The 144,179-nt window shown below is 38.5% G+C and overlaps 2 protein-coding genes across 2 annotated transcripts; one reads left to right on the top strand and one right to left on the bottom strand.

Annotated features, from left to right (window-relative positions):
• The first annotated feature begins 48,061 nt into the window (after positions 1-48,061).
• On the top strand, positions 48,062-105,706 carry LOC136835539 (mitogen-activated protein kinase 14-like). The gene is given in 12 exon segments (XM_067099183.1): positions 48,062-48,307; positions 53,080-53,209; positions 53,540-53,598; positions 55,398-55,420; positions 55,423-55,520; positions 55,522-55,539; positions 57,993-58,155; positions 60,390-60,461; positions 88,434-88,513; positions 94,265-94,343; positions 95,091-95,264; positions 99,394-105,706. Coding segments are annotated over 12 exon segments (1,095 nt in total). The 5' UTR covers positions 48,062-48,197; the 3' UTR covers positions 99,483-105,706.
• An 11,815-nt stretch (positions 105,707-117,521) lies between these two features.
• Positions 117,522-134,735, bottom strand: su(r) (dihydropyrimidine dehydrogenase su(r)). The gene is made up of 19 exons (XM_067099182.1): positions 134,518-134,735; positions 133,390-133,577; positions 131,028-131,105; positions 130,157-130,383; positions 129,553-129,703; positions 128,886-129,055; positions 127,282-127,492; positions 126,541-126,725; positions 125,921-126,018; positions 124,877-124,994; positions 124,614-124,778; positions 123,131-123,283; positions 122,794-122,914; positions 122,453-122,572; positions 120,916-121,058; positions 119,455-119,634; positions 119,111-119,332; positions 118,639-118,796; positions 117,522-118,444 (listed from the first exon to the last, which is right to left on the bottom strand). Exons 2-19 carry the CDS (start codon positions 133,394-133,396, stop codon positions 118,336-118,338), a joined length of 2,616 nt encoding a protein of 871 aa, XP_066955283.1. The 5' UTR covers positions 133,397-133,577; positions 134,518-134,735; the 3' UTR covers positions 117,522-118,335.
• Positions 134,736-144,179: the final 9,444 nt, after the last annotated feature.

Below are 144,179 nucleotides of genomic sequence, written 5' to 3'. Positions count from 1 at the left end.
ATTGACCGTGAATGGCTACCAGTCAGTTGTTATCAGTGTGAACCGCATGGCCAGAGGTGAGGGAATGCTGGTGAGATTTGGAGGAGGTTTGGCAGTTAAGATGCCGGAAGATAGAGAATTTTAATGAATTTTTTCAGTTATACAAAGAATAGCCATGCCTTTGGCAAATTAAGTCAAACATTATCTGAATAAATATAAAAAACGAAGGTATGGAAAATTAGCAGAAAACTTAAAGAAAAGTGCATCCCTGATGCAACCACAGACTTATGAAGAAAAAATCAAATATCTACAGGAGTAATATTAGTATCCTGCTTTTTAATATAAGGAGTAACACAGAAAGCAACTGATCATAGGTTTCTGTCCATTCTTAAATAATTAAGCCAGTCTTGTGGTTCAAATCTCAGTTCTTCCATCAAAAAATATGTGTGATTTTAAATCCCTTCCTGTAGCCAACTTCACACCCATTTTGATTTAGTCTTTTCGTTTCTTTAAAGAGATGCGCCGCAACAAGCCCTAATCCCATCAACACAACTCATTATCAAAAATAGAGGAAGCTATTTGATTGTCTAATCACCACGGCAGTCTATCCTTAACAATACGGTAAACGCACTGACCGTTAGTGGACGTCCTAGTTTGACACTGGAAGGAATTTTCAGTAATTACTGATCGTACGGGTTGCTTTAGATCTGCAGACTGACAACGACTGCCATCGGTGCTGGGAATGCATTACTTAGTATGAATAATTCATCTTCACTGAAAAAAAAGTTTTTGATAAATGTTTCCTCCATGGAATTAATGATACAGACTGTTTGAATGTTTGCATTTGAAAAATCTGCATCTTTTGCACAAAACCAGATTCATCGGAAATCTTAAACTAAGACAAAGTTTGTCTTAAAAGCAAGAATAGTATAACCATATAAGGCGAGAAATTTGACTCCCCTAAGTATCTCAACGCACAGAAGCAAAATATTAAGAATTACTGAACAAGAAGTCTTGCTTGCTAATGTTAAATTAAACACGTAAAAAATGCTCCGAAGTTTCTTCGGTGCAATCGAGTTTTCTGTACAGCCGCTACAGCGTATAATCAAGGCCACCGAAAATAGATCTATCTTTCGGTGGTCTCGGTATAATACTGTATGAGCCGCGGCCCATGAAACTTTAACCACAGCCCGGTGGGGGCCTATCCTATATCGTTACCAGACGCACAATTATGGCTAAATTTAACCTTAAATTAAATAAAAACTACTGAGACTAGAGGCCTGCAATTTGGTATGTTTGATGACTGGAGGGTGGATAATCAACATGCTAATTTGCATCCCTCTAGCCTCAGTAGTTTTTAAGATCCGAGGGAGGACAGAAAAAGCCGGCACAACAGTTTTATTTTACAGAAAACTAAAAGACGAATCGGAAGTGAAATTTGTAACTGAAAATTTCTGATCCCTTGCAAAGTTATGGCTTTGTAATTATCACTCATATTAATACCCATACTGTTCCCTCCCGGCTTTCTCACTCCGTATGTGTGTATCTATCTGTAAAAAATAATATGTACACGGCTGAAGCTTTCATTGCATAATTTATGAGAGCAGTGACGAATATATATATATATATATAGATAGGTAGAGTATATATATATATATATATATATATATATATATATATATATATAGCAGAGAGAGAACACGGATTTGTGTCATGTAAGTCACAATGTAAATTTTTTCACGTCTCTTAAATAACTCGGTTATTAATCTTATAAACTGTTTAAACTAACACTTAATTTTAGTCGTCTCTTTATCTGTTCTGATTCATTCTTTTTCACAATGGAATTTTACTTTCATAATAATAATAATTATAATGGTAACCTTCATACTTTATGAACATCGCTTGATAAATATAGCACCTCTTTTGTATTTATTGCCTCAATCTCTCAGTCTCATTATGTTGTGAGGTGAGGTCGTCCTGAATGCTATTTCAGATTTGTAGAATTACTTCAGTCTGTTTCATAGTGACAACATTCGTTCCACCTTCAGCATCATATTTCTGAAGAATATTATTTAGTTGTTTCAGAGAACTGCATACAGTAACACCAGCTGGTTCTGATGTACAGTATATACTGTCACAAGCAAACATACATATTTGTATATATATGCATATATATATATAGATAGATAGACAGATATATTCATACATAGACAGATAAATAGATATAATATACACATATGTGTGCTTTATATATGTGTATGTGTGTTCTTTGTAAAAACTTGTCAAAATCATCATTCACTTTGTTTTTCAATTAGCAAGCAACCACAGGATGACCTGTTTTCACGGATCTTTGACATATAAAGAATGCACGATAAATGACAGTTTCAGAATTTATTTCTGTTAAATGTTTATCGCCATGTACAATTACAATATAAAAATAAAAATCCCTCACTTTGTGGACGTCTCGCTTGACTATTGAGAGTGTGCATATTGTCATGGTAATTAAAGATTCCAAAGTCCATTTTTTGGTTTATTAACCTAATTTTACTGGAAGTTTGTGGTATACGTAAGTCATTCTTCTTACAAAAGTGGTTGAGAAAATTTCCTTAAATAATCCCAATATTATCTTGTGTACCTATCCCAATTACTGTTTTTTTTTTTTTTTTAAATTCTGAAAGGAATAATATTCAAGTCCCTTCTTAACGACATGAAAAGTAATGACAAAAAAGCTACAGTAACCATAACTACCTAAGGTACCTTGGTTTGGCTGTTTTCCTCTATGCAACCACATCCTATTTATCGTTTTTTTTTTTTTGCCCTCGCTGGGGTGAGCGGGTCCGCCTCAGTTACCATTCTGTTAGTCGCGAGTTCGAATTCCACCGGCCAGTGAAGAACAAGAGGAATTTGTTTCTGGATAGAAATTCAGTTCTCGCTATAATGTGGTTCGGATTCCACAATAAGCTGTAGGTCCCGTTGCTAGTAACCACTGGTTCTAGCCACGTAAAAGTACCCAATCCTTCGGGCCAGCCCTAGGAGAGCTGTTAATCAGCTCAGTGGTCTGGTTAAACTGAGACATACTTAACTTTTTATATTTTCGGTGCCCCAGCCACTGCCCTAAATGATCTCACAAGCTTTCCTGTTAAACTTTGGCTTCATGGGAAAATCTTCTTAAACACCAGTGGTTCGCAGCTGTTCATTCTTCTTGTGCACGAGCTGCTAAATGCTTTGCGCCACACTCCTTTGACGTTCACGTAATTTTCTTCTGTCACCTCCTACGACCGGGACAAATTCAATTTACCAAGAAACAATAACCACTTTTTATAGGAAAATGTCTCTAGCGTGATACCTGTTCAGACATTGTCATGCCCTACAGGAATGAAATTGGGCTTGTGTTTCTTTTCCACTTTTGATTGAAATGAGAAATTGCCTCTGGAGCGGAATTAACTCACAAATGCGTTCGGGTTTTGTTGTCCAACTTAGATTGGATAGTACTCCCAATTAGTTTCCAAAATTACGTTCAATGGAACTGAGTGCAAAAGCCAAAAAGGAAGTTATTGTGTTTAAAAACAATATCTGACATTTACACCGAGACACCCGTTTTCCTTAACTTAAATTATATTTTCCTTTTAAAGAATAACTTACCCGAATGATGATTTTGTGTCTCTCTGATCAATGAAGAAAACTTGTTAGCTGCTGTACGAAACCATATAATATTTTCACAAATAATTATGATATTAATTTCTCAAATTTAATATAGTAATTAATCTCAAACCGTACACCCTGAAGTGATATGATATTAATACGTTTGTTAATTGAACTGAATATAGAATTTAGGCCAAAGGCCAAGCACTGGGACCTGTGAGGTCATTCAGAGCTGAAATGGAAATTGACAGTGAAAGGTGTAAAAGGAGGAAAACATACCATATTGCACCCCTGTAGCCTCACAGTTTTCATTTTATTTAAGGTTAAAGTTAGCCATAATCGCGCTTCTGGCAACGCAACAACAAAGGCCACCACGGCTGGCTGAGAGTTTCATGGGTCATGGCTATACAGCATTATACTGAGACCCCTAAAGATAATCTATTTTCAGTGGCCTTGATTATACTTTTGTAGCGGCTGTAAAGAAATCTGACTGCACCGGGAAGAAACTTCTGGCGTATCTTTTACTTGTTTGGTTTAAACAAAGATTTGAAAGGCTTTCACCCTTAAAAGAAGTTTACCAGTTTCCATCCCCGATTGGTGAGTGATTCGAGGAACGTGAGTTCAGTACTGTTGACGGATTCTTCCCTGACAAAGATGGACGCCACCTGCTGATATATACTAAGGGAACAAGTTGCACTTTGTGAACCCCTTGCAGACAACACGCCTCGTATATATTCTGTTGCAAGGTTCCATAATACCTCATTTCCACGATTTTCTTAAGTTGTTTAAAAGTTTATAATGACAAATGTACAATTTTGACAACCTCGGTTACTACTCTATTTAGTTGTAGAAAGCCATAGAAAATATATTTACTAACGACTACGATGAAGTTCATTTTTAATTATAAAATAATAACTGATATAAAATATTTCAAATCTGAATAATAAGAATGACGACCAGAATAGATTTCCAAGTCTAACGGCCCAAATCGTGATCAACTATTGCCTTTAGCATCTAAAAACTCTTGCTCACATTCGTGTCAGGTCACGCGAGGGCGTCCAGTTCACTAAATAACTTCTAAGATTGAACTTATATTTACGAAGCAGGTATGCAACTCCGCGATTTTCATGTTCGAGTACCAGTGAATTCTCAGTATTTTAGAAACTACTATTTGGCAATTGTTTTTGTAGGTGTGTCGTTCTTTCTTCATTCGGATTCTAAGATTGCTGCAATTTCATTTTTTTTTTTTTTTTTTTTTTTGAGCACCTAACGGTCACTTTACACATTAATACTTTCCTTAACTTCCGTCAGTGAAGTTAAGGAAGTTGTTTAGTGACAACTGGTCATTTAATGTTACGATAACTGTTATATTTTAGTTCTCACGATAATGTTTTTCTTCTTCGGCTTTGACCGTTTCCATTATAATTCTGGTAGAGGGTAAGAAGCTGTCCTTGAGAGAGCGTAGTACACCTTGTCAAAGATTTTTGGGCCTTTTTATGCGTATTTTTTATGCGCAAGAAACTTTCGATTATTTTTTCTCTCCTCAGAGCTTCAGTAATCTTTTTGATATCTTCTGCGTACGGGATTTGACTTGGATTATAATGTGTTTCGATCCCACAATAAGTTGTAGGTCTCGTTGCTAGGGGTAAACTACTGCTTCACTACGTAAAGTAAGTTCATCCTTCAACAGCTCCTAGGAGAGTTGTTAATCAGCTCAGTGGTCTGGTTAAATTCATATACTTAACTACATTGTAAGTTGATTTGGCCTCTAATTTAAGGCCATGAGAATTTCCCCACATTCCAGTGTCTCTGGTTTACTGGACGACCATTGCTCATTAATTGTGCCAAATTCCATAATCTAATATTCAAGGGATCAAAGTCTAGGCATGTGACAGAAGGCAGGTTGCCAACCAAACCCTTACTGGAATGATATGGAAAATAAAACTTAGGCTAAAGGCCTAGCGCTGGGACCTCTGAAGTCATTCAGCACTGAAAAGGAAATTGAGAGTTGAAAGTTTCGAAAAAGTTTAACGGCAGAGCAACCTCGCAGCAGCTGCACTATGAAACAACTGTTAGGAGAGAGTGGAAGGTAAGATGGAAGAAAGAGGATATAAATAGAGGTAAAGTAAAAGGAATGAAAGGGGGTTGCAGCCTGGGGTCGAAGGGACGCAGCAAAGAACCTACGGGGCAAACCCTTATGAAATATCATAGTACTAAAGAATGAATATAGGACATACCAAGGATGGGTTTCTTTAAAGCCTACTGCGAGCTCGAATTTCGTGATGTCCCTAATTTTACTCTCGCGTTTAGTAATAGGTTAACCAATTTGGTAAAGAATGCACTGTAGGCATTACTTTAATGTTCTTTGCAGCGTCTATTCGGACACCCAGCTGCAACCCCAATCATTCCTTTTACTGTACCTCCATTCCTATTCTCTTTCTTCCGTCTTACTTTCCACCCTCTCCTAACAATTGCTTCATAGTGCAGCTGCGAGATTTTTCTCCTGTTTCATCTTTAAATCCTTTTTTATTCTCAATTTCCCTTTCAGCTCTAAATTGACCACACAGGTCCCAGCGCTTGGCTTAAATTTTACATTCCATACCATTCCAAAAAGCCAATGTCTGCCACACACCTCATCCAGAACTTTTGTTTAGGCTCAATAGGAGTTATTACGGCACCTAGTAGAGTCGACGGGGAATGCGAAACCCAATTTTCTATGTAAAGCTTCATTATAGAATCAGACATGGTAAAATCTTACTCTAAACCATTATTGTGTTTTGGACTTGAAAATACCATTTTACTGTGTTTTAATGAGTGTTTTTAACGTTTTTGACGTTCGTTTCTCTAGCAAATGCCCTTACTTAACCTAGGGTACGAAACCCTTACCTACTGCATCATATCAGTTTGAAAGCACTGCATTAACTTACTAAATGAGAGTATTGATAGGATTAAAACATAGGACAGTTATATTTTCAAGTCCTACGTGCAATAATGGTTTAAATTAAATAATACCCAAGACATTATTGGAAACGCATAGCCTAGTTATAGTAGTTTAAAGGTCACTGCAAATGGAGAGAGAGAGAGAGCTTTTGCGTCTTCGCGTAATATACATACATAAGCATATGAAATGCATTATACATACATATGTATATATATGTATATATACAGTATATATTTATATATATATACATACATACATACATACATACATACATACATACATACATACATAATGCATTGTTGAGGAGAGAGAGTGAGTCACCCCTTCAATATCAGTTTTCTATAATCAGAGACATTCAAGTTTTCTGTGTATATCATTTCTTTTTAAACTTTTAGAAAATATCACATTGTACTTCTCTCCTCTAATGGCTTTTTTATATATATCGTCCAATTTTCAAATCCATGCTCATTATTTCTCCTCGTTTTGAAATTCAAAAATATAATTCTTGAAAAATTGATAAAAATAAAATAAAAACTGAAATTATTCTAGCCTTTTACTGTCGCACAAGCTCAGCTAAGCAGTCACTGATGAATTGAATTCAGTATAAAATTTAGGCAAAAGGCCAACCGTTGGGACTTATGAGGCCATTCAAAGCTGAAAATATGAACGGAGGTACAGCAAAATTAATGAAAGGGGTTGCAGTTAGGGGGCCGAAAGGACGCTCGAAAAACCTCAAGTCTAACAGGGCATGGATTGAAAGTTTTAGAGAGGATACTGGATGAGAGATGAAGAGAAATTGTAAAGTCGGGAAACAGCAGTATGGATTCGTGAGAGGAAGAGGGACGGTGGAGGGCATCTTCATAGTAAGAAAGCTACAGGAAAAGAGGCTGGAGGTGAAGCCAGGAGATTTATGGTGCATTTATAGGCCTGGAGAAAGAGGAAGAGTAAAGGCCCAGAAAAGGGAACGAGCGCAAAAGTAATATGATCAATTGGGGAAACGAAAAACTTTGAAGTTAGTGTTGGATTACACCATTTTTGTTTGTGCTGGTCATGGATGTGTTAAGATCAGGAATGAAGTGCTGTGGGAATTGTTCTACGCTGTTGATCTGGTCATTATTGCTGAGGATGAGGAGGACCTACAGAGAAGGGCTGGAGAGTGGCAGGAGTCTTTAGAGAACCTGTTAGAGGAAGAAGATCGAGAGGAAGACGGAGAATTAGGTGGCGAGATAAAGTGAAGGAAGATAGGGAGAGAAGAGGTTTGGTGGAGGATGATGCCTTGATAGAAGACAGTGGAGAAGACGCATCAGGCCACCTGACTCCCTCTCTCTCTCTCAGCCAGAATCCTTCACGTCTTCAGTTTATTACTATACTAACGCGAGGTCTTCTGAAGCCCCCATGAAGCTGGATTCGGGGCCAAGATCCTTCACATATAACACTAACAAGAGGTCCTGTGAAGCTCCTCGAAGCTGGACTTGAAGCCTGAATCTTTTTCCTCCTCCTACCCGTCTTCAGAAATCACCAGAGGGCATATTCGAAAACTAAGGTATACATCAACCACCAAGAGTTGTTAAGCACAGGGTCGACGCACTTGAAAGTTGCAGTCCAGGAAACAAGGTTGGGGTTTGCCAGTGCCAAAATGCCAGAGATCCCGTGGATAAGAGAAGCAGAAAGAAGGGAACACGATCCTCAGGAATCAAGCAGCACTAACTTTGCTCCTGCTCATTATTTTGCCCCTCTTAAAGTGGTGACCAGGAGTGGTTCCCGGAGCCATTAGCGCACTCAGACGGCGACTTAGTCTTGGCTCCATGAACTACTCCACGCCCCTAACGGACTAAATACGGCGCTGTAACAAGCGTTCGGGCGTGCTGACTCTCGTCGGCTAATCACCAGCGTCATTAGCGGACCCACACGGCGCACTCCCAAGTGTGTATTGACGCGAGTATCCCACTCCAATTAAGAGGGCAATAGTGAGCATGGACGTAGAGTTTCCTGTGCAAGTATGTGTAAATGTGTATGTGAGTGAGTGGTATGTGAGCGCGCTCAATTGTTTGTGTGTATGCAAGGGGGTGTATGTGAGGGGGTGGATAGGTAGGTAGGAAGGAGGGAGAGGGTAGGGATAGGTAGGTAGGAGGGAGGGAGGGTGGGTGTAAGAGTATGCAAGATTTTGTGAGTACTTGAAGTGTTCCTATTCATTTCTGAATTTTTTTTCCTCACCCTTGTTTCAAACCCATATTTTTCTATTTGTCTGAGCCGAGATGAGCCGCCGACGACACCCTGAGACACGCAACGGGCGGGAAGGGCGAGCGACCAGCAGTTGGGGGGCTGCTGGCCGCTCCACCCAACCCGCCACACCACCGATACGACCGAGCCAAGAGGAGCCGCCGCCGACAACTGGAAACGGCAACGGCGGAAGGGCGGCGACCAGCAGTTGGGGGCTGCTGGCCACTCCACCCAACCCGCCACACCACCGATACGGCCGAGCCAAGAGGAGCCGCCGCCGACATTTGCAGATGCGCAACGGGCGGGAAGGGCGAGCGACCAGCAGTTGGGGGCTGCTGGCGCTCCACCCGACCCGCCACACCACCGATAATGACCGAGCCAAGAGGAGCCGCCGCCGACATCTGGAGACGCTCAACGGCGGGAAGGGCGAGCGACCAGCAGTTGGGGGCTGCTGGGCGCTCCACCCACCCGCCACACCCACGACCAAGCCAAGAGGAGCCGCCGCCGACATCTGGAGACGCCGCAGCGGCGGAAGGGCGAGCGACCAGCAGTTGGGGCTGCTGGCCGCTCCACCCGACCGCCACACCACCGATACGACCTGCCAAGAGGAGCCGCCGCCCGACATCTGGAGGCGCGCAGTGGCGGGAAGGGCGAGCGACCAGCAGTTGGGGGCTGCTGGCGCTCCACCCGACCCGCCACACCACCGATACGACCGAGCCAAGAGGAGCCGCCGACATCTGGAGACGCGCAACGGGAAAGAAGGGCGACCAGCATCAGCAGGGGGCTGCTGGCCGCTCCACCCGACCGCCACACCACCGATACGCATCGAGCCAAGAGGAGCTGCCGCCCGACATCTGGAGACGCGCAACGGCGGGAAGGGCGAGCGACCAGCAGTTGGGGGCTGCTGGCGCTCCACCCGACCCGCCACACCACCGATACGACCAAGCCAAGAGGAGCCGCCGACATCTGAGACGCGCAACGGCGGGAAGGGCGAGCGACCAGCAGTTGGGGGCTGCTGGCCGCCCACCCAACCCGCCACACCACCGATACGACGAGCCAAGAGGAGCGCCGACGACATCTGGAGACGCGCAACGGGCAGGGAAGGGCGAGCGACCAGCAGTTGGGGCTGCTGGCCGCTCCACCCAACCCGCCACACCACCGATACGACCAAGCCAAAGAGGAGCCGCCGCCGACATCTGGAGACGCGCAACAGGTGGGAAGGGCGGCGACCAGCAGTTGGGGCTGCTGGCCGCTCCACCCGACCCGCCACACCACCGATACGACCGAGCCAAGAGGAGCCGCCGCCGGGAGACATCTGGACGGCGCAAGGGTGGGGGCGGCGACCAGCAGTTGGGGGCTGCTGGCCGCCCACCCGACCGCCACACCACCGATATGCGACCCGAGCCAAGAGGAGCTGCTGCCAACATCTGGAGACGCGCAACGGGCGGGAAGGGCGGCGACCAGCAGTTGGGGGCTGCTGGCCGCTCCACCCGACCCGCCACACCACCGATACGCATCCGAGCTAAGAGGAGCCGCCCGACATCTGGAGACGCGCAACGGGGGGAAGGGCGAAGCGGCGACCAGCAGTTGGGGGCTGCTGGCCGCTCCACCCAACCCGCCACACCACCGATACGACCGAGCTAAGAGGAGCCGCTGCCGACATCTGGAGACGCGCAACGGGCGGGAAGGGCTTGAGCGACCAGCAGTTGGGGGCTGCTGGCCGCTCCACCCGACCCGCCACCACCGATACGACCGAGCCAAGAGGAGCCGCCGCCGACATCTGGAGGCGCAACGGGCGGGAAGGGCGGCGACCAGCAGTTGGGGGCTGCTGGCTTCCACCCGACCCGCCACACCACCGGATACGACCGAGCCAAGAGGAGCCGCCGCCGACAACTGGAGACGCCGCAACGGGCGGGAAGGGCGGCGACCAGCAGTTGGGGCTGCTGGCCGCTCCACCCAACCCGCCACACCACCGAACGACCGAGCCAAGAGGAGCCGCCGCCGACATCTGGAGACACGCAACGGCGGGAAGGGCGAGCGACCAGCAGTTGGGGGCTGCTGGCCGCTCCACCCGACCGCCACACCACCGATCACGACCGAGCCAAGAGGAGCCGCCGACATCTGGAGACGCGCAACTGGGCGGGAAGGGCGAAGCGACCAGCAGTTGGGGGCTGCTGGCCGCTCCACCCGACCCGCCACACCACCCGAGCACGACCGAAAGCCAAGAGGAGCCGCCGCCGACATCTGGAGACGCCGCAACGGGCGGGAAGGGCGAGCGACCAGCAGTTGGGGCTGCTGGCCGCTCCACCCGACCTGCCACACCACCGATACGATCGAGCCAAGAGGAGCCGCCGCCGACACCTGGAGACGCGCAACGGGCGGGAAGGGCGAGCGACCAGCAGTTGGGGGGCTGCTGGCCGCTCCACCCAAACCGCCACACAACCGATACGACCGAGCCGAGAGGAGCTGCCGCCGACATCTAGAGACGCGCAACGGGCGGGAAGGGCGAGCGACCAGCAGTTGGGGGGCTGCTGGCCGCTCCACCCGACCCGCCACACCACCGATCACGACCGAGCCAAGAGGAGCCGCCGACATCTGGAGACGTGCAACGGGCGGGAAGGCGGCGACCAGCAGTTGGGGGCTGCTGGCCGCTCCACCCGACCCGCCACACCACCGATACGATCGAGCCAAGAGGAGCCGCCGACATCTGGAGGCAGAACGGGCGGGAAGGGCGAGCGACCAGCAGTTGGGGGGCTGCTGGCCGCTCCACCCAACCCGCCACACCACCGATACGACCGAGCCAAGAGGAGCCGCTGCCGACATTTGCAGACACGCAACGGGCGGGAAGGGCGAGCGACCAGCAGTTGGGGGGCTGCTGGCCGCCCACCCAACCCGCCACACCACCGATACGACGAGCCAAGAGGAGCCGCCGCGACATCTGAGGCCAACGGGGGAAGGGCGAGCGACCAGCAGTTGGGGGGCTGCTGGCCGCTCCACCCGACCTGCCACACCACCGATACGACCGAGCCAAGAGGAGCCGCCGCCGACATCTGGAGACGCCGCAAGGGCGGAAGGGCGAGCGACCAGCAGTTGGGGCTGCTGGCCGCTCCACCCGACCCGCCACACCACCGATACGACCGAGCCAAGAGGAGCCGCCGCCGACATCTGGAGACGCGCAACGGGCGGGAAGGGCGAGCGACCAGCAGTTGGGGGCTGCTGGCCGCTCCACCCGACCCGCCACACCACCGAGCTGCCGCCGACATCACGGGAAGGGCGAGCGAGCCAAGAGGAGCCGCCACACCACCCGACAAATGGAGACGCCGACATTTGAACGGCGGGCGGGAAGGGCGAGCGACCAGCAGTTGGGGCTGCTGGCCGCTCCACCCAACCCGCCACACCACCGATACGACCGAGCCAAGAGGAGCCGCGCCGACATCTGGAGACGCCAACGGCGGGAAGGGCGAGCGACCAGCAGTTGGGGGGCTGCTGGCCGCTCCACCCAACCCGCCACACCACCGATACGACCGAGCCAAGAGGAGCCGCCGCCGACATCTGGAGACGCGCAACGGGCGGGAAGGGCGAGCGACCAGCAGTTGGGGGGCTGCTGGCCGCTCCACCCGACCCGCCACACCACCGATACGACCGAGCCAAGAGGAGCCGCCGCCGACATCTGGAGACGCGCAAAGGGCGGGAAGGGCGAGCGACCAGCAGTTGGGGGGCTGCTGGCCGCTCCACCCGACCCGCCACACCACCGATACGACCGAGCCAAGAGGAGCCGCCGCCAACATCTGGAGACGCGCAACGGGCGGGAAGGGCGAGCGACCAGCAGTTGGGGGGCTGCTGGCCGCTCCACCCAACCCGCCACACCACCGATACGACCGAGCCAAGAGGAGCCGCCGCCGACATCTGGAGACGCGCAACAGGCGGGAAGGGCGGCGACCAGCAGTTGGGGGCTGCTGGCCGCTCCACCCGACCCGCCACACCACCGGCACGACCGGAGCCAAGAGGAGCGCCGCCGACATCTGGAGACGCGCAACGGGCGGGAAGGGCGAGCGACCAGCAGTTGGGGCTGCTGGCGCTCCACCCGACCCGCCACACCACCCACGACCGAGCCAAGAGGAGCCGCCGCCAACATCTGGAGACGCGCAGCGGGCGGGAAGGGCGGCGACCAGCAGTTGGGGGCTGCTGGCGCTCCACCCGACCCGCCACACCACCGATATGACCGAGCCAAGAGGAGCCGCCGCCGACATCTGGAAATGCGCAACAGGTGGGAAGGGCGAAGCGACCAGCAGTTGGGGGCTGCTGGCCGCCCACCCGACCCGCCACACCACCGATCGACCGAGCCAAGAGGAGCCGCCGAGACATCTGGAGACGCGCAATGGCGGGAAGGGCGAGCGACCAGCAGTTGGGGGCTGCTGGCCGCTCCACCCGACCCGCCACACCACCGATACGATCGAGCCAAGAGGAGCCGCCAACATCTGGAGACGCCAACGGGCGGAAGGGCGAGCGACCAGCAGTTGGGGGCTGCTGGCCGCTCCACCCGACCCGCCACACCACCGATAACGGCCGAGCCAAGAGGAGCCGCGCCGACATCTGGAGACGCAGCGCAACAGGCGGGAAGGGCGAGCGACCAGCAGTTGGGGGCTGCTGGCCGCTCCACCCGACCCACCACCAAGAGGAGCCGCCGCCCACATCGACGCGCAGCGGGCAGGAAGGGTGAGCGACCAGAGCCGCCGACCGCCAACATCTGACCGAGCCAAGAGGAGCGACATCTGGGCGGGAAGGGCGGAAGAGGCGGCGACCAGCAGTTGGGGGCTGCTGGCCGCTCCACCGACCCGCCACACCACCGATACGGTATCGAGCCAAGAGGAGCCGACAACTGGACACGCAACGGGCGGAAGGGCGGTTACCAGTGTTAGCTGCTGGCCGCCTCCACCCAACCCGGGCCACACCACCGACATGACGAAAGAAGAGGAGCCGCCGACATTCCGACGCCGCGAACAGGCGGGAAGGGCGAGCGACCAGCAGTTGGGGGCTGCCGGTCGCCCACCCAACCCGCCACACCACCGATACGACCGAAAGCCAAGAGGAGCCGCCGATATCTGAGACGCGCGAACGGGCGGGAAGGGCGAGACCAGCAGTTAGGCTGGCTGGTCGCCCCACCCGACCCGCCACACCACACGGAGCATGACCGAGCCAGGAGCCGCCACGACATCTGGAGACGCCGCAACGGCGGGAAGGGCGAGCGCACCAGCAGTTAAAGGCTTGGCCGCTTCCACCTGACCGCCACACCACCGATACATGACCGGAGCCAGGAGCCGCCGCCGACATCTGGAGGAGCCAAGCGATACCTGGGGGCTGTTGGTCGACCCGCCGGGCAACGGCATCGAGCCAAGAGGAAGGGCGCCGCGAACGAGGACCAGCAGTTGGGGGCTCCTGGTCGCCCACCCAACCCGCCACACCACCGGTTGCACGACCGAAGCCAAGAGCCGTCGACACACTGGAGACGCCGCAAAGGGGCGGAAGGGCGCAGCGCACCAGCAGTTGGGGCTGCTGGCCGCCTCCACCCGACCCGCCACACCACAATCCCATAATGATCGAGCCAAGAGCCGCCGACATCTGAGACGATCGCAACGGGCGGGAAGGGCGCAGCGACCAGCAGTTGGGGGCTGCTACCGCTCCACCTGACCCGCCTACACCACCGATACAACCGGCCTAACAGGAGCCGCCACATCTGGAGACGCCAGAAGGGCGGAAGGGCGAGCACCAGCAGTTAAAACGCTGGTCGCCTCCACCGACCCGCCACACCACCGATAATGATCGAGCCAAGAGGAGCCGACATCTGGAGACGCGCAACGGGCGGAAGGGCGAGCGACCAGCAGTTGGCTGGCCGCCCACCACCCGACCCACACAACCGATACGACCGAGCCAAGAGGAGCCGCCACGACATCTGAGATCGCAAAGGGCGGAAGGGCGAAGACCAGCAGTTGGGGGCTGCTGGCCGCCCACCCGACCCGCCACACCACCGACACGACCGAGCCAAGAGGAGCCGCCGACATCTGGAGACGCGAACGGGCGGAAGGGTGAGCGACCAGCAGTTGGGGGCTGCTGGCCGCCCACCCGACTCCGCCACACCACCGATACGATCGAAAGCCAAGAGGAGCTGCCGCCGACATCTGGAGATCGCCAGGGGCGGGGGAAGGCGAGCTATCAGCAGTTGGGGCTGCCGCTTCCACCACCCGCCACACCACCGATACGAAGAGCCAAGAGGAGCCGCCGCCGACATCTGAGACGCTACGAATGGGCGGAAGGGCGAGCGACCAGCAGTTGGGGCTGCTGGTCGTCCACCCACCGCCACACCACCGATACGGCCCCGAGCCAAGAGGAGCCGCCGCCGATCTGGAGACGCCGCATCGGCGGGAAGGGCCAGAGACCAGCAGTTGGGGGCTGCTGGCCACTCCACCCGACCTGCCACACCACCGATACGATCGACAAGAGGAGCCGCGACATCTGGGAGACGCCGCAAAGGGCGGGAAGGGCGAGCGACCAGCAGTTGGGGGCTGCTGTCGCTTCACCGACCACACACCACCGGACGACCGAGCCAAGAGGAGCCGCCACGACATCTGGAGACGTTGGCAACGGGCGGGAAGGGGCGAGCGACCAGCAGTTGGGGCTGCTGGCCGCCCACCCGACTCCGCCACACCACCGGCGGCCGACCGAGCCAAGAGGAGCCGCCGACATCTGGAGACGCCGCAACGGGCGGGAAGGGCGCCACCAGCAGTTGGGGGCTGCTGGCCGCCCACCCACCTGCTACACCACCGATAATGACCGAGCCAAGAGGAGCCGCGACATCTGGAGACGCCAAAGCGGCGGAAGGGCGAAGCACCAGCAGTTGGGGCTGGCCGCTTCCACCCGACCACACACCACCGGGTACGACCGACCAAGAGGAGCCGCCGCCGACATCTGGAGACGCCAGCAGCGGGCGGGAAGGGCGAGCGACCAGCAGTTGCTGGCCGCCGCCACCCAACCCGCCACACCACCGATGACTGACCGAAGAGGAGCCGCCCGGACATCTGGAGACGCCAAGAAGGGCGGAAGGGCGAAGCCGACCAGCAGTTGGGGCTGCTGGCCCCCACCGACCTGCCACCACCGATACGACATCGGTGCCAAGAGGAGCCACGACATCTGAGACGCTGGAAGGGGCCACCGACCAGCAGTTGGGGGCTGCTGGCCGCTCCACCCGACCGCCACACACCGATGGCGACCGAGCCAAGAGGAGCCGACACCTGGAGACACGCAACGGCGGGAAGGCAAGCGACCAGCAGTTGGGGCTGCTGGTCGCTTCCACCCGACCCGCCACCACCGATACGATCGAAGCTAAGAGGAGCGCCGCGCATGACCTGAGACTCGTGAACGGGCGGGAAGGGCTTAACGACCAGCAGTTGGGGGCGTTACCGCTGCACCCTAATTCGGCCCACCACCAATCCGACCGAAGCCAGAGGAGCCGACACCTGAGACGCGAACGGGCGGGAAGGGTGAGCCATCAGCAGTTGGGGGCTGTTGGCCGCCTCCACCCGACCACACACCACTGGATACGACTCGGCGCTAAGAGGAGCCGCCACGACACCTGAGACGCCGCAACAGGCGGGAAGGGCGAGTGACCAGCAGTTGCGGGCTGCTGGGCCGCCTCCACCACGACCGCCACACCACTGATTAAATCGAGCCAAGAGGAGACGCCGCCGACACCTGGAGACGCGGCAGAACATGGGAAGGGAGGCGACCAGCAGTTTGGGGCTGCTGGCCACTCCACCTGACCCGCCCACCACCGAGCACACGCACCGAAGCCAAGATGAGCCGCCACGCATGGCCTGGACACGCCAAGAACGGCGGAAGGGCAGCATCAGCAGTTGGGGGTTGGTCGCTTCCACCCACCCGCCACACCACCCATACGCACGACGAAAGCCAGGAGCCGCCGCTGACACCTGGAGACGCCGTTAACGGAGGGAAGGGCGAGCGACCAGCAGTTGGGGGGCTGCTGGCCGCTTCCACCCCGACCCGCCACACCACCGATACGACTTGTTAAGAGGAGCCGCCACCATTCTGGAGAGACGCAACGGGCGGAAGGGCGAGCGACCAGCAGTTGGGGCTGCTGGCCGCTTCCACCCGGACCCGCCACACCACCACAATACGACCGGCGCCAAGAGAGCCGCCGACTTCTGGAGACGCGCGAACGGGCGGGAAGGGCGAGCGCATACAGTTGGTGGGTTGCTGGTCGCTTCCACCCACCCGCCACACCACACCGATACGCATCAGCCAAGAGGAACCGCCGCCGACATCTGAGACGCCGCAACGGACGGGAAGGGCGGCCACCAGTGTTGGGGGGGCTGCTGGCTGCTCCACCACCCGCCACACCACACCGATACGGCCGAGTCAAGAGGAGCCGCCGACATCTGGAGACGCAACGGGCGGAAGCGCGCGACCAGCAGTTAGCTGCTGGCTGCTCCACCACCCGCCACACCACCGATACGACTAAGCCGTAGAAGAGCGAGCCGCCGCCGGCATGGGAGACGCTGCAACGGTGGGAAGGGCGAGCGACCAGCAGTTAGCTGCTGGTCGCTCCACCGACCCGCCACACCACCTATACTGACCGGAGCCAAGAGGAGCCGCCGCGACTTCTGGAGAGACAAGAACGGGCGGAAGGGCGAAGCATCAGCAGTTGGGGGTTGCTGGTCGCTCCACCGACCCGGCCACACCATCGATACGACCGGCCAAGAGGAACCGGGCCGCCTACATCTGGAGACGCGCAACGGCGGGGAAGGGCGGCGAATCAGCAGTTGGGGGCTGCTGGCCGCCCACCCGACCCGCCACACCACCGGTTACGACCGAGCCAAGAGGAACCACCGCCGATATCTGAGACGAAGCAATGGCCGGGAAGGGCGAAAGACCAGCAGTTGGGGGTTGCTGGGTCGCTTCCACCCGACCCCGCCACACCACCGATACGACCGAGCCAAGAAGAGCCGCCGATACCTGGAGACGCCGCAACGGGCGGGAAGGGCGAGCGACCAGCAGTTGGGGCTGGTCGCTCCACCCGACCCGCCACACCACCGATACGATCGAGCCAAGAGGAGCCGCTGATATCTGGAGACGCGCAATGGGCGGGAAGGGCGAGCGACCAGCAGTTAAGGGCCGCTCCACCCACCACCCGCCACACCACCGATACGACAGAGCCAAGAGGAGCCGACACCCTGGAGACGCCAACGGGCGGGAAGGGCGAGCCGACCAGCAGTTGGGGGCTGCTGGCCGCCCCACGACCCGCCACACCACCGATACGCCGAGCCAAGAGGAGCCGCCGCCGACACCTGGAGACGCCGCAACGGGCGTGGAAGGGCGAGCGACCAGCAGTTGGGGCTCGGCCGCCCACCTGACCCCTCCACACCACCGATACAACCGAAGCCAAGAGTGAGCCGCGGCCGACAACTGAGACGTGCAATGGGCGGAAGGGCGAGCCACCAGCAGTTGGGGCTGCTGGCTGCTCCACCCGACCCGCCACACCACCGATACGACCGAAAGCCAAGAGCCGCCGCCGCCATCTGGAGATCGCCAACGGCGGAAGGGCGAGGCACCAGCAGCGGGGGCTGGGCCGCCCCACCCGGACCCGCTACACCACCGACACGCATCGAAACCAAGAGGACCAACACCTGGAGACGCAATGGGCGAAGGGCGAGCCATCAGCAGTTGGGGGTTGCTGGTTGCTCCACTCGACCCGCCACACCACCGGAGGCGACCGAGCCAAGAGGAGCCGCCGGCCGTTATCTGGAGACGCCGCGAACGGCGGAAGGGCGAGCAACCAGCAGTTGGGGGCTGCTGCCTCCACCCGACCCGGGCCACACCACCGGATACGACCGAGCCAGAGGAGCCGCCGCCGACATCTGAGACGGGTGAACGGTGGGAAGGGCGAGCATCAGCAGTTGGCGGCTGCTGGCCGCCTCCACCCGACCCGCCACACCACCGATAGGGACAGAGCCAAGAGGAGCCGCCACGACACCCGAGTGAGGCGCGCAACGGGCAGGAGTGGCGAGCGACCAGCAGTTGGGGGGCTGCTGGCCGGTCCACCCGACCTACCACACCACCAATAGGACGGAGCCAAGAGGAGCCGCCGCCGACACCTGGAGACACACAACGGGCGGGAGGGGCGAGCGACCAGCATTTGGGGGACTGCTGGCCGGTCCACCCGACCTGCCACACCACCGTTACGATGGAGCCAAGAAGAGCCGCCACCGACACCTAGAGACGGTCAACGGCCGGGAGGGGTGAGCGACCAGCAGTTGAGGGGCTGCTATCCGGTATAACCAACCTGCCACACCACCGAAACGATGGAGCCAAGAGGAGCCGCCGCCGACACCGGACTTGCCACGCCACCGATAGAACGGAGGAAAAAGGAGCCGCCGCCGACACCTGGAGACACGCAACGGCCGGGAAGGGCGAGCGACTAGCAGTTGGGGGGCTGTAGGCCGGTCCACCTGACATGCCACACCACCGATAGGACGGAGCCAAGAGGAGCTGCCACCAACACCGGGAGACAAGCAATGGCCAGGAAGGGCGATCGACCAGCAGTTTGGGGGGCTGCTGGCCGCTCCACCCGACCTGCCACACCACCGATAGGACAGAGCCAAGAGGAGATGCCACCAACACCTGGAGACATGAAACCGGGCGGGGAAGGGCGAAGCCACCAGTGCAGCTGGGGGGTGCTGGCGCGTCCACCCGACTGCCACACCACCGATATGACAGAGCTAAGAGGAGCCGCCGACACACCTGGAGACACGCAACGGGCGGGAAGGGCGAGCGACAGCAGTTGTGGGGCTGCTGGCCGCTACACCCGACACCTGCCATACCACTCTTTATGACGGAGCCAAGAGGAGCCGCCGCCGAAAGCATCCTGAGACACGCATGGGCGGGAAGGGCGGGCGACCAGCAGTTGGGGGCTTTTGGCCGCTCCACCACCTGCCACACCACCGATAGGGACAGAGCTAAGAGGAGCCGCCGCCGACATCTGAGACGCTGTAACGGGCGGAAGGGCGAGCGACCAGCTGTTGGGGGCTGCTGGTCGCCCACCGGACCCGCCACACCACCGACACGATCGGTGCCAAGAGGAGCTGCCTCCGACATCTGGAGACGCGCAAACGGGGGAAGGGCGAGCAACCAGCAGTTGGGGGCTGCTGGCCGCTCCACCCGACCCGCCACACCACCGGGTACGACATCGAAACCGAGGAGCCGCTGCCAACACCTGGAGACGTAACGGGCGGAAGGGCGCAGCGACCAGCAGTTGTAGGCCTGGCCGCTTCCACCCGATCCGCCACACTACCAATAAGACCGACAAGAGGAGCCGTCCGACACCTGGAGACGGCAACGGAAGCGGAAGGGCGAAGCGACCAGTGCTGGGGGCTGCTGGCCCTCCACCTGACCCGCCACACCACCGATACGACTGAGCCAAGAGGAGCCGCCGCCGATCTGGATCGCCAGAACGGCGGGAAGGGCGAGCGAACAGCAGTTTGGGGCTGCTGGCCGCCTCCCACCCGACCCGCCAAACCACCGACATGCACCGAGCCAGAGCCGCCGCTGACACCTGGAGACGCCGCGAACGGGCGGAAGGGCGAGCGACCACCAGGGGGTTGCTGGCCGCCCACCCGACCTGCCACACCACCGATACTACCGAGCTAAGAGGAGCCGCCGCTGACACCTGGAGACGCGCAACGCAGCGGGAAGGGCGAAAGCGATCAGCAGTTGGGGGGGCTGGGGCCGCCCACCCACACCGCCACACCACCGATACGCATCGACAAGAGGAACCGCCACCGACACCTGGAGACGCCGAACGGGCGGGAAGGGCGAGCATCAGCAGTTAGGGGCTGCTGGTCGCCTCCACCGGACTCGCCACCACCGATGGGCGACTGGAGCTAAGAGGGAGTCGCCGGACATCTGAGACGGGGGCGGAAGGGCGAGCTTACCAGCAGTTGGGGGCTGCTGGCCACTCCACCCACCACGCCACACACCACCGATAATGCATTGAGCCAAGAGGAACCGCCGCCAACACCTGGAGAGGCAACGGGCGAAGGGCGAGCACCAGCAGTTGGGGCTGCTTGCCGCCCACTCTGACCCGCCACACCACCGATGGACTGAGCCAAGAGGAGCCGCCACGACACCATGAGACGCCGAACGGGCAGGAAGGGCGAGCGACTCAGCAGTTAAGGCTGCTGGCCGCTTCCACCCGACCCGCCACACCACCGGATACGACAGAGCCAAGATGAGCAGCCGCCGACACCTGAGACGCCGCGAACGGCAGGAATGGCGAGCGATCAGCAGTTAAAGGGCTGCCGGTCCACCCACCTTGCCACACCACCGGAGCAGGACGGAGCTGGCGAGGAGCCACCACGACACCTGAGACACACAACGGGCGGAAGGTGCGAGACCAGCATTTGGGGGGACTGCTGGGCCGTCCACCGACTCCGCCACACCACCGCTAATGAGCGGAGCCAAGAAGAGCCGCCACTGACACCTAGAGACGATCAACGGCGAGGGGCGAGCCGACCAGTGCTGAGGGGCTGCGTTATCCGTCCAACTAACCTGCCACACCACCGGAACGATGGAGCTAAGAGGAGCCGCCACGACACCGGATTTGCCACACCACCGGATAGAACGGAGGAAAAAGGAGCCGCCGCCGACACCTGGACACACGCAACGGCCGGGAAGGGCGAGCGACTAGCAGTTGGGGGGCTGTAGGCCGGTCCACCTGACATGCCACACCACCGATAGGACGGAGCGAAGAGGAGCTGCCACCAACACCGAGACAAGCAATGGGCAGGGAAGGCGAGCGCACCAGCAGTTGGGGGGGTGCTGGCCACCGCACCCGACCTGCCACCACCACCGATAGGATTGGAGCCAAGAGGAGACGCCACCAACACCTGGAGACATGCCACACCGCGGAAGGGCGAGCGACCAGCAGTTGGGGGCGCTGGTCGCTCCACCTGACCCGCCACACCACCGATAGGACAGAGCCGGTAAGAGGAGCCACGACACCTGGAGACACGCAACGGGCGGGAAGGGCGTAGCCACCAGCAGTTGTGGGGCTGCTGGCCGCTACACCCGACCTGCCACACCACCTTATGACGGAGCCAAGAGGAGCCGCCGCCGACACCTGAGACACGAATGGGCGGAAGGGCGGGGCGACCAGCAGTTGGGGGCTGTTGGCCGCCCACCGACCTGCCACACCACCGATAAGACAGAGCCAAGAGGAGCCGGCGGCTAATTTGGAGACATCGCAATGGTCTGCGAGCGGGCGAGCCACCAGCAGTTGGGGGCTGTTGGCTGCCCACCTGACCTTGCCACACCACCGGCAGGACGGAGCCAAGAGGAACCGCCGCCGACACCTGGAGACATAACGAAGGGAAGGGCGAGCGACCAGCAGTTGGGGCTGCTGGCCGCCCACCCAACCTGCCACACCACCTATAGGATTTGAGCCAGTGAGCGCCGCTGGTACTGGAGACACGAACCGCCGGCGTCATGGCGAGCTGACCAGCAGTTTGGGGGCTTGCCCGCCCACCCCGACCTTGCCACACCACCAGGACGAAACAAGAGGATCCGCCGCCGACACCAGGAGACACGCACCGCCAGGCGGGCGAGCCACCAGCAGTTGGCCCAAGGGCCGACCACCTGACCTACACCACCGATAGGACGGAGCCAAGAGGAGCCGCCGCCGACATCGGGAGACACGCAACGGCCGGGAAGGGCGAGCGACCAGCAGTTGGGGGGCTGCTGGCCGCTGCACCCGAGCTGCCACACTACCGATAGGACGGAGCCAAGAGTAGCCGCCGCCAACACCGGAAGACACGCAACGGCCGGGAAGGGCGAGCGACCAGCAGTTGGGGGGTTGCTGGCCGCTCCACCCGACCTGCCACACCCCCTTTGACAAGGTGTACTGAGCTTTTTCAAGGACAGCTTCTTACCCTCTACCAGAATTATAATGGAAACGGTGAAAGCCGAAGAATCAAAACACATTATCATGAGAATTAAAATATAACAGTTATCGTAACATTAGATGACCAGTTGTCACTAAACAACTTCCTTAACTTCATTGGCGGAAGTTACAGATATTAATGTGTACAAAAGTGATCGTTAGGGTACCAAAAAAAAAAAAATTGCAGCAATCTTAGAATCCGAATGAAGAAAGAACGACACACCTACAAAAACAATTGCCAAATAGTAGTTTCTAAAATACTGAGAATTCACTGGTACTCGAACATGAAAATGGCGGTGTTTCATCCCTGCTTCGTAAATATCAGTTCAATCTTAGAAGTTATCTAGTGAACTGGACGCCCTCGCGTGACCTGACACGAATGTGAGAAAGGGTTTTTAGATGCTAAAGGCAATAGTTAATAACGATTTGGGCCGTTAGACTTGGAAATATATTCTGGTCGTCATTCTTATTTTTCAGATTTGAAATATTTTATATCAGTTATTATTTTATAATTAAAAATGAACTTCATCGTAGGCATTAGTAAATATATTTTCTATGGCTTTTTACAACTAAATAGAGTAGTAACCGAGGTTGTCAAAATTATACATTTGTTATTATAAACTTTTAAACAACTTAAGATAATCGTGGAAATGAGGTATTATGGAACCTTGCAACAGAATATATACGAGGCGTGTTGTCTGCAAGGAGTTCACAAGTGCAACTTTTTCCCTTAGTATATATCAGCAGGTGGCGTCCATCTTTGTCAGGGAAGAATCCGTCAACAGTACTGAACTCACGTTCCTCGAATCACTCATCAATCGGGGATGGAAACTGGTAAACTTCTTTTAAGGGTGAAAGCCTTTCAAATCTTTGTTTAAACCAAACAAGTAAAAGATGCGCCGAAGTTTCTTCGGTGCAGTCGAGTTTTCTGTACAGCCGCTACAAAGTATAATCAAGGCCACCGAAAATAGATTATCTTTAGGGGGTCTCGGTATAATGTTGTATGAGCCGCGGCCCATGAAACTCTCAGCCGGCCGTGGTGGCCTTTGTTGTTGCGTTGCCAGAAGCGCGATTATGGCTAACTTTAACCTTAAATAAAATGAAAACTGTGAGGCTACAGGGGTGCAATTTGGTATGTTTTCCTCCTGTTACGCCTTTCACACCTTTTACTGTCAATTTCCATTTCAGCGCTGAATAACCTCACAGGTCCCAGTGCTTGGCCTTTGGCCTAAATTCTATATTCAGTTCAATTAACAAACGTATTAATATCATATCACTTCAGGGTGTACGGTTTGAGATTAATTACTATATTAAATTTGAGAAATTAATATCATAATTATTTGTGAAAATATTATATGGTTTCGTACAGCAGCTAACAAGTTTTCTTCATTGATCAGAGAGACACAAAATCATCATCTGCAAGTTATTCTTTGGTAAAGGAAATTATAATTTAAGTTAAGGAAAACTGGTGTCTCGATGTAAATGTCAGATATTGTTTTTAAACACAATAGCTTCCTTTTTGGCTTTTGCACTCAGTTCCATTGAACGTAATTTTGGAAACTAATTGGGAGTACTATCCAATCTAAGTTGGACAACAAAACCCGAACGCATTTGTGAGTTAATTCCGCTCCAGAGGCAATTTCTCATTTCAATCAAAGTGGAAAAGAAACACAAGCCCACTTCATTCCTGTAGGCATGACAACGTCTGGAACAGGTATCACTAGAGACATTTTCCCATAAAAGTGGTTATTGTTTCTGCAAATTGAATTTGTCCCGGTCGTAGGAGGTGACAGAAGAAAATTACGTGAACGTCAAAAGGAGTGTGGCGCAAAGCATTTAGCAGCTCGTGCAATGCAAGAAGAATGAACAGCCAAGCGAACCATCAGTGTTTAAGAAGATTTTCCCAGAAGCCAAAGTTTAACAGGAAAGCTTTAGAGATCATTTAGGCAGGGCTGGGGCACCGAAAATATAAAAGTTAAGTATGTCTCAGTTTAACTAGACCACTGAGCTGATTAACAGCCTCCTAGGCTGGGCCCGAAGGATTAGATTTACTTACGGGCTAAGAACCACTTGGTTACCTAGCAACGGGACCTACAGCTTATTGTGAATCCGGAAAATCACATTATAGCGAGAAACTGAATTTCTATCACAGAAACAAATTCCTCTTGTTCTTCACTGGCCGGTCGGAGATTCGAACTCGCGACCAACAGAATGGTAGCTGAGAACGGAACCCGCTCACCCAGCGAGGAACTAAAAAGAAAAACATGATAAATAGGATGTGGTTGCATAGAGGAAAACAGCCAAACCAAAGGTATGCTTAAGGTAGTTATGGTTACTGTAGCTTTTTTGTCATTACTTTTCATGTCGTTAAGAAGAGGCTTGAGTATTATTCCTTTCAGAATTAAAAAAAAAAAAAATAAAGCAGTAATTGGGATAGATGCACAAGATAATATTGGGATTATTTAAGAAAATTTTCTCAACCACTTTTGTATGGAGAATGGCTTACGTATACCACAAACCTCCAGTAAAATTAGGTTAATAAACCAAAAAATGGACTTTGGAATCTTTAATTACCATGACAATATGCACACTCTCAATAGTCAAGCGAGACGTCCACAAAGTGAGGGATTATTATTATTACATTATAATTGTACATGGAGATAAACATTTAACAGAAATAAATTCTGACACTGCCATTTATCGTGCATTCTTTATACGTCAAAGATCCGTGAAAAAAGGTCATCCTGTGGTTGCTTGCTAACTGAAAAACAAAGTAAATGATTTTGACAAGTTTTTACAAAGAACACACATACACATATATAAAGCACACATATGTGTATATTATATATATATATATATATATATATATATATATATATATATATATATATATATATATATATATATATATACGCACGTATGTATACTTTGCTTGTACGAGTATATACCATACATCAGAACCTTTAGTGTTACACTGCTTATGCAGTTCTCACAAACAGCTAAATAATATTCTTCAAGAAATATGATGCTGAAGGTGGAACGAATGCTGTCACTATGAAACAAACTGGTAATTCTACAAATCTGAAATAGCATTCAGGACAAACCTCACACCTCACAGCTTATAATGAGACCTTTGAGAGATTATGAGGCAATAAATACAAAAGAGGTGCTATATTTATCAACGACACTTTCTAAAGCGATGTTCATGAAGTATGAAGGTTACCATTAGTATGAAGGTTACCATTATTACTATTATTATTATTATTATTATTATGAAAGTAAAATTCCATTGTGAAAAAAGAAATGAATCAGAACAGATAAAGAGACGACTAAAATTAAGTACTAGTTTAAACAGTTTATAAGATTAATAAATCGAGTTATTTAAGAGACGTGAAAATTCTACATTGTGACTTGGCATGACACAAATCCATGTTCTTCTTCTCTGCTATATATATATATATATATATATATATATATATATATATATATATATATATATATATATATATATATATATATATATATATATATATATATATATATATATATATATATATTCTGTCACTGCTGTCTCATAAATTATGCAATGAAAGCTTTAGCCGTGTACATATTATTTTTTTACAGATAGATACACACATACGGAGTGAGAAAGCCGGGAGGGAACAGTATGGGTATTAATATGAGTATACTATAAAGCCATAACTTTTGCAAGGAAGAAATTTTCAGTTACAAAATTTACCTGATTCGTCTTTTAGTTTTCTGCAAAAATAAAACCGTTGTGCCGGCTTTTTTCTGTCCGCCTCGATTTTAAAAACTACTGAGGTTAGAGGGATGCAAATTAGTTTGTTGATTATCCACTCTCCAATCATCAAACATACCAAATTGCAGGCCTCTAGTCTCAGTAGTTTTTATTTAATTTAAGGTTAAATTTAGCCATAATCGTGCGTCCGGTAACGATATAGGGTAGGCCACCACCAGGCCGTGGTTAAAGTTTCATGGACTGCGGCTCATACAGTATTATACCGAGACCACCGAAAGATAGATCTATTTTCGGTGGCCTTGATTATACGCTGTAGCGGCCGTACAGAAACTTCGATTGCACCGAAGAAACTTGGAGCATTTACGTGTTTAATTTAATTTTAATTTAACATTATCAAGCAAGACTTGTCAGTAATTTTAATATTTTGTTTGTGCTGAGATACTTAGGGAGTCAAATTCTCGCCTTATGTAGGTGTACTATTCTTGCTTTAAGACAAACTTTGTCTTAGTTTAAGATTTGCGATGAATCTGGTTTTGTGCAAAAGATGTAGATTTTTGAAATGCAAACATTCAAATAGTCTGTATCATTAATTCCATGGAGGAAACATTTATCAAAAATTTTTTTCAGTGAAGATGAATTATTCATACTAAGTAATGCATTCCCAGCACCGATGGCAATCGTTGTCAGTCTGCAGATCTAAGTCAGTGTCCTTTACATCATCTCTCCATCTTCCTCACTCCGACTTCAACGTATCTCGATGTAGCAGAGGCAAAAGTAGTAAGATGACTTTTTCTGGAAACTGACGAACTTGCCTTGAACGGGCTTGTGGCTGTTGAACACAATCTCCTGGCTGGGCGTTGCAGGACCGGCAAAGGTCCCGATGATCGTGTACGAGGAAAAATCGCCCGTCTGCGCCGTCTGGCCTACGCCTACCTCCAGATCGCGGACGTGAGCGGAGGCTAGGTAGGTTGATTCGGCCAAGACCCTGATTTCCGTGATAGTTTTTACCTCGGGTAGTTCTAACAAGAAGTAGGCGTTTGTGGTGTCACGCGTGTAGTAGCAACCCAAATCGTACCAGTTATACATTCCGTCGACCAAAGTGGCAGGGGGACCAGACCAAGAGGCGGGACCTGTCGCGGTGACCAAGGCATTGAAGGCATAATCCACCCGCTTCCTGATCGTGTAGCACTCCAGAGGCACCTCTCCTGCTGCAGGCACATAGGATGACGAGATCAGCAGATTGGACATGATGCACCCCTGAGACGACCCGACACACCAGACATTACACCAACCCCTTTGAGCGCATCCTATTCCACACACAAGCAGAGAAAAGTTCCTCGTCTCCGTCTTCGTGGTGTTCAGGACGTAGGTCTCTGGGACGCCTACGGATTCCAGACAACATCGAAGGCCAAGGCTTGTGGGAAGATGAAAAGAAACCCCAGCAAAGGAAACAGAGCTGCGTTTGATGCCGTCATGTCGGCCATGTCCTCGAAGGGAACACAGACCCCAGCTTTCCACTCAAGGAAAAACTCCTTACGGGACACGTCCCGAGACAAGTGACGGAATCAGACTGCCCTGGCCTGCTGCCCTCCACAGCTTTCTGTATTCAACAATATCGATGAGTTCTGAGGCCCAGCCTTCTAACGATGTTTCACCACTGCTGGGTTCGTTCTGTTCACACGATCGTATTAAAAACTGTGCAGTGGCATAGTTAATTCTATGTTGTCAAGGAACTGCGGCCATAGCATGCTCTTCGTAAAGAAAAAAAATAATTCTCTGTGGATTGGCAGTTGTTGGTGCCTGAGCTTCTTAATTAAAAAATCTCTAACTTAAAGGAAAAATCTGCTTAACAAACAGTTCTTAGCCTTTGTGTGTGGTTTGTTTTGAGGGTGCTGTATGAACTTGCTACATGGTTCATACAGCACTCTCATAAAAGACACTTGACTGTTCATGTGATTTTCTTTTACCGCTTACGACAGAGACAAATTCAATTTACCAAGGATCAGTAACCAGGTCATATAGCAAAAAGTCTCTAGCGTGCTACCAGTTCAGTAAATCGAGGTTGCTGGAGACGTAATCATAACCTACAGAAACAGGTACTATATTTTATTTGAGGCACTTAATATGAACTTGCTCAGAGTCAAAAAATGCGTTCTGATTTTTAATTTCAAACTTTGATTGGATGGTACACCCAGTGAGTTTCCAAAATTACGTCCATTGAAACTGAACGCAGAAGCCGGAGAACTGAAATAGGAAATTTAGCCCAAAGGCCAAGCGCTGGAACCTATGAGGTCATTCATCGCTGAAAATAATGCTGAAGTAATTGTTAGGAGTGGGTGGAAAGTAAGATGGAAGAAAGAGAACATGAACGGAAGTATAACAAAAGGAACGAAATCGGTTGCAGCTAGAGGCCGAAGGGACGCTGCAAAGAACCTCAAGTAATGTCTACAGTGCACCATGTAAGGTGCACTGATGGAAAGGTCTCCTTATTGGGCAGAAGCCAGAGAGGTATCGGGACACCAGTTTTCTTTAGCCGAAATTATCATTTTCGTTTACAGAATAATTTACCCAAATTATGATATCTCGTATTTGACTCACTGATTAATAACTAACTTGCTATCTGTTGTAAGTGAGACCATAGAACACTTCTTTTACAAATAACAAATGATATTGATTTTTAAAAATGTAATAAATATTTGATCTCAAATCATACGCGTTCAAGTGTAATTGTATTAAGAAGTTTGATAACCTGAATAGAATTCCAGTAAATCTCACGGCTTATATCGTTGTCAGTCAGTACCTCGGTAGAGGTGAAACCATTGATTCTTTTTCAATGCAGGTGTTTCGTCCTCATATAATGAGTAGAAATCACGGAAGTATAAGTGCAGCTGATGAAGAAAAAAAGGTTCTCAGCTTGCGAAATAAACAGCAAAGGTTGCTAGGTTACTCTGGTTTGATATTTATTCATTAGGCATTCAAATGCGTCATTGCGTTTTCGAGGCTAGTTTGTTCCGGTGGCTTCTGGAATTCAGAAACTCTTGTTGGTAGTCTTTTCTTTTTTTGTCTTTCGCTTTTTCTTTGTTCCCGGTCTGAAATGTGGATTTTAAGGTTCACTGTACTTTCATTTTGTGTCTTTTTTTTTTTTTTTTATCTCTGCCAGTCGGTTTTAATATCTATTAGTTCTCGTGCCCTGCCAGTGAATGTGGACAAAGGTTTATGTATTCACTTGTGCTGCTTCGATATTTAGTTGATTGTCTGTCCACAGGATGTCCAGAAAGATTTGGAGTTCGTTGTAAAGCTCGTGAAATGATGGCGGCCTATGCTCTTGGGCGGAATGGGGTTCAGATGCAAAGAATATATATATATATATATATATATATATATATATATATATATATATATATATATATATATATATATATATATATATATATATATGTGTGTGTGTGTGTGTGTGTGTTAGTGTGTGTATGTTATGATATATATGTACACTTACATATATTTATATATATACACTTATACATATATATATATATATATATATATGTATATATATATATATATATATATATATATATATATATATATATATATATATATATATATATATATATATATATATATATATATATATATATAGTAAATATAGTATTCCTGGAGTTTATGAGTTATTAAGCTCGCTATAGGCATTATTTGCTTTTGATGTGGTTGCTGATAAATATCTCTTGACTGGATAAATAAGGTCTTTACGTAAAATTATAACATTAGCCTGTTGGCTGCTTTGTAGCATGTTCTTCTCGTATTACTCAGCCTGTCATATCTTACGTCCTGAATCAAATTACTCCACAACAAAGGTTCCTTGGTATGCAAGAAAATAACATGCCTACGTAATTCCTGCAGTCTTCATCACCTTTAAATTCATACAGCTGCTTGTTCGTTCAGTTCTTGATTAAAGTGATTCTTGTTCACTCAGTTAGGATTTGATTGCCAGTTACGTTTAAACATGCGCGAAGCCCTTTCGACGTCCATTTAGAAATAATGCTGAAAAGCAGTTGCAACAGTGTAATTTGAAAATGAACACTTGAACATTCGATACTGAAGAAAAATTATATACACAATTGTGAAAGGTACAACACACCATGAAGAAAATATGAACAAGTCACACTGAATATTGAGCTAAGATTTATCCCTGATTACAAAATATCACCCGAAAACATTTCGGTTCGTTATTTAGGAGTAAGATAAACTCACTCAACTAGAATCTTAGAGTTTCTACCATAAATCATCGTAAGTGCGGGTTTAGATAAGGAAGAGAGTGCATCGATTAAGTGCTTGTTAAGGAGATTGAAAAAATGGCTATATAAAATACTTGGACCTAGAAAAAGAAAGCTTATGGCAAAATTAATAGAGAGGCAACGAGGAGTTTGATGAGTATATATTGTACACATTCAGTTGATAAGAAGGACGAGAAGTTTTCATGAAAGCTAAGCGTGTGTTATTTAATGGAGACGTGAGAGTGATTGGCTTTGGTAAAAGTGGGCCTGATGCAAGGTATCTGTTTAAGTATCTTTACGGACGGAATGATACAAGAAGCCAAAGAAAGGTATCTAATGTAAGGGCAAGTAGTGGAATAGTAATATGAGTCTTGAATGGGCCGATGTTGGCAGAGAGTACAGGAGTGAGGGGGTTAGTAAAAGTAAACTTCAGAATCTTTTAAAAGATTTTGAAAGTGTACAGTTGGTATCGTGCTGGCCTCGTAATCTCGGGAACCAGCTTTCGCTCCCATTCAAGGGGCGGATAGAGAGACTGGCTAGTGGATGATTACTGGCATGAGTGACGACATGGTGGGAGTTGGGCTTTAACTTTAACTTTAAGAGGAGAAAGTTGTGAGTAAATGCGAGGAAGGGTAAGGTTATGAGGACAACTGTAAATCAGCCAGATAGAGCAATGATTGTTAATATGTAATGTGGAAGACTGAAAGCAGATGATTCATAAAGGTATTACAGTATAAATAAATCAGACAGTGGCATTATGAGGGAGAAGAAAATCTCAGAACAGGTGAAGCAAATGTTTGTGCAAAAGATTCGGAAGACCTGAAGTGTCTGTTTAAGCAAAGGACAAATGTATGAAAGGTTTGTTCAACTAAGTTCCCTCTATGGATATCGAGCGCGGATGATGATGCAAATAAATAAAAAATACATTGAATCTGTTGAGATGAATTGTTTGTGTAGCATACAGGACTTAAGGAGAACTGAAGTTATGAGAAATGTGGAGATTATGTGGAAGCGGCAAAAAGGTTACCTTAAGTGAAAGGATTGATCAGAGTGTTTTGAGATGAATAGGTTAAGTGAAAAGAATGACGAAAAGCTGAATCTCTCTCCGCTCTACCAAACATGAACAAACAATGGTCACTTAAAAAAATAGTTGTGTTGCTCAAGTATCGTGTATGCCTTCAAAAATAAGAATTCCTTAAATAAAAACTTTACTATCATTCATCAATGCCAGAACTATAAAATCTGTTGTCTATTCAAGATACCTTGTATTGGGTGCGATGAAGTATCTATAGTATATCACCTGTCGAATTCTTTAATGAGATAAAAAGGGAAGGTTTTAAGGAAGGAATTGGCTGATAGTCCTTCCTTGGCTGCAACCCCAGCCTCCTTCATGGATTAAAAAATCAGCTTAAAAGATAAAACATTGTTCTCTCTCTCTCTCTCTCTCTCTCTCTCTCTCTCTCTCTCTCTCTCTCTCTTTTGTGTCTTTCCCCACAGATACCCTGTATTATCTGCAAACATCAACCTATTCTGAAGTGTCTTTACTAAACCCAGTCACTTTTGTACTGTCAGTAAACATCAACCTATTCTGAAGTGTCTTTACTAACTCCAGTCACTTCTCTATTATCAGCAAACATCGACCTATTGTGAAGTGTCTTTTTACTAACCCCAGTCACTTCTCTATTATCTGTGAACATCACCTATGCATATATATATATATATATATATATATATATATATATATATATATATATATATATATATATATATGTATATATGAGTATATGCATATTTATATATATACATATATATTATATATATGTGTATATATATATTTATATAGATAATTAAAGACAAAATCCACGAAGGAAAGAGGAACAACGGAGTGCTGCAAGGCCTTTAGACGTTAGTCCTTTACTTAGCAGACTGAAGAAATAGAAAAATAAGTTTACAAAGAAGGCTTGTATAAATGACAGATGGGGATTACAAACGGAAAAAATATGTACCTGGAATCCAACACAATTAAAGGATTAGCAGACATACCAGAATAGGGTTAATATTTAAGAGATTTTACAAAAGGATTAGACTCAACGGCTCAAAAAGCGAGGACAGGGCAATTAAAAGATTATACACGGAGGGTGACTGACCCCACAAAATGTTATAAAAAAGTATATATATACAACTCAGTGAATTATAATCATTTTTAACGGGTGAGCATTTAAAAAAAAATTAAATATACCAATACATAAAAAATATATATAAGGTGACTAATTTTTAATTAAGTCAGTGATTTTATCTTTTAGGTTATTTTTGAACATTTTACTTATACAGGGGTCCAAATAATACATGCCAGGGCTAAGATTAATATTCCGACTGGAAATAATCTGTATAATAGCAGATTCGAAGAGATTTCGAGAAGAGAAATCGTTTGATCTGGTAATAACTGAACTTTCAGTCCAATTTGTCCTGTGAAAGTTTTCACTTAAATGAATGAATATAGCATTGGGTGTTTGTCCAGTTTTGACAGAATATTTAATTTATGCTGTTTAATCCTTCGTGGATTTTGTCTTTATTTATATATTCATCACGTTCCATATTTTCGTGATTCAGTTATGCATAGCAGATATATATATATATATATATATATATATATATATATATATATATATATATATATATATATATATATATATATATATATATATACGTACATATATGCATATATATATGAATCCTGATCCATCTCAGAACCTAAGATATACTTTACCCTGTCCCATAGGCCACCATTTCACCAGAACTTAATAAAACTAAAAATCGTTTTGGAAACCCTTTGAACAGACGACCAACCATATATAAAATTAGCAAAAGAGATTGCATAGCCTTCGTATAGCACAGAAAGAACTACCGAATGTTACAAACGACTATAAGGTAATCAGTAAGAAAACAAAATAGAACTACAGCAAGTCTGAGAGTCCACATTTCGAATCTGGAACAAAGAGTTTCTAAACTTCAGAGACCATTAGAGCAAGCTGTTGTCGAAGGTACAAAATACTGTAGCAGTTGCATGTCTGCTTAGTATGCTACATGTCTTACCATGCTAACAAAGCAATCTTTGGTTTTCATATCGCAAGCTAAGCCATTTAATCAGTCGGGATGTATTGGCGTGAGATCGTGAACTCGATTTCATCCTGCCTAGAAAAGATTTAACTTTTACCGCTCCTAAGGTACTCAATAAAAACTTTACGTGCTGTCAAATTTACCGGAATTCTAATCAAGTTATTAGACATAACTTTTTGTATGACATTGCAACATGCATTGTTTGAGGTTAATTCTTTTTATTATTAGATTTTAAAAGTCTATGTCCTTATGATTATTAGTAAAAATAAAAGTATATATATACTGTATATATGTAATATGTACTGTATATCCTGTGTGTATATATATATATATATATATATATATATATATATATATATATATATATATATATATATATATATACATATATATATATATATATATATATATATATATATATATATATATATATATATATATATATATATATATATATATATATACATGGTTTGGTACAACTCACTAGAAGGTTTAAGTAGCCTAAGCTATGGATTGTTTAACATTATTATTAACTTCTGCCTGTCCCTGCGTGACGTATGTTATTATATCTGATAGAATTGTTTTATGTTATTACATAAATTTTTTTTACAGCTATACGGCCTACGTGTAGCATGCTTATCAGCTTTGTAAACAACTTTTGAAAAATAACTTGTTGACCTCACTCTGCTAATTCCCGCAGGTGGTTAGTGACCTCAGCGCACTGTGCGCATTACTTGAGGTTCTTTGCGACGACCACTCCGGCTAGCTTATTCATTCACTAACTGTACCTCCGTTCCATATTCTCTTTGTTCCATGCGCGCAACATCTTACTTTCCGCCTTCTCTAACAATGTTCATTTCATAGCGCAACTGCGAGGTTTTCCTCCTGTTGCACCTTTCAAACCTTTTTACTGTCATTCCTTTCAGCGCTGAATGCCTCATGGGTCCCAGCACTTGGCCGTTGGCCTAAATTTTATATTCCATTCCATTCCATCACTCTGCTAATTGCCCTTGCAGTTCTTCTTTGGTTAATCAAGCTCCTCAAATCACACACACACACACACACACACGCACACTCACACATCTACAGTGTGTTCTGGAATTATTGATATCAGCCTGCTGAACTTTCCTACAGCTCGTCTTATTGAAGGGGGCGGGTTGGGGCAGGAAGTCACCCAAGTCGTACCTCAAGGCGGGAGGGAGAAAGAGAATTAAAAAAAACGTTAATTTGTTGAGCGAATAATGAATGGATACCGTGACGATGTCACTGCCTTCACGCTCGTTTCGCCGTTGCTAAAAACCCAATATTCGACATCTGTGTGGAACAGTGACAAACTGTGTTGCTATTGCTGTGTTGCTCTTGCTGTATCACTGCATTCCATTGCATTCTGCGTTAGTGCATTTTTGTTTTGTTGCTTCCTTTCAACTTTCTGTTTGTTGTCGGCCCTTACTTGGTCCATAATTAGCAAATTTTTTTTATTTTCTTGGGGAAAGCAAACAGTTTTCTCAATTAAATCATTTTCTCCAGAACGTAAGTTTTTTTTCTTTACATATGGCTTTGAATTTTACTGGAATATCATGTTATCATACTTTATTAAATACACTAGGGATTGTGCACCAAAATCCCTCTTTTTATATCTTGTTGCATTCTGAAAATCCCCCTAATCCCCCTTTGCGTATCTTGTTGCATTTTGGCTTTGCGTATATACTTCCTCCTGCGTTTCTACATATAAGAATTTGAATAACACACATACTCCTGTTTGAAGCTTGCTTTGTAGGTAACCTTTGAAACTTGGTCAGGATGACAGACTCTCCTCCGTCATGCACATTCAACCATTTCAGTTACATGGCTCTGTGCAAATCGTATCAAAAGGTATTGCCTAATGTTCATTACATTATAGTGTCTGATCCTTCATAATTCAGATTCAAATCTTTATTCATATGCGATTACATATAATGATATGAATTACATATACTCTTAAAATTACAGGCGATAACATACAGTATAACTATATAAATTACGTATATTTTCAAAATTACCGAGAAAGTTTAAAATAAAAGTAGTTTGCTCGGCTTCGTGACAGGTAATCAGTGAGTTCTCCTTGCTGTCTCTGTTATTTAATCAAAATGATCCTCATTTACATCCATTCACTTCATTTGGATCCATTCATTCATTCATTTCATTTACATCCATTCATTCATTCACTTCATTTAGATCCATTCATCCATTCACTTCATTTAATTCCATTCAGCCATTCACTTCAATTAGATCCATTCATTCATTCACGTCATTTAGATCCATTCATTCATTCACGTCATTTAGATCCATTCATTCATTCACTTCATTAAGATCCATTCATCCATTCACTTCATTTAGATCCATTCATTCATTCACTTCATTGAGATTCATTCATCCATTCACTTCATTTAGATCCATTCACTTTATTCAGATCCATTAATTCATTCACTTCATTTAGATCCATTCATTCATTCACTTCATTTAGATACATTCATCCATTCACTTCATTTAGATCCATTCATCCATTTGCTTCATTTAGATCCATTCATCCATTCAGTTCATTTAGATCCATTCATTCATTCACTTTTCATTCACTTCATTTAGATCCATTCATCCATTCACTTCACTTAGATCCGTTCATTCATTCACTTCATTTAGATCCATTCATTCATTCACTTCATTTAGATACATTCATTCATTCACTTCATTTAGTCCATTCGTTCATACACTTCATTTAGATCCACTTATTCATTAACTTCATTCAGATCCATTCATCCATTCACTTCATTTAGATCCATTCATTCATTCACTTCATTTAGACCCATTCATTCATTCACCTCATTTAGATCCATTCACTCATTCACTTCATTGAGATCCATTCATCCATTCACTTCATTTAGACCCGTTCATTCATTCACTTCATTTAGATCCATTCATACATTCACTTCATTTAGATCCATTCATTCATTCACTTCATTGAGATCCATTCATCCATTCACTTTATTTAGATCCATTCATTCATTCACTTCATTTAGATCCATTCATTCATTCACTTCATTTAGTCCATTCATCCATTCACTTCATTTAGATCCATTCATTCATTCACTTCATTTAGACCCATTCATTCATTCATTTCATTTAGATCCATTCACTCATTCACTTCATTGAGATCCATTCACCCATTCACTTCATTTAGACTCATTCATTCATTCACGTCATTTAGATCCATTCATCCATTCACTTCATCGAGATCCATTCATTCATTCACTTCATTGAGATCCATTCATCCATTCACTTCCTTTAGATCCATTCACCCACATTCATTCTCTTCATTTAGACCTGTTCATTCATTCACTTCATTTAGACCATTCACTCATCCATTCACTTCATTTAGATCCATTCATCCATTCACTTCATTGAGACCTATTCATTCATTCACTTCATTTAGATCCATTCATCCATTCACTTCATTTAGACCCATTCATTCATTCACTTCATTTAGATCCATTCATCCATTCATTTCATTTAGATCCATTCATTCATTCACTTCATTTAGGTACATTCATTCATTCACTTCATTTAGATCCACTCACTTCATTTAGATTCATTCACTTCATTGAGATCCATTCATCCATTCACTTCATTGAGATCCATTCATCCATTCACTTCATTTAATCATTATGAAACGTTTCAGTGATTACCTCTCTTCTTCAGACTGACTTAAGACACTAAATATTTCCAACAGTTGTAGTGGATGCATGAATTACGCGTTTGAATCTATCCTGAATATTATAATAGCCTATTTATAATTCAATTTAACTTATAATAAATGCAAACCCGTTCGCGATACAGAAGACAGTACAAGCAATAAAGAATTTGGCAAAACACCATCTTTTCAGTAACAGCTTGGACTGGTCTGAATGTTTCATTTCTTCAGAATGGTTGATTTTTAAAAATTATTTACTGTTTTTTTACTAAGACTTTGTGGGGAACTAGACTGCAATCATTGCAAGTTGACGTTAGTAAGTTCATCAGAGTTGTTAAAACACATCTTGACCACTTCTCATTATCAGACTTCAGATATCATTTTATCTAGAGCACTACAGCACAACTTTCACTGTTTAAAGGATCACTTTATCTCTCACTCACCATGTAAACAATCTCTCTCTCTCTCTCTCTCTCTCTCTCTGTCAATGTTCGAACAAATTTTCTTTTCCTAGGGAAATCTAGAAGCTTTACAGAATGTTATTTACAGGCACATCTAACAAAGGGATTCCTTTCGCTGTGGTCTTGCCCCGCTGCCCTTTATTTTTCTTCTTCTTCTTCTCTATATTTCGCCTGTTGGCTGGGATGCGTTCTTGGCATCAGCATTTTGTCTACTTTTATTTCAGAAGAAAGCAAAGATCGTTTCTAAAACTGAGTCTGCATCGCGTAGTCTCTCTGTTGCTGCTGGCATTAGTTTGTAACTTCTGTTGATTTCATGCCTTTTTAGCTTTCTGTAAAAGAAAACTGTTTAGGCGGCTTTGTCTGTCCGTCCACCCTTTGAGCTTAAAAACTACTAAGACTAGAGGGCTGCAAATTGGTACGTTGATCATCCACCCTCCAATCATTAAACATACCAAATTGCAGCCCTCTAGCCTCAGTAGTTTTTATTTTATTTAAGGTTAAGGTTAGCCATGGATCGTGCGTCTGGCAGCGCTTTCCGGAGGTGTTCGCCGACGCAACTTCACTGGACCGCATCTGGGGAGCAACTGAGCGCTGCCCGGTCGTAGCTGAGTTTCATACAGCATTATACACTGTACAGAAAACTCGATTGCGCCGAAGAAACTTCTTCGCATTTTTCACTTGTAAAGTAAATATTAGTTTTTTTTTTTTTTTTGCTGTGAAACGCGAATTTTCCCGTCTCAGTGACTGTAAGAACCGACCGCCAGTCCTCTGACGCTTTTCAGGTAGCAACATTCCAACAGTCACGTAATCCTTGGCCATCCAGTTGAGCGCTCCCGTAATCAGCCACATACTTGCAATTGTTGTCCCAATTAACCAGCATTTGCCAGTGTTGAGTCAGCTGCATCTCCCACTGACATTCCTTTGTTTTAGTTATTATTAATGTGCTCATGTTCACATTACGGTGTTTTATGCCTGCTTGCCAGACTGATCTAGATAGCTTCCGTGTGTTCTAAGTTTCTGTTGCAGTTCCTTTATTATGTTATTGCAAATTTTTTCCTCTATTTTGATTTTATGTTATTCCCGATATTATTTATGATATTCCTTAAGTTTTTTCTACAAATATTTGAAACCGGGTTATTCAACAGCTGGTCTTTCAGTCACCATATTTGAATTGTTTATTAAAGCGCTCTAGGAAATCTCATTTCGGTCTGCTAATATAATTGCGAGTATGGTCGTCTTCCATGTCTTTATTTTCGTCCAGTTTTCAATTCAAGCAGAAATGTTGGCTTCGTTGAAAACGAGAGCGTCCGGTTATTAAAAATATGTCTCTAGACTAACATGAGGAACCATTGGCAAAGGTGCCTCAGTTTCACACCTGACCGTAAAGACGATTTGTTATTTCTAGTTATCGTTCTGTTATTACAACTTCACTCCGCAATATTTCCCTCTGTATTTTTAGTTCTTTACTGGTTTCTCTAACTATCGGCATTACCACCATTGCAATTATTACATTGCGGAAAGACAGGCACCGCGTTGGTAATTTGAAGTGTTTCTTATTATTTGTTTTACTTCTGCAAGACGTGAATATAATCAGTCAGACCTATAGCACACACTGGCAACTATATATACCTTTAAATTTTATCTGATAATCATCACTTGTTTATATAAATGAAGAAAATTAATTAGATTGCATATTAACATTTTCTGTATGACTCATCTATAGCAAATTCACTTATCTATAGCAAATATATCGATTGAGCTTCACGTTCATTATCTTATTGATCCACTGATTCACCGCGTGCAATGTTTCATATATAGTCCATGACAACAGTGGTGTTTGTTCAAGTTACTGCTGTTTCGTACCTAATGCCTTTGCTGGTGTCCGTGTTGTTGTTGTTATTATTATTATTATTATTATTATTATTATTATTATTACACACATACATATTATTATTATTGGAGAAACAAACCACAGGTATGTATGGGTGCATGTGTATTTTAAAAATAAATCTCTCACAGAGAGCTGTCAGAATCTTCTGAGAAGATTCTGAAAGCTCTCTGCAGGATTTATTTTAAATGTATCTTCACCATACATACTTGTGGATTTGTTTCTCCATTTCAAGACTCAAGCTACTATGAGAACTTTTAATTATTATTGTGTGTATTATTATTATTATTATTATTATTATTATTATTATTATTATTATTATTATTATTATTATTATTGTTGTTGTTGGTTGTTCTCGCAGTACTTCAGTTACTACAGCTTTCGCCTCGGTCTGAGAAAACGATTTGATCATCGGGTTAGTTCCCCGGATATCGCCGCTCGGCAGAATCTCCCCTGGGGACTGGGGACGGGTGAACGGGATAATTTTATTCAACGCCAACGCCCTGCTTACTTTGTCGTCTATTTTCGAGCCCTCTCTTTATACGCTCGTCATGCCTCTCTCACCTCATCCCGTTTCTAGGCCACACAAACGCGAGGAATTGTGTTAATGGTGCCACGCTAAGGAGACAGGATGTTTTTGTTGATAATACAACAAATGTTAAGGCTGTGCGATGGAGTCTTAATGGAGGATTCCTTTTGCAATGTCATTGAAAACTTGCCAAAAAGAAATCCAACTAATATATATATATATATATATATATATATATATATATATATATATATATATATATATATATATATAATCATGAAACTACAAATGTTGTAATATCAAATCCACGCTGCCTCGAGAATAACACCGAAGGAATTTATAAAGTGATAAATGGACGGAACTGCCAGTCTCCGTCCGCGACACAGACACGTTTCCGAGCGCCGTGAATTTGATATTGCGACATTTGCAGCTTCATGATTCTTATAGATCACGGTGTGATAAAAATGTCATAAAAGACCTGATAAATTAAACGCACCAAAGAACTATCATGGTGGGGAGGAGTCAATGCAAGCTAAGTACAATTCCCCGCTCTTGACGGTAAATAAAGTGCACCAGACTCGGCATTAATTTTGCATGCACTCTCTTGATAGCTCGATGGTGACGTCGACTGGAGTTGCTGGATGGGTATCTGTGTCTAGGGATCGAGACTCGGCAGTGTCCGTCCATTTATCACTTATAAATTCCCCTTCGGTGATAATTCCCCATCGGGGATATTCCCGAGGCAGCGTGAATTTGATATTGCGACATTTGTAGCTTCATGATTGTATATAAATCACGGTGTGATAAAAATGTCATACATATATATATATATATATATATATATATATATATATATATATATATATATATATATATATATATATATATATATATGTATATATATAATCATGAGCCACCTCGGGGATTCATAGGACTCAGTATAGTCTAGCTATAATTATATGGCGGAGAACCATGCCCAGTAGCGACCCCATGAGGTTACCTGTGCATATGAGCGGTTGACCCTAACTCCCGCTGGCCGTTAGAATGCTGGAGGACATTGCGGTTAGTGCGTAGGCCAGCCCTCCCCTGGAAATTCCCCAACGAAGGGTCTTTCTCAGGTAAGCCATGGCCCTCTAGCACCACAGGGTAAATACTGAACCTTGACTCAGAGATTGCACGGAAAGACCCCAGAGAGCTTCTCAGCTGATTCACAGGATCCTTGCTCCCCAAAAACCTCCTGGGGGAGGTTCTTGTATCCAAGCTTTGAAAAAACTGCGTAAGGAAAAACTCCATGAAAAAAACCATTATTTCTGAATGATTCATTTGTGTATGAGGAACTTAATCGATCGATATTTTATTAATTACAAATGAAGAGAAATGAATGGGATAGGTATGTCATATTTTCTAAGGCTGGTTTGCGGAGTCAAGAGGTACACACCAGGCCTCTTATTCCTTAAAAACCTTACCCCACTGGTATAAGGCCAACTCAGTCTATAATTAACTAGCCAACCAGCTTATCGTGTAATATAAGAATTCCCTCTGTTGATAACATTTGAACCTTATACTCTCATAATATGGATACTGGTGTTGTTTTCATTTCAAAATACTGACAAATTGCTTAAAGCATCATGTAATATTTCTTCTTTTCCTATAAAGCCCAGTTTCTTTGATTATATATGACAATTTACAATCACATTTATAGTATATATACATATATAAATATATATATATATATATATATATATATATATATATATATATATATATATATATAAATTATATATATATGAATATATATATATATATATAAGTATATATAATATGAATATATATACATATATATATATATATATAAATTATATATATGAATATATATATATATATATATATATATATATATATATAAATAACATATATATATATATATATATATATATATATATATATATATATATATATATATATAAAGCATTTGCTTTTATTTGTATATTCATCAGATTCCATATTTTTCATGATTCAGTTATATACATACATACATACATATACACATATATATATATATATATATATATATATATATATATATATATATATATATATATATATATATATATATATAATTTTATTTTATAATTTTTATTTTCAGGCTCATGGTATTTCCGGTTAGCTGTTGACTCTCGATTAAACTAATTATTTTACTTTATGTTAGGTGAATATCATGTTCGAATAACCTAATTTGTCAAAATTGCAATAGCTTCGTTTAACTCCAGTGAGCTGATCCACGGCATATCCGGTCAGTTATTTACAAGAATCAACTGAGCCGCAGAATTTCCTGTCAGGTTTTGACTCGAGCCATTTTATGTCAATATGTCAATGTTTACTCAAACTATTAATTCGCAGCATTTCTTATCAGTTTAGTTTTATTTAGGATGACACGAACTCTTATTACTTCACAAGACTTTCTGGTGATAATACGAGAAAGTAAAATCTAGTTCGCCTTCGTAATCATTTGGGTAATTGTTATTATTGCTTTTATCAGTCTAGGTTATGTGTCCCACGATAAGGTTTGCTTACTTGTGACTGAGCTTATCGCTATCAGCAGCGCCACGAGATTTATTGACAGATGCATTACCTTTATCAAGTAGCCTTAAGCTATGATAGAATCGAGGTTCCATAGAATGCTCTTGGTTGGTGGTCTTGATGATTCCAGAGACAAAAGCGTAACTATAAATTGTAAGGATTTTTTTTCTTAGTTAAAATTTTGGTCTCACTGCAGATAAAATAACTGCGATAGTATGAGTTTTTTGGACTCTGTTATTCATTAGTTACTAGTGCAAGGCTTTTTTTATTGGATTTAAAGAAAGTTTATACACAGTTACTCTGGGTGGTCTCTGTTATCTGATTACAGGAGAGGAAGTTTGCTTCAATTTCCTCATATCTTTACCCCTGCTGTGTGATATTCACCACATCTAGGAGAGTCCAGTAGGTTCCCGTCTCCTTCAGGGCAAACAATTTACGGAGATCTGAGTTTACTTAATAATTCCTTGCACTTACATACCGATTATGTTGCTCTTCGCGATGACAATGAACGGGCAGTCAATGCACGAAAACGTGGATATACATTTTTTTTTTAATTACTAGTTTTAGAGACATCGCCATACTTCTTCAAGGCCATAATATGCGATCCAAAGTAAACGAGAGAAGAGCCAAACATTTGTTAAGCCCCTGATTCCATGAGATATATATATATATATATATATATATATATATGTATATATATTATACATATTACATTATCTTGAAATCACTTGCGTAAAACTAAAGAACTGATAAACAACTTTGGTGAAATTTAGCAGTGGATTAAATAAACAAAATACAAATGAAATCTACAGTAGACTGCTGTCCAGCAAATATCACTTACTTTGATACATCACCAGTAAGAGAATAATGGGCGAACGCTTTTTTATAAAAGATGTTTATGTCAGATCCAGCATCCCTTAATATCATGCATATTTTCCTGTTCACTACAACTTATTACTTTCGAAGATATAGCCTAAGATACAAACTAATATATACCTTCCGTCGAACATTTGTTTTTAGTTTTTTTTTTTTTGCGTTGGACTGTATGGAATAGCCAAAACAAACATTCCGTTTGTTCGTGTTACAGCCAAGAAGTCAAGGCAAGACTTAAGACGAAATTAACATCATGTGGTTCTTATATATCGGGAGAAATTTGATGGCTTATTAAACTCGTGAATTGAAGACGCTTGGAATGGTGTTTTTTTAATATTTATTATTTATGTGATACCACGTTTGATGCATAATCGCGGGTCAGCTAAGGAATGATGTTTCAGTTTTACCAGAGTGATTACGTCCAACTGACAGACTTTACCGCATATTAACCCCATCTAAACCTCGCCTATAGGGTAGTGCCGTCAGTGAACCTCATACAGTGCACTGTAGGCATTACTTAGGTTCTTTGCAGCATGCCTTCGGCCTAGCTGCAACCCCTTCAAATCCCTTACCTGTAACTCCTTTCATATTCTCTTTCTTCCATCTTACTTTCCACCCTCTCCTAACAATCGATTCATAGTGCAACTGCGTGGCTTTACTCCTGTTACACCTTTCAAACCTTTTACTGTCATTTTCAGTTTCAGCTCTGAATGACCTCATAGGCCCCAGTGCTTGGCCTTTGGCCTAAATTCCATATTCAAATCAATATAACTGACTGCCACTTCATTTTGCATCAAGTCACTGACAGTGACTTAAAACAACAGGGGTTTCAGGACACCATCCTAACGAATACCAGACAGGTTAGTAAAAAAAGAAAAAAAGAAAAAAAATTTATCATATTAAAAAATGCAGGAGATCGAGACGCAATTGTCCAGCGACAATGCTTGGGAGAAAAAAACATGTTTGCGTCATCATTAGCCATATACAGGACACACGATCTAAAAAAATAGAATCACAAATCAGGTTCTGATCATCGTTGAGCAAATATATACGAATCTCTATCAGCGGCCTTCAGCTTCCAGTCTCATAGAATACGAGATTTGACGATTCGTGATGCAAGTGATGAAAACTTTTCTTTTTTAGTCGGGCATTGTCACTAATTTACGTAATACATCTGCTTTGCATATGCTTGCATCATGTTAGGGATGCGTATTCATACTGCAGTAGGTAAGAAATGTATGTACCTTGATGGTCATTATTTTACTTTAGGAAATGCTAGACGATATAATGTCCTTATGTTGCTTCTAACAGTTATATGAAAAATACATTGAGGAAAAGAATCTGGTCAGTTTTACTTTTATCTTCTTTTTAATAGAGGCATGACCAGCATTTGCCTTTTTTTTTTTTTTTTTTTTGCTTCTATGCAATATGTCTTCGGCAGAAAGCAAGTTGTCAGAAGGCTTCTCTGACAAGTTCACCAATAAACTCTTAGAATTCTTTTAGAATAGAATTATGAATGTTGTGAATAGTCTATTTTATATACTAAGCATATATTTTAAATATAAAAGTTTAATATATATTATATTTGTTGTTGGTTTTATCTAATATTCTTAATTTTTTACGTTCATAATTTAACACTGAATTTTACTAGTATGTCATCATTCACCTATTCATTATCAATCATATCATTAATTTATATATTTCACCTTCATTACGGCGCTGAATAATCCTGATGGGTACCGGCGCTTGGTCTTCAAGACCTAACTTTCATAATCGATCAATAGTTTAGAGTGGAGCAATGTTCGCAACATTCCCTTCTTTCCTGAAGTTTAAGTGAATAAACTGTTATGTTTCCGTTTAATCGATTTTGACAAGGTCAAATTTGTTGGGCATTAGGTGAAATTAACATATTGTGATATTATTAGTCGGGAGCATTGAAAATACGACATACCCTGAAAGTGAGAAGTTGACCACTAAAAAGCCAGCAGTTTAAGGATACACTTGTTAGTCAGTCTGAGTTCCTAAGATTATTGAGAACGTGATTTTAGAAAATTTATTAGAGCCTCTAAATAAGACACTTGTTTTGCTGGACACAGTCTGGGTACACACAGCTATATTCGACAAGAAGAACCCCACGTTCTGTTGTTACCGACTTGGTACTATTAATGGATAAGGGAAGTGTATTTTCTTAGTTTTGCTTCCCCTTAAGAGTTAATATTGACACTGTTGCACATGATTTGTTGCTCTAGGATTTGTAAGTATTAGCCTAAAAAGTGATGCATTGATGTATCTGAAAAGCTATCTTGAAAACAGAACGCCTTTTGTACAAAAACGTAGAACTCGTTTGAGAATAGAGTCGCCGAAAAGTGGAGTGCCACAAGTCACTATGCTGGGCCTAGTCCTGGTTTGTATGTCGCACTAACTCAAGAAACACGGTGTAGACTCTAAGCTGTTCGAGGACAACACTCCACTTGATGACATCAAGGTGCCATTAAGAAATGGATTATGCTAAAACGATTGAAACTGAATGAAGACAAGACTGAATGTTTGGGTTTAGGACAACAGGACCATCCCAAGTGGCTGTGGGACGTTTCGAGCGTCCTTTTGATGCCTCGAATTCAGTGATCAAATTAGTCAAGTGGTGAAAGTAACCGGAAGTCACTGCACTTACATGGAAATATTCATACAATCACGTCAGGAAAATGGTCGCTCCTAATTATGTCATTGGTGGATTAGATTATCAAAATTCGATCTGTTATGGTACACCTAATTACAACCTGAAGAAAATGCTAAATATCATAAATATATGACTGCAAGGTTAATTAAAGGCCCACCGTCATATCAGAGAATTACACCTGTTCTCACTGGGTTACCCATCAAAGCAAGAATTATATGCAAGAGATATGCCCTAACGTTGTAAGTGATTAAGCATAGAAAACCAAGACAAACAAAGGGAGATGTTACATATTTTCAGCAAAGAACATTCTTAATATTGAGGCATGGTGGTGAGTTGTATATGACGGAGGAGCCCAGATGTAACATGATAAAATCTAACTCAAGATTATTCAGCAAATTACCGCAAGTGACATTGCGTTCATATTCAAGAAGAAATTTTAAAAAAATCCTATTTAATGACTGATACACCAGCATAATATTATCTGAGAGGTGTAGCCCCGTGCAACGTCATCTTCGACGGAATGGACTAAACAGCTATCCAGGAAAAAGTTTAAATGAAAGTAATATTCATATTCCTTAAACTGCAGGTAACGCGGATTTGGTGTGAAATAAGCTTAAATAAAAATTCGACGGCAGGATATGTTTTATCAGGGTGTATGCGTAGGACAGTGGCTTCAGATTCAATAGTGAAGCAGGCAGCAGTGTTTGGTGGGGAGGCTTTTATGAAAAGTAGCCTTGAATATGTTAACACACGAACACACGTAAACTTCACACCGAGTTGAAATGATTTGCGTTTTACTTCGGGAGTACGTTTAATGGATTTCGTGGACTTTTGGTAAATTTCTCATTTCATTCTTAAATTTGTTAGGGATGCATAAATTCAATACTATGTAAATGAAAACGCAGTTCATGATAAATATTTTCCACCTTTCCGAGTAAACAATTGGTAAAGTTTGTTTATCATTCTCGGCAAAGTTGCCTGACTTTGTCGTCTGCACATTAATCACCTTAGCATATTACACAATAATAACACAAATATACAAAATGTGTGATGTTTGTGATTTGTCTGAGCAGTCTTGCATATGCTTATTAGATAAGAATTAACTGCGAATGTGTAGCGTACGGAGTTAAATTTAACAAGTTTCCGATTTCTTATGTATACCCAACTTGACGACGTTTCCTAGCGAAAAACGTGCTGCAAAACGCTAACTTGACCTGGCGTTAAAGCGTCCTCGAACGTACATTATTAGGCTTCCGTAAATAGTTTAAATAATCATTATTTAACGCAATCAATCCATGTAGCTACCATACTTGGGTATCCCAACCAAAGAAAGATAAAACCCATTGCTAGAATTTAGCGCAAACTCCTACACACGGTTCTGGCAACACTGCGACAAAGTTGTGATTTTAGTGTGTGTGTACGACTAAGTTTTTAACCCTACTTAAGGACGGATTTTACCCTCACATATTATACTGTTATTAGATATTTTTTAATCTGACAGCCGAAGAGAGGCTTCTAGGAAATATGCCTAAGCCAGGATATCACACCATTGAGTTAAACAAGACGGAATGGGAGGTACCTCAGAGGTATACTATGCTCTCGCCTGTGGGGTCTGGTGCCTACGGCCAAGTTTGGTAGGTTATTTATTACTAAGTTCATACAGTTTCTTTAAATTAGAACAATAATTTTCTCATCTAATAACGCTATTGACCAACATTTAGTGCTAAATCAATACTAGAGGCAATTTTATTTTGTCGATAATTCGCACTGAACTGGTTGCCAACCTAGTCCTACCTAATTGTATATTCTCACGATGTATCCACTGAATGTGTATTTCGGATTGTTATATTGCATTTTTTTGCGTTTTCGGCAATTATTGTTGATGCTAACCAATTATTTTCATGTTTCTTCAATTCCCTCTCCCAATATCTAATAACTGGAGGGACCCAGAGGGAAGCAGGGTTTTAGGTGGTTGCCTTGTACCCTCAGTAATTCTGCTGCCAGAGTTCTGAAGTAATACCCTGCTAGCCTACCTAGCTTTTCGCCCTAAATTTATAATTAAAGACAAGGCAGATTAGCCTTTCTTGTTGCAGATAACATTGTCATGTTACAATACACTCGATTTGGAAATTTTCTTGGATAATGTTCGTAACATCTCATCAAGTACTCTGTACCATCAAGTACTCGGGTCCTGGTCGTTTCGGCTGTAAGTCATTTAGGCCATAACATCCAAAACAATGTAAGACATTTATAGTATTTACTGTTTAAGTTTATGGTATTTACCGTCATTGTTTTATGTTTTATGTACAGTTGACCCCACCTATTTGCGGTTTTGGATTCATAGACGCGTTTATTCGCTGATTTCTCTGTGGAACATATATATATATCATATTTGCCGAAACATCGCCTGTTCGTGGTATTTTCCGTTGAGAAATATTCACAAATTACTGTATTTTTATATTTTCGTGACTAAATGTACTTTTTGTGATAAAACTATTAAAATGTTCAGGTATAAGCATTTTTAGAGGGTTTTTTAGTGTTTTGAATTATCAGAAGCATTTTTAGAGGGGTTTTGAGTATTTGCAGATTTTGGCTATTTGTTGGGGGAGATAGTGGTTTGCATCACCCACGAATACTGGGGGTCGACTGTACATCCCCAACCTGCTGGCACTAAACATGGCACCCATTTTGCACGTAAATGTGCTTACGGCCTGAGGTTTGGAAACTATACAACAAATGATTTCTGGTTGAAATCTTGAATGGGACAATTGAAAACGGCAAGAAAACTGTCGAAAAAATATTTTTGTCATGTGGAATTAGATTTCGGACTGAAAACGAATTTTTAGCGTTTTCTTGCCATATTAACAGAACCTACATTTTTCTAGACTCCAACCCCATTTTGTGCATTGTATGAATTTGATCATTATTTTTTAAGATGAACAGCTCATGTTAGGCAAGAATTTTCATGTTCATAGGCTAACTTGAATATTTATTGGGCACTACAGTGAGAAAGGTGAGGTTTTAGATTATGAAAAACAAAGTGAATTGAAAAGTGCCATTAAGGCAAAAAGTTCTATTAAAGTACAGAATCTTATGAAAAACACAACATTTTTATTTGTATAAGAGAGAAACAAAAGGCCTCTTGCTGAAATTATATAGGCTAAAATTAGTGATGATGAATTAAAAACAGACAGCCTGCTGTCTATAGCAAACTAGTTATTATCTTTTTAAACGTAAAAGATGAATGCAGCAAAATAAAATTTCATCATCTGAAAGACATTAGAAACTCCTGTATTATTGCAACAGGAGATCTGGTCCAGAAGGAGAAGATGGCTAGCTAAAAAAAAGTGGAGGTAAAGAAGACTCCAGAAATAAAAGAATACTACAATAGACTAACAATTTAGGTTACTCATTTAAGAAGGGACAAAAAACAGCAGTGCAGCAGAAAAGTACGAGAAGCAACAACAAACATGAAAGAGCTCTATCAGTTTGTCAGTACCTGCATTTTGATAGTAAAAAGAAAGCCAGTGAACATAACAGAAAGGAAAAATAAAGAAGTACTTGCAAATTAATCGCAAACTTTGTAAATAAAAAAAATTATAATAGTTTTCAACTAAGTGATACTGAGATTAACATCTCTCCCCATCGTAATGAAGTACCCAAATTTGGGAACATTAGAAATACTATTATAGTACATAACTATGTAGTCACAAAACTCAATTATTGCATAAGTCTGCATAATGATCTAATGAACTATTTACAGGAGAGGCTGCAGGGTTGAATCAGCAAAATAGCCAGATTAATAAATGATTAAATCCCCACAGTAAAGTGTTATGCCCATCCTCATTGTTTTTCATTGGGTACCTTTTAAAGCAAGAATTGAATGTTAAATATGTGACTTGATCTGCATTTTGTTAGAGTAAGAACTTGAAAAGGGTAAAAGGCTTCCCCGAGAAATTTGTCACCAAAAGTATAAATGCATGCAGAAACTTGGACAAATATAGATTATTGGAACAGAGATGCCTCAGTGGAATTGGAAGAGAACCTTTGAATGCACAGCTCCAAGACTGTACAATAGCTAGTCCTGAGAACAAAGAGATATGAAAATCGTGAGGGTCATTTAAGAATAAACTAAATATTTATCTATTCAAAAACTTTCATGGCATGGAAGAATATGTTATCAAGAAAACTGTAGCTGTGCTGACAAGCATTTGGGACCTACCACAACCAATGCTGTTTGGTTTTATAGCAGCACTTTCCCAAAGACTTTCAGTATGTTGGAGCTTTTGAATTGTACACTTCCTATCCAAGGGGTAGCCTAAATCCTTGTTGCCCAAAACCACCTTTTGCAAAATCACTAAAGTTGTCCTGTTCCTGCAGATGTTTTAACGATAAACTTAGACTTTTGATTAGTTAAGGTTGTGTAGAGTTTCTCATGGCCAGTCTTGCAGTTTGGTAGTACTCTTCTCCCAGCTTTCTTTCAGTGGTGCTTACATTCCTATAATAATCATGTGTTTGCCAGAGATGGGTGTTATATTGAGGTAAAAAAAAATGTACTTGATTTTATTTGCAGCTCACTGCCACTATATTAGCTGATACATTCCTACAGTAATCAAGTGTTTGCCAGAGATGGTTGTTATTTTGAGGTAAAAAAAAAATGTACTTGATATTATTTCCAGCTCACTGTCACTATATTAGCTGAATAATAACTCATATTTTGTCAAATATTTTAATAGGGCCACTCATCACCCTAATGTCCATTAAAAAATCCTGTGTCAGGTATTGCATTTGGATCCTACATTTTACCACCAGACCTTCAGGCAAACACTCTTTTATTCCTTTTCTAAAATACGTTATATTTTACCTGGGATTGTCAGTCAAAGTTATCTCATAATTTATATTTTTCTTTGGTAATATTCTGCCTGTATTTGCCTCCACATTAGAGTACTGTATAAAATAAAAATGCCACTGTCATGGAGCCTTGGGTTATAGCTCATGACTGCTGTTTCTGTGTGTAGGTAATATTTTGGCTGAGAAATTGCCCTTATTCCTTTTAATAAACAATCTTGCCATTCAGCCAAACGTGTGAAAACTGACTGCTTTGATTCCAACAGAAGAAAGTAGCACTGTTAAACAATGCATTTGAACTCTGTTGATACAAAGAAGTTCTTTTGCTGTCTCCTTGTCAGCCACTACTTACTCTATTGTAAATAGCCATATAGCCTATGATGTGCCCATTTCCCTAACCGTGACTTTTAATGGTTTCCATCTAGAGTTTGTGTCATCACCCCTTGCGGTTGGAGCTGTGTATGATGGTCTTGATTTTTTGCTTGCAACATGCTTCTAATGACATATGCACAATTGTTAGATTATAGTACATTAACCTGGATGTTAGCTAAACAAATAGGAAGGAAGAATGTATATTATTAAACATGTATATTTATATGTATGAAATAAAAACAGGAATTGAAAAAATCATACTAAAGAGCATCATGTACTGTATACATGTGGCCCATTTACCTCCATGACAGGTTGGCCTATTTGTCCCAATCTTGCCTTGAAATCTGTGTTACTGAACATTTTAACCTTTTTGAAATATTACACTTACCTTGATTGAGTATGGAAATATTTTTTATGATTTTTTTCATTTACTAAAATGAAGTAAAGATATCAATAGTTGGATTGTCATAATCAGTAAGAGAAAATAAAGTTTTTTTCTCAAAAAAGCTGTGTTGCTACTCAAACTGCAATTGCAGAATTGATGTCTGAAAACATGTGCAGACTTCACAGTTTGAGATATGAATGCCCATATTGTGTAAAAGGATGACAAAATAATTACATAAGTCATGAGAATACAGTGTGGATTTTGTACGTTGAACAAATGGCTCTGTTATACATGCTGTTCATGGAGTTTGCTATGGAGCAGTAATGTTGCTGGACTGGTTCATTTTATGTAGAAAAGTTATGTAGTTTTCTAAATCCTCTGTTGATATCAAATCCTAGTGAGGTCAACAAAGGACTTGAAAAACTACATAGGCTTCTTACATTGAGCAAATGACATTGCTGAATAAAACCATTTTTTTTTTAACTTAGTACATCAAATCCTTAATATGTTTAATATTTTTGTTATATTTAGTATTAAATGATATTCACAGTCAGTTAAGGCTGGTGTTTTGGAAAAACAGATAGTGATTTGTGTTTTTTTTTTTTTAAAGCTTATTAAACTTTTTACTTTTTCAGCCTTTCTTAAATGGTTCATGCTACCACAAAGTATACTGCATTAATTTAAAATGTTTTATTTTTAAGTTATTGTACATGCCAATAAAAGATACATTAAATCTTATGAGGTTCTGTAAGTCTTACATCTTGAAGATACTGCGACATTGAATTTCTTTTTTATTAACAGCTCCGCAATGGACTCAAAGACCAACACTAAAGTTGCAATAAAAAAATTGGCCAGACCATTTCAAACCCACATTCATGCAAAACGAACATATCGAGAACTAAGAATGTTGAAACATATGGACCATGAAAATGTAAGTTTTCATTGTATTTTTCTTATTTAGAAATGTGTAGGTGTACTATATTGATTGACATTGCTGGTGAAATGTAATGTTTAAGCTAAGCTTTCAGATATTGTTATAATTGTTAAAATAATTTGCTGTTTTTTCTTGGAAAGGACGTGCCATTTAATTAGTTAATTAATTGAACATCAATCCACCACTTGATATTTTTCTAAACTTGGGCGAGATGTTTCCATTACCTCAAGATGATTCAGTTTTTGTAGTGTTTCCTAAAGTTGTTTCTTCAGTTAATTATATCTTTTTTTTGGTGTCGACTGGATTACTTAGTTTTCTTTTTTGCAGATAATCGGTCTTCTAGATGTGTTCACACCGTCTTCAACTTACGAAGATTTCCAGGATGTGTAAGTATCTTATGATACTGACTTTTTTCAAGAACCTTATCCTCTGTTGTATGTATTCTTTACATGTAGGTCCTTGTTATTAGCACAGCATTCAAAATACAGTGTAGTAAATTTTCCAGTAACTATAGACACATTTTATAATCAGGCTAGATAATGGACTATGTTTTCAGACATGCTGGTGTGTGCTGAGATAGTCACTTGTTGGGGAGCTACTTATTTAATAATAATAATAATAAAATAATAATAATAATAATAATTAATAAATAATAATAATAATAATAATAATAATAATAATAATAATAAATATGAATAATAATAATAATAATAATAATAATAATAATAATAATCTTGTCTTTGAGGGGAACTTTTATAATTCATGTTTACCTGACCCTCTGTATATTAACTAATACCATTTTGAAGAAGGATGCAGCCTTTAAAGACTGTTCTAGCCGTATCCCACCTGTGGACCTATGTGTATTGTTCAACTGATCTGGACTTTTTCCTCTACCTAGAGTCACTAAGTAAAGAGTTTGGGGGCACCCAATTTTAAATGTTACTAGAATAGGGGTTTTTCTTGAGAAGCCTGCGTCCTCTTCATCTGCTACCTTGGTACCCAAAGCTACCCAGGATCAGCCACTCCCAACCTGAATCCTTAAATCTTTCCAGCTGTCTGCCCCTCATTTGCCATTTTGCCCCAGTAGAGGAGAAAGGCTTCAGCCAATTCCCTGGGTAGAGATGGTATGCAAAAATGAGGTATTCCTCAGTCTGCATATCCTTTAGTGGGGCGTATCTCCAAGAGAAATTTCTTGCAGTTTGAAGAAACCTAAACCTTATTCACCCAGTTCTCCCTTTTATTGAGACCCTTGAGTTACCTTGAAAGTGTCATCACCAATTAAATGGACATCACATTAACACCTTAACCGAGACCAAGGTGTCTTGTTTAGTCTATGTACTATACAGTCACCAATAAAGAAGCTTACCTCACCATTAAAAGTAAACAAAAACAAGCACCTTCCTGTGCTAAAACTTGAATCCAAGACCTAGACATTGTCTGTGTCTTAAAGTTTTGTTTTAAAGTCTGAAGCACTGTTAAGAATATGATCAAGTCTGTAACAGAGAAAGAGCCAGGATTAAACTAAGAGTGAAAGGGTAGCAGACATAAAGTGAGCAACAGTGGTCAAGGTCAGTCATTGGACCAAGGTAAAGTCTGAGTCATTTACAGGAAAAAAAGTAATGATTTTTTTACGAGAAGGGATATGTAGATAACCCTGAGATGCCAGATAAGCCACCATGTAAGCCCACATGAAGATGACTTTTCCAGAATTATGCCACCAGTTCCAACAGACCTCTGTCACCCATTCTTTGTAACTTGACAGGATTCAGTGTGAATCCTTACATCTGTGTTGGCTGTTAGGTGAATTAGGCTAATTAAATGTACTGTACCTATCTTAGTGCACTCATTTGCTCAAGAAAAGCTGGAGGATGTAGCTGACTTGTCAAAAGTTTAACTTGTTACATATTTGTTTGGTGGTATTCTTGTACCAAACAAGAAAAGCTAATACTCTTCAAGCTGAAGGTTTTAATTTTGAGCAAATTACAGCATTGTGTTGACTGCTGATAATTTAATGTACTGTAAAGCAGTTGTTCTCTCTCGTAGGCAGTAGTTCAATTGTGTATTTTATTCCTGAACTTGGGATGGTAGTACAGTAATGCCATTTTCACAAAATTTATTTGGAAACCACTGGCATAGCCTTCTTTTCATTACATTTAAATTATATATTTTTTTTCACCCATTCCAGGTACCTTGTCACACCTTTGATGGGGCAGATTTAAATAATATTGTAAAAACACAAAAGTTAACTAGCGATCACGTTCAATTTTTAATATATCAAGTGTTAAGAGGACTTAAATACATCCACTCCCATGGGCATTATTCACAGAGTAAGTAAGGACTTGTTTTAGCTGTGAAGTGTAATTACCTGTTGATTAAACATTATTTACTGTTATATTTAAAAATAAGGTGTTCAGTGTATTTTGTGAGGTATAATAATCACTGGTTCAGATAACACTGACTCTATGTTCAGTATTTACAACAGTGTTTTGCTATTTCTTAAAAGTAATGGAGCAAGTTTTGGTTTAACTTTTCAGTTTTCCTAAATATTTATAATTATATATTTTAATATATCATGTTTCTTCTTTGCAAACCCAATAATCACATAGTATATTCCCACAGTCGTGGTCTTTGAATGTTCCTAGACTTGAAAGTCTTTTGTAAAACATGCAAGAAGATCAGTAGTTTCACGTTGCATGTGACACCTCTGACCAGCATTCCCAGGCTCATGTGGTTGTTGCAGTATTGCCATTTTAAGCGTTATTCTAACTATTACATGATTCACTGTCTAATTTTTCATCCTTTTTCAGACTTTTTCTTCTTTTCCTTTTTAGTAGGTGTTGTGTGATTTCTCCACCTTAACCAACCAGAAATTATGTTACTTTCCAGTTTCAGTGTTTTTCAGTTTTTTTATTTATTACTAAATCTCAAGTGTTGGTGTTGGTTCTTTTGTGGTGTTTGGTCACTGGTAAAGTAGCTTATGATAAACTCTTACAGATAGGGATCTCACCTATATCAGCCTCCTTTATTAGTTCCCATGAATGTATTGCAAACTAAAGTTAGGGGATATAACTTGAAAGTAAAAAGATTACCAAGAGAACTTACTTCAAAGTTGGGAAGGTGGCATTGAACCAGGATGAATCTCAGGCAGAAAACTGGAAGCAGACAAGGCTGCTGTACTGCCAAAGGGGAAGAGACCGGGAGCACCAGCTGTCCATTGTTGTGTTGCACATGTCACCTGACATGAGGGAAGAACAGAATCTGCACTTGAGGGCAGTACCAAGTGCAACTTTAAAGACCATAGTCCCTATTATGCTGTGAAAGGAGAACAATAAGGAGGGATTAAGGTAACATTCTTATCAGAATGTCTGCACAAGCACAGCAGCAGGGACATTAAATGTGTAAAGAAATTAATATTCAAAGTAAAACGGAGGGCAAGGCAAATGTTGCACTGAACAAAAAACAAAAATCCTTGTTGACATGTAAAAAGATTAAGTCATTGTGAATTTTCAGAAGTTTGTTTTTGGTATGAATAGTAAGGATAGGCAACATTTTTACATGGAGCCTAGCACAGGTATAGAGCTCAGTCATTATATAAAAAACACTAATCTACATAGTCTTAGGAAATTATGATAAAATAGTTACAGAAATATAAAAATGAAGAGCAAGGCAACCATTAAGGTGAATAAAACAAAAGCACAAGGTGGAGAAGATCAGCAGTAACAATTAAAGTCATTAATTCACATGGTTTAAGAAATAAGAACAATTTAGATATTTATAAGTATGAAAACAAAGTTTAGTATGAGGCAACCTTGGCTTACCCTCTGCTTCAATGGACTTGGCTGTCATTACTCTTGTCCCATACACATTTACTGAGCTCTGGTACTTATATTTCATTATCATAAATGAACAAGCAAAGAGTGTTAAGCTAAAAATACTAAAATACTGGGGTAAATACATTACAAAAATTTTTGAGAGGGATTGAAACCCTGATGAGGGCTGAACAAGGATAAAAGTTACAATCTAAACAAACCAAGTTTGGATATGAAAGGAATTAAAGAGGAACTTGGGAATACCAGATAGCACGTACTTATAGGGATGCAGCAGTGATGTGGTGGATGTTGCCAACTGAAGCAAAAAGGTGCAGAAAGGAAAAAACTTAAAAAAGTGGTAAAAAACTCGATGTAGATTGATATGCACTGTTCGGGTCCATTGCAATTGTTAGCTGCACTGGAGAATGACTGTTGTTGCAGGGGGACAGTGAACTGCAAGTTGGATGTGTGCAGTAGAACTTTTTTTATTTTTGAAGTTGGTGTAACTTTCTATACAATTCCTCTTTTTTTTTCCCCATGTCACATTCTAATTTCCATCTTTTCTCAGTATAAACCATCTTCCCTTTCTTTACTTTACCATAGCGTGAAGTTCATCTTCTTGTATACATAAAATGGGGGCCATTTTATGTTTAGGACTCATTATTAATTTTTGATGTACTGTACTGTATAATGTATATGCAAAATTACCAAAGTTAAGAATATCAAGAACAAAAGAAACTGGTAGGAATAATTCTTTATCAAAGCAAAACTATGTAGAATAGCAGATATAAGGACAAGAGAAAATTGGAAAAAAAAAAGCAATGTACTGTACACTTACAAAGATAGTAAAGGGGTGAATCGTTCATAACTGACATGAACACATGCTGGCCTAGGTTTAGGACCAGGTTGTGCTTTAAGATCTGTATGAATGATGATTAATTAATAACATCTTTCTTGGGTCCCTAACTTAGGATCTGAAGCCAAGCAACATTGCTGTTAATGAAGACTGTGAACTGAAGATTCTGGATTTTGGATTAGCAAGACCCACTGAATCAGAAATGACAGGATATGTTGCAACCAGATGGTATCGTGCACCAGAGATCATGCTTAATTGGATGCATTATAATCAAACAGGCAAGTAAATCCTTGTTGTTGATGGGTTTTGTTATTGCTTCAATAATTGCTAACAAAAAATGCTTTATACAGTAGTTTCTTGAGCTGGAGTTTTCAGGAGCTTGGAGTTAACGTTATGGGATTGTAAAGGGTCAGTGACTTGCATAAGTCTTGTCATGAAAAGGATCATGATTTTTGGATTTTTGAACATAGAATATCCTGAGTATTTTTGTATTTAAACAGAAGATTCTAAGCAGTGTTGCATTTGTAATTTATTCCTTCAATGCAAAATGGAGCTATAAATTGTAATGTAGTATGTGTAAAGATATTGTAGTGCTGTATGTGAATGGATATTGCCAAGGGTTATCCAAAGCAAAATCTTTGTCTTCGCTGTCAGTATCACATTTATGCTTGTCATGTGCAGTGATCACTTAGTTTTTGGTTTTTCATATCTTAGTGTGATACAGCTTTAGCTTTTTCAGTCATAACCCAAATGTTTAAAGCTCCTAATGCCGCTCAGATGCTGCCAAGGGAGCAGAGTGAAGGTCCTACAAGAAAGGAATAAATTGTTAGATTTTATAGGTGCTAGGATTTGCAAGCATAATTTTTTAGCTTGTCACTGTTAAAGGATAGAAAGTTCAAATGTGAACTCGGCTGAGAAGGAAAAGTCAGTCCTCAGCTCTTTTCATGCAGCTGCACCAGTAGGTGCAAAAACACTGCAGCATTTGCAAAATGCTTCTCTTTCACATGTGGAAGTGACAAATTTTCAATGGGTGCAGGAAAAGATTTTGTTAATTATAAGATTAAAGCTTTGGGAAGAATATTATAAGTCAGGTGGCAGGGTAGAGTTTGAGATGTTGCCATTATGAGGAATTATGTAAGTTGCATATATAGATAAGTTAATGATGAAAGGGAGAAACAGATAGCTTGGACATCCATTTTGTGGGTGAATAGAGTGTAAGTGTCAAGGATCATCAGGATTATCATCTCCATAAGCTGGAGAAGGCAAGGCAGATCAAGATGATGAAGGCTAAATAATATTGAAAGTAGATGATACTGATAGCCATGGATTATTGATTGTGGAAACTGGTTGAGTTGTTGCTCTTACCTTTTTAGTTCATCAAATGTAACATGGACAAGTTTCAATGCATTTCATTATGGGATCCGAAACCATTATCTTCTGTACAATATTTGTAAGCCAAATCACTTCACCCAACATTTTGATGTTTGTTTTGCTTGTTCACCCTGAGTTTCTTCTTCATCTTCATCTGCAGTCAGCTTGATGAGATTTTTCAACTCCTCATTCATTAAACTTTGCAGTGTTCTTCTATATGATTATCTACATCTTCATCTTTCATACTGACAAATCCCTACTGACAACTTGTCTTGTTCAGATAATCTATATGTTTTCATCAACCCCTAGAAAGCCTCTGTATGACTTTCTTCCAAAATTTGGACTGTTTCTGGCTTTAATTCATCTATTACTCCTTTTATCAAAGTTTAAGTTTACTGCATTAACAATCATCACAGCCAATGACACCAATGTGAAATTCTGCATTAACAATCATCACAGTCAATACCACCAATGTGAAGTTCTGCCCCTCATTTCTCTCCTGTGCATTTTCCACATATCTCTTTTTATTTTCCACTCCCGTCACAGTTTTTATCCAAGAAGGTCTGGGTCTTTCAACTCTTCTGGTGCCCCAGACGCAGAAGAGTTGAAAACAGACTACTAAAAGTTGTTATCTGTGCATCATCATCTTTTATCTGCCTTGCCTTCTCCAGCTTATGGAGATGATAATCCTGATAATCCTTTTGGCATTTCATGAGGTCGATAGCCTAATGCCTAACACATCATCCCAATGCCTATGCAGTCAGCGTATTACTTGAAATCTTCATAAGCATAGTATTGAACAGAGAAGCAGTCAGGTACACACAGCAGATTAATATATCTTTTAACAAATAAGTTTCTCATTCAGGCAAAGCCAGTATATTTTTCATCAGAAAAATGTGTAACAGCAGAATGCGTTTCATTGTTCTTTTATTGTAAAGGGGTAAAAAGAGTAATTTTTATTCTTCCTTTCTTGTTTCTCAACCCTCGCATTGGGATTGGCCTAATTGAGAGAGAGAGAGACTTAATTATTTCACTCTTTCGGAGATGTTAGTGTTCAGGATAATGTTGCAACACAAAATGTGCTAATTGTTAGTAATGAAAAAAATTACTTTTTCCTCTTAAATTATATTTTTAATTTCAGTTGATATATGGTCAGTCGGCTGCATAATGGCAGAACTCCTTACTGGAAGAACACTTTTCCCTGGTGCTGATCGTATCCTTTTTATGCTTTGAACACAATGTCTTTCTAATTTCTTATGCTAATTTTCATAGATATAGGCAGCATTATTTAATATTTTGTAGTCTTGCAGAAAACAACAGATACTTTACTGTGGAAAGTACAGAAAAGGTTTTTATCTTACACTAAAGCTACTGATAAAATTAAGTCAACCTTTTACTAACCATCTTACAGCCACGCTCTTCTCTAAAAGTGAAAGGGAATTTTCATGTGAGGTTATTGGCTTTGGCTGCTTACTGAATATTACCAGACATAGGGATTATTTTTATCCTCTTGTCAGTGGTTTTAGTTTTGGATTGCTATCTCTTGAAATATTATATAGAAGAAATATGCTTTCTGTTTGGACTCGTGGAAATCTGTATCAGCATGATGATGTATTTTTCTAGCGACTTTGCTCTTACATGTTATCATAGATGCTACTTTACTAAGAAAATGAAGACTCCATTGTGATAGATACTACTTTATTAAGAAAATGAAGATTCCAAATACATAAGACTGTTAATTACAGATATTTGTATAGTAGATTGGGTAAATCAGCATGTACTATGTAAATCTTAAGAAAATATGTTCCAGGAAGGATGCAATGTCAGTTTGTAGATAGGGAATTGCAATGTATAATGTACAAAATGCATTACTGTATATTAGCGTATAAGGTGACTTTTTAGGATAAAAAGGGGATTTAACAAAGTCTCTGAACATTAAGTTTTTGGTATGAGGCATAGAGGAAAATAATGCATTCATATATATATGGTAGTCTCTTAATTTATCATGCCTTTAACTTATATGATAATTCAGTGATTTACAGTATGTGCTAGTTCATTTTGTTTCATCACAAACCCATTATTTTAATATAACCAATTTCTTTTATGACTGGAAATTCAAGAGACCGCATTCAGCTGTAGAAGAAAAAGATAAACTGGCTCTGGTAGGTTGGTATAGGTTCACAAGGCACCTTAGATACTGGGTGGTTAAAAGAATTATAAATCAAGATTTTGAGCTATTGGTAAAAGGAATTTGTTTCAAATTTTTATGCTGTTTTTCTACTAACGCTTAATAAATATAAGAAAGGAAACTAAAATGTTTGACCTCTGAATTCATGTTAATTTATATACAAAAAAAATTTTTTTTGCGTTATGGAATTTATGAAAAAAAGCTACAGCCCAAAAATCTTTTCCTAACTGCATTTTTCATTCAGGAAATATACTGGGTAGTATGAGTTCTTATTCACTTTCATTTTTATTTTTCATATTCTTTGCAGTTTTTCATTATCATCTAGTTTGGATTGTTTTCTCATTTATCTTGAAAAAATGTAGTGATACATATGTTATTACTGTAATTATAGGTTATGGCTTTGCTATAACCTGTACCCAATTGAATTTTGTCTTTCTTCGTTCTATGATGTACATAAGTAATTATGTTAATATTCCTAACTGCTTTTGATCAGTGTGATGGAATCCAGTTAGCCTGGGAGCTGGAAGCCATGATTTACAATTAGAACAACTTTGGTGTATATGCCTTTCCAACATTTAGTCTGATCAGTCAGGTCAGCATCTCTAACCATGCCAAGATGATGCCAGTTGCTCAGTTGTGGCTACAAAAAGATTGGTATTTAGACCTCCTTCAGCTGTAATGTGAACCATCACAGGTCCATGCCAGTGTTGAAAAGGGTCATGCCGTTGTGCTAGGTGGTTATAGAGTGAGTTGCACGCTTAGCCTGGCAGTGTCATGCATGCTCAAGGTTGGTCTTTGGTTGACCTGTCTTTCATTTCTGATCTTATTGCCAAGACCCAAACTGCCAGTATTCAAGATTGCATCAGTGCTTTATTTGACATTCCAACTTCAACTTGCAGTTACTCAGATGACCACCTCTGTTTTGTGAGAGCTCTCAATTTTTACATCAAGAGGACAAGGCACGTAGAGAGTGAGAACTCCAGATTCTTCTTGTTAATGCATCAATTGAGGAAACCTGTTTCCAAGAACAGTGTCATACTGAATGACATAGATCATCCTTAAGGCAGAAATAGGTATTTAAGATCTGACTGGCCAGCTAAGAGTGACTGCATGAGGTTCGGGCCCTCACAGTTTCCCCAGCTTTCAAGAGAAATTAGGCAGAAGGGGATGAGGTTATATATTCTTTGGTATCATTTGTTACTGCAGGTCAAGTTTTACTTGCAAAAGTAGATTTGTACTCCTCTTCCTCCTTGTTCCTCTAATTATCACCTTTTTCCATTCCATGTTCATTTCTGAGTAAGTCCTCTTGGGTTACGAACCCCTGTCTCTCTCTTGGATGGTTAGTTGAGCTCTGTACCTTTTCTGTTGTATCACAAGTATAAACTAATTACCAGGTGTTCAGCTGGTCACAGTACCCCATGAGAAAAACCTGGCAACTTGGTCCCTAACCTATTCTATAGTTCCTTCAGTGGCTAGCTGTATCCAGTGAAACTTAGTAATGGTTGGAAGTCTCAGTTTCTCAGCATCCCACTTTAAATGGTTGGAAGTCTCCAGTTGCTCAGCATTGAGGCAGTTGATATATACTGATGGGATTTATATGAAACAGATCAAGTTTTTGTAATATCATAATTGCATACAAAACCATCAACCATACACAGTCTCCACTGCCCTCCCCTTTTTCTTGCTGGATCACATAACTTTTTTGGAAAAACAAATGGGGGGGTATTTACCACATAATGATGTGTTTTTGGCATGTGTGAACAATTAGTCTTAGCTGCTCTGCTTCTTCTGTCTGCAGAACATCAGTATACATATATCCTGGGACATTCAGACTGAATGAGGGCTATATACAATAGATGGGTTTGTGTAAAAAAGTTTTATTTATTAAAACTTTATTTTTTTAATTATGCTTATGCGGTTGCAGAAAATTTTTAATGAAAAGTTGTGATTAATTATACTTGTCAAAAATTTTGGGAAGTATGCTTTACCTTTTAATTTGCTACCAGTATTGATGAATTTGACCAATTTGTAGTTCAGACATTTATAGTCTTGATTAACCACTTTTTAAATTTTGTTAATTATTTTATGCTGCTCCATTTTTTATCAATAATAACAATATTAATTCATATAAATTTGCCAATATATGATATTGTCTCAAGTTTTATATACCATTTGTCATCTTTTATACTTGCAGCATTCTTTGATAGAAATAAGACGAGGTTGATTATTCTAAAATTTGAGAACCACCCTTTACAGCTCAGTTTGTTAATCATATTGACAGTAACTTTTATAAACTCACTATTGAACATAAATCAGTTTTCTAATTAGGGGGTAATAAAATGGAAAAGAATGACTACTGTACACAAGTGCAGTATGGAGGAAAACGGGAAAATTATGTTACATAAAGGAAAGAAGGAAAGGAGCAAGCATAAAACAATATCACATTCATTAAAGTAGTCATACTTATATAGATATGTACAGTGGAAGAGAAAAGCTTATATAGATACATACAGTGGAAGAGAAAAGCAGTCATATCAATATAGGTATGTATGAAAACCTGGCCTTAGGACCAGTTAGTTTACTTTAATAAGTGTAATGTTGTTTCATTTTGCTCCTTACTTTTCTTTGTGTACGTATTGCCCTTTAATTGGCTCTACCATATGTTTCCCATTTCTCTTCATACTACACATGCCTACATAAGTCCATTTTGTTTTATTTCCTAACTTATCTCAATATGTGGAATTTTAATTGTGTTTTACATTTAGTCTTATATGTGCAAATGACAAGTGGTAAATGCAATTTGCCTAGTTAAGATAAAGCACATGGATTTACAAAATTTTATTTAAAGCTGGTGTGACATTCTTTTAATAAGTTTTTAATCCTATGCCCTGATTTCCATATGAATGAGTAGTATGAAATAAAGCTGCTCTTCTAGGCTGCATTCCATACTTTGCTTAGCTTATGAATGGTACCGGTAATCAGTGACAGTAATTGTGTGTGAGTAATAACAAAGAAACTTAGGAGTAGTCAGGTGAATGTCTTGCTTCTTTATTTTTTAAGTTAACTTACTAGCTCTTTTAAGTCAAAATTGAATTACAACTCCAACTTCTGTGGGGTGGGCGGGCGGCGGGGGTCATCTTACATGTTGGCATGTATAGCAGGCCATTATGTTTACCTCATAAAAGGGAAAATTGGACACTAAACATCAATGATGATGATGAGGGTAGATGACAGGTCATTAAGAGAGTAGTATTGACCTTGATTGACTTTTTACACCTTCAAATGCAGTATCATCATTACTAACATTTTGATGTCTTTATTTTCCATATACAGTATTCCATATATCCATTTATCTGCCTGAATTCCCATCTGGTACAGGTCTTTGTCTTTGTCTTTGCCCCTTTTCCATGATTTACTGGGCATTCTTGCTGGTCTTCCTTCCAAGCAGTTCTGGTACTCCTTCCGTATCTGTTGCTTTTCTGACTTACTATTCCTCATCCTTTCTCTTCACAATTCAAAACCTCTCAGTCTTGAGATCAGTCTGTTTCCTGGCTGCTAGACACCACATCTCTCTGCAGTCTCCTCATTCATAAAATGAACTTCACTGCACTTTGGCCATGAATACTATGTCTTTACAGTAGAACATAGTTGAAAAAAAAAAACATTAATCATAAAAGACTCGTAATCTGTGTGGAACACATCCAAGTGCAACAGAGAAAAATCCCAAAGCTTATGCCCACCAACTTCAGAGTTTTTGCAGGACACTGCTGCAACTCTCATTCTTCTGTGCATTAAGAGTGAGTTTGGGATGTGCCCCATTCTGTCTTTGAGACACTTTCTCTGTGTGCTTGTATGCATTCCAGAATGGTTAAGTGTCTTACAATAAACGATTTTGTGATGAGAGACCTTATAAATTCATCATAAATATCCACTCTGATATTACTAAAGGGATGTGTACTTTTACTTACCAAAGTCCAGCAATCCCTTTCCATTATTCCACTGTTTCGTACTTCACAGTCCAGTGTCTCCCCAAGTTAACAAAAATGTTCTACATCCGAGACCTCCTTTTCCGCAATTTATGGTGTTCTGCCTTCCTCACTTCCTCATATGCTCTACTTATCTGTTTCAGATGAACAATCAGTATTTGTTAATAATACAGGGGGAGTTTACAGCATTTAAAAGTGTATTTCAGTCATTTTTGTCTGTCCTGATAGGTTTAATTTTTTTTGCTCTTGAAGGTTTTTTGAGAATGTGGTTAGTTGAGTAGACAACTGAGCTTATTTTGTTTTGTATACGTGTAAGATATAATTGTCTTTAGATTTATTACAGAACTTTGTCAGTCATAACTATAGTATATTGAAGTTACGAGAAAAGTTATCACTTCTTTGCTCACTTCTTTCTTGTTAACAGTTGCCTTAAACTCACACGAAGTTTCCACATTTTCTCCTTCAGTTTTTGAAAATTTCTGTGTGCTGCAGTAGTTTTTGAGGTAGATGGAATACCTTTTAAAATACTCATTTTTCTCTTGAGCTTCCTCCTTTGCTGAATCTCTTGAAACTGGGATGACCTTAATTTGTTGAAGGAAATTCTCTCTGAAATTAGTTTAAGCATGTTTCACTGCATTGGACATATTTTCATAAGTAGTCCTTCTGGCCTTCTTTTGTTAATTTTGTGAATCTTTGTATCTCTCTTGATAGTTAAAACTACACATTGTTTTCTTGGAAAATAGTTATTAGGGGAGAGAACTCATATATATATAACATTAATAATCTTCTGAAGGGAATTCTGTATTAAAACAGTAACGATGATGATGGTGAGAGGAATAGCTAACCCTCAGGTGGGATTTTGTGACACATGACATACTTTCAAAGTATATAGTTTTGGTGTTATGGTTTTATGTTTATTTATTATTTGCTTCTTGTGTCAACAGTGCTAACAATAACTTGATATAAATGCTATCCATAAGCTAAAGGTCCCTTAGAAGATGAAAATTATAACCAATGTTTTAGAACAGGAATGTACATCAGTCTTCTGTAATTCTATAAAGAAGTATCTGGATATTTGCGTATACAGTAGAATTGAGAAGATTACCAAGAAAATGGTAGAAAATTAAGGAGACATTATACCAGATTCCCAGAATAATAAAGCACCTCTTAAACTTAATTGTGCAGTTGTCATGCAATTCTGTAATTCTACATTCTGAGTGGAAAAACAGTTTTGCCACCCACTATATGAGGGTATTACTGTATATAAAGCATGTATTAATGTTAAAATGTCATTTTACTGTAATCAAACAGCATTATGTGAAATTTAAAAGGCATAAGAAATCAACACAAAACCATATACAGGCAGTCCCTGGTTATCAGCGGAGGTTCTGTTCCCAACGGCTTGATGATAACCGGAAATTGACAATTATCGGCGCTGATAAGTGGGAATCGGCACTGATCTTTGGTCACTGTCGCCGAAAATCCACTTATTGTTGTTGCTAGACAGGCTCCATAAAACCTGATCGCCGATAACCGAGGCCACTAATAACCAGAGACTGCCTGTGTATGGTTTTGTGTTGCTTTCGTATGCCATTTAAATTTCACATAATGCTGTTTGATTACAGTAAAAAGACATGTTTCAAATGCTTGATTTTGGTCCCAAACTTATGAAGTGTCCTGTTTTATTGCTGGAAGGAGTAAGGGTTACTATAGAGGTGCAATTAGTGTATAAGAAAAAGTCCTCAGCATTTAAGAAATATAAAGGACTGAAGCTAAAAGCAAAAACTATAATTGCACTAGAAGAGTCACAAATCAAGTGTCAACTTTGGACACATCAGCTATTAAAGATAACAGACTAGGTATGACATGCATTTGGAAATCCAGATACCCGACAAAATAATAACCCAAGCAATTACAGATGTTGTAACTGTTTAGTTTGAGAAGTGCCAAACTGGAATTTTGAATTATGGATTCACAGTAAGCAGTATACTGTAATGACAAACATCACTAGCAACTGTCATATAGGGGAAAACAGAGTTGTTAGAATCCACAAACAGGGATGTCACTGCATTTCCATAGAATCCACAAACAGGGATGTTGCATTTCCACCTGAAAATTTTGAAATCTACTGATGTAACATCTTATCATAAATTAAATAAATTTGCCAACTAATTATAAGAAACTAAAAAGTATAACTTAGCCTACTTTAAGCACCGAAATGTGGTCACACGCGTGTAATAACTTCAACATATAATGTTAATAATCCACAAACCTTTTGTACATTACAGAGAAACCCAACAACTCAAAGATTACCACTCAGTTCCAATGTGCCTGCAGCATACTAACAACACAATTCCCTCAATTGGCAGCCGTATATTAGCAGCTGCATCCAATCAAAAAAAGATAGCTAAAGAACCACAGTTTCCTTTCATAAAAATGTTACAAATGACAAAATAACAGTAACCTTTGAACTCCAAATTTCAGCTGTAAAACTTCTTGAAAGTTCTTGAAAGCATTAATTCTTTCATGGTAGTTAATTGATATATTGAACTAAGTGAAAATTAAGACTTGTGTCATCTTTCAAGGTAAACTGAACTCATTAATTTCAAATAGCAGTTGTATGTTATTTACAGAAGGTGACTTCAGTGCCCACTATCCAGTTTGGGATGACACTGTGCACACCTTGTAATGTTTGACTGCATAGTGAGCAAATAAGAGATGAGGTTTGCTGTCTACAACACAATCAGTTCTCAGAAAAACACAGAACTTTTAAAGGAGTTGATGTAACTTGTGTGGTTTTTGTCTGGCACATTTCTGTCATTGTGATGATAAAATTCTAAGGGGCTCAATATTGTGATGTAAAACAAAAGTTAAACAAAATATGGAATGGTTAATAATTGCAAGGCCTAGAAATGTTGGTAATTGATTTTTATTTTCTATACTGGAAGGGCTGTGTTGTTAGTTCATTACATGTACAGTACTACTGTACATTATTGAGAGAGAGAGAGAGAGAGAGAGAGAGAGAGCGCATTTCCATGGTTTATCAAGAGATTTTTTGTAGTCATATTAAACACACTGCTATTTTAGCTAGCATTGTAAACTTTATTGCTGTTAAAAGCAAGATTAAGCAAGGCCACATTCCACATACTGTACAACAATGAATATACTATTCAATATCAGGTTTAAAACTCAATTCCAGCTGCATATCTGAGCTTTTGTTCTTTTATCCAATAATATAGGACAAACTACATCAACATTTTACATTTCAATTTATTTCTGGTGATATAATTTTAATATTTCTTGATATGGTATTAGATTTTCCTAGTTTTGTCTCATTGCTTTGTCCCTCGTTTGCCTATAGTTTTTATTCAGGTATTTCCAAGTGTTAGTGTGTCTGTCTTGTGTTGGTTAGCCCACTCTTTATATCATGTTTTGTAGTGTAAATATGTTTGTGCTTAGCACGCTTTTGAAATATATCCGAGATATATGCACTGTACATATTTATATATAAACACACACATGATATTCTTTAACAGTTGCTTACCATTATGAAATTCTGTGAATCAGATGCTATGAAAATGATTGTAAACTATATTTTCCTCCTGTTACCAGACTAAGGAAAGGAAGGGTAGAAATAAGGCATTTTTTATATATAAGCATCCTTAGTTGTTTGTTATTGGTATTGAGAGAGTATTGTTGGTACTAGTTATGCTATTAGCAGTCTTCTGTTTAGCATAATCTTTAGGAACCAGTATACTGCTCTTCTTTTGATTGAAGATAATGCTTTCATTTGCTCATTGCCTACACCACGCCTTGATCTTTTGAATGGTGTCTATATATATATATACATATTCTACAATTATGGTAATGATGTAAAATTTAAGTCTGTTTTGCATGAAATTAACATCTTGTACAGCTCTTGAAAAGATTTATTTTAGTTTTTCATTATAATTGCAACATTATGTACATACAGTAATGAAATCTTATCCAGTTCACATTAAATTGTGTTTGCATACATATTTCTACCCTGCTTTAGTAATCCTGATTGTTTGTGCGCATTTAATTTTTTTGTGTGAAAGTGTTGTGGCTGTCTGAGCATGTGCCGTTGTGGCCCTTAGTTGAGACCTTAGATATCCAGCAGCTCAATCTTATCATGGAGCTGTTAGGGACACCACCACAGGAGTATCTCAACCGCATCACCTCTGAATCGGTAAGTTGAAATATCCTCTCATTTAATTTAGTAGGTAATGCATCTGTAGCCTTATGTACTAATATGTTTATTGTACTTTGTTAGCATGATTGGACATATTAACAGCTCATCAAGTGATTTATTATAGAAGTAGAATTCAACATTTTTTGTGTTTATAAGCTGAAGTACATGAAACCAGCTGTCATATGGAAATCCATTTGCTTGTACAGTATATAACCATTTTACTGGAACATTGGATGAACTAAGTGGTTTTTCACACTAAAAGTGTCATTGTTTTCCATCTCATTCACTTGGCATATGGTTTTCACTTGATTTCCCCTAATTGAGGCATGTTAGTAATTCAATTTGAATATTAACAATAAACTACACAGTTTTTATCGTTCGAAGGTCAAGATCTGGACCGGGTCTGTGATTAAATGAAAGTTTTGAAACAAAGTACTCTACTACGAGTGTACAGTATTTTGACACTTAAGTTGATAACAAATGGTATGCATTTAGGTATATTTATTGATGCAGGGGGACATGATCTTGTTTTATTAATGATTGTCTTGACATAGTTAATGTCCATGACATATCATCATTACTTGTATGGAGTATTCTTTAGTGGAGCTGTGTATGTGGTATAGTTGTGTTTTTTGAAGAGTCTTGGAGTGCTTTTTTTTAAATTTTATTGTTGAATTAATTTATAGAATAGACCTTTCTAGTTGAATTATAAATGTGTATGTGGCTTTTGTTAGGTTGTGTAAAGTCATAATTTTACAAGAAGGTAAGCACCTGTATTTTTGACACAAATATTAAGATGACCACCACCTTGTATGAATGTTTGTGATGAATATCAGTGTCTGCTTACAGAAAATCTTAACTTTGCCTGAAATATTAAACAAAAGAGAATAAGGAGTGTCCAGACTTTCTATGTAAGTTTGCTTTGCCACAAGTCCACTTTAATGTAGACTATTCAGTGCATTACTCAAAATCCTAGACTACTGATTCAGCTGTAGAGAAAAAAAATTAGCTGGCTTTGGTAGGTTAGTAGGTAGAGTAATCACATAAGGACCCTCAGGTTAATTGAGTCCCTTTTTTGGGTGCCAGCCAACTGGTGAGCAGTTCTCAGGGATTCCCAGACTCTAGGAACAATTCATAGTTACCTTCTGTCTTGTCTTTTTTTTTTTTTTTTACTTTATTTTCATTTTAGTAATTCCTTTCTATTTATATCCTTGTCATGGTGCTGTGTGGAAATGTTAGTAAGTAGAATTTTAGAGGAACCTTTGCTGAGGCTTTAGCATGACGGGAGTTACCTAGTCAAATAGGAAGTCGCCTGTGTTTTACTAGCATGGAAAATACTTATAATTTTTGCAGGCAGTAACCAGCCATTTCTGTTACTTGTTTAGGCTGTAAATGGAATGTTAGGGGATGTAGAGTGTATTTAGATTTTATCATCCTCACAAGCGTGGGTTTAAGACCTTTGTGTGTATAGCATTTGCCTCCAGGCAGCAACGTATTGTCTTCTTTGACATAGAGAAGCTGTATACCTTATAGAGATATGGAATTCTGATGCTTTGTCTGATAGGTGCCATAAAGATGTGCCTCATGGTAGTGTGTTTAGGATGACCCTCTTTGACCTTGCTATAAATGACATAATAAGTGTTATTTCTATTGAAGTCTTAAATGCACTCTGTAGATGACCTGAATGGCTGCAACAGAGAGAAAACTGCAATCAGTAATTGGTAAGATTGTAAATTGGGTTGAGAAGCTAGGTTTCAGAATCTGTGGGCAAGACAATTGTCATGCATTTTGCTGCACAGTATTTAGGGTATGTACCCAGATCCTGGCCTTTACTTGCTTGGCAGTAGAATTCCGTGCATTGAGGAAGATGCTATCTAGGTCAAATATATGACAGGAAGCTTGGTTGGGTTCTTCACCTCAAACATATGAAAACTAAATGTCTAGAAGCTTTACATATTGTGAAAGTTGTATCTCTTACTAATGTGGGAGTTGATAGATATGTATACCATGGAAACTTCTCAAAAACTTTGATTATTTTAAAAGCTTATGTGTATCTGTAACATGTTTTTCTTCAACTACACTTAAGAGTCTCAGGATGTTAGAGTCTGTTCACTATGCTGGATTTTGTTTTGTAACAGAGCTTTTCAATCTCTCCATTCCTTGTGTGCTTGCAGATGCTGGAGATGTGCCTTTTATACCTTATTTTCTTAGTAGGCAAGACCATGCCTGCCCCACAGTAGTTTTTGTCGTGAAGCATACAGATGCTGAGGTAGTATATATGGAAAGAGTCCCTAAAAACTAATGATTCTATCATAGCGTGTGTACAAGTAAACAGAATTTGTATTGAATATTCATTCGGACTTTGATGTAATTGTGACCAGCCTTAACCATTTTTATAGTTTTATTGCTTAACACCAACTGCCAGTGCTTTTTTAATGCACTCTCTGGCCTGTGTAAGTTGGTGAAACTTTGTTGGCAGGTTTTTTTCAAAGACCCCATCAGAACTTACAGGTATGCAGCCTTTACATGTAGAGATCCTCCAACAAGTACTCTCAAAGTGGAATTTCTGTGGAGGATGTTAGGACCATCTCAGGACCTAGTAATGTTTAAACAATTAACTTTTTTGTCAAAATGTATAAGTTATTGGTGTAACAGAAGCTTTTTTTCTCTGCTCGAGAAATGCAGGTTAGCCTTTCTCTAAAATAAAGTGGAATTTCTGTGGAGGATGTTAGGACCATCTCAGGACCTAGTAATGTTTAAACAATTAACTTTTTTGTCAAAATGTATAAGTTATTGGTGTAACAGAAGCTTTTTTTCTCTGCTCGAGAAATGCAGGTTAGCCTTTCTCTAAAATAAATTGGATTTCGAGGCTTCAAATGCTTCAATTACTGAAAGAGTATTAGTTTATGAAGAAGGGCTTTTTTTTTTAACCCTTTTAGACCCCTTGATGGGGTTATGTTGTGGTTTTGAGTATGATTACCTTCATGGTATCTTTAGTTCAATCGAGACCATTGCTTGAGACAGTTTTCTCATGGTTTTCCCTCATCAAGGTGTTCCTGCAAGGTTTAAACCTGATTTAGCAAGGAGGCACTTTTCATTACAAACCCATTATGTATGTTAAACTAAGTGCCCACCTCTCAACCCCACAGCTCTTTCATAGCTGTTTCAGACTACCCAAAAAGTGATTCACTAAATTACAGGGAGCCTAAGGGTTCTTATGCACATGCAGTAACTTACTATAGCCAGGTGATTTTTTTCTTGTATAGTTGTATGAAAGTTCTGGAATTTTGCATGACACACAATGTAGTGAGTTTGTATTGAAGAGATTAATTTTGTTAACAAAAAATGAACATTCCATTATGTTTCAAGTTTTGGGAAAGTTAGCTCACACCATTCTCTTTTGTGTGAAAGTACAAATGTGTGTGTCAGACTGTAAGATATGTTCAGAACTGCAGATAGTATTCAGGTGAGGGAATAAAAGTCTAGTGCACTTGACTGAAAAGATACTCTTTACAGTTAAAAAAAAATCATGTCAGGCATTTCCATAGACTTTCATTCAGGGGCATGTTTTTCATATGTAGTTTTGGAAAAAATGGAGTAAAATTAGGTAAATATAGAGAATAAATTAAATGAACAGGAAAACATAAACTTTTCGTGTTAGAAATTTTGCAGATGTAGCTATTGTACCAACATGAACAAAATATTCCAAAATGAATGGTAACAGCAGTATTACAAAACTACTGTGATCTCTCAAAACAATTAGCACTAAGTGAAAATTTACAAATCTGTCTTGAAACAGTTGGTATGTCTGAAACTCTTCTCATCTAAGAATGCAGTATTAGAAGTCCCTCCTGAGTTACATTGAAAGATAACAGAATCATGTAAATGATGTACAAGATGAAACATTACTATATAAAAGTTTGATATAATGAGAGACGGATTCAGAGAAAAGAACTATTTGCAGTATACAGAACATGGTGTCTTTACAAAGGAATCTTCATGCAACAAAGATTACAAAGATCACAAACAAAGACATTCACAGAAATTACTCATAATCTTCTCTAGTTTCTCTTTTAAATCTGCTTCAAACTCCCAACATATATTGGAATGGGGTCAAGAATATATATACTGTACCTAATTTAATATTGTTTTAATTTGTTAGCCATATACTGCAAATTCAAAGAGTTTTCCGTTAACAGTATTATTACACTTTCATATTTTACTACGTACTGTGGGACCAGAATCACTGTCCATAAATGGGATTTTTATTTTTTTTACAATGTTGTTAATAAGAAAAGATTACATTTACATGAGTAATATCAGTATTAATTTGAGGAACTCAAAGCAGGTTAAGAGGAGTTTTTGTAGGTAATCCTTTCTTCCTGTTGCGTTTATTACATAATGTGTACACAACTTACTGTAGCAGGTATCCAAAGTGTGAGCTGGATAATGCAATTCTCTACCAGTTTGCGCAGATATTTTTATATTTATATGATATCTTGAAAAATTATGCTTTTTTGTATACATGGCATATTGAATTCACATTGAAAAGGTTTCCTTTTAATAATCATGTCTAAAAAGGGCGAGCAACCATATTTTACTATTTCTAGAGTGAATTTGATGGATGGGACTTGTTCATTCAATTCTTTCCAAGTTCCTCGTTGGACTGGTCGTACCGTTCTTGGCTAGCACTCTGCAGGGCCCGAGTTCGAATCTCCAGCCGGCCAATGAAGAGTTAGAGGAATTTATTTCTGGTCATAGAAATTCATTTCTCGGTATAATGTGGTTTGGATTCCACAATAAGCAGTAGGTCCCGTTGCTAGGTAACCAGTTGGCTCTTAGCCACGTAAAATAAGTCTAATCCTTCAGGCCAGCCCTAGGAGAGCTGTTAATCAGCTCAGTATAAATTATGTCTTTAGGTATAATGGCCAAAATATTATATACATGCAAAAACCATGACATACGTGTTTGAATAATCGTATGAATATGATGTTTTTCAAAAAACTCCACCCAAATTTGGGAGAACTGGTGATGGAGGGTTAATATTGCCATAACAGAGGTTTGTTATGAAATTTCCCATAAAAAATGAACATACAATCCCAAGTACACAGTTTATTTCATGCCAGACTTTGACCAAGATAAATACAATCCAGTTAATTCCCTTTTAAATATTCTTATGCTGATTCAATAGACACATTTATAAATAAAGATCATATATAAAAATAATTTTGTATCTTCATCTTATATGAGGAAGAATGGCAATAATGAGTTAGGAATACTTGCTCATTTAGGCATTAGCCAGCCCTATGAGAGTTAAGTATTTTGACTAAGTGGTATAGTATAATTGTAAAATAATAATAATAATGAGGTTGTTAGCAACTTGAGGTTAGTTGATGAATAGTATTCACAAAAAAGGGTCTTGGAGAAAATGGTTACATACGAAAGAAGGACAGATCAAAAGATACCGAAAAATATGTGACCATCATTATGTATAACTAACAACATGGGAATTACAATGTGATATAAAATATAAACATTATGTCACTGCAGGGAAAGGGAAATATTGGAGTACAAGGTCTTTTGCATTTATGCTAAGACATTCTCAAGCAAACTATATACAAAAGAAAAAAATTACAAAGAAGAACTGTTTTACAAAAAAAAAAAGCAGGTTAAAGGAGTAAAAAAATCATGTATTGCATACCTTTGAGTTTGATTTCAGATGATGATAAGCTATCCATGATTAATCCAGATAATAGGTAAACATGAATAACTGATAATTTTCAGCAGCTCTTTTTGATCTTCCAACATCTTGTGAAGAATGGGGTTAAGATTTTATAGAACTGGACATGAAATAAATTGTGTATTTGTGAGACATGAACCTATACAATATAAATTTAGTGTACTGCATATAGAAAAGAAGCAAATAATTTAACTTGTGCATTTTTTTTGTGAGCTATTAATACAAAAATCTCTGTATTCTCTTCAGTGTTCCTGTGAGCATTATCCTAACTTACTGGATAATGAACTATAGATTATTAAAAAAATAGGTAGGGAATTGTGTTATCCAACTCATGTTTTATATATCTATCTACTTGAATAAAGCACTAAAGACAAGTTCTAATTAAAGTGACAGCAAGAAATATTACCCAAGTGTTACCCATGTTTGCCTTATTTCACCCAACTTTGAGTCCATCAAATCAGTGTTAAAGTTTTCAGTGCAAATGTAATTTTTTCCCTATAAAAACAATATAGAAAACATGCTTATAAAGAATTGTCCTCAACAGGGTAAGAACATTGTTTGTCATATCCCTTGTATGGGTTATTTATTTTAATCAGGTCAGATGAGTAAGAAATAAATAAACGAAAATATTAGTTTAAGCTAGCCAAAAGGGTAATGCTCTCTTGGTATACCTAAGTGAGGAATCACATAGAACTGATTATTTCTAAAGTAGTTTAATAGCATGAAACATTTTAGTGTTTGGATTAATACAGCCAACAAATGAAATATAAGTCGAGGCCTATATACTCGACCTCATTCCTCACAAGATGTTGAGAGGAGCTTTAAAAGAGGAGCTAAAGATTACTAATAAAGGAAAGTCAAAGATGTAAAAAAGTTAATGATAGTGGTGATGATAGCTCTTAATATAATGAGAAAAATATTTGATTGACATCTATTACTCAAGTAATGAAATTAGTTTCTGCAAAACGTACTTCCATTAGTTTGGAGCTATATCTAAACTTGCTTGTATAGAATAACTGTCCTAGTAATTTTTCATGTATGCACTTGGTGATAATAAAAATTTTCTTGTCACCAGTTTTTGAGAGGGAATTGTGAAAGCTATTCACATGTAAGTTCAGTGATGAGGTATTTAATTATTACGAGTGTACGCTTTTATTGGTGGTATTTTAGTTCAGTAACCCAAAAATGCTTGGACCCTGAACGTACATTTTCTTACTGAACTATGATGACAAATTTTGTAAATTAAATGTATAAAGCACACATAAGTGGTAAAAGTTGTAACTTTAAACATCATAAAAACAATTATTAAAGGATCTGCAATCTTACTATCATTTAGTGCAATGCCCTAAACTTTTAGGGTCTTGACCATACATACTTTCAACTGTGTCAACTTTTATGCTTAATTTATGATTTTCTTTTACTCTTAGTACGTATTTTTACAGATAACTACTAGCACCAATATTTTTCTAAATGCATAATTCTCAGCTTTGCTTTTGCCATTTCTTGACATTACTGTTGTATTGTTGATTTATCGAAACTAACTCTTGGGAAATATGAGCTAGTGTTTTTTTACCTAAACACAAATGTTAAATTTATTTTATGGAAAAATTATTTCTTTGATTCAAGTACTCTACTATGCTAACCAGAATTATTCATTTACAGAATTAAGTTTTTAACAGAAATTATATAAAAGTTTTGATCAGGTAATAAATAATACTTTTGTCTTATTTTAGTATCTTTTCATCAATTTGTCTTGTATATGGGTATGATGTAAATCAATTGTTAGGCAACCTTAGCCATGGGTATCAGATATAGATCAACTGACCAAGATCATGAAGTTGGTTGGAACGCCCAGTACGGACCTTATTGATAAACTCTCCAGTGAAGAGGTTAGTACCTCTCAGTACTGGATTCTTATAAAAGATCTGATTTCTTTTTACTTAATTTTTCACATAATGCATGTTTATGTCACTAACATGGGTTGCAACATAGATATTAGTTACACAGCAATATTTTGATGAAATAGATTGTCTAATACAATTTTAGCTGTTACTTTAATGGTATAGAGCTTACTGACACTCAGTTTATGATTGCTACTTTTCTTAGTACAAATCTTTGGGTCTTAGTTCACATTTGTATGATGTACATTTTTAGAGATGCAAACAATTTCTCTGTTTTTACTTTTGTTGTTGCATTTATCCTTTGCAATTTAAGGTACATAATCCAGTTTTCCATGCAAATGTTTGAAAATAGGGTACCATATGATACAGGAAATAAAGAGGAATGTATGTCGAAGTGGATTCATGGAGATTAGAGATCTTCCAAGAACCCCATCCCCCATTTTATTTATTTTTATTCGTGGAAGAAATGGTTGAACTTTGCTTTATGGAAAAGCTCAATTACCTGATTGCCTTATACCATTTTAATCATACATAAGAAAAAGGTCACAACACTTCCAAAGCTGTGACTTGTAGGTCGTTCTTTTGCGTGATTTATCTGTTTTCATTGTTTTCTCTGAATTTATTTTTTAGTATGCTGGTTTTTGTGCATTGAAATTTTATAGATACAGTCCACTTATGCAGATATCAATGTTATTAATCTTTGTGCTGACTCTGCCGTGAAAGTTATCTATACTAGTGCTTGAGTTTAGAAAAACTTTAAGGGTAGCTACAGTTGTGGAATATAGTCAACTCTCAATTCAACTCCCTACCAAACAGAAAGTTAATACTTTAATGCCCATTTTTTCCCAGTTTTTACTTTGGTGTGCAAATTGGGGAAATAATAGCTCACACTCACACAAACACACATTCTCTCAAGTGGAGCTTACTGGCTTCATACGAATGCCTTGGAGATTATAATCTTTCCACCAATTGTCCCTGTGAAGCCCACCAGTGGTCCTGGTGAAGCCTCCTATTTTAGTTTTTTGTAAAAGAAGACTATTGAGATGGCTGTTTGTCTGTCCATCTGCACTTTTTCTATCAGCCCTCAGATCTTAAAAACTACTGAGGGTAGAGAGCTGCAAATTGGTAGGTTGATCATCCGCCCTCCAATTATCAAACATACCAAATTGCAGCCCTCTAGCTTCAGTAGTTTTTATTTTATTTAAGGTTAAAGTTAGCCATGATTGTGTGTCTGCCACCGCTATGGGTGCCAACAACACAGGCCAACACTTGGCCGTGGCTGAAAGTTCCATGAGCTGCGGCTGTTTCATGGGCTGTGGCCGAAAGTTTCATACAGCATTATACGCTGCACAGAAAACTTGATTGCGTGGTGCAGTTTTTGCTTGTTTATTATCTTGCACAAAATCTGTGAAGAAAGTTTTATATGCCTTTTTTGTTTCAAATTGCTGAATCATTGGCTCAGATGCTTTGTGGTGCTTCAGGTCTGTTCTGCCACAGATCACTGATCAGTTGTTGCATTAAACTGAAACTTTTCATTATTTCATAATTGCTGCATAACTGCACTACATCAGGGTGTTATATATATATTTGTGTGTTAGAATTAGCTTTACTGTAAGAAGTACTTTTTGAAGTAACTTGACTCATCATTTCTAGTAGAAAAGAGTGACAAAGTTTCTAGTCACAAATTAGTCTAGACCTTGAAAATATGATTTTAACACTGTCTTCACATCAGAGCTTCCTCAGCCGTATTGGGGTTGGAATTTTAAGGCCTTATCACTTCATTGCTCTTTGAGCTGATACAGCAAGGAGGAGTCACTACTGAAGAACTAACCGAAGATTTTGTTTTCAGCGAGAGAGATATTGCAGTGACCAAGGCCCCAGAACATAAAGCCTTACGCTTTAATTCTTTTAATACCTCCGCATCCCATGGTTGCATTAACCATACTAGTAGCAGGAGTTCCAAAATAGCCCCAGAGTGAATGCCAACTCTTATTCTTCCTCTTCTACTCCAGAGGATCAGTAACAAGGTCAGAGTGGCAAGAACGCTAAAAGTGATTAGCAAGACCAAGACAAGAGGGAGACAGAAAAAGATAATAGAGACATATGCTGTTTGTAAGGAAGTCAGCTTAGCTGTTCTAAACTACTCCCAAGCAGGAGGAGGATCAGGGACATTGGAATCATTTTTTATTACTGTACAGTATTATTATTATTTCAGTAGATGAAACCTATTCACTTGGTACAAGAACATAGGGGCCATTGACTTGAAATTCAAGTTTCCAAAGAATGTTGGTTTCAGTCTCCCACCACAGACCCCACACTGCAGCAGTAACTGATCATGGTACAGAGCCAGTGATTTTTCATTGCCCCTGTGGGAGATGCGAACCTGTGACATCTAAGTGGCATGCCATGACATTAACCACTGTACCAGTGGACCAAATTTAGAAACATCAGCCCAGAAAGTGCAACTCTAGACCATAAGGATGCGAGTGAGAAGGATAAAAGTGGATTTCTAGAAGTGGTTGAGATCCTCATTAACAAAAGACCTAAAATTTTTTAGTTTGCCCACTAGATCAGAAATCAGTCCTCTTAGTACAAAAAACTTCATCCCGTAATGTACAAAATTACACTGATTCTTAGCAAGTATAAAGGAAGGATGACTAGTGGCAAGAGAGGACAATGATAATGGGTGTACCCAAATATGACAAAGTACATGGAGGAGCAAGAGTGGTCAAACCAAAGGTTAAATGGAGAGAAGGTTTGAACATAAGAGTTCTTATACCTCATTTACTAAATATAAGGCACCAGTATTTTATAATGTGATCAGGGCTTATACTTTGTTTACCAATGTAATGAGGTCAGGAATTTACTAAAGCAGCAATTTTCCCATGGAAATTAAGGAACTAGGCTTTTATGTCCTCCTGCCATGTGCTTTCAGATTATCATAGCTAATTGTGTTTATAATGAATGGGTGAGGAGAAATGAAGTTGAAAGCAAGTGAAATACAATGGTGATTGAATTGCCAAAATGAGAAAGAAATTTTTAGTATTTCACAGTTTTAGAAATAAAGAAGAGTTCAAGGCACTTGGAAGCTTGTGATTGTTGTTGAATAATTTGATCAAAGGGAATACTTTTGTGATCCCTCTCCCAATAACATTATCCATATTTGTATTATCCACAAGGTACCTTTCATTAATACCTTTCATATAGTTATAAGTCTATACTCTGATGTTGCAAGAGTTAGTGTTAGCCTTGATTTTTTAAAATTCTGAGCTAAATTATAAAGACCAAACATGGAAGGTAGATTTTAGAGTAAAATGTTTTGTTAAATGATAGTGAGAAACGATTAAAAAATTTTGATGCATATTCTTCATCTTGTAGCCAAGATAAAGAAAACTTGACAAAGGTGTCCTTTCACTCTATAAAAGTGTTTCAGGGAGTAATAGAGAAGAATAAAATACATAAGGTTTGAATGTCAATGTTCTATACTTGTTCTTTCAAGAGATCTCCCTCCAGTTACATCTGCCACAGTTAAGATAACCTTCATAGAACAGCCTTATGTACATCCTCTGATAGGGCAAGCTTCTGATTTTTTCACAGATTTCTGCTAACACCAATCTCATTTTAAGTTCCTTGTTTCATAACATATAAACCCCCATCATTACAGGGAATTCCCATCTCATAGCCCCAAAGATTTGAGTCATAAAACATCATAAGAGACTCCAGATAGGTTATTCTTTCTTTATATCACTCACTGCTAGAAAGCATTCGGTTTTTCCCCAAAATTTGAAGTCTTTCAGTTGATGATGAAAAATTATTACAGGTGAAAATAAATTTAGCCATGCTGTACATTTTTGGATATTGTATTATTTATTATCTTGTTCATCAAGTTTGCCACACCCAAGTGGTTTTGCAACTTTTGAGATAAAATGTAATCTTCTTAGTGAGCTGTCACAAACTTCGTATGTTGTATGGTGCTGTGAGGGTCAGTAAATCTGGTATCATAACTTCTCTTGTTACTCAAATTTCCATTTGCCATGTGATATAACAGACCTACTTTGTGGAATCCATGTGAAAGCACCGGTTGAATATTTTCCAGCTAAAATACCTACAGATTTACTTTTGATTGCTTTTAAAGCATAGTGTAATAACTTTTGTTGGTGATGGGTCTGTAAAATGGTGTTAAATTTCTGGGCATTGTGAAATGCTCAAGAATTTCTTTTACATCTGTCTTTAATTTAATCCTAGGATTTATATAGCTATTTGTAGCTTATTAAAATGTACTTGAAGTGACAGCTTGTGTGCTTTTTCTGCATTCAGCAAGCATGTTTCTGATAAAATTGCACGCATTTTTTTTAGCTTTGAAAGTTTGTCAGAACTGATGACAAAACATTTTGCTCCACCATTAAATATGTATTGAATTTCAGGAATTTGTATCACTAGCAATGTTATTATTGCAGTTGACTAGGGTTTTTGTTTCTTCACCCATTCCCCTTTAAAGTTTTTATTTTCTTGTTTGCATTGTATGACCTTCCCATTGTACAATCAGTGTTATATAATGAATTTTAAGTGTTCTCGTAGAGAAATGTCAATATATAATTTTCATGTTGGACATAGTAGTGTAAGTAAATAATAAAGCATTATTACTGTTCATCACTTAAATTTCATAGAGTTTGGTCTGGCAGTAAGATAAGTATTTAAATAGTGTGTGATTAGGTTATCAGGCCTGTATGTGGTTGAGATTTTTGTATTTGAGTGCAAGCTTTTAAGTCTGTGCTAGGTCATTAAAATGTTCTGCCCTCACCCTCTCACTTTTCGAAAGTGAAGTACTGCACTATTACGATAACGTAAATAGTGGTTTATTGTTAGACTTGGAATTGTGATTGCTAAGAGCCACATATTTCATGTTTCTTTTAGAATATATACGGTAATGCAGTTTCTGAAAATTAATGTATCATTTTGTTAGGATTCTAAGAATAGTTGGCACTGTAGGTTATTAGTAAAACAGGCACAAAACATTGGAGAATTGTTATCGTAAAGATTTTGCTATATTGTACAAAGCACAGACAATACAGATTTTTTAATGTCTACCTTCAAGTGCAGTAGTAATAGCAGTTGTCTTTACATTTGCTGTTCCTTATGAATTGTCACCTTATATTTTGTGTTCATACACTTACTAAAAAGTCATTAGTGTTTTTGTCACTATCCACTTGCTTTGCTCTGATGCATGCCTCTTGTCTACAGTAGATTGATTAAGGCTATGATATCATGTACTCAAGAAAGTCTTTAGAGTTGGTCTACCTTCTTATTGCATCAGTGGGTTGTGTAAACATTTCAGATTTGTAAGCTTTGTTTTGGACCTTTTATGCATTGAAGATTACTAACGTGTATTCAAGAACACAGTCTTTATGCTATATTATGCTGAACTAGCTATAGCTAGTAACATTGGAACTTGCTCCATGAACACGTGGTAAGGGTTTTTTTCATCTAAAGTATTTTAATTAATTTTCTTTAGGCATTTTGGGAATCCCTACTAGATATCTTTCATTGGTACTGTATTACAAATATGCCCATTTGTGCTTCTGCTCTTTCCTACTAAATTATTAGTGGAATCAACAGCATCTAATTTTACTTTTTAAAATCTGAATAGAGGAGACCAATCATGTTTATGACGTATATTTTTTTGCTTAGAGATACAGTATTTCATAAAGTTAATCCAGTCTTAAATTTATTTGATTAACATAGTATGGTAACCTCCCTTTTATCCACACCAAGAGTTCCAAGGAGATTGTAGATAATTGAGATCTAAGTAAAAGAATTATATAGTCGTAAGCTTAGCTTGTGCTAGGCTACCCCAAACCTTTAGCTTAACCTTGTAATGTATCTGGTCTGCCTACATGAACAAACACCAAGTCAGTTAAATCTATAGTCTACAAAAGTAAGAGCAATGCAACCTTACAGTATAAAATTTTACATGAAATATACCCATACTTGGGCAAACAAAATGTCTTACTCCAGATGTCGTGATGCACAAAATATGTATCGCAATCAAGCCCTATACTAGTAGCATCACTCCCAAGTAATACATGGGTATTGTGTGTATTTATGTATGTATTGTAATGGATACCCTTTGAGACTCAGGGTTCTAGAAACTCATCTGACAGGCTATAGCGACTGTGTAAGAGCATAGAAATATTTTTTTGATTACTCTCAGTAAACTTAACTTTCATTGTATAATGCTCCTTATGGTATCATTCTGACATTGAATACTTGTAATTTACTGTAGTGGGTTCAGAAATAGAAAACAACGGAACTAAAAAGTCAGAATGAAGCATTAAAGTTAATAGAAAATTTTCTTCAGATATCATTGGCAATCAAGAAAATCTCATGGATTGACATTTGCTTGGTGATTGCAAGTGATTTCATTACAATCTCAGTGGGTTAATGCATAAGGAATGATATGTACAAGTTACCAAAAAATGAACATACAAAAAACCATAGTAAACACAGAAATTAAAGGAAAATGAATCTCCATAATATGCTGTGGCTTTATGGAAGTTACCCTTTCCATGTACATAAGGTACAGTATACTGTATAAACAAAATAAATAGCAACATAGGAACAAATTTCAAACAAAACTACAGTGGAATCAAAAGTTGCCATGTACAGTACTGTACATTATTTCTCTCTGCCTCAAACTTACTCTTGTTCTCTCATTTATCCTACCTATTGCAGACAGTGTCTCAAAATAGGTTTTACTGAAAGAGGGTATTCATGTATAAAATATATCAGTGGTATATTTCAGCTATGAACTATTTTCATTCCTATCTTTTGTTTGTATTTATATCAGTGTTGTACCCTATGGAAGTAATTTTAACTTACCAAATTGGCTTTCAGTTTGTTATCCATAATTCAGCAGTAGCACAAAATCAATACCACTCCCTGTTGAGACAGTCTAAAATCTCCAGATTCATCATCAGGGATAAGTCCTTGTTCTGCTGCATGACAGGCAGCAGTGCCATAAGCACACACAAAAATAGCACACCCAAGTGCGACTTTAACAAAGCTTATGACACGCCCACTAAAGGTGCAACATGTGCCATCTTACTAGATTACAGTAGGCACACTGGATAGGATTAAGAGTCGCAGGACAGAACAACCCAGAATGTGGATTCCCCTCCACCCTCACCAAAGTCATGTGAATACTGTATTACCCTTTCTTGACCCCCAACTCCCTGAGAATCAGCAAGCCAATCAGCAAGTGTATACCAAGCCAAGCAGCATACTTACAGTATTGAGTAAGTTTGCTTGGCTTAGGGCCACCCCAAATCTTTAGCCATTTGCAGTTGTGGTTTTACCTGCACTTTTGCAAATTTTTTTTCAGTGTACAGTATATCTTTTTGTACTGAAAAAGGTGGATAAGAGGGGATTGCTGTACCAAGTTCAATAGCAGTTTTACTAGAAGTCAAATGAAGTTTTTATTTGCTGAAGTAAGATGTCCTAAGAGCTCTCAATCTAGTATTGCAGTGAGGACTTCTCTCCTGTTTTTTTAAAACTTCTGTTTTCACATAACTAATATCTTGTTTGTGTGCCATATAGTTTGGTTTTTGAAGTGAATGCATGCATCAACTTGCGGTAACCTTTTAATATTGTTTCTTTTGTCATTTTTTTTCTTGTTCTCATGGTATGACCTCTGCACATTTTTTCTGAACTATGCCCAAAAATGTATTGTATAGAATGGTTTGGGAAACTTACATATAATTATTTATCATATATTATTTCTTTAAAATTGGTAGCTTCCTCCTTTAGAATAGCAGCACTTCATAAGTGATTTTTTTTATGTGCTTGCATGTTGAAGCTTAGTTATATTTTCTTTGGTCGTGTATTTTTTTAAGCAACATAATCAGGTGGTTTGGTTGTAGCATCTCTAAATAAATTTTTCTTTCTAAATTTATCAGAATCTAACCAGTTCTTTTTCAGCTGCTTTTACTTTTTCTTATGCATTGATAAATGTACCTGTTGTTTCAAGGGTAATTCACTGTTTTTATTGCAAGTGCCACTTTTCAAGAGGATATATGTTTATTTTTAAGATGTGTGGTATTTTTAATTGGGAAAGAAAGAACAATTTCACATGATGTCTCCAAGTAAGAATGTATACTTTTCTCTATATGTTTTTCACATTTAACAGGAGGAACTAGTGATACACTTGGATTTAACTTTCTGCAGGATATGAAAACTTGTTTCCATTAGATTTCCCAGTTTTTTAATAATAGAGGAGTTTAAAAATTTGTTCTATATTTTTATGGTTTTTGATATGTTAATTTTTAACATCATTATAGTAATCTTGCATCAAGTATGCAAGGGATTTAATACCATTGCTTTGTTTTAGGGCCTGAATCCATACAGAGAGCAGTGCATGATGCCTAAGGCAGTTGCAAGTATTTGATTTAAACTTATTACCTTAGGCAACATTACTTTAGTTCATTCGTACAGTTTAGTAGAAGTTCTTCCTTGTGACTGTCCTTCCATGTGGGTATCATGCAACTGGTGTTTGTGAAGAAAGCTTCTCTTCTAAATTCAAGAGGAACAGAGTAGTGGTATTTATCACTACAAATAAAGCTGATAGACAAAAACATATGTATACCCTGTATATTTAGTGAAGCCATGGAACACTGTATACCTAGTGTGTTTTTATTCTCCTTATATATGTTACAGTGGATAGGCACTGTAAGTAGAGTATAAATTTATTTAATTATTTCACCACAGACCAATCACAATATGTACAGGGTAATTCATATATGGCCTACCTTTATTGACTGGAATGTCCCAGACACTGCCATCTGTCTGACAGCTGGAGAATGGAAGCTATGTGTATGTGTCCTGGTTCTTCAGGTTTCTGGCAATCATCTGCCTCACTTTTTGTGTGTATAGCTGTCAGCAGCCTAGCAGAATTCCTTAGTGTTTTCTCCAGGATTGCCAGAATTCATTGTTATCCTTAATTTCTTAATCTAGTGAACTAAAGTGTAATCTATATTTTCCATCTTATCACCTTTTTTTTATTTTAGGTCATACAGGCATTTAAGCACTAGTATGACACCATTGACACTGGTAGGGTGCCAAATTAGTGATTTTGTTAGATTACAGAGCGGTTAAATTAGAATACGCTTCATTGCCACTAAGCATTAGTGAAATACATGAAGTGAGGTTTAGCATGTGAGTCCATTACCGCTCGTATTGATATGAGTATGAAACAGCCAGTCGTTCTTTTGTGTCAGCTAATGACCCTCCTTCCTCTAGGGTGAAAATGGGAGCCTTCTCCACTTCTAAGTGTAACTGTGAGGTAAATGCTATTTTAAATGCAGTTACCAGCAGACATTAATCTATTCTTGTTATATTTTACCACAGGGATATAACTCATAAATGGATTAATATGAATTCTTTGGAACTGAGGGGGTTTCAGAGGAATTATCATCTCTCTCCCTAACTCTCAACCCTCACTCATTCATATAGATAATCTTAGAGATTGAGACTTGCAGGGTTCTTTATGTCTATGCCTTATGTATGGTGCCTACATTTCCCAAACCAGTTAGCACACAAGCATCTTATTTTGTTCTCCAAGGGCTTGTCTGTACTCATAGGAACCCTAATTTTCCAGAGCATTTGGTTACTTTATCATAGTAGTCCCCAGGTCTCAGTGGATCATGTATGTCACCATTAACAGTCTGGGACATCAGCATATTAAACCTCCATCTTGAATTGTTTGGTTGATTGGTTTTTAGTGTAACAAATCAAATATTTTTCTAAAGCAAATTGATTTTTCACACAAACTTGTCAATCACAGTCTGTTAGTCAGACAACACAAAAAGTTAGGCAAGTAATTGTTGGGTTAAAAGCCAAGATGGCACATGCACTGACAGCTGCTATTTTTATGCCTGCAAGACAAAGAACTGCAGTGTCTGGGACATGTGAACTCTGTATGACTGAATGGTTAGCATGAAAAAATCAATTTGGTGTCATAAAAATTCCATATATGGTAGAAAAAACTTTTAATGGTTACAAGATGTACAAAAGTTTGGCCAAAAAAATACTACATTACAAACACACACACACACACATATAAATTAGGCTTTGAAAATGCCTAAAATACTTGTATGTACTAAAAGGTTTGAAAGGAAAAGCGGAAAATGGGACTAAAGTAGTTTACATACAAAATTGCTATCACATTTATTGTCTCAAAAGGCTCTTCCCTCAATTGATGTATTATTTACTTTGAAGTTAAAAGTGGAACAGTATAAAAGTTAGGTAGGCTGGTCAGCTAGGTAGAAAGAGTGGGGGCCTAATAAATACTGCCAAAAACTGTAGTGCAATTAATATACAGTGATATCAACCACTTTCTTACAGATGTGTCCTTTGCCTTTGAAGTGGCGAGCATAGCTAGGGTAGCTTAAGTTCCCCCAAGAAGACAAAATGCTCTTTCTTAGACAAATTGGGTTATTAGAACATCCTTAATTTTCCCATAGTTTTATTGTAATGTACTGCACAAGCACATCTTAAGTGATTTAGACATTTATATTCCAGAATTTGGAATTATTTTAATTGATGGGAGAAAGGAACCTTAGCAATTCTTGTTGCATGCTTAAGAATTTGACATTTTGTAGGAATTTTATGCTGCTACTTCTTACCCTTAACAGCCCAATGCTCTCTGTATGAGCCCATAGTGTGAATTATTACATTTTGCAGTAAGGTCTGGATTTTGTTAATAATAATAATAATGCTCTTTATTCACCATTTGTAATGGAAATATGTTTATTGGTGAGTTTCATGTACATAAATGTAGGTACATTTAATGTTGTAGGTTATGTAATAATATTCAGACTTTTCTTCATTTGGCATTTGGATTCTTTCTTGTAATGTCATGGTGGTAATTGGCTCTTTGGCAGTTCCAAACACTAATACCTGTATAGAATATTATATTTCTGGTCATAGGAATCCTGTTCATGTCCTCTAACTTCTCTGAAATGTAATAACTGAAAAATGAATTTTTACTACCGTACTTTAAAGTCTATTAGATGATAATTTTATTAACATTTTATAGCTTTAACTTTGATGCTAAGCTATTTCTAACACTGCCGTTCTAGCTGCCTTAACCTGGCTTCTCAGACATTGACCAACTAACGCGTATTCTTGTCATCGCTGGAACGCCTGATGAAGAGACTCTTGCTAAAATCACCAGTGAGGAGGTAAAGCTTTTATCAGCTTTTTAGTTCTTGTCTTCTGCTGTGATTAAAAATTTTTAGAGGTGGTACAGTTATTTTAGTATCTGTAAAGCCTGTGCTTTGATACTCTTTTCAGTGGCTGCATTTATTTGTTTGTATTTTAGGACCAAGTGAGGTAAAGTCAGTGGTCAGATCTGGATAGTTTTTATAAGAGCTTGTTAATTATGAGACTATATTTTGATTTTACAAACTTAAAGGAATTGTTTGTAGCTGTCAAGTATTCAGTATGTCAGATTTGTATGTTGTCATTGCCAGCCTTAGAAGTTAACAAATACATGTACTTTACCAGGGTTTCAACAATGAAAGTCATGATAAATGAAAGCTCTTGGCTACAGAATGCTTTTTCATACACAAGCAACAACCAATGTAGCACTTCACTATGTAATGGGTTTCTGTTCTGAAGAGTGAGTTGTAGCTGCCTGCTGCCACTTACTAGGGAGTGTTAATGACTGATGCAGATATTTTTTAATTTAATAAACTTGTTACTCTACAATGTTTTATCGCTGGTTAAGGAAACAACTAATCTCTAAATCCCAGTTAGATGAGTAGAAAAAGCTGTTAGATAATACAAATCTTCACTGGCAGCGAAAGCTCATTTTCCATGTTACAAATTTTGTCTTACTGTTTAGTAAGGTGGATCTTTCAAGGTCAGGTACTAGCAAAAAAAACTTGTTCTTTGATTACACTTATATTTCAATCTTTGTTCACCATAAAATTAAGTCGGCAATTAGTGGTGTTCTTTGCTACTATAAACCTTAATGTTTACTTGTGTATGAGTCAAGGCAAACCATCAGAGATTTATAGAAAAGAAAGCAATTGCAATTCCAGGCATATGAGAGCTGCCTCTCAACTAGGGTCCACCTCCCCCCCATAATTGTGTACCCCCTGCCATCAGTAATCATCTGTGTTTTTAATATGAAAATCAGCCCTCATTGACGATGCATGTTATTCATCTGTGTATCCATTTCTTAATCCCCTTTATTATTAATTTTTTGTAGTTTTACATATTTACTGGTGATGAGCTGGGGCAAATTGTTCTAATTTTTCATGTTTCATGTATACATTACTTGCAGTATTTCTGTTTTTTTTTTTTTTTTTGAGCCAAATTTCTTTCTTTGTTATATTTCACTTCATGTAAGTAAAAGAAAATCTTGATCTAAACTAATTGCAAAGTTTTATAGCAGGCTAGTTTATTATACATCCTAGTAAATTTTCTTAAAAATTATAAAATGAGTATAAAAGTACAGTAATACGGTAGATTTTCATGCGAGGCTGTGATATAATCATAAGATAAAACACTATTTTTGCTTGTAAATCAATCTCTCAGTGAAGTTCATTAACATAACAATGATGAAATGAATATGAAAGTAATGTAGTAAATTTCTCTCCAAAGTAATAACACAAATCAGTTTGAGAAAAAGTTTTTTTTACAGTTTCCTTGACTAAGGGACCCATTTTATGTAGACATCTTTGCTCATAGTCTCGAATTTTCTCTGAGCTTGTACTTTGATTTTTTACACATTATAGTACCTGCTTCTTATATGTTTAAGTTTTAGCATTAATATGCAAAATTTTCAAGTGAAAGTCCACTAAAAGGTTTTTATTGTATGTTAGTCTGCCATCCTAAGTTAGTTTTTTTGTCTGTGACTTTCTCTTAATTATATTTTCCTCTTTATGAAAACACAAGAAAATTTGCTGAGATCCTCACAAAATTTGAATCTTCGAAGTTTTGCTGTCAGATAATTGTGTGTGTACCTCTTGTGTTATTTAGGTGAATGAACTGCACAAAATGTTCATCTTCGATTATGCTATTCCATTAGTTGATTTTATATAGTTTCCTTCACTTAACTGAAATCCCTATTTTCTCAGGTAGATCCTATCCGTAGAGGGAGCATGTTTATCAGTATCACAGATTGTGTATGGAAACAGTATCCCAATTGCATTTCTCAGGTATTTCTTTAGTAGGCATATCACAGTTCCAAAAGTGCTTTAGTGGGGCAAGCAAATACCAGGACGTGTAAACTAGGTAAACCTGCACTCTGTTCTGCCGTAAGGGGAAGGAGTATAAGAGGAATGTAAAATGTGTCAAATGTTGTATTTGGTATGTGGAAATAAGGGAAAGTTCATCTAGGTTGTTGGTAGCTTGAGAAGGGATTGGGTCTTGAGGTAATTCCATGTCATCTGCTCGACATTGTAGAGATCAACTTCCTTTTTTATGTACAACAGAGTGTCCTTATTTTTTCTCTCCAGATAGTTTCCCTGGTCATCCAGGACCAACAGTATATTTTTTCTTGAACTAGCTCCTGCATGGGTTAAATCCTGAAGGGTGTCAAGACCAAAATTAGAATCGGAAAGTTTTTACCATCTCCTCCCTCCTATAGAGAATATTTTTGAATACTGTACAGTGGTAGCTGCTTATGCTGCAATAAGCAATATAGGAGTTTTACTGATGACTCATTCAAAGGTCAGCAGCTATGTGAGGATAGTTGAACTTATAAACTTTGTCTTCTCTGGTGCCCCAGAAGGTTTTAGATATTGATTTTGCTTGCTAAAGCAAACAAGGGTTCCCCCAAATGGCAGATGCCAGGAATACAGAAAGATGCCAAGAAAGAAGAGAGAGCAGGAGACACTGGATTGCTCAACAGGGCTACTGGCTGGGCGATGTACCATTTTTTTTGAGGTTGTCATCTTTGATGCTTGAACTGAACAATGCCACCTAAGGTTTCATCAAGGAACCGTTTAGAATTAGAGTTGATATCCATTAGTGAAAACTGACATAAAAGAAAACATATGAATAACGCAGGATAAGTACGAACTTTTCAAGGTAATGGATCAACTCTTGCTACCTTAATTGATAGGCTGTCTATTTTAGCAATAATGGAAGCATTTAAGTTGGCTATGCAAATCTTCAAGACAATAGATATAGTGGATTGTGTGTGAGGTTTTGATAAGATGTTTTATTAACTCTTTGGAGCATGTGCTTAATTTCCATTGTTTTGGCTTTAAATCCATTAAGGAAGATGACCTATCCTGCAGTAAATTTGATTTCAACAAAATGATGTCCTCACATAACAAGGAAAATTTGACAAATTAGAATGAGATGGATCATTGGCAAACTATGCTGAATCTTTTAAGGCAACTACTGTCCTTTGTTCTTAATGATCACTAGGTTTTCAATGCAGTTGCTGCAAGACAAAACATTTTGTCATTGAGTAATATGTTTTTATTCTTGTGCAATCTGGCACTTATTATACATCTTTATTGCAAGCATCATCCAGGATATCTGAAATCCTTATATATTTACCATAAATTAATACTTGTAATGGTAACCAAAGATGTCAGTCTCAGACTTGATGACACGCTCAAGCAGGTATGGATGAAAACAAGCTGATTTTGGGGGAAGGAATTCCCAATACCACGTGATACATTTATCATGTAAATGTCATTTAAAAGTTTGGAAGACCAAATAGTACACAAACCTTTCATTTTACTAATATTTTAATTACTTCTGAGAGAGGCAGCAGAGACAGGAGCACTAGAAAAAAAATATAGAGAATTTAGAAAGGTATAACAACAAGATTCTAAGATTCATGGCTGAAGTTTTGCAGATGTGTATATGGAAGTAGCCTGATGAAAAACAGTAGGAAGGCATAGATCATCATGGAAAATGGGCATAATTGAAGACCTAGACAAAATGGGAATTCGGATAGACAGTGAATGTGACTGAAGACAGCGAGAACCAATTACATATTCCACCCAATAAAGTGAAAATTTTCAGTAAAACTCTGAAAGATGATGAACTGTTCCTCAGAGGAGAGTCTTAGATAATAATTTAACTAGACCACTTGGCCATCATAAGACTGAGTTGAAAATCTAAAGAATATAGTAAGAATTTAGAATGAAAGGAAAGTAAACTGCAGAAAACAATAGTATGTACAGTTGGAGCCACTCGGATGCTATATAGAATCTACAGAGCCTTCCTTGAGGCACATTGTAGTGAGTACCCTCCTACAAAGGTGTGTGGTGTAGTGAGGTAGTTCCCTCTATGATAGGATACTCCCATGACTGATTTATCTGCCAGTTAACACTCATGATGTAGGTTTTATGATGTAAGTAAAATAATATTTATGACCTGACCAGATTCTCAGTCATATAAAGGTTCTACCAGTACTGTTGAAATGTGTAAGATATAATTAACAAGTATATTTTCCTTATAGAGGGCCCTGTTGCTCATATTATGCTACTTAATTATGCAATTATAGTCAGAAGGTGCAATTATAGTTGGAAGGTACTCTGAGGTGACGTGCTGATCACTGTCTTAGCGACACGCCCCAACCCGTCGACTGCTAATCCCCTGTTGACCGTTAACTTTTCAAATTGAACTTTGTTAGGTCAAAGACCCCAGCTGATTGGTCTCTTTAGTCAAAAAGGAACCAATAAAGTCTTCAATTGTACTCATTTGAATTGCCCGCCAAACCCCAACAATCATTATGGCGTTCAGCAAATCCAGCAATATCTGTTTTTATCATCATCACATCATACGTACAAAACGACTTGTAGTTTTCGTATGTCTCAAACATGAATTTCTATATAAATCAGTTCATTTATTTTAATTTTCTTTATATACTAAAGGGAGAGTACTTGTTATAAAGTTTTCTCCTTGCAATTCTCATCTTCAAAGAATGTTTTATAGAGGTCAGTGTTGTGGAACTTTTAATTTCTCAGTTTAGCGAATCAGTCAGAAATTTATGAGTGTAATATGTGGAGGCAAAACCTTCATGAACTATTTTACTATGGACATAGCAAGGATGTGCATGAACTTCTCTCTGTACAGTATGCTTTAATTACAAAACTAGTATTCTTGGTGTAATTTTTTTTGCGCGAAAGGTGATCGTCACAGTCAGTGTCTTAGTAGTGCGTGAAAACTGATAATTTATTCAAGTGGTACTATTAATGTAATTTTTGAGGATTAAGACACATTGCTTTAATAAAGCTGCAGTACAGTAATGTTAATTGGTGGAAGGTAATTACAGCCATAGAAGTGGACTCCATCAGAACTTCTTGCTATGGAATAATTCTGCTTTGGTAAACTCCTGTGTCATGTATTAAGTTTACCCTTGATCAGTTCTTTCTTTATCGGTTTAGCAGAGTGTTTTAACTTTTGGGTGGTAAACATGTTAGTTCAGGCAAAAAAAAAAAAAAAAAAGTGTTCACAGTAAGATCGATATGTTGTTTCAGTAAAGATGGACTTTTGTATAAAAATTGTTTTAAAAAAACTGCTGTTACACTTGAGTGTTGAATTGAAGCACTTCAAAGAACATAACTAACGAGTGAGAAGTAAAACATTCCAAGACCAGGTTGGCTGGGAGACAAAGACATGAATCAGGCCTAATATTGCTGGTATATGATATTGTCACCAATAAGTGTATATACAGTGCTGTAAGTTGCACATTGAAAACATTATGCAGTCAGAAATGAAAATTTTATTGTCCTTGATGTATTTTTAGGTTTTGCTTCAGCTTGCAAAGTTTTGCTTAATTTTTCCTTTCTTATTGTTCTTTCAAACCTTTTTGCCATATCTCTTTCATGGCAATTATTGAATAATTTTGATAGTACTTGGTAGTTATAGCTATTTTTTCCAGTTTGGGTAAAAATTTTCTTCAATATACAGTATCAGGAGTAATGGCAGTTGCTTAAGTTACTACTGTTTTACAGGCACGTAACTACATTAGGTCCTTACCACAGATGAGAAAGAAGGACTTCCGACAAGTATTCCGTGGAGCCAATCCACTTGGTAAGTACTGAAGCCAGGATCAGAGCAGTGTGTGACATAGTTTTACAAAAATGTTAATTATTTTAAAAAGTAATGAACAAATTTATCAGTATGCCTGTACCATAGTTTTTACAGATATTGCCACTTTTCCTTTTTTAACTTTAGTAGTACAATAGTGTTTAATTAAACCGGGGGTTCATATCTCATTAGCAGCTGTAAGATATTTTAAATTTTGCTAGGATATTGTTTTCCCAGTTTGTGTTCTTGCCATTATAAATGCAAATAAAAGCAAATTAATTTGAATGTACAAAGGAAACATTTATTAATATGTTTAGCTTCGAGCTTGCAACTGAGTAAATATTTACGAAATAGCTTTTGCATATATTTTATTGACACTGGTGATTTCTACATTTAGAGCGAAACTGGTAAGCTTATAAAGTTGCAAAAACCAACTGCAGAAGATCACTGCATACCAAATGCTGCATCAGTGACAAATACCAGTGACTTAGGGGCAATTATTGTTTATTTTAGTCTGAGATTTTAGATGCCTTTAACAAAATGTTCCATAAAATAATTATTTTTTTCTTTAATATGATAGTAGCAATGCATGGAAGCATATTTACACTAGCATTTCAGTTCATTATTCGTATTGTGCACTTGTCTATCGTACAGAACTTCATAATATTAATCATCTGTGTTTCAGTTTAACACAAACATCTTATTTCATGACAAAAATAATTTTATAATCTTATCTTTAATTCCTTTCAGCTGTTGACCTGCTGGAGAAGATGTTGGAACTAGATAGTGAACGAAGAGTGACTGCAGCTCAGGCATTAGCTCATCCATATCTTGCCCAGTATGCAGATCCATCAGACGAACCTGATAGCGAACCCTATGATCAAAGCTTCGAAGATATGGAACTCCCCACAGAAAAATGGAAAGGTGAGGGTGTTTTACTCTATTTTCCTTTTCATGTTGAGGTGAAACAGTGGTAAGTTTGGACATCCTCATGATGTCTTGTACATGTGTATGACTTAGTACATATGTATAAATCTAGTAACACAAGCATATTTTTCTGAACTCGTGGAATATTTTCATAAGGTGACCTAAGTAAGTATTCCTCCTGTAATGTTGACAGATTTGACTAGTCTATATAGGATGATCTGTGTAGTAGTAAACACTCTGATAATGGTAACGTGTCTACAAAGCAGCATTAGTGCACATACTCTGATAATCTCCAGATAGCCAATTAGAATGTGTCACTTACATACATTCTGACTAGAAATTGCTCCATATCAGTACTTGAGGGGACATTACAGAATTCATCACAACTTCAGTACTAATGCTGCTGATGGAATATATAGTGATTATACTCCTAAAATCTGATGCACAACAGATGTTGAGGGCTTGGCAGAACCCAGAAGTGCATAACTGGCGCCTTCCCCCCTCCCCCTGCAAAAGTTTGAAGGACACTGCATAGGTGGAGAGGGGAACCCATTTGATGGTTCTTGACCATGACTACCTTTCATGAAGTACAGAGGTGAGCCCAACACAACTCTTCTGCAGCAAGAGGCTACTCTCGTGGGACACCTGGCGAGGGAATAAAGAGAGAATACCATCTCTTTGAAGGACGGCTTCACCCACAGGTTGGATACCTGGTGTGCCAAGTAGGTAATGGCTCCGCTTGATGACACCATCAACTCAGATGTGTTGATCTCTCGTCCAAGGATGTAAATACCTTTCACAGCGTAGTCTTTAGGAGAGCTCATCCACAAGTCTAGCCATGAGACTGTGCGATGATGCCGTTGCTATGGATTTCAAGGCATTGATGTCTGCAGCGTTGAAAGAGTCTGTGGAGGGGAAGGTTGTCTGTCAGTCAACACATTGATGCATCCTTCCAGGCATAAAACTTCCGCTGGCTTGAAAGTGGCAGTGAAGGAAACTCCTCAGCCCACAGATCAGGCCATTCACTCCCTCCAAAAACCTCAAGCTAACTGGGACCAAGGTAACCTGACAAAAGGTTTCACCTCCACAACAGTGCCCAAGGTTAGTTCTGTACTCAAAATTGTATGATAGGGGGGAAGCTGAAATCACCTCTCCGAGATTATTGTGCTCATAAATGAGCAAAATACACTCCTGAAAATGCCATTCCAACTCAGTCTGCAGGGGATCTGAAGGGGAGGGTCCCTCAAGTTCCAAAGGATCCCAAGAGGTCTGAGCTACCTCCTCTCCCATGGAAGAGGAGACCAAACCAGACCTGCTTCCTTAATAGCTCTGGCTCCTGTCCAGCACCAGACAAGTTTCTCAACAGAAAAGGCAGAGGGGAACCTGCAGGTTCACAGTCTGAACAGAATTCGGGCCATGACAGTGACACCCCTTGGCTTTGATAATCAGTTGCAACTGAGTGAGGAAACTGAGGAGAAGGGGAAGAGGTTGCACCACCTTTCTCTTGCTCCTTTTGCCTGCATAGCACAGAGATCAATGGAGACCTCTCCCTGGAGCGAGAATGCTTGGATTAGAAGTGCAATGGAGAGTGTGAATGCACCAAGTGAGGAGGGGGTGCAAGGTTTTTGCTGCATCCTTCTGAAGGTGAACGAGGAGAGCCTGCCTGTTGTTTGCCTGTGCATAGTCAAGGACTGTGGATGGAACAGTGAGCAAACAGGTTGTGCATGCCCACCACAAAATGCTGTAATGATGTGAGCCCAAGAGCACATGGTGGGTGGGCAGTCCTTATGTTAAAGTGGGCATTTACAGTAGTGAAAGCCCTGCCTGAGGTATGATGATCACTCACCTCTACTCTGCTGCCCTGAGGAAGAGCAAATAGGAAAAGTCCACCTGGACTACTACTGCCTGACCTTGTACTTGCCCTTCTTCCTATGCCAAGGAAGAGAGTCTGGGCACAAGGAAGACAGCAGTGAACTTTGAGGTATGATCAGGAAGTTGATGAGGAACAGCAAGAACTCTTTTCCTTTTGTCAGACTTCTTAATCATCTTGCACACTGAAGGGGTGGTTGAGGCTGGAGGGGGTGAAGTCACATTGCCTACTTACTCAGCTACAGGCATCACCACAGTCACTGGAAAATCACTTGTAGCAGACAGGGTAGTCACAGGGACTGCCACAGTAGCAGCAACAACAGCAGACACATGGTGGTTGGTTGATCATTTCTTCTTCCTGCTAGTGCGTCCAAGAAAGCAACAAGTGAAGGACTACCTGGAATATTAAAAACTGACTAAATTTTATGAAGATAGTCAAAGGAAGACATCTTCCTGTGGGCTTCTTCATTCTCAGACAATGAATGAACAGATTTGTTGGTGCTGCTTGAATTAACCCTCTCAAGAGGGGATGACCAGGTGTAGATGGAAGAGGAATGGCAGCCAGTGGCAAAAAGGACCGGAAGGTTGGGGATACTTTTGGGCTAGTCTCTTTTGAGGCAGTTTTAAAGAAAAGGGTCCTGGGGAGTTTGTGTAACTTGAACCATAACTACAGACCATACTTTGTTATTGCATCATCATTCTTAAAAGAGATTCATGGTCCACATCCCAAGATGTATGTAGTGTTAGCACTTTTAAAAGTATTTGATACATCCAAACATTTGAATTAAGTGATTTAAAGTGGGCAACTTTGGTTGACTAGTGATAGTAGATTATTCATAAAAACTGGGCTTCTAAGTGAATAAGTGCTCTCAACCTATATGTTTTAGTCTGGATGTACTCTGAATATACATAAAAAAACAGTTATGTGTCATTTGCAGAGAACTTGAAACCATTAATTTCTGCCCATCTAAGTCTTATTATCAGTTGACATTTTCATTCAGCCATAGCTGCTTTGGCCTTGGCAAATAAAAGAGATAGGCAGTCATGGGAAAATGTAAATGATGTGACATTTATTTCAAGAGCAAACTGGGTCACACCCATTTTGGTGTTTTCTCTCTGGCAAAGTATTACAGTACCACTTGGACATGAAACAAATGGCGAGCTAAAAGTGCTTGGATGAATAATGGCAAGTTTCCTCTTGAAGTCAATCATGGTTTTGCATCTCCAAAGAGTGTCATGTGCTTTTTCAGAGTTGAAAAGTACAGTCACATGATGCTCCTTCGACGTAAATGCTTCACATATGGATGATTTGAGGCAGAGCAGATGTCAGCAGATGAAGGTATTTGGCAAAAACCACACTGACCCAGTGATCTGTGGGCATTTTTTTTTTTTAAGGGACTGCACAAATCTTGCTTGACCATCTTCATTTTGCACAGGCAAGATGTCAGTAATATACGTTAGTAATTGACAGCTAGGAGCTTTTCTTTGCTTGTATTGTAGAAGGCTAAAATAATGTCTAGTTCCCTATGGTATGGTCATGAAAAATGCTGCTTATTTCCAGGAACATGCTTTCCCCGTAGGGGGTATTGCCATCAGTGCACTGTAGGCATTATTTAATAAGGTTCCTTGAAGCGTCCCTTTGGCCCCTAGCTGCAACCCGTCATTCCTTTTGCTGCACCTCCATTCATATTCTCTCTTCCACCTTACTTTCCACAATCTCCTAACAATTTTTTTATGGTGCAACTGCGAGGCTTTCCTCCTGTTACACCGTTCAAACCTGTCAGCTTCCATCTCAGCACTGAATGACCTCATAGGTCCAAGCGCTTTGGCCTTTGGCTTAACTTCTACTATATTCTCTTGTATTCTGGGAACATGTTTAATATTTATATATTTACATAACCTTCAGTTACTTCTTTCTCATATGTAAGTGGAATGTCTGGAGTCAATAATGGGTTTGTGTAGAAAAAATTTAAATGGGTTTATATAGAAAAAATTTTTATAAAAAAATCGTGTAAGATACTTATGTGTATTTAAGATACCAAGAAAAAATTTTAAAATCTTTTAAGATATTTGTGTATGTTTAGGACACCAAGAAAAACTTTACATTAATATTTTTTGTATCGTTATGTTGAGAGGCCATGTGTTTTCAAAGGCGAATTAGTTATTTGATTTTGCCTGGTAAAATTAGGGATTCAGATTTTTCATGGAATAATTCTAATCACCTTTTTGTTAACCTTTCGTTATTTGTTTCAAACAGAACTTGTATACAAGGAAGTGACAGACTTTACTCCAAAGCCTACTGTTGTTGCTGAGGAAGCGGAGAAGGCACAGTCAGCTTCAAAGTGATTGTTTTAGTCGAACGTAAAAACCACTTCGTATTTTGTATCTCATGCTATGATCAGATACCTTTTATTTTTTTTCTCAAATATGAATAAAATTTAGCAGATCTCACAGGCAGTTATGACTGTCAAAGTACTGAGGCATATATGCAAGGTATATATGATAGTATGGTTGCACCTGTATTCTTTATAGTATTACCTCGGCGGAAGTAAGTTTTCAGCCATGTGCCTGAGAGTGGTTTTAATTTTAACATTATCATCAGCTATATACTGACCTTAAAGATTTTAACCTTAATCCTCAAGTTGTCCGATTATAGGCAAGGTATCATCCGCGCATAGAGGTTTAATTATTAGCAGGGACTATTAATTTTGATTTCAGTCATCCTTAAACTGTAAGCAATGACTGATGATAGCTGCTTCTAAGTTTTTCCTACCCTAATGATAATAGTTTTAGAATACTCATGCCCTTCTTTCACCAGTTATTATGATGGTATCGGGTTCCAGTCATATGCCAGTTTTTGTCCATGTAGTTTGATAAGAGGCGAGAATATCAACAAACATTAAGGTTTTTTTTTATATAAATTCTTAAGTTCACATATATGTCATTTTTAAGGAATCACAATAGTGCCATTACAAGCAACCAGATTTGTAACTATGCTGTATGATCATGTGAAAGTGAAAACAGGTGTATGTTTGCCTGTAAGTATGAATATTACTGTTAAGGTAACTGCAAAGTCAGTGTAGTTCCTAATCACAGTGAGATTAATTTTAATTGAAAAGTACTGTGCAGTACTTTACTGTGTCATAAGTTTTATCTTTCTGAGAAGCAATTTCAAAGTCAGCCATAATAATTTTGTCATGGAAGGGTTTGTGTATTTCTGGTTTTTGCAGGTAGACTCAGTTTCCGATCAGAAATGATTGGCCACAGAATCTTGCTGCAGCTCATGAACTGTTAATAGTACAGCTATACATATTGTAAGTTTTGTCCTACATGATTAATATTGCTTCAAAAGTGAAGAGCCCAATTTCTAAGTAACATTATTGAATAGTGTTTGATTGTTTTCAATATTACAAAACTTAATGAATGTAGTACAGATTGAAGTGGTGTTCTCTTGAATTCAAGAGTTGAGGTTTTCTTTTTTCTCCAGATAGAAAATATAAAATATTGTTCATTTTAATATTGTAAATATTGCAGATATGCCATAGGTATTATGTACAAATGAACAAAGTGTTCTTAAGTATGGCATATCAAAAGCTGAAGCTCTTTTAACTTTAATGCTTTGGTCACATCAGTAGGTAACACAGTATGTATGGAGTTACTCCAGTAGGTAACACAGTATGTATGGAGTTACTGAACAGGCAATTATCCGAATCACATTCAGATTGCGCTACAATATACCATATATTTATAAATATTTAAAATGTCATTTGTTTTCTTTGGTCATTTTGAATCCGTTTTTTGAGTACCAGAAAATGTAGTAACCTGTACAACTAAAGAAGAGTAATTGATATATGTAACCAGAAATTTTTATAAATGCTTAGTTGTACAATTTTGCATTTTGTGTGACCCTGGCATATGATTCTACAAGCCAGTGACTTTGTTTGCCTGTGTCAGTTGGTACACTTAAGTATGTGTTGTCTAATTTTTGTTTGGTAAGAGTGTTACTGTAATTTTTTTTTTTTTTTTTCAATGCTAGTGTAGTTGAGAATTTGAACTCAATCTGTGAGGTGAGAGTTTGAAAATATTGTACAATATATATACACTAGCATCGTGGATTTGTTCATTTGTATGAAAGTTACGGATTTTACTGTAACAGGATGTAATTTTTATGAAATGTATTTATTGTGGAAAACAGTTTTAAAAGCAGTAAAGTATTCAGTTGTATATCTGAGTTTAAGATGTTAATTATCTTTTTATGTTAGTTTTAATTGTAATGTGAACCCATGAAAGGTATACATTGTGTATTAAATTTCTGGACAATCATTATATTAGTGACTGATGGTTTCCCTCTCTAACAAGTTTGTATGTCAGAACAGTACATTGTTTCACTACGAATCACTTTCCCCTGAACAAATTTATGGAAACTGTTCCTGAACAGTATTGGTTTTTTCTTTACTTATGAAACTTGTATTTAATGCAAGACTTGTTTGATATGTTCATTTAAGAGTTACTATTTAATGCAAGACCCTCTGCTGTAGAGGTCTATACTAAATAGAACCAGATTTGGATAGCTTATTTTGATCCTTCACCATGAAAGTATTTTGCATTTTCAGTTGTCCTTTCAGCAAAAATTCAGGTGCTTGTTGTTATGATCAGAAATTAATAGTGTCTAGTTGTGAATGCAACTGGAAAATTTTGTGTAATTTTTATTGTCATCCTCAGGAATACTGCTTATTGTTTTATTCTGAAAGTTACTCAACACCAATCTAGTTAGCCTTGGGTAGTTTACTCAGTAAACTGTGATGTTATTTATATTTTAATGTCATTAGGAACTAACAAGTATCACATCTATGAACTCCTATTGACAGTATAATAGGGAAGCCTTTAACTTCATCAACACATTTGTGTGCAGATATACATTCTGAATTTCTAATTTTTTTTAAAAGGGATATTTGTTACAAGACTTGGTAGCTATAAGGATTTCACCTTTTATTATTGATTTCAGTATTCAGAGCATATATAAAACCAGGTTAACCTCACAACACATATTGCAGCTATAAGAGATTGATTATAATTTTTTTGTACTTTTGATCTATTGATGTTTTCAGGTTTGCTCTTCTCAGTTTACACTTCCATTTAGATATAGTAAGTACTTTAGTTTCCATAGGAAATGTGCAATATTAATATAGACACAAAGTTATTCTGAATATTTTTCATTTGATTGTGATCATACTTACCATTCATATATTTGTTGTTAACTTGTGTGCCACTATTGAATTTTACTTATTTTAATGTATGAGGGTCTTCAGTTTTGTAGTCTCTTGTAAAGCTGCATATTTCTGGAAGTACTTGGAGAACATATAACTTACCTAAGCAGTGTTTTGTCGTTTTCATTTTAAAATTCTGAAATGGAACACTCCAGAAACAACACTGTTTAACAGTTATCTTGAAGATAATCTTTAATGTAAAGCAGATTCTTCATATATTTTTAAAAGCTTGTTTGTATGTATTAAGAGAGGTCTAAAAGATAAAGTGCAACACATTAACTTTTAGTGTCTCAAAAAATGGCAATATAATCCTCCTCTAGACAATCCTTATGGCAAAATAGGTGAAAATTTAATTAACATTAGTGTCTATAGTCACTACATGAAATGTCACTGATGGCCAAATTCATTTTCTGCACTATACGAAATAGGAAGGGTCAACAGAATATTAAAGTTTTTTTTTTAAAAACTTAAATGCCACTGGTAACTATAGGAAGCCGAGTGATAAGATCAAAGTTGTTGCTCAAATGACTGGTAACTGATTGAAATGTTTTATTCCTTGATCTGAAATATGTTTCATCAAGCCATTGCTTGAGTGGATAATTTATACATTTTGACACAAGTACTTACTGTACTTTGATCACATGCTTTTCCAAAAAAGGCAATTACCTCCTCAAGATGCTGTGTGCCTTACAGAGCCACCTGTAAAATCAAAGTTAATTTTTTTATCATTCTTACTAAACATAATTTACAGCATATTTTTAAGATAAGTTACAGAGAAGAGATTTTCTTGAAATATAACACATTTGGTGTACCTCAAATTATATTACAACTTTCCGAATGCTCTACAGATGGCAAATTTTTTTGCCCCTTTCAATGTAAGTAAAGTTCCACATCAAGAAACACAAATAGGAAAAAGATTCAGATATGTGAAAAGTTTATAAGAGGTAAATATGCAGCATTCTGGTTAATAAAGTTATGTATTTACATTACAGTTTTCAAATGATAATTATTTGAATGGTTCTTGGTTTTTAACTCATATTTGTTAGTATAAGTAGCGCTGTAATAAAATAAAATTTATGAAGCCTTTTCTAATTGATAAACCAACATTTGTGTATAGTACCTTTCCAAGAAATGGGATTCATAACCATTAATGTTCAAATTACTGAATATTGTACAGATAATGAAACTTTTCTATTAAGTAGGCCTGGGCCTTCTGAAGTGTTGTGGAGAGCCCTCCTACCAAATGTAATTTTTGAATATACAGTAGTGGTCTTCCCCATTTCAATATTTAATCAAGCTACAGGAAGCAAATTTGAAATTAAAAATTACAGTAAATGCAAATTATCTTAAATTAGTAGATAAACAATATTTTTTGTTAAGAATGATCTGCTGGATCAGTCAAATGCAAGTTATGAATTTTAAATGTATCTGGGGGGGAATTTTTATATAGACTATATATAATCATACACATCACCCATACCAGTTAGACAAGAAAACTTTTGATTTAGTAAAGGCTAACAAACAATTGCTACACTTAAAATTACAGACAGTCTTAAGCAGTGAACAAAAATGTAAAATTAATATACTATATACTAAGAAGAAACTAAACCAACTAATATATTTTACTTATTTATTGCCATTAGAAAACCTGTCAAAACAGGATGAAAATGTAATCTGAAGCAAGCAAAGCCCAGTTATTCAATTACAATAAAAAACAATAATGAATTAATCTAAATGGGAAACATAAGTCTATTCCATTTCCATATTTTCATTATTTTTTTTTAGTGTTACACATAAAAAGGTAAGACTGACACATTGACAAAAAGTAATTACATTATTGGAATGTAAAAATGCAATCCAATAATGCTATTTCTAAGGGGAGCTGTGAATGTTACATTTTTACATAGTAGAGTGACTGGACGATATGGGACACTGCATGATTGTACAAGCCTGTGCAGTGGGAATGTCTCTTCCCTATACAGTATATACTTGGGATTTACAGGAAAATTTGTTGTATGATTCATGCAACTGTAGTGATCAAACTTACTTTATCCATGTCATTTTCTACCAACAACTAATACAGTTAAGGAAAAACCCCAGAAAAATTTTTTACCAGAAACTACAAAATCATCAGTTATCCAGTCATTAAATTTTTAAAAATTTAATTTATTTAATAAGATTAAATTATTAAGAACAAACATTGCAGACATGCCCATTCAAGAATGGCATAGTTAACACTATATAATGATAATTAGCACTCAAATGTAGTCATATTGGTAAAATACACACTTTATATATTGCAATACAAATGCAAAGTTGTGCACACTAAAATTGCTTCAATATTGCTACTACATACGTTTGAAACGAACATTTACAAGAAATCTTCCCAAATGCTCACACCTACATACAGTCACAAGCATTAACTATGTTTAAGAAATTCTTCCAGCCAGCTTCATGAGAATTAAGTGTTTTACTTTTATAAAGTTGTAATCTTACAAGGTAAGTTTTGCACCACACAAATCCTTTGTAATGACACTGAAGATACTAGGAAACCGAAGTGCTGAATTGTTCTAATAGGTTTCATCCTAAAGCTATTCTATGCCTGATTATCTTAGGCTTTACTTAAGAATGAGGGTACAGTTTTTATCCTGTTTCTACCGTACTAAATAGTTGAACTTTTTTTTTTTTGTTACAAATTGTGTTTGTATGTCTGTGTGTGTGAGAAGCAGGCATTTGTAACTGTAATTTGTTTGTTGAGATGTACTCTTGACCTTGTTATTTGCTGAAGATGGGTATGTAGGTTGTCTACACTTAGGCAGTTCTCACTGGTACTTCTCTTACAATAATACCTTTCATCAGCTTTAAACAATTTTTGTACACTGAAAATTTTAATTTTTATAATAACAAAATATTTCCACTGCCATTCAACATGTTAATGTTTTTGAAATGTGAAAGTGTCACTTGTTTAAAATGTAATGAGAGCTTTTTATTAGATTGAATGTTTTTTGTTGCAGGTATCAAATATTTTAGTTGTGATTGATTGGCTTTACTGAGTTTTTATTTAAATTTTATAACATACTAATGATATCAGGGTTATTCTTGAGTAGAGTAGAATATTATTTGTTTGCAAGTAATCGAAGCATGTTATTAAAACTTGAAATCTTTTGTTTAAAGAAATATATAACCTGTATTTTGGCAATTTTTACTCTTAGTCTTCAAATAACACTGAATGCTTTTTACAAATCCATGAGTTGCAGTAACCGTCCTTATACTTTATTGTAAATACAAATAATTGCTTTATAATGGAATTTTTATTTCCTAGAGTGTTATTGCATTTTTCCCCTAGTATAGTTCTTAAAGTTTAATTAAAAAATGTTTCATGGCTGTCTTGTTTATTACAAGAGTGGAGTATTTTCTAAGCTTGTAATGTGACATGAATGCATCAGTTTCTAATTGTAATGTGACATGAATGCATCAGTTTTAAGTCCCACAATATTATACAAATACATTGTTTATATTTTACTGAGATTTCAATGTAGCTTTTTTCTGAGATATATTTTTTGAGTAGATTTAACATGAATACAGTGATTTTACGATAAGATCCTACCTTTTTATTTGTAGCACGACTGGAGGCAACATTTAAATATACAAAGATATTTTTGGCATTTTATCAGCAAACACCTTGAAGGCAAGCTTGCCAGTCATACTGCTTGTTTCTTGGTCAAATTAGTGGCCATATCATCCAAGCAAATTGGCCATTAGGCCAAAATGGATTACTGTTTATAATGACAGTATGCTTTCAGCAGGATACAGGTATAATTAAATTTGGTGAACTTCCATATAGCCCCTTGCTACAATGCTTTTTGCTTTATACTTCATCCATTACCCTTGACTATTTTCTTACATCATTGTACAATTTCAACTTCTCCTGTCCCATTTTTGCTACTTATAAAATTGATTATTTAGTGATAAACATTGGTTAGAACTGTACTTGAACACACAAGCATCTTGAGTGAAAAAGAAGCCATAAGTTGGTGTTAATAATTAATCTTGAACTCAGAGTCAACAGTACAACATAGTGATTCTTCTAGGGCAGGTAAGATGAAATGCCCCTCTCTGGAGGGATGAAATCCATCCCCAGACAATATGACGATTTCTAAATAATACAACTAATTCCTGTAGAAGATACTTATTGACTACAAACAGAATGATCAAGTATTATTCTAGAGCCTTATACAAGGAACACAGGATTTATTACAGCAGCTTGACCTAATCCAACATTAAATCTTGTCCTCAGTTTTAGAAAATATAATGAAATGTACAAAATTCATGGATACAAAACAAAACCAGAGAGATGATTACTTTTCAAAGTTCTGTACTAAAGAAGCCAATGGTATAAACGTTATCAAAATATTTGCTTAATCATGTCCACAGAAGAAAAATTAACAAAAATGATGTGATGACTTTCTACCTTTACAAAAGTAAAAAAAAGCTTTAAAAATGTGTGAAATAATATATCCTGTACTGCATAATAAAAAAAATTCAATGCAGTGTAGTGTCTTGCAGACCTGATGTAAAATTAATGCAAGTTTTACAAATCTTTTAGGAATGTTTGGGCAACAAATATTTGTTTACGGAACATGCCACTTGTGACAAAGTAAACAAAAACATATTCCAAACATAAAAAATTACTAGGTGCAAATTACTATACGTACTGTATTTCTAAATTCTCTCTCAGCTGGTGATTTAAATATTTTAAAATAACATTATTTATGCTGGTTTTCTGGTCATTTACTAACAGTTTGCTGCTGAACTGCTTCACCAAGCTTTTGAGGCTAAGCACTAAGCTGAGTATGTCCTCTCCCTGATACTTGTCATTCTGAACCAGTTCTTATATAATCTGCATTTTGCTCTAGGAATGCTAAGAAAATTCATGATAGTCTTGATAGCTGGGGTGAAGATCCTGATGGTTTCTTCCCCCTTTGTTTTTAAAAAAGGTTTCTCCTGTGTTGTCTTCCAAGATTAGTAGACTCCATAGATTTTTATGTAGACATGGTATCTTTGCCGACAAGTGCAAGCTTAGTACTACTGTACATTGCCTGTGCTGAAGAGTGGCTTATTTGCAGACTGTAGTAACTACAGTCCAATTTCTATTCTCCCAGTGCACTCCAAAGTTGCAGAAAAATATTTTCAAGCCACTATACAGTACAAGTATGTGGAATCAATATGCATACAGGAAGCAGGTTAGGTAACAGCGATGCTCTTTTAGATTTGACATGCCATTTGCAAGACAACCTTGATAAGGTTTTTGAATGTTGAGTAATTCAAATAGATTTAGTGCTGCTTTCGATTTAGTAAATCATAAGGCACCTATATTTAAACTTGACAATCTTGGAGTGGGTGGGTATGTTTTAAGAATACTTCGAGATTTCCTTACAAGTGGGCACCAGCAAGTTGCTGTAAATGGGCTCTTTAGTGAAACGAGACCTATCATGTCTGGTGTTTCACAAGGTAGTGTTCTTGGTCCGCTGTTATTTTAGTGTACTGTATACAAGTGATATGGTTGTTGGCTTGGAAAACAAGATTGTTCAGTATGACAATAATGCAACACTTGTGGGTGTGGTAGAGCTATGAGAAATGAAGCTGTCCTTAGTCTCAATCGTGACATGAGGCAGATTACTGAATGGTGTTATCAGTATATGTGGCTGAACTTGAGTAAAATGAAAACACTATTGATTAATAGATCTCAATCTGATTTACCACCCCATCCTCCCCATCAGGTGGATGGGACTCTGCTGAAAGAGACTGAAGGTTTAACTATACAGTACTTGGTGTAACTTTTGACTGACATCTTACTTTTGAGAAACATCTAATAAAAGCGGCAGAAAATGCTGCAAAGAAGTTAGAATTATACATAAGGCCTCATACATTCAAAACGATAAAATCAACACGGCCTGTTTTGAGTAATTTATCCTTCCTTTAGTACAATACTGTTCTCTGGTGTGGATGTCTGCTTCTGCCAGAGATTGATCTCTTAGACTGGTCTGCAGTGGTTGGGTTCTGTTTCCTAACACTGGCAGTTTTGACTTATACCATCAACAGATGGTCTCTTATTTGTCAATTTTCCATTGACTTATACCATCAACAGATTGTCTCGTTTGTCAACTTTCCATAAGATGTATATTAACAGTGAATTTTCACTGTCACAATTCATCCATGATCTTCTATTCCTGCTGGGAGTGACAAGATTTGCTGAACTGCAGCATCAATATGTAGTACGTGCCACGCTTTTGAACTTCTCACTTCAAGAGGTCTTTTACCCCTCGCACTCTTGGACTGCTGAGGTCTTTTACCCCTCACATTGTTGGACTGTGAAACAGTCTCCCTGAGGATGTTAGGCAATTAGAACCTTATAGTTCAAGTAACGATGCAATGCATCACGGTATTGTACTACCTTAAAATAACATATCTTGTATTTCAATAATTTATATTTTTATCTATTTACGGGTAGTCCCTGGTTAACGGCGTGGGTTCCTAGGCTCTTACATGTGCTTCTCCAAGAGGATCTCCTGCCACGCCCCAGAGGGTGCCATTTTTAATCATGCCAGGACTGTCCATAACCTGAGACTAAAAAGAAATAACATTATCCCTAACATAGAGATAATTGATCAAATGACTGACTACTGCCACCTATGCCTCCTGGAAGCCCTACACATCGGGAGAGAGAAGCCTAGTCTCAATACCACACAGGAGACCTTCCTCCTCCCAACGTCAGTGCAAAGGGTGGTACCCATTGTCACCCTGGATGAGTGAACCAATCAGGAGCATCCATCTGCTGGCAGCAATCCTAATACATACTAAACTCTCTCATGTAGTACTCCAGCGCTTGCATGCAAGAGTGCACACAACCATCGTTGCATGAGAGAAGGCTCCGCCCAAGAGGAATTGCCTGAGGCAGCCAATGAAATGCACTATAAATACAGCCACACATGCTGTCTCCAGATTCATCTCAATTGTCCAGAAGATGACCAATGGGCTGGTCAAAACATGTCGACCAAAAAAGTACAATACCGAAAATACTACAAATAGACACCAGAAAAAGAAATAGCTCTGAAAAATACCATTTGCAAGGTGAAATCTACGATTTACAACCCCAGGTTTCAGTAACCTACTATATCAGAGAATAAAGAATTTCTACTGTAAGAAATACGCTGTTTATATCCACCGAAATATGAACATTGGCCAATTATTGACCAATACTGACATGCAAGAAAGGCAAATTATAAGAAAAATGGAAAAAACTTAATATAAAATCAATTTGCAAAACACAACCACCCTTTTAAAAAGAAACATGCTTGAAAGAGAGTCTTCTTCCTTACTATACTTGTCTCCGGCTTCACGACCCAGCCGCACAGTAAGAACCTGGCACGAGGAGCTTCAAGAGAACACTGCTACAATGGTAGCTGACTTCCAAAGAACAGGAGAGGATCCCACTCATTGAAGAACTGACGAACCTTTATTCTGAGTGGGCTGACCATTGCTATCATAGTAGTGACCTGGGAGCAGGGCCCCCCCAAGGTGCTTTGGAAGAGAATGGAGCAGCTAACAGCAACAAAAACCCCCTCCAACAAGGCCAGTAAGATGACCATTTTGAGGGTTAATTTCTGTCTGATTAACCATGTAAGGGTTCATACGGAGCACAAGTGAAGCTGCTAAGTACCAGGGTCAAATCCCAATTAGGCGGGTTAAGATCTCTCGGGGAACAGGACTGCTCAAAACTTTTGAGAAGCATAGAGATTTCCCATGAGGCAGAAAGGTCTAAACCTTTCAAACACAGAACCACTCCTAGAGCAGCTCTATAGCCCTTGATGGCTGACACAGAGAGTAGTTTCTCCCTACAGAGGAATACAACCAAGTTTGGTACTTGTTAAACAGAAGTGCTGACTGGAGAGAAACCCCGTTGACAACACCTACCACAGTAGATGGCCCATTTTCCCTGGTGCACTGCTGTAGATGATCTGATATAGCCAGACACGTTGCTGCTCTGTGAGAAAAGCCTTTCACTCGCAAGAGATACTGGATAGTCTCCTGCGTGAAGAGATAGGGACCCTACTGATTGGTGGAACCTTTCAATGTGAGGTTGGTAAAGAAGGCTGTGCCAGGAGGAATCTCCCCCCGTGCCTCATTCAGCAGATCTAGAAGGTTGGGGTATCACTGCATGTGGCCACAAGGGAGCCACTAGGGTCATCCTGAGGTTCTGAAAAGTCATTACTCTATTAATTACCTGATGGATCAGGCAGAAAGTGGGGAAAGGCGTGAACGTCCAGGTTGTCCCAAGGGTGTTGCAAGGAGTCTTCTGCCATGGCCCAGGGATCTGGAACGACCTAACTAAATACAGTACCTCTAGTTTTCTGTTGTACCTGGTCGCAAAGAGATCTACTGTTGCCCTTCCCCACAAATGGAATAGCCTTTCCGCTACTTCTACATGAAGTGACCACTCTGTTCTCTGCACTTGACTCAGGCAACTCAGCTTGTCTGCTACAAAGTTCCACTTGCCTGGAATGTATCTGGCTGAGAGATCCACTGAGTTGTAATTGTACTGTCAATTCGTGAAGTTGACGGGAAACTAGGCCAAAGGCCAAGCAATTGGACCTATGAGGTTATTCAGCACTGAAAGGGAAACAGAGTAAAAAAAAAAAGGTTTTAAAGGTGTAACAGAAGGAAAGCCCAGCAACTGCACTACAAAACAATTGTTAGGTGAGGGTGGAAAGTAATGGATGAAAGAAAATATGAACAGAGGTACAGTAAAAGGAATGAAAGGGTTACGGCTAGGGGGCCAAAGGGACACTGCAAAGAACCTTCAGTAATGACTACAGTAAACAGAGAGAGGAGCACTGATGGCACTAACTCACTACGGGGGAAAATCTATTATGAACTTGAAATTAATGAAGATATTTTATTGACTTAAAAATACATATATAACCATAATGCCCTCTTCTTGATTTCTTCACATTTTGGATACACTTTTCACTACAAAGCCTGATGCCTTGTTCTGATATTATAGATGCAGGTGCAAATCTTTCCCGGGTGTCAGAATTTGCTTCTTCAACTGGATCTAAGGCTTTGCAGTAAGAAGTATATACTAAATTGGAGGAGATTACAAAGTCAGGAGGGCACAGTAGTTATTTCGTGACCAATTAATAAATAAAATCTGCATGCACACTCACACTATCAAAAAGTGCAGACTGGTCAGAGAGAGAGAGAGAGAGAGAGAGAGAGAGAGAGAGAGAGAGAGAGAGAGAGAGAGAGAGAGAGAGAGAGAGAGAGAGAGAGTTGGTGGTATCAAAGGCAGTATAATCCCATGTGAAAAAAACTTGCAAAAATCTTTTGCCCTTTCTTTGCTGCTGCTGAGCCTCTCCATGAGAGGTTCACAGAGAAGGAAGGAGACCAGTTAGCACATTCAGCACCAATGCAAAACAACAAACTACTTACATTATAACAATTACCATAAAGTGGCCAAACACCAACTTACATCCCTCACACCTTAAGTTGTCCACTTTTCAAGTTCAAATCCATGCTGAAGAAAATTCGCAAACAATGCTCATGCATTAAAAAAGAGGGACAAATATTAAACTATGTGATCGGTTCAAGCACAGCAAGATGTCTTAACTTACAACCCAAGTAAATGAGGTACATTACAATATTATTTTACTTTAATATCAGTACTCGATATTGGAATTCTTATGCAGAGTTCGCATCTCATAATATGCTTAATATGGAAAACATACTGACATATTAAAATCTATCACAAATTTACAGTTACCAAGATATTTACTGGCAAATGTTGTTACTTACTTGGACTTCTTCAAAATTCTTTGTTATTGTTTCGATGGGCATGCAAGCAGAGTTCCTAATCAGATTTTGTTTGTCACACTGTACTGTGGGTAAGGACAGCTACTTTACTTGGAACATCATTTGTTATTTTCACCAAGAAGTGTGGGTACAAAGAACAATGCTGAAAACTTTACTGGTCCTTTTAAGTACCCCCAATTAAGCAGAATTTTGGAATTCATTAGTTATGTGAAAAAACTTAGTTCGCAGTCAGTGGCGTCATTTAAGATTTTTCTGGGGGGGGGGGGGGAGCAATGTTTAGAACTTGTGGTATGGGTGGGGTGGGGTGACGAGCAAAGCGAACCCTAGCAGCTGGGGTTAAGGGGTGCGCTGTAAGTGGCCCCCAAGAGATTTTGGAAATTCGCGCACTTTTTGGAGCACTTTGAAGCCATATAAGAGCTGTATTGAGCTAATAAAGCAGCAAACAGGTGTGCCACACCCACCTACAACATATTAATATTATTATTTCAAAGGCTAGGGGGCAAACCAAGTCTTGGGGAGGGGGGCATCAGTGTCTGGAGGGGGCAAGTGGGGCCACCCCCCAAAATGAAGCCCCTGTTCACAAATTAAAAAGTTAAGTACACCTTAGTTTCACCAGACCACTGAGCTGATTAACAGCTCTCCTAGGGCTGGCCCGAAGGATTAGACTTATTTAACGTGGCTAAGAACCAACTGGTTACTTAGCAACGGGACCTACAGCTTACTGTGGAATCCAAACCACATTATAGCAAGAAATGAATTTCTATCACCAGAAATAAATTCCTCTAACTCTTCATTAGCCGGCTGGGGAGTCGAACTCAGGCCTAACGAGTGGAAGGCTGCAACTCTACTGACTCGCCTAAGGAAGAGCTTGCCCCTGTTCACAGTCACGGTTCCTTTAGAGCAGAAGTGTTCTGCTGATCTGATTTTTTACTGTAGTGTTTCAGATGCTAGGAACCTAGTAGTCTGGAGATACCCAACTCCAGCATCTATATAAATACTAAATTACTAACAATGTATCAGAAATGTTCAAAGCATACATAAAACATAGGATAAATCTTATCTTCAACTCTGGATTGCTATTATGGTTTGAAGTAAAAGCTTATTGAAAATGTGCTTCACATGGCAGGGTTTTTTTTTTTTTTGGGGGGTGTTTTCACCCTCACACACATATCTAACACCAGTTAACTACCATTTTACCAAGTTTCAATGAGTAATTTCAGCTCATACTGAGCAATAGGCTACTCGTATGTAAATGCTAAAGGTTAGTATCCCTGTATGAGCAAATATGCTTAAAACATCATTATATTACCAAACTTTTTCAACTGAAATTATCAAGCCACAAAACAGCCAAAAATACCTTAAAAATTCACTATCTAAAACTAGTATCTTATGACTTAAAAATTCACTATTTAAAACTGGTATCTTATACCTAACAAAAAGTTAAGCTGATCTATTACTAACAATCAATAAAAATTATTTCACATATACAACAAAAACAAAACACTGGTGTTTGAAGAATTTTAACAGTTTCACAAAGCACAGTCAGTGGGAAAAATATATATTTCAATAGCTTTAGAATGAATGGCAACATCATCATTACCACCAATGTTGTATGATGCAAAGGGAGTTTGCAAAATTCCACCATAAGCCTTTCCTGCGCTCTTTCTTCCTCAATTCTCCACTCACTCCAGCCTCCCTTAGAGTTCTCAGAATTCTAGGCCTTCCAATTAGCCTATCAGGCCTAGGACTATGTATTGTGCCAAAAAGAGCACCAGGTAATCCTACAGTTCAGGGGTCCAAATTCACTGCTCCCTTTTGTGTTTAAGTTTTACTTACTATTTTCAATTTCTTTTTTTTTGGCAGATCTGCAAACAGATGTATATTGGCTAAAAAAAATGAGCAGTTTATCTGCTTACAGAAGCAGAGATTGTTAAAACACAAAGGAGATAAACCTCTGCACCTCACTCGAATAGTGTAGTGTGCCTGCAACTGTGTTTGTGGAGTGAGCGCTTAAGAATCAGGAACCAGCTAGGAACCTAGCACGGGCTCTTGCTCTTCAGCAGCCACTTTTTAATAAATCTGAAAAAATAATCCGTTCATCTGCTTACAGAAGCAGAGATTTACAATTTTCTCAAAATTCTATGGGTCCATGTCCCCTAAGACATGTTTTTGTTTACTGATATTCCCCATTTATTCCCTTTGTTTTTTTACAGTCTCTGCTTCTGTAAGCAGATAAACTGCTCATTTTTTCATTGTTTTCCGTGATTCAATAAATATTTAATAAATCTGTGTTGGTCTTGACTTTATATAATGCAGTGAATCTCAACCCCTAAACAGCAGGATTACCTGGCGCTCTTTTTGACAATAGTCCTAGGCCTATCGGGAATCACTGGAAGGCCTAGAATTCGGAGAATTATAAAGGAGGCTAGAGTGAATGGAGAGTTGGCCACCTCACACTAACAGGATTATTCTTCTCCTAGGGGTTGTGCAAAGGGCATGATGAATTTATCTCCACTTCCCTTAGCCTACATCACTACCTTATCGACAAATGGAACTTTTGAAATTTCCCTTAGCCTATTGGCCTAGTATTTTTAATTCTGCCAGGTGGATCCTAAGATTCTTTCTTGGACTGACTTAGAATGCAACAAAATCCTTCACGTAGTTTTACAATCAGGCCATGATTCGTGTCCTTAGCAACACTGTATACAGCCTAGGCCTATTCTCAAGGTTTGCCTAGGGGTAGCCTAGCTGCAGCCTATACTCGACTAAAATTTGCCTTTAGTCTACAAATCCATTCCCAACTAAAGTCCAACAGATCCATCATGAATCGCATTTCTATAAGCAATAGCAACAGTCTAGCTTGATTTATGATGGTTCACATTCTGTCAAACTATAATGGGGGAAAGGCAACCACCTTTAAGAACTACCCTAGTACTAGCTCAACCAATCCCTTAACCTGACATTATATTTACATATCCTGACAGCAATTAAATCACAGAGACAAACAAATTGCAATTTTACATACCGAGCAAAACACTGCAGGATGAAACTTCTTTGAAAAGTGAGCTAACCGTCGGTAAACAACACCATCACACGCCATTACAGTCTATGGACCAAAAATGAGGAGACTCGAGTCACTCGACTGACTGAGTCACCACTTCACCAACATCCATAATCCAGCGCCAAAATAGAAAACAATAAGTGCTTTTTTCTTACTTTCTTTATTTAGACGCCATTTTTGAGTGTTAAAAATTTCAATTCTGGAAAATTTAACTAACAAAGTACGTCAGGTGTTGTTTTACACTGTATCTTTTGCAAACAATACCAAAATAATCAAAATTATCTATAACTGGATTCTTAATCTTACCGTTTTCACCTTGTCCATATTCAAGAACCTTAAATGGTAAAATTTGTTGATTAATTAGGAGACCACAGATTTAATCATCTTTAAAAAGTTAAATAGTGTTCTCTTCCGATAACGGATGCAGAGCAACCCTGCATCATACTGTTTTACCTAGTTTAGTACAAACGATTTTGGATCTCCAGTGCTCTTTTGATTACTTTAAAACTTGCAAACCTTACGGGATCCTACCGTTCATTGCCGTCATTCCCTAAAAAATTACAACAAAGTCAAGAATTATAAACTGATAACCCTATGTCATTACATGTACATTTTAATTGGGGTCATCCACACTATTTACATATCAATTAAAATTCAGTCTACGAATTATCTAGATAGATAAAGTAGGCGTTGTGTGATATCGAATGATATTTGAGATATTTTCATTTAACAAGATAAGGGTATCGGCATGTGCCGAATTTTCTAAAATGGGTTTAGGCTTACTGTCTTTGGATATTATTTTTTTCATTGTCTTCCTTCGAGAAGTTTTTGGGTTCCAAAATGCTGAGAGTTCTCATTGCTATTGATTATTCCGAATAAGGTTACTGTTATAACAAATGTGCCTCTTTACATCCAAAGTCGTGTTCTTATAATATGGGTAAACAAACATTACATTTCAACTAGCTCATGTTTTCACCACATTCTTTATGCTCTCATGTCCCTTTTTGTTTCATAAACAATTCACAAAGAGGTGACAATACTTCAAAGATCATGAGGTATACGCAATACTGTGGGACTGAATATCGATTATGGAGAACTTGTGGTGGAGTGTTGCGATAGCGACATGTTATCAGCATCAATGATACAAGTTCTATAAAAACAATGGTTTGTGCCAAGAATACCATTCTTCTCTATTCTTAAAATCATTCTTATTCTCCAACATTTTCTTTTTCCAAGTCAAAATCTGCCAAAACAGTCCTTGAGTGATTCCTTTGCCCTTCAAAATATAGGCTACCATAAACACCAAAGTAGAACTTTTTGACCAATCTTGGGAGTGATGTTTTCAGTTATTTTTTTCTGCGTTGTTGTTGTGATTAATTTTACTAGTTTGTTTACTGATTTAATGTTTTTACCACTTAAATCTTAAGACTCTTGTTTTAATTCTTTCTATGATGTATTAAACCTTGGCCTTACAACCAGTTTTAATAAGAGAAACACAAGGTATTTGATTTTTTTTTGTCAGATAATAAAATACACATTTTCTTGACCTATAAAATACACATTTTCTTGACCTCTTAACAGACTTCTCGTTATACTTTACATACATACATACACACACACACACATATATATTATTTTTTTTTCTTTTTTACATGAAACACTTATTAGACAGAGGAATAAGGCAGATTTCCTCATTTACAGATTAATCTATGTACCCTTTGCAAGGTTACACATTCACCAGGAAAGCCTATTGGCCGTTGAAGGAGGCTTCTAATTTACTGAAACATAATATGATGTACCCTACATGAGTACCCCAGTAGTGATACTTCTATCTGACTGTACGGCAGACTTCTTGATTATAAACCATCTCGTGCTCTCTCGGGATAATTTCAAGAAGCACGGGGGCTGGCTTAACTCATGAGTTACTGATTAGCATGGCAAGTCTGAAAGTATGTAAAATTCAGTCAATCTTGTGACGGTTTTCAGCTAATTGGGAGCCTACTCAAAGTTCTTGTAAAGAATCATACAACTGAGCCATAGAGATTAGTGGCTCAGTGAATCACTTGCACTGCTGAAAACTTTGTGAGGCTTGAATTTTTAGTGACTACACAGATATGAAGACATTTACATGAAAGCTAGCCTTAATGCAAGGAGAAAATTGTAGGAGATATAAAAATAATGCTGTCAACATGCAACTGTTTTAATTTACAAATTTGCAGAAGCTCGCTTAGAAAGTTAAGAGTGCTAAAACCAGGAGTTTTTACTTTGTTGGAAAATAAACAGAGCAAAACTACGTCATTATACTGTATTTGCAGTAACCTTACCCATAAGCCTGGTTAATTTTACAACAAATGCTCCCCTAGGAGGTTCTAAAAGATAAAGTTGTAAATGTTAAATTTTTGCTTGACAATTTTACATCCACCAGACTTTTTTTTTCTAATTAATTGAATTTACTGACTCTAGCCTTTCTAACAGTGCCTCTGTCTTTCTTTAAACTATTCTTATTGCCATCATGAAATTTACAATACGAATATTGATAAAATATAAGAAAATAAGATCAACCAAAGTACCTTACTCTTTTACCATAAATTATAAAATACCATTAGCATCACATGCCAAGTATATTTTTTGAAGTTCAACACAGTATTTCTGCGTCACATATCACAATGACAATGGTAATGTATTTTTATTTATTTTTTTATACCTTTATAACTTTCTGTTCTGTTATTATTTTAGGTAGCTATGACAGTACATTGTGTCTACAGAGGACAGTAAAGGAAACTGGACTATTTCCTAAATAACACCTCAACTTTACCAGTATCTACGGAACGTAATGAGCTGAATGTAGAAATAAATGCAGTCCTGTCATACATATACAACATGACACCTACATGTATACAAATACAGTAGTCACATTCATCCCAGAGTAGCACACGAATATGAGATAACAAATGCTTAAAATAATTTGCATTATTCTTTCTATAAAATGAAGTTTCGATCATGAAGAAGACAATTCAGCTGGGGCAACGGCAGGGAGACGAGGAACTACCCCAGTGTCGAGAGGTATGCCTCTCTTTGGAATGTATGGGCCTTTTCTCTCGACCATCCTGTATAAGAAAGTAAACTGACATTTAACTGAGACACCAGGAGCTATTTCTTTAATTTAGTGACCTACAGTTTTTATGATTTATTTCAAAACTTGACTATCAATTGTAAGTATGCCTGTTCAAAGATAGTTTCTACAAAATAATTCTGATATAAGAACAGTTAAATTCTCAACGACAAACTACACAAGGTTTACCGTATGCAGTCAATGATAGGACAGACAGAGACACAAAGGGTGCATCCTGTGCAATCATCAGTGACGTGAGTTAGATGAGTTTCTGGGTCGAAAGTGATGGCCTGATATCCAGAATCATTACAAGTCATATAACACTTTCCACAGTTGATGCACATATCCTGTAAAACCATATGCAGTAAATAACAGAGTTCATTGGAGCACGTGCTCTTTTCATAATTCAAATGGCATAAACTCATTAATGTATCATATTCAATCAAGACTGTGCTGTTAATTATTATACATTTTAAAACGAAATTTCATTTATAACACAATCCATTGTCAAAAAAAAAAAAACTTAAGTTCTGTTTTGAAGTGAGCAGCCAGGTACACATTTCGTATAAAATATGCACTCACTAGGTGAGAGAACCTGGGTCCTGAGAATAAAATTAGACAGTACAACATAAGAAAGAAAGCATGGAAACTCCTCACTTACTTCATCAATCAACGCCACCTTTTGTTGTTTGTTGTCCAAGTCTCCATAGGTCCCTACCATAGGCAATGCAAGGCCTATCAAGTCTTGCAAAGTTGGAACCCCATATTTAGGTGCCGAAATTATTCTTTCTTGTGGTTGTGGCTCCAGTATGTCTGCTTTTTTCTTGTGTTCTGTAATCAACTTTTCTTTTTCTTGAAGATATGGTCCAAAGTTTGAAAGAGACTGTAAAGAAATATCAGTAAAGAAACTACAGTATAGTATTATCAAAACTATACTTAAAACATACATTCATCACTCACTATGACTATACATCACGGTGCCAACTGAAATTTCAAAAAACTTACTTTGCCAATCATGTCACTGAGGGCAACTACTGGCTTTCCTAGTTGATGTTTTCCTGTTGGAGGAGACTGTCCCATCCACGTCTTCTTAGATTCCAGTGAACGCAGATAGAGGAGCGCTTTAAGGCCAAGGATATAGTCCTCAATGACAGTGAAGTCTTGATTTTGAACCGAGCTGCAAATCTGTCACCCAAATGATGTACTTAAGTTTGGTTTTAATGATTTCAGATTAACCAGGAAAGTTTTCTCTGGGTAAAACCAAGTGAATCATAGCAATGGATAATTATACTCTTGAACTCTTCATGAGAACAAGTAACCTGTTAGGTATAAATATGAAAACGATCATATTAAATAAAAACATGACTGTTCAGATCAAAACTGATGTTTATCCTTGTACTAAAGGGTATTACTGAACATCACTTCATGTGTCCCATTACAAAGTTAAATCAGAAGTATTTTAGAGTTTTAAGTTATCTTAGTTAACCTTCTTTGTTTCTAGTTGAAAAAGTTGTCATATAAATTGAAAATAAAATCAGACAATGAAGGGGAGGGGAGAAAGATTAATAAATAGCAAAAACAAAATGAAAGAGGAAAGAAAACAGACACAAAAGCCAATGTAATCTGCATTTTATAAGTGCTGGCTAACTCACACAATCTCTCTCTTTCTCTGAAAGAAAAATACTGGCTCATACTCTGTAACTAAAAAAATAAGTGCTAACTAACACACACAGACACACACACTCTCTCTCTCTCTCTCTCTCTAAAAATTCTTCAAAATGTTCATACTCTCTGGCTGTGCTTGAAACTGGATGGGTTGCACACAACCTCAGTAATTGTTTTAAGAGTACAGTACGTGCAATCTGAAAAAGTCTGCAAAGTGCAAAATGCACTGTGATGTCCGCATGTTTTGTACTCCTCACTTAAAGAAGGAACTTTACAAGCTCTTATTGTCATCATCACTACTTTTGTACTATGAACTTGTAACAAGCAATCTTTGTACGAAAGGAAATATGAACATATTCACTGGTACACTTGTAAATATGATCAATGATTGGTGTAAGATTCTGGGTATGCATAATCTGAAATCAAACGCTGCAAGTTCCTAGATATTTTAAAACAATAACTAATATCTTCCATTCATGGTTGACTAAATTCACTCATACAAAATTCTTGTACAGCAAGGTATTAAAGTATCCAAAAAATAAAACATTTGGTAAAACAACTGGATAAAAGAAGGTGCACAATAAATTTGATAAAAACAGTTTCGCAAAGTGCAGCAAACCAGTTAAGGGTGATCAAGTGCTGAAATAATAAGTAATCCCTGATGTTTTGAAATCATTAGAATAAAATAGCTGTACAAAAGTTTGTCATAAAGTTAACCATAAAAAAAACACTGATTTCTTAAATTTTCATTTTACATCATTCTCTGCACAGCTGCATAATAAACTGACTGTTGCTTAATACCTGCAAAGCTGATGCTCCTCCTAGCAAGAACTGAAGCCCTGCATCAGCCGAGTCAATACCACCAGTGGCAAGTATAGGGAAGTCGGGCAACGCTCGTCCAATGGCAGTTACAGCACGGAGAGCAATGGGGCGGATGGCATTGCCTGAGATAGTGAAAACATGTCCAATTAAACATTCAGCAAAAATCAGTAAACCCTTACACTTATCTACAGTAATATACAGACAGTACATCACAATGAAGTACCTGTATATGTGCAACAGTTGCTATAACCATGTTCTATAAATATAAACTCCTTAATTTGTTTAATGCAAAGGGCACAGTTAGCCAATCTGAACTACTGATGTGCAAAGGAATGCTTGAATATTCCTGCTGGGAGAAGTTCCCTGCATTCTTTCGATGCCCTGATGATCTGAAGCAATCCATTGCCACATACAGTATATACTAGTCAGGGAGATTGAAAGGAATATACTCCCAGAAAAAATAAATGGATTGAATTTGACAGAATTTACAAAATTAAGCAGCAACTCTTCAGCATCCTCTGAACAGTGGAGTGATAAAACTGGTCATAAGTACAGTACCTGCAATCTTTACAGAACTATGGTTATCTCGTGAGGTCTCCAAAAAAAGGTGTCATTATAAATTTTGAACAATTTGTACTATTGCTGTTTTCAGAATATGTGACTATATATACTAAGCTTTTCATTCGGGTCATCATTGTAAAAATTATCCTAAATCTTTTTCTTTTCCTGTGCTCTTTGTTCCTGAACTTCCATCACATCTAGACCTTCATTTATCCCTTTTCTTCGTGATTCCCTGGGCCTTACTAGAGGCCTCTGTCCTCCTGCTTCCATGTCCACTAACCATATCAGTCTTTTTTCCAGCCCTCTGATACCACATCTCTGCCAATTCCTCATTTGCAATACGTATGCTCTATCAACAGGACATTTTTATTAACCAGTAGTCCAGCTATCTTTATCCATTCCACCCAGGTGGCACCTAGTCTTTCTTACTGCTCTCTCTGTTGCTTAACGGGGCAGTGTGGTCACAAAATAACAGAAATGCTAAACCTCTTACGATCTGACCATCTCTCACAAAATGGTTCTCAACTTTTTTTCCCCATTTGCTCTTGCTATACATTCCAGGTATTGAGGATCTCTTCCTCCATTTGGGCTATATTTTGCATTGTTGAGCACCTATTGCAGAAACCCTTCAGCCTCAGCATCACTGCTTTTACCTGTTTCCTTTTCATCTAACTCCTATTTTCAGTTATCATTTAAGAACAAATCCCTTGAGCAAACCCTGCGAGCACCTTTAAATGTAACCTAGAAGCCAAATCATTTGAACTAAAGTTATGATAATACTGTCCAGAGAACTGAATGGTGACAAGATTATCTCTATCGTAAATTTACTCGCTCAAGATAATTCTCATCAACAGATTATAGCTTTACTCAAAGCACATTCAATGTTAAAAGTATGACATATAATATCCTTTAAGAATATTAAACAAATGTTCTTATCCTTTGCTAGTGTCCTTACCAGAAACACCACCATATGTTGTTCTTTGCTCTTTTCCTATTGACGGCCATGCAGATCCATCTGGTCTGAGTCCCATCAGTCCAGATACAGTATTAGTAGCTGTCACACCATCAGCACCACCTACGGAGCAGTACAGTACAGTTATAAAACCAAATACCTATAAAGGAGAACAAATATGCACGAGCAAGTAAAAGTACAGTATTCCTATACGTTACTCACTTTTATCATTTTCCACCTATAAATGCAATAATGCCATATCACAATCACACAACAATATGCAAAATTATTGATAAACAAACAGATGCCATGATAAGGAACTCTCTTCAATCCGCATTACTTACCTTCATAAGCAGCTGTAGCAATCGCAACAATATTGGTGACATTGGGAGTCAGCTTAGCAAAGAAGGGAATGGTAGTTGCAGCTCTTACCCATCGGCAAATATTTCTTACGAGCTCTGGATCCTGTGAAGGTGAAATTTTATGAATACAAAACACAGCAATTTGAGAAATTTTCCTTTTTTTTTTTTTTTTTTTTTTTTGCAGTACTGTTCTGTTACATTACAGCAGTAAAAATGTTAAGCGACAGCACTGTATACCACAACTCAAAACATGCAAAAATAAATACTATCAATCACAGTGGTAGAGTACAATTGGAATACGTGAGCAAAAGTGACTAACCTGACCACAAGCTAATCCCATACCACGTTCTCCCATGCCGTGGGGACAAGACAAATTTAGTTCTAAAGCATCAGAACCTGCCTCCTCTGCTTTCTTTGCCAGTTCTGTCCAGTCCTCTGCATTGTAACTGCACATAATACTAGCAATGAGTACCTGAAAAATATTAGAACGAACACAATGCTTATTTCTGTCATTCGTCGAAATTTATTAAACTGTAAAAAAACTGTAAAAAAAAAGTCTTGAAATTACGAATTTGAACTGGAATGAGTTTTTCCTGGTATGAATTCCTGGTACTGTATCTATACAATACTGAAATCACTCTTCCATATATACAGATACACTTTCTAATCCTTGCTTATCATACAAAGTTCTAGATCATTCTCTACTTGCCAGGTCTGATAGTTCAATCATAAACTTTTCACTAAGATAACTGGGTGTTTTTGTTACTGTGCATGAGTATGTAATTATAATTACATATTCTTTGTGAGGATGCCAGCCTTCAAATCCATGTACATGCAGCAGTTAACTTCTATCTGGTCTTTGTAAAAATTTTTTCAGGATCTTTCTCTTGCACAGATGATACCCTGATTCACTGAACTGTCAGACCAATGCGAATAAAATTACAATTGAATCGCCGGCAAATTAAATAAACTTTTTTAATAGTAATATGAAATACAACAGTATGGCTATGTATCAATCCTATATAACTCTACAAATACATAAAGATGGATGTTGGTAGTTTCAGTAAAAATGTATAATGTCTCTCATTCCAACTACTACTTCTTCTCAGCTTACTCCCTAGTCTGGGTCACTGTTTCTAATGAGCCATCAAGCCGTTTGTATTATGAATGGATCAATTCAGAATTAGTTTTGGCAGATGTATCATGGATGGATGCCCTTCCTGACTCCAACCCTTCCTATTTATGAGGGCTTCGGACCGATACCAAGTTGGGCTGCCTTGCCCCATCCCTTCCTGCCCATTCTTAAATTATTATTAGTGGCATTAAATCTTTCATATATCTTAGATCGAATATGAGCTGATGGTCAAGACTAAATGTGGCTATTAACATAATTTCTTGTCACTTTTATCTGTCTAATTCCATGTTGATTTATATATGTAGCTGTCAATCAACCAGCTCTCCCAAAGGGCTTGGTCCAATATATATCCTCATCTATTAAGAAACCCCATTCTGTTGTAAATCTTCCGGATTTAACCAATGAGAGTTACAAGATTTCAGAGATATACACTACACTGGACTTTGCTTTAGAATTCATCTCTTACTCTGATTTAAAAGTAACATTATAATGCGTAAACTTGAGCTAACGTCTGTGGAAAATGTCCAATATTATGACTTCGGCATGAATTCAGATCATGTGGATAATTCGATGTTTTTTTATATGGATTTGTTAATTTTCTATCACTTGAAAATATGCTATTAAGGGTGTACCCTGTACTTAAAATCATAAAAAATAATCTAATTACCTTATCTGGGAAATCCTTCTTCAACTCTGTGATGCTCTGTAGCCAATAAGCGCAAGTCTTTTCTGAAATAAGTTCTATGTTGAGGAAAGAGCCTTGCCCTGGTCCATAAATATGACCAGATGTCGTTCCCCTAACAATTCGAGGGGATACGTTGGTTACAATGTCCTGAAATGGAATGAGAAAAGTACGTTACACTAAACATACAGCATCTGGGCATTGGAAGCAGAACACTGGGAAATGATATTGATGAATCATTTACATACCTTGTCCAGAGCAAAAGTTTTCGTTACACAGAATCCCCAGCCAGCATCGAACGCTCTTCTTATCATAGCAGATGCTGTTGTTGGCGGTGCAGATGCTAGGCCGAAGGGATTGGGGAATCTGAAACAAATAAATACACAGGAATGACAAAAAGGGTAGTGAAAAGGCAAAACAACAAACACTTCAATCCCATCACATATACATTTCATCACATATGAAACAAACTTAATGATAAGTTATAAATAAAAACATTGTTTGTCAGAACCATGCTATCATTTAATTCTAATTACTTGCTCATTCCTACATGATGTTCTGTTTTCTTCACTTGACACCTCTCTACAGAGTTCCATTAAAAATATGGAGATGAGAGAGAGAGAGAGAGAGAGAGAGAGAGAGAGAGAGAGAGAGAGAGAGAGAGAGAGAGAGAGAGAGAGAGAGAGTCCCACATCTTTATATACCGAAATTTAGGTACCGTATCTGTAATTGTTCACCCTCATACACTGAACTTTAGACCTTATTTGTAATAATATTGTTCACAAGTTAACTAACCATAAAAAATACAAATTTCTCTCTAAACTGCCAATCACAACATGCACGTGTATCTGTGAATAACATAAACAGGCTGATAACATTGTTGTTACAAGTACGACGCAAGTAGAGATTACTTGTTACAAGAACGACGCAAGTAGATTACTTGTTGTTACAAGAACGACGCAAGTACAGATTACTTGTTATTACAAGAACGACGCAAGTACAGACTACTTGCTGTTACAAGAACGACGCAAGTACAGACTACTTGCTGTTACAAGAACGACGCAAGTACAGACTACTTGCTGTTACAAGAACGACGCAAGTACAGACTACTTGCTGTTACAAGAACGACGCAAGTACAGACTACTTGCTGTTACAAGAACGACGCAAGTAGAGATTACTTGTTGTTACAAGAATGACGCACGTAGAGATTACATACGTTCACAGAAATGAATCTGGCGAACTAAGTACTTTGTGAATGCAGCTCCAAGTCAATTTCGGGATGAAACACTTACTTGATACCGCAGATCGTAATGGAGAGGTCAACTTCATCAATTGGTGAATAGAACTTAGGCAGCTGAGGTTTTTCTGGTACAAACATCCCATGCAGAGACTGCAATAAAGTGGAAGTCCTTTACTTGACAAGAAAAAAAATCCACAGTTTCACGTAGCAAAAACATAAACAGTAAAAAAATAAAGAATCCACAAAGGAGAAATTTGGTCATTCTAAGGAAGAGCTCTACACGGAGATATTTTTTATCAATTTCTTGACTGAACAATATAGAAAAGGGTGTGTGTGATGCAGTACAGATAAGATAACTTGAAAAATTTACCGTCTTTTGTTTACGTTCGTTGGAGCTCGGTTTTTATGCAGAAAGATCTGCGGGACGCCATGATTAGTACTAGCCCATCGGGGATTAACGCAAAACAAAAGCGGGAAATTTCTCACATTATTTCGATAAATTTTCAAGTGATCTCACCTTTACTGCATCATATACACCCTTTTCTAAATTATTCAGTCACCAAATTTCATTAATAAACAGTACCTCCTTGCGGAACTCTTCCTTAGAATGACCAGAAAATTTAATAAGATACTATTATAGTTTATAATGCATGCACAAATTACTTATCATACCTGCAAATACTTGTGAATATTCCACGCAGCTGTCTTGCCATCATTGACACTTTCGACAGTGGTCTCAGCAACTCCTGCAATATCACCACCACAGTACACTCCTGGCTCACTCGAGGCCATTGTTTTAGGATCGACTTCCGGTAAGCCCCATCGATTGAACTTCAGAGGAGACAGTGCGGCAGTGACTGGAACATTGAATAACATATAAGGTCATAACGTATGGACAACCTGGCAAATTCTGACAGAAATGCTCTCCAGAAAAAAAAACACCAACATGCTCAGCAATTACAAAACTAAAACCGTTAACTTTTTATTATATGTACACTGGAAGCGACCTAAATTATAACTTACTAAACCAATATTGAATTTGTATTCTGCAATTACATGTATTTTTATTAACAATAAATTTCATTCTGAAAGTTAAAAATAAACCTGATATAAACCAACGCTTTAGCTGCTGAAACGCATTCATTCAGCTCCACTACTTATTCTGCTGACTATTTTCCATAACACAACAATCAACACAGGCTTTCAAGTTTCTTATTTAATTAGTTTTAAATATCACAACAATAAGAACTCCAATAAGTCAACATAATAAAAAGACCAATCAAAATGTCAAACTACAGATAGAACATTCTCTTTTCCGAATTCTGTGAAGATTTGCTTTGCAAGTTAATTTTCATTCCACGACGATCAATCATTTCACATTTTCAACGCGGTATCCGGCGTCTTCAAACTTACTGTCATTGTCTGAAAGACCTGATCCAAAGGCCGAGATGATATAATCACACTTGAGCCTGACAATTTGTTCATCGTCCTCGATCCACGTTCCATCTTCAGTCTGCTCGGTACGAGCAAACTCCATGGCTGCAACTCGTCCGTTCTTCGTGATGACTTTGCGGGGAGAGAGGAAGGGAAGAAATTCACACATTTCCTCGCGCGCCAGCTCCATCTGTTAGGGAAAAAATGAATAAGCAATGTACAATGTGTATTTAATTTTCTGGATGTTCCTCGTAAAACGGATTATTATTATTAATATTATTATTATTCAGAGGACGAACCCTACTCATATGGAAGAAGCCCACAGGGGCCACTGACCTGCAATTCAAGCTTCCAAAGCATATGGTTTCCATTTGAAAGAAGTAACAGAAGGTAATGGGAAACAGAATAAAAAAGGGATCACTTATTAGAAAAATGGAAGTTAATTACTATTATTAAGTTATCATTTTGTCATTATAATGGGAAAAAACTAATTATGAATGATTAAGTAGTGATGAACATGTTATTTATTACAAACATTTCTTAACTAGAGCATATCTGCTTGCACTCTGCTGGCCGCGAGTTCGAATCTCCGACCGGCCAATGAAGAATAAGAGGAATTTATTTCTGGTGATAGAAATTCATTTCGCCATAATGTGGTTCGATTCCACAATAAACTGTAGGTTCCGCTGCTAGGTAACCAATTGGTTCTAGTCACGTAAATAAATCCAATCCTTCCATTAGCCCAGGAGAGCTGTTAATCAGCTCAGTGGTCTGGTTAAACTAAGGTATACTTAATTAGCGCATACCTGTATACGGGTACAATCATAATCATCATCATTTGATAATGGAAGTAAGAGCAGGAGCCTCTTGTCACGTGACACTGAAACTTTGTATCAAAAATCCTACAAGAGGATAGGAAGAAGTACTACTGGAAATTGTGCACATCACTCTGCATGATTTCTAATGTACAAAGGCTCTCGATGCATCAGTTTCTGAGAACAGCATTACCAAGCTTTACTACAATTCCGTTTTGGCTTAGGCGCTGAAAGGTAACAAATCAAGTGACCTCAATTCAGCATTTCCAAAAACAACGCTACACCTAGTTTCAGCGTCAAATTCAGCGAAATGATGAGCCTAAACGTGGTTCGGTATTAAAAAAAAAAAATTGCACCGGTCAACTGTGACCTACTTTACACACCACGGAAATATCAAATCTAGTTTTTAAAGACCACTCGTTCAGTGATCTGTCCAGTGGTCTAATGGCGGCCAGATCACGTGACTAATCAAAATTGCAACATGTAAATTTAGTATAGTGGCCACGGTATTCACTTACAGTAAGCCACAAGGAAGTCACTGGTTACGCACTTTGTAGATATGACTGTTTGAACTTTCACAATATAAAATGCAGGCAAGGGTCGCCACCTGCATATTGCCTAACCATATCAGTCTAAAGGGATTTTCATCTCTTACCACTGGGCCAAAGAGCAGGAGTTTGGTCTGTAACTTTTCGACCTATTCCAGAAGAAAGTGGATTTCATAAGATAATACACACAACACACACACACACACAATAATAATAATACCTCTTCCGGCACAGCTCGTATATTGGTAAAACCTTTCCTGAAGACGACAAACACGCGCTTAGCACCACAGCGGAGGGCAGATGTGGCGCAGTCAAAGGCGGTGTCACCAGCACCGAGCACCAGCACAGTGCCTCTCACAGCTGGAAGCTGAGCTTTACAGGCGCACAATCCTACGAAGAGAAAATCGAAATATAGAATAAGGGTTAAGTGATATTTGTACACAACCAAAATAAGAGAATGGATTCATTCTTATTTCTGTTCCGTGAAAATTAGCAGTGTACAGATCTGGAGAGATTGTATTATGCATTTACGTTACACGAACCTAAGCGTAGACTAAAAATCGTTACACCAACCTAAGCGTAGACTAAAAAACGTTATACGAACCTAAACGTTCACTAAAAACGTTACACGAACTAAGCGTAGACTAAAAAACATTATACGAACCTAAGCATAAACTAAAAAGTTAGACGTGCCTGAGCATAGACTAAAAAACATTACACGAACCTAAGCATATTATACTCTCTAGTCTAGACCTTGAATCCAAGCATGGACTACAAAACGTCACACGAACCTAAGCAGAGACTAAAAAATTTCAATAAAAATATTAGAATGGCAAAATCCAAGTGGTCTATCATTTTTAATAAAGATACACATTAAACTACTTTACCTGGCTTACTCCCGGCTGTGACAAGAGGCAGGAAGTCTTTACTTGTGTAGAATCCCATATCGATTGTCAGATCAGCGAAGATGCCAATCTTTTTTGGTTGCGGGAGACCGATGCCAACGAATATAGCCTCATACCCTTCGTTTTGGAGTCCCTGCAAACAATACAACGATCAATTGAGAGTTTCTAGTGTCTTTCATTATCTTTAGCAGTTGTTAAATACTAAGGAATTACTATCTAGATATTGACAGTATCTATATATATATATATATATATATATATATATATATATTATATATATATATATATATATATATATATATATATATATATATATATATATATATATATATATATATATATATATATATATAATATATTTACGTTTACCTATCTGAAGGGGCGTTCTAGAAGGTGCTACCACCAACCTCCCCAGATCTTTGGATAGGGATGCTAACCCACACCCATCTTCCCCCTTAACTGTGACCCCCTCGCTGTCAACTAGCTACCAGGTACAGGACTCACTACTTAATAGCAAACTCACAAAGGATTTTTCAAGGAAACCCACCACTGAATCTCAGACATCCCAGACTCCTTCAGGCGTTACCTTGACGGTGATATCCGACACGGACAGCTGGCGTCCGTGATGGACCTTGACTCCCAGATCCTTCATGAGATCCACCTCGAACTTGACCACCTCGTAAGGGAGGCGATACTGGGGAATCTCGGAGGAGCTCAGTCCGCCCACGTACTCCCGCTTCTCGAAGACGTCCACGTTGTCGTAGCCGAGACGCGCGAGGAAAGTGGCGCACGATACAGAAGCTGGGCCGCAACCTGCGCAGAAGATGGAAATATTGGTTCTGCGCATATGGTGGAGATATCTTTTAAACTTTACTCCTTTCCTTCCAAGCACTTCAAGCTACAAAGGAAGTTATTTCTGAATATATTTGAGGAAAACAAGGATGACGAGACACACAAAACACTGTTTTTCTTTGAAACTAAAGAAGGAACTTACACAGGTAATTAAACGTTAGAACATTGTATTCATATGAAATAAGGGACAAATAGCAATATAGAAAGCTCTATACTTAAATCACAATGTTGTGTACAACAACAAAATGTAGCTTGGAAATAAAACATGATGATACATAAATGACATAACGTGTTCTGTGTGCAAAGTAGAAAGTAAATGAATTCAATTCATTTATGTTCCGCCACATCACTAAAATCCTTGCATCGTCAATACATCTCCATGAATGACAGATATCAAAAAAAAAAAAATGGCATATGATATTAAATTAATAGTATTTCCTTCTCATTCTAGATTATAATTTAGGGGCTAGAGCAGGCGCCAGTCTGTGCTGGCCTAAAATAACGATTATAGCGTATCATTTTCACCCATTCATTTAAATGGCTTTATTTTACCGATACCCTCCTCCTTTGTTACGTGAATAAGGCTTGTAAACATGTTTACTAACCAATGAGGGAGCGACTTTCGCAAAATGCAGTTTTGAAATGGTCCTGAAGGTCAGCGAGCGGATTCGTGGAATGCCCATCTGAGGAAGACCAAAGCAGACGAGCACAAATAATAGACGTCAATTGAGCGAGAAGGAGACATCGATCGAGTGAGAAAGATACATCAATCAAAAGAGAAAGGGACATCAATCGCGTGAGCAAGAGTCATCAATCGAGTGAGGAAGATACATCAATCAAATGAGAAAGAGACATAAACTGAATGAGAAAGATACATCAATCAAAAGAGAAAGGGACATCAATCGAGTGAGAAAGTCATCAATCGAGTGAGAAAGGGACATCAATCGAGTGAGAAAGATAAATCAATCGAAAAGAGACATAAATTGAATGAGAAAGAGACATCAACTGAGTGTGTGAGAAATCAAATGAGTGAGAAAGAGAAATCAATCGAGTGAGAAAGAGACATCCATCGATGAGAAAGAGACATCTGAAAAAAAGAGACATCAATCGAGTGAGAAAGAGAAATCAATCGAGTGAGAAAGAGACATCAACAGAATGAGAAAGAGACATCTGAGTGAGAAAGAGATATCAATCGGAGAAGAAACATGGGGAGAAAGAAGAAAAAGAAAAAAAAGGAAAAGAATGACAAAGAGATCATCAAAATCTAATGGAAAAGACAATCCTTCCAATGAGGAGACATTTAACGGAAATGAGAGGAGTTGTAAGAATAAGACATTTATGATTTACAATCGAAACTTTTGTGAGAAAAGAAAAAACGACACCGAATGAGTTTGGTCACAAGGAAACATCAAATAAATTATATATATATATATGTATATTGTGTGGAAATATATATATATATATATATACAGATAAAAAAAAAAAAAAAAAAAGGAAAGAATGATATATATATATATATATATTACATCCATATATATAAAAATATATGTATATTGTGTGTATATATCCTATAGTATCCGGGTATATATATATATATATATATATATATACCATCTATACATAATATTTATATACCATTTTCCTTGGTATAGAGGCTTTAACTATTCCACCAAATTTAATATATATATTTAATTAATTTAGAAATACATTATATTTTAGAGTTGTAAGATAAAAATATATATGTATATTGGTTGATTACATACCTATATATATACATTTGTCAAACTATATATGGCGAAATGTAAAAGAAAAACGTACATATATATATATATATATATACATCAATTGTTGTATATAAAAATTACCTATAAACCTTTGTTTGGTCACATATATATAAACCACCTCAAATGATTTTATCACATTGTTACACAGTTTATATACACACACATAAAATAATATTATATTGTGTGTATATATATACATACAATATACATATATATTTTATATATATATACATTTGTATATATATATATATATATATATATATATATATATATGCAATTGTGTGTATATATATATATTTTATATATATACAAATGTATATATATATAATATGATTTATATTATATATATATTTATATATGAATTAATTCCCATATTGATATATATATAATATCTAATGATAGCTTACTACATTATGAGTCTATATATATATATATATATATATACAAATGTGTTGATAGCTATAGTTCAATATCAACCAATATGTACATTTTCAGAGTAGTGTGTACACCTCTCTATATATATAGCAGATATATATATATAATCATATATATATATATATATATATATATATATTAAACAGCTATCATTACAATACTGACACTACAATAAGAAATATGTGTTATATATATATATATGAAATATAAATTAAATGGCTCTATATTATATATATATATATATACAAACTAATATATATATATATATATATATATATAGCATAGCATCTACAATAAAAGCTAATTACTAATTAACTAGTAATACCATAGTATATATACATAAAAATCACATTATAATATAAATCACTGCAAATGATATAAACAATATAATATTTACATTTTGTAGCAGTAGTATATATATATATATATATATATTGACTATATAAACTATATATATATATATAAATATATAAATACATATATATAAATAAATAAGAAAATTTAAATAAATGTATATATATATAGTAATATATATCTATATATATAGATACATTTGTAGAAATACAAAAATAATATTTATTATATAGTAGTATGACAAATATAGTTTATATATTTATAACATACGACTATAATATATTATATATATATATATATATATATATATTATATATATATATATATATATATATATATATATATATAATAGTTATATATAAGTAAGTATATATATATAGATCTATCTATATACTTGACATCAGTAGCAATATATGCTGGTTATGACCGCCGATGTTGATAGACCCTATACTTTAAAATATATATGGTATTGGCGTAGAGGTTGCAGCCCCCGACGCAGAGGTCACTCGTCGGACACACCATTCCACAGGTTAGGCCTAATGGGTTGTCGGAGAATATCATCTTGGCGGCGCCATAGTAGTTCTGAGGAACGATTAAGGATAAGGCCGGCGTTAGTGTCATTCATGAGGTTCTCTTACTTATTCAAGTCAACAAGTATTTCCCGGGTTAACTTAATGTACCATCAGGTATCAGACCTGACAATAATTGTACAATGGTTATCAATGAACAATGGTTTACTATGATAAGGTTAAATAGTTTTAATCAGATAGTTAAAATTATGGTGAATGTATGATGGTGATCATTATATACCATAATCAATTATATATAATGTCTAGAAACACCTGTAGATATATATATATTAAAACAGCGACCCGATATATATATTGCTTCGAGAAGAATATATATATATATATATATATATATATATATATATATATATATATAAATGTATATATACAACATGGAAGTGATGCTTAGGTCATACTATGAAGCATAAGAACCACAATATAGTTATGAAGTAAATATATATGCAAGAACCTCATTCTTAATATTGATATTCAAATGTATTTGAAACCTATATATATAGTATATGTTAAATGTATATATATATATATATATATATATACACACAATATACATATATGACATACATTTACAAATATATATGAAATTGTGTGTATCCATATGATATAATATATATATACATTTGTATATAATATAAAAATGACACACAATGTTTATGACCTGATAAACCTTGTATTATGACCTGATAAATCTTGTATTATGATCTGACAAACCTTGTATTATATATATATATGACCACAATAATTTTATATATATACTTGTATTATATTATCTGAAATACAAACCTTGTATTACGACCATAAATTGTTGTATTATGACCTGACAATATATTGTATTATGACCTGTATAAATCTTATATGTATATTGACCTGATAATATATATATATAAATCTTTGTATAACAAAAGAGACAGCAATATACATTATATTTTATATACTATTATTAGCGATGCAGGAGATATTGAAACTGCTATAACAATTCCAGACTATAGCATAAATCACGACTTCTGAGTCTCAAGTGATATTATAAACATCGGCACACTTCACTGCAGAGTCGGGCACTCTCCCAATATAACAGGGCGCCTCATCAACATTGACACTACAGGTCGTGTATATGTGTTTGATGTCACGAAGGTTTTTCCAAACTGCAGTGGCTCTGTCAGATAAATGACCGATTACAAAAAATCAGTGATTTATTTATAAATAAATACATTTACTAAGTAGCAGTACGCTCTCTCCTGAATACAAATAAATGAATAAAACATATAAATACATAAATTTTGTTTGTTTAGTAAATAGGAAAATTTGTTGAAATAAAAATATGAGCGACGAAGTGCTTGACTTCTTTACTTCTTGGCTTTATATATCCTATATAAATAAGATTTTTAAGTGGCTCTGTCCTATAGCGTTGCCAGACGCACGATCATGGCTAACTTTAACTAAACAAAAGGTAAAAAGTACTGAGGCTCTAATGGGTTGTCAATTTGGCGGCGTTTGGAACGATTGCTGAAGGTGGTTATGATCAACTTAACACTTGGTCTGGCTTCTTCACAAGTATTTCCTAATAACAGCCATCAGTAGTTTTAAGATCTGAGGGCGGACAGAAGTCAGGTATGATAAGGTTAAAAGTTTTAATCAAAAAGTGCGATGGTGATCAGACATAGGCAATTATATATACCAAAAACACCTGAGAAGTTTAAAACAGCGACCCGGGACTAAATTAAGCTGAGAAGATTTATCGTACAAATGTAAAGTGATGCCAGGTCACATGGATAAAGAACCTAACATTTTATTTAATGCTTGAAACCGTTTTTTGCTGTACAATCACCCCGCAAAAGAATAAAAAATGACACATTAGTGGATAAACCTTGAATGACCTCTTGTGATCTGAAAACATGACCTGATAAATCTTGTATTATGATCTGACAAACCTTGTATTACGACCTGATAATCATTTTGATGAAGATATTGACCTGATAACTTATTTAGTAAAATCAATCAAGGGACAGAATGTATGTATGGTGAGATGGAACTGCTTAACATCTGAGCTAACGACTCTCGCATCGGGCACACTTGAAACGGGCACTCCTCAGGGCGATTTTCCAAAAACGTATTCTAAAAACACGTACAATTTAAATTTATCTGGTGACAATGATAACGAGAAAGTTCCACGATTTTGTTTGTTTATCTGGGTTTGCACCTTTGCGGCTTCTAATCTTGGCTTTTTCTGGACAGATATGGCCAAGATTGCTGACGCACGATCATAGCTAACTCTTTAAACAAATGCCAGGCAAAATGGTGGCGCAATTTACGTAATGTTTGGAGATTGAGCGGATGATCAATTTCCCTGAAGACTTTTGGAGTAGTTTTTAAGATCTGAGGGCGGAAGGAAAAACGCCAGCAAAGTGTGAAAAAAGTGTGAAATATACTGTTGTTCTTTGAAAACAAAAAGTGGAATTATCGTACGAACAGCAAAGTATATGATAAGTTTTTATTTAATGTCCTGTTTTTTCAAATAATGAATAATTGGCAATAGTGGTTTATTTTGCCCATGACACAAATAATGTGAAAGATAATTTGTAAATTTCAAGGGACTTCAAACAATGTGAAAATATAAACCCTGTTTCTTTCAAAACGTTCAAATAAATTGTAACGAAATATACGATTTCGTTTGCACATTGCCTTAACTTGTTTAAAATAAGGAGAAATAAGATTGCTGTCCTTTTGTTTAAATAATGCATGAAGACTATCATTTTTCCTCTGTTTAAATAATGTGAAATATAATTTTGTCCTTTGTTCAAATAATGTGAAATATAATTTTGTCCTTTGTTCAAATAATGTGAAATATAATTTTGTCCTTTGTTTAAATAATGTGAAATATAATTTTACCCTTTGTCTAAATAATGTGAAATATAATTTCGTCCTTTTCTCCAATAATGGGAAATATAGTTTTGTCCTTTCTTCAAATAATGTGAAATATAGTTTTGTCCTTTGTTCAAATAATGTGAAATATTAGTTTTGTCCTTTGTTTAAATAATGTGAAATGTAGTTTTGTCCTTTGTACAAAATGTGACACATAATTTTGTCCTTTGTTTAAATAATGTGAAATATAATTTTGTCCTTTGTTTAATAATGAAAAATTTTGTCCTTTGACAAATAATTTGTCCTTGTTTAAAATAATGCAGTTATAATTTTGTCCTTTGTTTAAATAATGTGAAATATAGTTTTGTCCTTTGTACAAATAATGTGACACATAATTTTGTCCTTTGTTTAAATAATGTGAAATATGATTTTGTCCTTTGTTCACTAGCTTGCATAACTTTTAACATGAGACCAAAAGCATGGAATCAAACTCAAAAATTAAAATCTGTACGGCGGTTTATATTACAAAGGTTGCAATGACGTTAAAGTAAGTATTTATTTGTATTTGTTACGTATAAATATTCACTAAAACTCCCATATATTACAACTAATGAATAGGTGCTCTATAAGATCGAAATAGGCATTTGCAGGAAGTATACAAATGTTATCTGTAAAAAACTAAGATTATAAATGACACATTACATGATAATGCGTGAACAGTTATCAGGAAATACCCTTTGCATCAATAGTTTTGAGAGAGAGAGAGAGAGAGAGAGAGAGAGAGAGAGAGAGAGAGAGAGAGAGAGAGAGAGAGAGAGAGAGAGAGAGAGAGACCGGAGGATAGGGCATAGGCCACACAAAAAAATAACTGAATCAATAACTAATTTACAAAGAAAACTTTTCCCGGACCTTAAAATGAAAGTGAAAATACTTGACCAACGGGATTTTTATAAAAAAAAAATTCATGTTAATCTTTCACTCATTAACTTTCATCATGAAAAAGCCACACTGTGTAAAATGGCTTGAAGATGGAGTTTAAGAATAATAGTTCCAAAAAGTGATCTATGTATAGTGCCACAAGTTAAAATTGTTAATCATTATATTATATATATACATATATATATATATATATATATATATATATATATATATATATATATATATATATATATATATATATATATATATATCATCAGGTCTTGCATTCCAGGTCCATGCAGTTTGTTATTTGCCAAATAAACTTATAATGTCTCAGTAATGACATAATCTCAACAAAAAATGACAAAACCTAAATCTCTGAGAGTAAAAAAAGCCTTAAACCTTAGCAAGAAAATAGCCTCAGGAGTTCGACATTCATTTTAATAAAAAGCGTACTACGAAACATGATAAAGTAAAAAAAAGTCTGACCACATTAATGAAATTTTGCATACATGAGAATTCCGTTACTTTCCCCAGCGGCCAAATCAATCGGTTCTACGAAGTGAGGTGTCACAAATACCGTAGAAGAGTTTTTGCTGGAAAAGACTTTCATTTAAATAAAACCAGCACAGGAATCGTGAAGCCAAATATATTTTTTAAGATAAAGATTAGAATCAGAATATAAGATTTAAGCCAAAGCGCTGGGACCTACGAGGTCATTCAGCGCTGGAAATAATGTTGAAACAATTGTTAGGAGAAGGTGGAAAAGTAAGATGGAAGAAAGAGAACACGAACGGAGATACAGTAAAAGGAATGAAAGAGGTTGCAGTTAGGGCCCGAAGGGACGCTGCAAAGAACCTTACGTAATGCATACAGTGTTACCATTTGAGGTACAAGGAAAGCGCTGTTCCCCCTACGGGATTTCTCCCGGGCATTTAAACTGCCGAGAGGATATTATATAAGATGGCAAGAGAGAGAGAGAGAGAGAGAGAGAGAGAGAGAGAGAGAGAGAGAGAGAGAGAGAGAGAGAGGAAATGTGGACGAGAGAATAATGAGTGGAAGTGAGGAAGTTAGGTCATAGAGAAGGGAGAAGAAGAAACGAGAGAGAGAGAGAGAGAGAGAGAGAGAGAGAGAGAGAGAGAGAGAGAGAGAGAGAGAGTCTGAGAAAAAAAATGAATCTATGTCACTTGCGACATTTCCTTTCTCTACTACATCAAAGGTCGCGTAAATGCCATTCCTAACTTCTAGCACACCAAACAAACTTCGTCCGTACTTTACCTTTAAGTCCTAACAAGTCCCGTCCTATCCCGCTACCTCTCAATTCTTCTATCTGATTATTTAATAAAGATTCTAATTCAATATCTTAACCTTAACCCTATTTCTTAAGCGTTCACACGAGCATATTTATTATATATATATATATATATATATATATATATATATATATATATATATATATATATATATATATATATATATATATATATATATATGTATGTATATATTTAAATAAATTATGCTAATAAAATTTTCCGAAACTAAGATGTTAAAACTTTATGAAATAAAACCTGTTTCTATTTGTTTTTTAAAAAAAAAGCCCTTATTATCAAATATCGAAATGGATTTACAAACACGAATACGTAAAGTAGGTTGACCGGTATTTGACTTTAAATTTTATCTGAGGAAAAAACGGTTCCTTTCACAAAGTGATGTGGTTCAACAACACTTCTTCTATTACGGGTAAATATCGCATTAGTAAATAATATTAAAATGGAAGCGTTCTCTTAACAAGAATTTATGCATCTGGGCCTAAAAGAAAAAGTCTTCATTCTCTCACAGTCTTCGTTAAAATGATACTTATTATATAACATCAAAAGATGTTATTATATAACATCAAAGGGGCTGATTCATTACGTGATTTAAACAAGCGACTTCGAGACAGCCACGAAAACAGAATAAATCTGGGACACGAAGGTCCTTCACTGATCAAGTCACTTAATGTGATATCTGGTGACGGAGAAATGAAAACCTTTTTCCCGTCATTTGAAACGTCCCGCCAAGACCAACATTATCAAAGAATGAAATAGATTTAAAGCCACAACGTTACGAACAGTCCTTTTCTGGTAAGCAGAAATTACAGCGAAAAAGGTTTGAAGAGGAAAATCTTAGAGAGGGTGGAAAGTTAGATGAAGAAGAGAACAAGGAATGGAGGTTAGGGAATGAAAGCGGCTGCAGCAAAGGGACGCTGCATGGAACCTTCTACAGTGCACCGCTGAGGTGCACCCTTCTGCACTTACCCTACGGGTTTTTGGTCCTGGCAGTCTTGTTTCAATATCCTGGTAGCCTCGCTGGAACATCGGCACGGGATATTTGGAAAATATGGTGATGTTGTTTACAGAAAAAGAGACTTTCTGGGAGAAATCTAATTCCATCAAAAGGTCTTGTCTTGGGCGTTACCAGGAGGAGGTTGGAGGGGGGGCGAGTCAGGTCATTCCCCCTCTTTTCCCCAACTGTCAAAAAATAATTATAATACTTGATTTTCTCCCCGATACATAAAGGGATGTTATTGTAACATTTACTCCTAAACTCTGATCTATTAGAACATGATGTATTTCCAATCGGGTTCAAATATTCGTGTGAATTAACGGGAACAGCAGTTAAGCGATTTTCCAAACAACTCTTTTTTTTCTTTGTGTTTGAGTGCGTGAGGTTTCTCAGCTAACGAAGAGACCGAAAGTTTAAATATCATCCGGCTCCATGTGCATTTCTTTAAATATTACACATACGTTGTTGCCAAAAGATACATAAACAGATTTTGTACACGTAGGCTGATGAAAGGCAAATCGCAGTAACATTCAGTTCCGATCAAGCGAATTATTTACTTCCTGCCACGCAAACCAATAGGGAACCATTATGAATTTCAAAAATTGCTCATACGAGTAATTCTTAACGCTGTCGTCTACACAGCACTGAAAGAAGATTCTACTTTAGAAATGAATCTCAAATTCGATGACAGCAAGTTCTCTCAAAGGGAGAATAACGTGCACTTAAATATGCACTATAATTTCCATTGTACCCGTATGGAGGTAGTGCCGTCATGGAATGCGGTGCACTGTAATAGGACTTGCCCTTTACGGCGTCCCTTCGGCCACTATACGGGACGAATAGATCGCTGGCGAGGCTTTTAAAGATCTGCCCTGTTGCCAGTTTTACGAAAAACAGGCTACTGACACGTGTGACAGACCTTTAAATGGTCTCGAGACAAAAACCCTGAGGCTATACTTATAAGATTTTTGGGCCTTTTGATCCTGGCAGTTTAATGTCTCCTTCCTACCCGCCCAGCCTCTCTGGAACATTTCGGCTTTTTTTTTTTTTTTTTTTTTTTTTTTTTTACATATGATCACCTTATCTATTTGTCAGTACTTGTAGATAGATGTACATTTATCATTATTACACAATTAGATGCTTAAAAGTATTTAATTAATGCTATAGAAATAGGTGATATATTTCCATCACAAATACGAATTAAAATAAACTTCTTGTCGCCTTACCATATTATCTGTAAATGAGCGATTAATGATCATCTTAAGCCCTACTTTTTTCAATCAACTGTTTCCACACCATCACTGAGGTAAAAGTCACGGTGCGTTTTGTTTTTTCGAGAGGCTACATAAAGGCCTAATCCTCTTTTTTTATATTTTGGTCTGAAAATTTTACCATCAAGCTTATCAGCTATGTAGATGACAAACTGTCATTTCCAACTTGTCTACAGCCACATCTTGCCGGGCATCCTTTTGAATTTTCAGTGCTGCTGCATTTTCCAGTTTTCAACCGTGACATTGTTCGATGCTTCTTGCACTAAAATTTTGTCTGAGTTTGAACGTATTCTTTTCGTCATATAAGACTTCACTTGAGCCCAGTAATTTTGATTGACCTTAAGTTTCTGTCGAGATATCATCCGGACTCCATGTGCATCTCTTTAAAAATCTTGACCGATCTACAGTTACATCTGCCTTCCAAGAGAAATTTGGCTCATCAACCTTTTAAAGAGAGAGAGAGAGACAGAGATCTGATGAATGTTTATTTTTCTTGCAAACTCGCTGTTATGCTTCTTTATTTCACATTTCCTTGCAACCAATTTATTTACTTTACCTGATGTTAAAATCAATATGGAAACGAGAAATGCCTTTAAAATACTTGATGACCAGACCACCGAAAGTGCTCTTAGAAAATCTAAGCTGCTTACCCGTGGATTTGAAACGCACGCATCTGTGTGAAGGAAGATTCCACCAAAATGAATCTCAAATTGATAGAAACTCTGATTCTTTCTTGTAATTGCTAAAAAGATTATCAATCGTGAACCCATGTAATAGACTTGGAATGCTACTAAAAAGGTTTTATTTGATATCTGTAATGGAGAAATGATTTTATCTCGCTGTTGTTGTTATACATTTGGCATATATGCCTTACGCGAAGACCCAGACAACCACGCCAGAGAGATCTATACATTTTGGAAAGGGTATAGCTGCAACCCCCTTCATTCCATTTACTGTACCTCCGTTCATATTTCCTTTCTTTCATCTCACTTTCCACCGTCTTCCAACAATTATTGCATAGTGCAACTTCAAGGTTTTCCTCCTGTTTCACCTTAAAACCTTTTTACTCTCAGTTTCCTGTTCAGCGCTGAATGACCTCATAGGTCACGACGCTGGGCCTTTGGATTAAAGTTTATATTCCATTCCCACCATTTTACTTTTTCCCTGACAAGTTTGATCAGCAAAGTTCACCCAAATTACTGACAGAAGGCAAAGGTTTAATTCAATTTTTTCAGCCAAAAATTTTCGAAGAATTTAGTGAGAGAAGAGCCTGACAATTAGGTCTATATTATTGTGTCTGGGAATTGCTGAGTCAGACTGAGTTACAGCAGACTGAAGAAAAGATTAAAATAACTGTGTATACACCTTCATGGCTATGGCCAAATTATACATAAACTTTCTATTTTATTTCCGATTTATCATCAGTATCTTCAGGAAATATCCTCACGTAATATATTGACTTCACAACTACTGCTGCTACTCCTTTTAATGTGTTCCCCAAATATACACCTCTTTTGAACCAGTTATGATTTTTGCGAAGTTCGCCTAAGCAATATCAATGAGAGGAACAATTGAAAAGTTTCCACTAATTCTGCCTTTGGAGAGAGAGAGAGAGAGAGAGAGAGAGAGAGAGAGAGAGAGAGAGAGAGAGAGAGAGAGAGAGAGAGAGAGAGTCATGTGAGCCTTTCAACAGAAAAAGAGAATTTTTACCCAATTTGAACTTCTGAAGTTTCAGTGATTCAACCATACGGTTACGAAATCCGTTTCATAATTTGATTACAGCTGTAATGAAACTTCTAGAAAACTGGACGGTACTGAACCTCACTGGAGAAAAGGCAGGACTGATCAGAATTAGGGGAAAATTCTATTTAGATCACTAAATGCCAGAGATTAAAGCTAAATATCTTGGTAACTGAACGAGTTTTTTGTCCATTGTTCCAGTACCTGTGGCAGAGAGCGCACAGGCACCCTGGGACCAGAAAATGATTTTGGCAGGTACCGAGGTCAATGGGTTTTATTCCCGGGCACGGGGCGAGCTATATGCTTGCCCTTGAAGCAGGTGATCTCAGTGTGACCCGGATGACATGATCAAAATATCACAGCAAATTTCGTATTGAAATTAATCATCTCCAACCAATTATTATTATTATTACTATTATTATTATTATTAGTTCATAAAATTACATTTATAGTAATATTTACAATAAAATAGCCCAGGAGCTTGAGAGCCACCAGCCCCCTCTTCAGCTAGAAGAAGGGAGCTGAGCAGGCTCTCGAAAGCTCCTGGAATTTATTTATTTGTAAATACAGTACTTTACATAAATGTGGATTTTGTATTTTATAAACATATTCACGGTATTTGCATTATTATTATTAGATTTGCATTATTATTATTATACATATTATTATTATTATTCACAGCAAATTTCTGATTAAAATTAATCACCTCCAAACTATTATTATTATTATTATTATTATTATTATTATTATTATTATTATTATTATTATTATTATTCAGAAGACGAACCCTATTCATATGGAACAACCCCACAAGGACCATTAACCTGAAATTCAAGCTTCCAAAGAATATGGTACTCATTCGAAAGAAGTAAAAGAAGGTAAACAGAAATACAGAAAGAGGAGATTAGTAATTAGAAAAACAGGAAAAAAATAACAAATGAATATATAAAAAAATGTACGCAAATTATTTAAATATATATTCTAGAGTATCAGTCTCCTCTTAAAATTATCAGCATTCGATGAGGACTTCTTGCCTCTTTCAATTCATATTTTTTTTAACAAGAAATTAGGGACATCATTTGAAAATTGAACTGGCAGCAATATTCAGGACGGCAACTAGTATTCGAACGAGGTCACCAAGATCTGTGACGACCTCGCCCTGATTTTGGAGCTCCAGTGGTCACCTACAATACGTTCTTTGTAGCTTGAATTACAAACAAGCATTGCTGAATTTACCTCACCCGTTGAGATATACATGTTTACATAATGTTCAATCTTTTATTTTGAGGAAAGTAGAAACTAGAGTTAATTCAATCACTACTGATTATATGAGCTGAACTGAAGGTGAGGGCATGGTGGTGACTGACTGACTGAATGACTTATGAAATTTAGCTGTCACGACAAGCACTGGGGTACTTTAGCCATTCAGCGCTCAAGACAAGGAAAAGAGGGGGTTGGACAGCAAAAGAGAGAAATCCAGAAAA

The sequence above is a fragment of the Macrobrachium rosenbergii genome, chromosome 55, assembly GCF_040412425.1.
Source record: "Macrobrachium rosenbergii isolate ZJJX-2024 chromosome 55, ASM4041242v1, whole genome shotgun sequence".
Classification (NCBI taxonomy): domain Eukaryota; kingdom Metazoa; phylum Arthropoda; class Malacostraca; order Decapoda; family Palaemonidae; genus Macrobrachium; species Macrobrachium rosenbergii.
The sequence above is the reverse complement of the archived record's forward strand: the minus strand, read 5'-3'. Positions and strand labels throughout refer to the sequence as shown.